The sequence below is a fragment of the Marmota flaviventris genome, chromosome 9 (assembly GCF_047511675.1).
Source record: "Marmota flaviventris isolate mMarFla1 chromosome 9, mMarFla1.hap1, whole genome shotgun sequence".
Classification (NCBI taxonomy): Eukaryota; Metazoa; Chordata; class Mammalia; order Rodentia; family Sciuridae; genus Marmota; species Marmota flaviventris.
This window is the reverse complement of record NC_092506.1, coordinates 14853229-14993812: the sequence shown is the minus strand read 5'-3', so window position 1 is coordinate 14993812 and position 140584 is coordinate 14853229. Positions and strand designations below refer to the sequence as shown.

At 49.9% G+C, this 140584-nt stretch overlaps 5 protein-coding genes across 8 annotated transcripts; 1 reads left to right on the top strand and 4 right to left on the bottom strand.

Moving 5' to 3' along the window:
• Positions 1-45585: 45585 nt before the first annotated feature.
• Positions 45586-69128, bottom strand: Tnks1bp1 (tankyrase 1 binding protein 1). Of its 4 annotated transcripts, none has more exons than XM_027944270.2 (12): positions 69029-69128; positions 66027-66134; positions 64356-64989; positions 62807-62876; positions 57838-59196; positions 53782-55910; positions 48341-48713; positions 47958-48108; positions 47695-47831; positions 46817-46974; positions 46470-46542; positions 45586-46043 (listed from the first exon to the last, which is right to left on the bottom strand). In XM_027944270.2, the coding sequence occupies exons 2-11, from the start codon at positions 66118-66120 to the stop codon at positions 46482-46484; spliced, it is 5166 nt and encodes a 1721-aa protein (XP_027800071.2). In that variant the 5' UTR covers positions 66121-66134; positions 69029-69128; the 3' UTR covers positions 45586-46043; positions 46470-46481. The 4 variants fall into 4 exon arrangements, with proteins under 4 accessions (XP_027800071.2, XP_071472259.1, XP_071472261.1 ...); XM_071616158.1 differs by having other exon boundaries at positions 66027-66137; positions 69029-69103; XM_071616160.1 differs by lacking the exon at positions 69029-69128 and adding an exon at positions 68073-68196.
• A 1010-nt stretch (positions 69129-70138) lies between these two features.
• Ssrp1 (structure specific recognition protein 1) lies at positions 70139-79676 on the bottom strand. The gene is made up of 17 exons (XM_027944393.2): positions 79585-79676; positions 78944-79115; positions 78296-78481; positions 77554-77659; positions 77068-77258; positions 76732-76962; positions 76484-76587; positions 76255-76383; positions 75795-76016; positions 74988-75060; positions 74437-74575; positions 74240-74285; positions 72581-72710; positions 72007-72177; positions 71725-71813; positions 70898-71084; positions 70139-70629 (listed from the first exon to the last, which is right to left on the bottom strand). The coding sequence occupies exons 2-17, from the start codon at positions 78995-78997 to the stop codon at positions 70558-70560; spliced, it is 2130 nt and encodes a 709-aa protein (XP_027800194.1). The 5' UTR covers positions 78998-79115; positions 79585-79676; the 3' UTR covers positions 70139-70557.
• Positions 79677-81657: 1981 nt separating this feature from the next.
• P2rx3 (purinergic receptor P2X 3) lies at positions 81658-109806 on the top strand. Its single transcript, XM_027944666.2, has 12 exons — positions 81658-81776; positions 89040-89175; positions 89608-89679; positions 89892-89955; positions 90604-90697; positions 90988-91065; positions 91775-91916; positions 92467-92603; positions 107599-107692; positions 107928-107993; positions 108543-108620; positions 109558-109806. Exons 1-12 carry the CDS (start codon positions 81658-81660, stop codon positions 109660-109662), a joined length of 1185 nt encoding a protein of 394 aa, XP_027800467.1. The 3' UTR covers positions 109663-109806.
• A 4724-nt stretch (positions 109807-114530) lies between these two features.
• On the bottom strand, positions 114531-119411 carry Prg3 (proteoglycan 3, pro eosinophil major basic protein 2). Its single transcript, XM_027944540.2, has 6 exons — positions 119356-119411; positions 118865-118997; positions 118083-118396; positions 116927-117058; positions 115480-115591; positions 114531-114707 (listed from the first exon to the last, which is right to left on the bottom strand). The coding sequence occupies exons 2-6, from the start codon at positions 118923-118925 to the stop codon at positions 114649-114651; spliced, it is 678 nt and encodes a 225-aa protein (XP_027800341.1). The 5' UTR covers positions 118926-118997; positions 119356-119411; the 3' UTR covers positions 114531-114648.
• Positions 119412-124689: 5278 nt separating this feature from the next.
• Positions 124690-127078, bottom strand: Prg2 (proteoglycan 2, pro eosinophil major basic protein). The gene is made up of 5 exons (XM_027944505.2): positions 127010-127078; positions 126138-126454; positions 125635-125766; positions 125080-125191; positions 124690-124863 (listed from the first exon to the last, which is right to left on the bottom strand). Exons 1-5 carry the CDS (start codon positions 127065-127067, stop codon positions 124805-124807), a joined length of 678 nt encoding a protein of 225 aa, XP_027800306.1. The 5' UTR covers positions 127068-127078; the 3' UTR covers positions 124690-124804.
• Between the last annotated feature and the right edge of the window lie 13506 nt (positions 127079-140584).

The following is a 140584-nucleotide window of genomic DNA, read 5'->3' as shown; positions in this document are numbered from 1 at the left end:
TGTGGGATGGGGAGCCTGGGATTCTTAGGAAGATGGCGGCTCTCACATGCTGTGGACAGGCAATCTTCCAAGCATTGCATACCTGTGTCCCTTCTCTTTTAATCATCACAGCCACCGTAGGAGGTAGAGACTCCCATTGACCTCAGTTTACCAGATGAGGAGACTGAGACACAGGGAGGTGAAGTGACTTGGTCAAGGTCATTATCAGAGCCAGAACTGGAACCACAGCTGTCTGGAGCCCATAGACTAATCCACTATGCTCCCAAAGAAAAACCTCCAACCCTTTTAAAGTTGGGTTTGTCACCTGTTAGGCATTATAGAAATGAAGGACAATGCTAGGACACCTGTCATTTACTTTAAAATAAGCTCTTTGGGGTGAGATGAAAACCCAGTGTTTATAAACACTTCCCACCTGTGATTAGACAGGGTGTAAGAATCCTGCCAGGCAACAGTTGGTACAGTTAAGGTTAGTGCCACAGACTTGATCCAGAAACCACAGGGTCCAGCCAAAGAGAATTCCTGTGCCACTAGAAAGACAGCAGCACCCTGGAATCTTGGCAGTGTCTACAAAACAGGAGTCAGGACACACAGTAGGACCCAGAGCCTGAGCTTCATCGGCCTCATCCTACACAGGGCAGGAATTTCTTGGGCCTTCTTGCTTCTGCAGTTCCAAGGAGAGTGGCAGGAGGGATTTTTCTATGATCTGACGGCATGGTTGGGCACAAGGGGTCAAACCTGCAGCCACGTCAGACTTCTTCCATGGTAGGCTCCTTTATGTACTGGGAGGAACCCAAGAGTTAAGCAGGGGTCAGTTTGGCTCAGACCAAGTCATTTGGTTTTTGGTTTGTTTGTTTGTTTTTAATGCTGCTCTGGACATTCCAGGGTAAAGACTGAGGCTGAGACCCCTAACATCCCAGATCTTCCCTCATTCTCTCAGAAAGACACGTGTGCCCATGACCATTGCAGCTTAGACAACAGAGGGCAGGGAGAAAGTGAGCTTGAAGTATCCCTGAAGTTGGTCCCCATCCCTCCCCCTGCCGATCCACTTGGATCCCAAACCAGGAGCCTGGAGACCCCCTAGGAAAGAATATGGATGCAGGTATTTGATCCTCTGGCCTCCAGGCTTTTACCCCCCAGAGGGGGGTAAAGAAGAGTTAATCTTACCAGAAGGACCAGGCTAATTGAAAGAGGAGGGAATGGGGACCAGGGCTGGGAGGAGACCACTGACTGATTGGGACCAGAGGAGGTGGAGTGCTGATAAGAACCAGCCTCCAACCTAGAGCCAGCTGGAGCCAGATGGCCTGAATGTCCCCTGCAGTGGCAGCTTGAACAGAAGTCAGCCAGCCTCACTCCTGGTCCAGCCTGGCTCTGCTCTGTCCCTGCCCCACAGTGCACCACTCAGCACAGAGGACGAAAGATGGGTTCCAGTAGCTGAAGGCTGACCTTGCATGCCCCAAGGCTCAGAAGTCACCATGTGCTAGATGTACCCTAGACCTGGGCCTGAGACCTGCTCTTCATTTCTGTGCCCCTCAAGTAGGCCCCTGGTAAATGTCTCTTAAATTACAGTGACATGGGCATCTTCACTCCGGGGTCATTCTACTGCATTAGTAAGAGAAACTTCTTGCTAAATTGATCCAGAGTAATCTACTCCGAGCCATCTGGGAAACCAGCAGCTAAGGCAGAACTATTGGCCAAAGTCCCTGGGGCAGGGCTGCCCTGGAGAGGTCCAAGCATGTTTCCCGGGGGACTTCTTGCTCTCCTGAGTGATTTCTTCAGGGTATTGTGAAGAGCCTGAGATGAGCAGCCCCTGGCAGTGAAGTACTCCAGACCTGCTGCAGTGTCCTCTAAGGAGAGTCCAGACTATAGGGAGACCTCTGGAGTCAGTGGTTCAATAGCCCTCACCCACCCCACAGCCAGGCTTGTCCCTGACCTAGAAAGCCGAGATTGGAGTGGCCCTGTGCCTGTGATGTGTGTGGCTGCGTGCACTCTGAATGCAAGTTCTGTGTGTGCGGAAAGGCCTCTTGGATTTGAAGTCTGCAGGGGTTTATGAACAGACCGGGCTTGCGCTGCATGGAGAGGTGAGGGTGCGTCCGGTGTATGCATTCGTGTGCATAGAAGAGCGTGCTTGCTTGTATCTGCACGAGGCATGAGTGTGCACTGGGCACACCATTCACGAGTATGGAAGAGCTTGTGCGTGATGGGATCAGGAATCTGGATAAACATCGTACTTGGAAGACAGGAAGGGGGTTAATTGGATCTCTCCAAGAATTTGGGATGAGGGGTAAAGCTGAAACCTTCTGCTGGGACCCCACCCAGACTTGCCGGAAGCCCTGGGCTGGAAACATCAAAGTGGGAGCAGAGCCTCTGTCCTGGCTGACTTCTCACCTCCCCTGCCCAGCTCTCTCTGCTCCAGCCCCTCACTTCACAGGTCTGCTTTGAACTCCAGCCTGGGAACGCACTCAGAGCAATGGGGTCTTTCTCTCTCCTTCCCCGGAGTCAGCCACAGCTGGGTCCCTAACAGCTGATGGTTTTATCTGAGGGAGAGGGGAGGGGAGGGGAGACCATGGAAGCAGGCTAGATGAAACTTAGCTACCCAGCCCACTCTGAAATCCCCTCTCCCCTGTGTCTGCACCACCCCACCCCAGGTACACACACACACACACACACACACACACACACACACACACACCCCTCCAACTTTAGCAGCTTATCTGACTCCAACAAATGGTCAACTGCCTTGAGGCAATTAAAGCAGAGGCTCCATCAGCAGTTCCTCCCCTACCCCTTCCCACCATTTGGTGCTATTTCCAACCCCCAGGCCAGAGTTCAAACTTTCAGAGGTCCCTGAGCTGTGTGTGGGGACAGCAAGTGCAGGAAAGCCCACTAGCCCGAGATTCAGGAATACAAGTTCCAATCCTGTCTTGGCTACGAACTAATTCACAGAACAAATATTTACTGAGCAGCTACTACGTGCCAGACTCTATCCGAGGCACTGGGCACACAGTGCAAACAATTCAGACGCACACCCCAAATTCTGCACTTAGGGTCCAGAGGTGGGGAAGAGGGGGAACTCAGGGATGGCAAGCAACTGCAATGCAAAGACAGTGGAGCTGGGTGACCATCAGAGTAAATACACACAGGGGTTTTCAGAAAGCACAGACAGCGGGGGTCTCTTGGGGGTCACTCTCTATGTGGGGGAAACCTGAGTGACTAGCTTTCTTCATACCCTGAGCAAACCTCCCCCACCCCGAACATCAGTTTCTGCATTTGTACACGAGGACGCTGAAGCCAGGTTAGCTTCCTGTGGTTGTGGGTATGGTGACAGTGGCTCCCAGAGTGGCTGGAGCAGTGGATGTCTTGCAAGAGGTCAAAAGGTCAACTGAGCCTCTCAGCCAAGGGATGGCAGGATCAGAAGAGAACCTGTTCCCCCTCCGCAGCACCAAACCCTGGTTGGTGGGTTATTTGTAAGGAATCTGGAAGCCTTTTCTTATCTCCCCACCTACCCGGTGACTCCCCTCGTCCACCAGTACCCACCTGTCCCCCATACTCAGCACAGCACACCACACGTAGCTGGCCTCTTATGAACCCATGGGGACCATCTCTGAAACTCGAGGAGCAACAGGCTTTCTTTAGGTCGAGCTGGAGGGGGGCTAGGCGCCTGTGGCTTAGAACAGGCAGGACTTCAAAAACCCACCGAGGCTGAGGTTCCCAAGCTGAGGCTGCAGTCCTCAGAAGACAGCCGTGTGGCAGAGGCCGGACACAGGGCCAGCATCAGCGCCCGGCCTTTCCACACCCAGCAACCAGATAACCCTCTCTCCACACCAAGAGTCTGCACCTTGAGCCCGGATTTTAGCAAGTAGGTGTGGTGACTCCGGTTGGCCTTTGATGAATAAAAACCGAGGATGAATTCATTTTATTTAACAAATGGGGTGGGTTAGATAAACAGATGCCTTCCCAAAAGAGAACAGGAAAGCAAACCCAGCAGGCTTTGACGGTGGAAAGGTTACAGCCACTAATCCAGCCCCCCAACACTGGACTCCACCAAGGAAAGTGAGACCCCAGGGGAAAGAGCTTCATGGCAGGGGTCCCGGGGCCACCCGGTGGTCCCCTTCCCACCCCAAAAGGGGCTCTCCCCTCCTTGCACTCCCTGGCCTTGGTCCAGCTGCAAAGAGGGACTTGGGCAGGAGGCGGCTAGGACAGGAAACAGCAGAGGCAGGAAGGAGGTCAGGAAGAGACGGACAAGACCCCGGCCAGCTCACACTCAGCCCTACCAACCTTCAGGAGAGCAAGGCCGAGTTTCCAAAAATATTTACAGTGAGTCTAAATTGATGAGGTCCTGTATCAGCGCTGACAATGGCAGGATGCGGAGCCGGGCCCTCCAGGGGAGGGGACCAGCGCAAGCACCCCAGGGGCTTCACAGGGCCCCTGGATCTCGGAAGGACGGCCTTGCCTTGCCGCTAAAGGAGGAAACGGAGCCCTTCACCCTGAGGCCACAGCAGGCCCCCTCTCTGCAGACGGGAAAGCATCCTGGACTCGCAGATGCAAAAGGCATCTTCAACCTGCCCCGCCCCCAAGGCCAGTGCAGAAATCTCTGCTACACCCTCTGTCTGAGGGCCATTGAGAGACCTCTTGTATACCTCTGTGGACAGGACGCTCACTCCTGCCCCTGAGGGTCCATGCCATCCCAGCCTGGGCACTGCTCCGTCGACTGTGTTTCCTTCAATAGAGTTGAGTGGTCCCAAGCAGAAGGGCTGGAGTCGGGGACAGTGCTGCCACTTAGAAGTCACAGCCACAGGCAAGAAACTGGGTCATTACAGTGTCTACCTCCTGGGTCTGCTGTTAGGAGTCCATGAGAGAGGGGGGGCAAAGAGCCCAATATTCAAGGATGTCATGCGGGCGGAAAGAGGTGGTTCAAGCCACAGAGATGCGAAACGAAAGAGATTAAAATGCCGGAGGGTTACAGTTTTCTAAGGCCAGAAAAATGAGCGCTGGCCCTTTCACCACTAATAAAGAGCAGCTCGAGGTCTCCCCACAATGTGGACGTGGGGCACTGGGACCGTGGCCATGCACACAGACGTGAGCTGCAGGTGTCCAATACTGGGTTTCAAGGACTTAGTGTGAAAAAAAAAGAACAAAATTATCTCATTAGCATTTGTTCCTGTAGATTGCATGTCAAGATGCTGATATTTGGCCAGGCACGGGGGTGCACGCTTGTAATCCCAACGGCTTGGGAGGCTGAGGCAGGAGCATCCCGAGTTCAAAACCAGACTCAGCAAAAGTGAGGTGCTAAGCAACTTGGTGAGATCCTGCTTCTAAATAAAATACAAAATAGAGCTGGGGATGTGCTCAGTGTCAAATGCCCCTGAGTTCAATCCCCAGTATCCACCCCCCAAAAAATGCTTATATTTGGGGCTGGGGTTGTGACTCGGTTGTAGAGCACTTGCCTAGCACGTGTGAGGTACTGGGTTCAATTCTCAACACCACATAAGATTAATAAATAAGTAAATAAATAAATAAAGGTATTGTGTCCGTCTATAAACTAAAAAACAAAAAATATGAATGCTAATATTTTGATATTTACGCTGGTCTTGCAAATTATCCTTGCTAGGACAAATAAAACATGTTACCGATAAATAAAATATAATAAACATAAATGAGGCTAACTTGTTTCTTCTATTTTTTTTAAGGTAGTTACCAGAAAAATTAAGAGTACGTACATGGCCTATGTAATATTCCTGTTCGACAGCAGTGAGCCAAAGGATCAGATCTAACCTTTAGGATATTCACTCTGGAGCATCTCTGAAGGTAGGTTGGAGTGAGGAGGTCCATTAGAAAAGGTGCAGTTTCAGGGGGTTACGGTGGTAAACACCTGTAATCCCAGCCACGCAGGAGGCTGAGGCAGGAGGATCTCAAGTTTAAGACTAGCCTCGGCAACTTAGAGAGAGCTTGTCCCAAAATAAAAAATACAAAGGGGCTAGGGATGTAGCTCCATGGTAAAAACAGCCCTGTGTTCAATCCCTAATACAAAGGTGGGAGGGGGGGGAGAGAGAGACAGCTTTATAGGTAAAGTTCTGAATTAGAGAAAACTCAGGTTTAAATCTTCCCATCACAAATAGTTTGTGATGAGGTAGAAGCAAAGAGAAGTGTCTCCTCTTCTCCCTGAATGAGAGCCCCCACATAAACACAACTACCAGTAATAGATCAAGTTTATCGCGTCCTATTAGGTAAAGCTTATTATCAGGCACTGTATAAGCACACTTAGGTGCTGTGCATTCTTTCCCAGTCTGATTTTTTTAAATGTCTTAAAGGGACTCATGTTCTGATCCCCATTTTACAGACTGGTAAAGCAATCTGTAAAATGGGGATCAGAAGTTACATGGCTGGTTCAGGGTCAGGTGGCTTCTGAGCGACAGAGGGAGCTTGACTTTGGCTCTAGAGGCCTGACAGCTGCGCAGCCAGGAGGATCTTTCCCTGCACCCAGGTAGGACCTGCTGGTACTTCACGGAGGGAGAGCATCCGAGGTACCTCACAGATGGAGCCTGCTTTCTCCTCCACCTAGAGATGGTGAGGCTGAGTAGCGGGGAGAAATTCCTCTAGGCTTAGATCTCCAACAATAGAAGGATAATTTGCAAGACCAGTGGGCTTCGTAGACATAAATGTCAAGCCAGGAATCTTTACATAGCAATAATGATAGTAGTAAATAATAATAATGGCAATGGCTGATCCTTACTCTGTGCATACTCTGTGTCAACAGGCATGGTTCGTGAAGGATGGCGATTGAAAGAGTAAACTCTGGAGACTAAAAGGCCTGGTTTTAAATCCTGGAGGTGCTATTCCATCTCTCCAAGCGTCAGTTTCATCAACTGTAAAACAGGGGTAATAGTCTATAGCAGTTGTCAGAATTACGAGAGTCGATAAAAATTTAGGTTTCTTCCTGGCACAGGGAGAATGTGCAGTAAACATTGCCTATTACAGTTATCTCCCTCTTTTTTTCTTTAGAACAAGGCATTAAATCCAGGGTTGCTCAAGCACTGAGCCACATCCTCAACCCCTCTTTTTTATTATTATTTTTTATTTTGAGACAGGGTCTCACTAAGTTACTAAAGCTGGATTTGAATTTGGGATCCTCCTGCCTCAGCCTCCCCAGCCTCTGAGATTACAGGTGTGCAGCACTGCACCAACCTAGTTATCTCATTTAATCCTCACTATAACACTAGGGGTAGGGAAGGTCAATAATGATAGCCAGGAATATTGCTATTCCCAGTTTAGAGGTATAGAACTGAGGCACAAAAACCTTGTCTGAGTCCCATAGCTCCTAAATACTGGAGGTGAAATTCAACTGTAGGATAGCTACTCAGGGTCTGCAATCCTTTCTTTTCTCTTTTTTTTTTTTTTTTTGGTGGGAAGGTACCAGGGATTGAACTCAAGGGCACTTGACCACTGAGCCACATCCCCAGTCCTTTTTATGCTTTATTTGAGAGACAGGGTCTCACTGAGTTGCTTAGCACCTCGCTTTTGCTGAAGCCGGCTTTGAACTCACAATCCTCCTGCCTCAGCCTCCCCAGCCGCTGGGATTACAGGCATGTGCCACCAAGCCCAGCAGGGTCTGCAATCTTGAAACACTATGCTATGTGGGTCATAATCTCAAACAATATGTAAAGTTGTATTTTTTTCTTTTTTTTTTTAAGGGTAGTTTCCATCTTCAATTCTTCCTGCATGAAAAGTGCCTTCTCCGCCTGGCCAAGAATTCGAATACAGCCAGTGAGAGCACAGAGAGGTAGCAGCCCCTGGATGCTGCAGGGTTCCGCTGATAAATTGCCCACCGGCCCCTAGGGGAACATAGGAAACATGGGTATCCTCTAGCAATCCACCTTGCCAAGAAGACATGATGCTGGCGCTACAGCGTCTCTCATTCTTGCAGCTGCTGGTAATCTAGGGGTTGTTGGGGAGATGGTAATAAGCTGGACCTGGGTGGGCCACTCTGGATCACCCAGCTGCCTCCCGGGCAGGCTGATTGTGAGCAGTACCTCTGGCTGCTTGGTGATGCTGACCTCTAGTGGACATGTCTGGTACTCAGCCTTGACTTTCCCTGAGCCTCCCCATTTCCAGCCCCGGCTTCTAGAACTGCCTCAGGGGTACAGACCCAGCAGGCTGCATGAGTCCCCAGCTCTTCCCTTGTCCTGGGCTTCCATGGCCTCTGGAATTGACAACCCCAAAGACTCAAGGCTTTGGGACTGTAAGGACCCTTAGCAAAGGAGACTTACCCAAAATCAAATCAGCTGATGATTCTGAGGCTGATCAAGTTCCAGAACCCAGTTACAGATCCCCAGTCTCCTGGAGAAACAAGCCCTTGAGCCCTCCGCCCCTTTCAATGTTTTAAGCTACATATTCTCTCCTGAAATGTGGTTATCCTGCACTGTAATAACACAATTTCATATTATGACATGATACAGGGGAAGCAATGCTCCTCTTTCTATTTTCTCTTTGGGTGGTGCAGGAGTAAAACCAGGAGATGCTGAATCATCTTCAATATTATTCATGACTCTTCCTCCAGCATGTCACTCTGCAAAGACAACACACGAAAGGGGAAATGTAGCTCTATTTTATTAAGGAAAAGTATGGATTATAAAGAGACTAAGAAATTGTCTTAATTAACTGACAACTGGTAAGAAGAGAGTTGATAGGCAAGTCCCTGGAGGCAGGAATCTCATTGCTGAGCACCTGGCGCCACCTTGTGGTTGCTCTCAGGACAACAAACTCAGCCTCCACTCATCCATTGGAGACTTCCCCGGGGCATTCCCCGGTGCCCTTTCACTTCTGTCCTTCCCCTAAATCCCTTATCTGAACCTTTTATCTCATTGAACTTTGTGCTGAAATCCTTTGTACTACATTTGCTAATTTGAGCATGAAAAAGGTGCAGAAACAGCTGAGTTGGCCCAAGCAAGATGTCTGATGGAGATATTCTTTATCAATGACCGCCCCAGCCTATTCAAGTCTCTACCCTGGGATCCTGAAAATAAATAAATGCTCCATAGAAATTTAACTAAACTTATTTCTTAAAGTGTGTGTGCTTTTTCTCTTTCCATTTTTCTTTCATTGGAAATATATTTTCTTATTTCTCTGGCACCCACCACTCGGATAAGACAGATGAACTTCAGCCCAAGGAAGTGGGGGGACACTGCTAATCAGTGACCGAGCCAGAGCTGGAGTTCCAGGTACCTGCAACTTACTCAACAAATGTCCACTGAGTTCCTCCTCTGTTGGAGACCTGGCACTAAGCCCAATGGCGGGGGAAAAACACCACCAAGACTCTGCCCTCAAGAGATTGACAGGCTGGTGGGGAGAGACGTGTGCTGATGAATGACATTAACGGTTCAGTGCAGGTGTGGAAAGAGTCACAAGGATAGAGTTATAGCCACAATCAGAGAAGTCTGACTCTGAGAGGCATAAGTCCTAAAAAATTCATGAACCTCTCTGAGAGCCAGGGGGGTGGGGGTTTCGTTAAGTGAAATAAATCAGTCAGAGAAAGACAAATACCAGAGACTCTCCCTTAAATGTCAAAGCTAATGCAGTTGACGCCGTAGAAGTCGAGTGCATAGTGGGGACCGGGGACATGGTCCAGTGAGAGAGCACTGCTTGGATTAGATCCCAGTACTGAAAAAGGCAGAGAGGAACAGAAGTTACCAGAGGCTGAGAAAGCAGGCGGGGCGGGAGAGGATGGTCAATGGCTACCGGAGCACGTTGGACAGAGGAATGGCTTCTAACGCACAGCAGTGACCGTGGCTGGCAACCTCGAATTTTATATTTCAAAACAGCTAGTAGGACTTTGAGTGTTCCAGGCACAAATCAATGACGGGTATACCAGTTACTCTGGTCTGATCATCACACATTGTATGGGCACTGAACCCATAAACATGCATCCATGCCCGTTAAAAACAAAATGTATTTTAATATTTTAAATTGTAACATAAAACACATATTTTTAAAAAATCAAATAGCGTATTACGAAAAAATTAGGAGTGACTCTGTTTCATTAATGTCTGAAATACATCATCTGCCTACCACGGACCCCAGAACTGCACACATACATAACGGAAGTTTGACATCATCCGGGAAATTTGGAAAGACTTTTCCTGGGGAAATGGCAGCTGTGCTGAGAGCTGCAGGATGAGGAGGCAGGTGAGTGAAAAGGAGGACAAAAAAAATGACCGCCAGCACTGGGAAAAGAATATGTGCAAAGATCCTGTGGCAACTTGGAGCTTGAAGAGGTGGAGTCTAAAAGAAGGCAGGTGAGTCTGAAATAGAGAACAATAGGGACTTTGTTCAAAAAGGAGACTAGGGGCCAAACCACACAGATTTATGAGCCACCCTGAGGAGGTCGGTCTTTATCCTCCAAGGAACGGGAAGCGATCGAAGGGTTTTAATTAGCAGGGCGGGGTGACACGATCCAGGTGGTATTACAGAAAAGCCACCCTGGCTGTGTGTGGAGAATGGGCAGGAAGAAGGACAAGAATCCACCTGGGAGACACTAATCCCCACGAGAGCTGATAGGAGCTTGGATTAAGAACACAGGAGTCCAAGTGGGAGAAGCAAACAGATGAAGAGATACTCAGGACTGGATGCGGGAAAGGGAGCTGTCGGGGTGTCTCTTAGGTTTCCTGTTTGCTAGAACTAAATGAATGGGGTGGCATTCATGGAAACAGGGTGTGGCAGAACGGGCGAGGGAACACCAGCGTCCTCTCCTCTTCCCCACAGTGACTGTGTCAGAGTCCTCTTACTCACCTGCCCGGGCTCGGCCACCCTGCAGCAGCACAGGGTGATGGCTCCACCCTCCGGGCCCTGCCCTCCCTTTCTAGCCTGGCACCATGCTCTTGCATACAGACTCAGAAAGGCAAAAGGAACACGGAACACATTTTTGGCCAGTGATTGACAGCAGCCAGTGGAGAAACCCTCTCCACAGCTTCTTGGTGTCTTTGTCCTCTAGATTGGCCATTCGGTACGCACCCTGGTGTTGGGTCCCTCTCCTTCCTTCTTCACTCTCGGGGTGTGTTTCTCCTAGGCACAAACCACGGCTCCAGGCTCTGCTTGCCAGGAACCCAGGCTAAGGCAGTAATAGAACTGTCAGTTTTAGCCAGGGGCATGATCACCCCACTGTGCCAACAGGAGATGACTGTGTCACACAGTGCTTCTGCTGGGTCTTGTCCTTTTAAAAGGGGAAAAGGCTGGCTCCGGAGGCTGAGGCAGGAGGATCGCAAGTTCAAAGCCAGCCTTAGCAACGCAACTCAGCAAGGCCCTGAGCAACTCAGCAAGACCCTGTCTCTAAATAAAATATAAAAAAAGAGCTGGGGATGTGGCTCAGTGGTTAAGCACCCCTGGGTTTAATCCCCAGTATCAAAAAAAAAAAAAAGGCAATTCTTTACCTTCACCTCCTGTCTTTCCCTTTTCCAACAGATGGAATGCGGAGGTGGGCTGGTAAGCCAGCACTGATCAGCTTGATATGAGCCTGGAAGTCAGAGGGCAGGTCCAGGCTGAACGTGGAAGACTGTGGAATCACACCCCTCACGTGGGACTGGTAACGAAAGCCTGGGTGCATCTGACCTGGTCCAAGCAGAGGATGGTGACAGGAGAAGGTGCCTGTGGGAACAGCTTCCAGGGTGGTCCCTGGGATCCTGCCTCCTATTAGTCACATCCTTGTGCAATCTTCTCCCCTCGAGTGCTGGCCCTACCTAGCCAATGGCAAAAATGATGAGATGTCACTTCCAAAATTAGGGGACATGAACAGTGGCTTCCATGCTGGGTGTCCTTTCTCTCCACCACCTACTCTGAGGGAAGTCAGTGTCACACTGTGAACTTCCCTGTGGGTAGACCTTTGTGGCAAGGACCTAAGGGAGGCCTCCAGACAGTAGCCAGTGAGGACCTGAAGCCCTTAGTCCGACATCCTGGTAAGAAATGACTCCTGCCAACAGCCCCGTGTGGAGCAACCCCAGTCGAGCCTTCAGATGGTCCCAGCCCCAGTCGACACCGCAGTCGTAGCCTTGCGAGACTCTGAGCCGGAGACTCCTGGCCACTGCCAGGTTCCTGACCCGGAAAACCCTAAGACCATGAGCACTTCTCCATGATGCATTTGGGAGTGATTAGTTTCTCTGTAGAGAAGCAAAGCCCACGCTGTCGCCTGAAGGATGCCCTCCTCTGAAGACTGGTAGAGAAAAATGAGCCTAAGGAAAGGTAGCTAACACACACAGGGGCAGTACAGGTGGATGGCAAGTTGGACCCAAGGGAGGAATAAGGAGGGCATGGACCAGGGTGGTGGCTACTGGGGACAGATTAACTAAATATGAGGAGAGTGCCTGGTGGACATGGGGACATGGACGTCACTGGTGACCTTAGGTTACAAGTTGATATATCAGGACGGATGAGCCTGAGCTGGTGACTGATGACCATTTAAATGATTAGGAGAAAGTCTAAAATACAGAATTTTTATTAGAACTTTCACAGTGAAAGAAAAAAACAAAACCAGTCACTATAAGAGGATAGGAATGTTTTTAATTGAGCTTGTTTAAAAGCCAGTGGGGACTTTTGAGGGGACAACATGAAGAACTCAGAGATCTGCTCCCCAAGAAACAGCCACAACCAAAGAAAACCCTTAAACCCCTCATGGAAGGTCATTAAGGTCAAATAGCAGGTGAAACATTTATTCAAGAACTGAATCTCAGGAAGAACAGCAACCGACTGGGAACCGGAGCTTCCTCCTCCTCCTCCCCCTCCTCCTCCTCCCCCTCCTCCTCCTCCTCCTCTCCCTCCCCTTCCCCCTCCTCCTCCTCTTCTCCCTCCTCCTCTTTCTCCTCCTCCTCCTCCCCCTTCCCTCTCCCCCTCCTCCTCCACTTCCTTCTCTACTTCCTCCTCCCCCTCCTCCTCCCCTTCCTCCTCCCTCCCTCGTCCTCCTCCTCCACCTCCCCCTCCTCCTCCAACTCCTCCTCCCCCTCCTCCTCCAACTCCTCCTCCCCTTCCTCCTCTTCCTCCTCCACCTCCTCCCCCTTCTCCTCCACCTCCATTTCCTCCTCCTCCCCTTCTCCTTCCCATCCTCCCCCTCCTTCTCCTCCACTTCTTCCTCCTCCTCCTCCACTTTCTTCTCCTCTCCCTCCACCTTCTCCTCCACTTCCTCTTCCTCCTCCTCCTCTTCACTTCCATCTCCTCCACTTCCTCCCCCTCTCCTCCACTTCCTCCTCCTCCCCCTCCTCCTCTACTTCCTCCTCCTCTACCTCCTCCTCCACTTCCTCCTCCTCCCCCTACTCCCACTCCCCCTCCTCCTCCCCCTACTCCCACTCCCCCTCCTCCTCCCCTCCTCCTCCCCCTCCTCCTCAACTCAGAAAGATCATGGAAGCTCCCATCTAGGCAGGTATGGTCACCAAAATGAGCAGCTTCTCCCATGACTTCCCAGTAAAGGGACACAGTATTTCCCTGGGAGAGACAGAATTTCTTATTGCCCCCAATTCCAAGTTGCAGAGGCTAAACTCTTAGAAAATGTGGTGGAAACCCCAGGAGCTCCCTCTCTCCCCTAGTCCTCACTCAGAGAATAGAGGCTCACCCAGAAGCCGCAGACTGAGAGAAAGGGGACCCTGGCTGCCCTAGCCCTGGTTCAGGGGCAGGGTGGAGGCTCCAGGCTGGGACAGGTGAGCGGAGAAGAGCAGACTAACTATCCTCACTCAGTGCCCTGCTTTTAAAGTAGGGGTGTCTCTCCAAGACAAGTGGGCCACTGTCCCCGCCACCAGCTCTGGCGAAGGGGTTTCGATTTTGATGGGGGCGAGGCAGTTGATAAAAACAGAGACTCCAAAGCTCTCCAGAGGAACTGACTCTATCTGAAACAGAGCCCAGGGAATTCCAAGCCCACGGGCACTCTCAAATAACAAGACAGATTTTGATGAAAAGCAGATAGAGCTGGCTGGTGACTCCAGCATAGCCCCAAGATAAACAGTAAGCCAACTAGTTTACCAGGAGAATCAGGGTAAAGGAGAACAAATAGACACCCTCCAAGGTCAGAACAAACCTCAAAGTCCGGACTTTAAAATCAACAGATGCCAAATTCCCATGTTCATTGCAGCATTATTCAATAACCGAGACATGGAAACAACACTGTGTATCAATGGATAAAGGGATAAAGAAAATGTCAGACACACACACACACACACACACACACACACAATGGAATATTATTCACTCTTTAAAAAGGCAATCCTGCCATGTAGGCCAGCATGGATGGACTTAAAGGGAATTATACTAAGTAAAATAAGCCAGACGGAGAAAGACAAATCTCACTTATATGTGAAGTCCGAAAAAGTTGAACTCATAAAAACCGAAAGTAAGCCAGGTGCAGTGACACACACCTTTAATCCCAGTGACTCAGGAGGCTGCAGCAGGAGGATTGCAAGTTCGAGACCAGCCTCAGCAACTTAGCAAGGCCCTAAGCAACTTAGCAAGACCCTATCCCAAAATAAAAATTAAAAGGACAAGGGGTGTCACTCAGTGAGTAATACTCCTGGGTTCAGTCCCTGGTACCAAAAACAAACCCTGAGGGCAGAAGAGTAGTTGCCAGGCACTTGGGAGGAGAATGGGGAAGATTTTGGTCAAAATATCAAACTTTCACTTATAAGATGAATAAGTTCCGGGGGTCTTATACAGCTGGGCACTAAAGTTAATAATACTGTATTGCATACTTGCAGTCTTCCAAGAGATTAAATCTTAAGGGTTTTTATCACACACTAAATAAAAACTATGTGAAGTGATGGGTGGTGCTAACTAACTTAATCATGGTGATTGTCTCATAGCACATAGCATAACATCACGCTGAACCCCTTAAATATATACATTTTTTTATTTATCCGTTATTCCCTAAGACAGCTGGAAAAAAATTGAAAGATGGAAGATAAAAATAATAAAAAATAATAGTTGGATTGTACAAGGCAATTTATCTCCCAAAACGCCCTCAACAATAGAGCAATCAGATGGAGATTAATGGAGCTAAAATCTGTATGTGCTACTAGCAGAGACAGGCAGCTTAGCCAAGAGATCAGAGAAAGACCACCCAAGAGAGACAGCAAAGCCAGGAATCCCAGGACAACTGTGCCTGTGCCCACGGCTGCACTCGGTGACCTCAGAAGCCTCACAAAATAGCTCGGCCAAGTCTCTAAACAAATAAATACACCAACAACAATAAAAAAAATGAATCACAGAGAGAAGAGAGAAATAGTTTCCAGAGTTCCAACAATATATTACCTAAAATGTCCAGATTTCAATTTTTTTAAAAAAAAATCACGAGGCTCACAAAGAAACAGGAAAATGTGTCCCGTATAAAGTGGGGGGTGGGGGTAACAGAAATTGCCTGAGAGACGGGCCAGAATTGGGATTTAACAAAGATGTCCAAGCAGCCACTATCCACCCCTTCAAGAACGAAAGGGAATCAGATTTATAAAAAAGTGAAAAAGGTACCTTCACAACTTCTTGTCAAATTGAGAAGGGCAATAAAGACAGAGAGATTTTTTTTTTTAAGAATCAAATGGAAATTCTGGAGCTAAAAATACATAATAATATGAAAAATTCACTAGAGGGACTCAGCAATAGATTTGAACTGACAGAAGAAAGAATTCAGTGAACTTGAAGATAAGTCAGTAAATATTATGTAATACAAAGAGCAGAGACATAATAAAAATGGAGGAAATGAGCAGGAACTTGGAGAAACATGGACACCAGTCAGCCCACGCACATCTGCAAAATGGGATTACTAGAAGGAGGGGTCAGAAAGAAACAAGCAGGGAAAATAGTCAAAGAAATAATGGTCAGTAAGTTTTCAGATTTGATAGGGGGAAAGAAAGCTATGCACTCAAGAAACTTAAAAAAATATAGCTTTGTACAGCCAAAAAAAGAAACTTAGATGCACGTCAAGAGATGCACATCCAAGCCACATCAACATTTACAGCAGCACAATTCACAATAGCTAAATTGTGGAGCCAACCTAGATGCCCTTCAATAGATAAATGGATACAAAAAAAAAAGTGGCATCTATACACAATGGAATATTAATCAGCGATAAAAGAGAATAAAATCATGGCATTTGCAGGTAAATGGATGGAGTTAGAGAAGATAATGCTAAGGGAAGTTAGCCAATCCGAAAAAACAAATGCCAAATGTTTTCTCTGATATAAGGAGTCTGATTCATAGTGGGGTAGGGAGGGGGAGCATGGGAAGAATAGACGAACTCTAGATAGGGCAGAGGGGTGGGAGGGGAAGGGAGGGGGCAGGGGTTAGCAAGGATGGTGGAATGCGATGGAAATTATTATCCAAAGTACATGTATGAAGACACGAATTGGTGTGAATATACTTTGTATACAACCAGAGATATGAAAATTGTTCTGTATATGTGTAATAAGAATTGTATGCATTCTGCTGTCATATATAAATAAAGAAGAGAGAGAGAGAGAGAGAGAGAGAGAGATGAGCATCCAGATACTTCACTGTAAAAATGCTGAAAACCAGAGACAACGACTGGATTTTGAAAGCAGCAAGAGAAAAATGATTTGTCACATAGAATGCCAATCAAACTAGTCGCCAACTTCTCATCAGAAATAACAGAGCCTAGAAGGCAGTGGAATGGTCTGCAGAACAGCAGAAAAATGTAGCAACAGAGAGTCTATATCCAGCAAAAATAAGAATAAAAAGTCTGAACCCAGTGCCATCGTGCACGCCTGTAATCCCAGCATCTCAAGAGGCTGAGGCAGGAGGATTGCGAGTTCAAAGCCAGCCTCAGTAACAACAAGTCCTTTAACAACTCAGTGAGACCCTGTCTTTAAATAAAATATTTTTTAAAAGGGCTGGGGATGTGGCTCAGTGGTTAAGCATCCCTGGGTTCAATCCCTGGTACAAGGGGGAAAAAAAAGAAAGAAAGAATAAAAAGATTACTAACTCAATTTTTAAATGGGCACAATATCTAAACAGACACTTATTTCTCCAAAGATATAAAAAATGGCCAAAAAGCATGTGAATCCAGATGGTCAACAGCATTAGCCATCAGGAGATACTAGGGGAAATACCAACGAGGCACCATTTCACCCAGCCCTTCCATTCCCAGGAGTGTACCCAAGCATGAATGTTTATGATCTCCCAAAATTCAAATGCTGAAATCCTAAGCTCCTAAGTGATGGCTTCAGGAGATGCAGACGTTGCAGAGATGGCTAGGTCCTGGGGTCATCATAAATAGGATCACTGCCCTGAGAAAGAAGCCCCTTTGCCTTGCCCTTTCTACCAGATAAGCCCAGAGCCAGAAGGCACAGGACCTCACAAGACACCACATATGCTTGGATCTTGGACTTTCCTAACAAATAAGTGTTTGTTGTTTACGGTCATCCGGTCTGTGGTATTCTGTTATGGCAGTCCAAACAGACTATCAGAAATAAAAACATGTGTTCACACACGCACAAAAAAATCTGTACACATATGTTCATAGAAGTAGTGTTTATACTAGCCAAAAAGTGAAAGCAATCAAATGCCTGTCAACTGGAATGTGGTCAATATTCATGCAAAGGAACATTATTCGTCAGTAACGAGATGTGGTGCTGAGGCAGGCTACGACACAGATGATCCTTGAGTAGGTCATGCTACGTGAAAGAAGCCAGTCACAAAGAATCACATACTGCATGAGGCCGGGCACAGGGACAGGAGGTGAGAAGGGCAGAGAGACATAACAGCTAATGGCTGAGGATTTGGGGGTTTGTTTTGTGCAGGGTAAAGAAGCAACCTAAAGTTGATTAGGAGTTGAGTATTCTAAAATCCACTCAATTTCATATTTTAAATAGGTGAACTGTATGATGTGAATTATTTCTTAATAAAGCTTTTTTTTTAAAGCCAATGAAAAGAATCCAGTTGAAATAAGGAGTAAAATAGGTGAAGGCAAAAAGAGACAGAGATTGGCCCCATGGGGAGGAAGCCAGGCAGAGGTGGAAGTTCTCACCTTAGGCAGAAGGACAGACACCTGCCTGCCCAGGGCTGGCAGGGAAGCCTGACGCTGTGGATTGGAGAGGGTGGCTGCTCTCATTTGGGGCATTTGAATAGGAAGACAGTGGTACCTGGCCTGAGGCTGGAGTAAAATGGACAAGGTTAAAAGTACTGTGGAGGGGTTGGGCATGGTGGTGCCCGCCTGTAATCCCAGCAGCTCCAGAGGCTGAGTCAGGAGGATGGCGAGTTCAAAGCCAGCCTCAGCAATTTAGCAAGGCCTGAGCAACTTAGCAAGACCCTGTCTCTAAATAAAATACCAAGAAAAGGGCAGGGGGTATGGTTCAGTGGTTAAGCACCCCTGAGTTCAATCCCCAGTACCAATCCATCAATTATCAATCATGAGGAGGGAAGGCGGGGATGCGGCCCTGCTGTGGTCTCCCCTCCTGCCCTCTGGTTCCCCACATCCTGTTTCTCCCTTTGGTCCTCCATGCAATTCATGAAGGCCTTCTCAAACTTAAGCATTTATGGAAGGCGAGGGGGTGGGGGGGGGGTGGCCCTTTGCTGGACATGAGTAAGGGGTACAATTATTCAGAAATGAATTATCTACGAATACCACGAGGGTCCTGGGCACGTAGTTTCATTGCACTCTGCTTGGTTTTGTATTCTGCCCTGTTTTGGAATCCTTGCTAAGTTTTGAATAAGTGGATGCACATTTTTAGTTTTCACTGGTCATCACACATAATGTAACCCATCCTGTGCTGTAAAGAACACTCACCCACCCAGAATATGACCAAGAATCACTACAGGAGCAAAATATAGCTTTGTACAGCTGAAAAAAGAAACTTAGAAAGCTCAATTCTAGATTAAGCCAAGATGATTCCCCCGATCTTCAATCTCCCCTCGCCTACTTACTTTCCTTACGCTATATTTCAGTGAGGTAATTTCACTGTGGTATTTTTCTTTTTCAAGGATATTTTGCTACTAGTCTCTGGGGGCTGGAGGTTAAGCTTCCTGACATCTGGCTTGACCATATGATTTGCTTTAGACAAGGAAATGCCTCACTTTTAAAAAGAAACTGAAAGACCTTGCATATGGCTTACCAGATTTTATTTTCTCTCTGTTCTAGGATCAGTAAAGTCCCTGAGAGAGGCGATCCTAACCAGCCAGTGTCCTGAAGTGACAAAATCACGGAGTGAAAATGCAAAGTGACCAAGAGAGAATTAAGCTTCTGGGATCCAAGGATTATTTGTTAATGCAATATAATTTAACTCAACCTAATAGATCCCATGCTCTCATTTTCCAGAACCACATCAACTTAAAATTTTTGAATTATGAAATCCTACAGGGTTATTCTCTAACCTCTCATAACTGGCCTTACCCATAGTCTGCATTTGTGTGATTCATAGTAGGGCATTCTGTGCCCTCCAAGTGATATCCAGATTTCTCTGTCTGTCTTCAGAACCCACCATGGTCAGTCTTTACAGCCTCATCTCCCACTACCCCATAAGCAGCTGATGGGCTCGCTCATCCCCACCGGCTTCTCATTCACCCATGATGCACTCTCTTCTCCACCAGTGCCTGCTCTGTCTCGGGGTTGTGCTAGGTGCCGAATATTGATAGAGACCTGGTCTCCCTGTGCTGGTGATTCTTGGAGTCCCCACACTCGGGCCATGCTCTTTGTCTCTGCCAAGATCACTGTGCTGACCCCTCTCTGCTGGTCAAGCTGCAAGCCATCCTTCCAGACACAAGGCGAACCTGCCTCCTGCCACCAATCCACCCATCACCTCCAGGGGAGCGCCCACTCCCTCCACCAACTCCTGTAGCAATCATTTTTGTATAAATTACTACCAATTAGCTGCATCCCGCCTCGTGGCCTCTGTCCCCACTGAGTTTTGAAGGGCTATTTATCCCACACTATTAAAATATTTGCACTTATTTTCTTTTGCTGTTAAATAGGCCCATAGAAGCAGCACATTAACGTGGATTGAATTAGTGAAATCATTAAAGTCAAATATAGGGGCCTCATTTACAGTTATAGGGCCGGTTTACATCCAGCCGACTTTGACCTAGGAAAATTGCAGTTTCCCGTGGTCCACCTAACAGTTCTGCTGTGCTATGGAAAACAACCGCTTGGTTAAGGGATCTCCCTCTTGCCTGAGCCTCTAGGGGAGAACTCTGTCCTTGAGAGGTCCCCTTCTCTGTCTCCCCACATGCCCCAGTGTCCCCTAAACTACATCCCTCAGAGAAAGTGAGTCTTGGGGGAAGTGACTGTTTCTGGGGCATCTGGTCCCTTTCAACCTCCTGACCAACTCCTTCCCTCTTGTTCTCCACCAGGAAAGTTTCCAAAGATCTTAGAAAAAATAAATGAGAAAACCCAAAGGTGGGGAAGGAGTAATTGTTCAGCATCTGCTGTGTATCAAGCCCTTGGCCAGAGTGTTGCCTGACACGTGCTCATTTCATCCCCCTGGATGGGGCTGGGCCATAACTCAGTGGTAAAGCGCTTGCCTGTCATGTACAAGACCTGGTTCGACCCCCAGCATCACGAATAATAATAACAGTCCAGAACAACTTTAAAAAGTGAGTGTTCCCACTGGGAGCAATGGCACACACCTGTAATCCCAGCCGCTTTGGGAGGCTGAGGCAGGAAGATCGCAAGTTCAAAGCCAGCCTCAGCAAAAGGGAGGCGCTAAGCGACTCAGTGAGACCCTGTCTCTAAATAAAATACACAATAGGGCTGGGGATGCGGCTCAGCGGTTGAGTGCCCCTGAGTTCATCCTCGGTACCCACCCCCCAAAAAAAGTGAGTGTTCCCCACTGACCTCAAGGTGTAAATGTCCACGGCCAGTGTCCCCTTGCCTGTGACATCCACACAGCCACCCATCCCAGCTTTGGGAGGAATTGGTGGTGTGGCAAAGCTCTGGCTGACCCCTTCAGGCATCCTGCTCTAGGGGCATGGTGCCCGTCTCAGAGATCCAGAGCTGGAGTCCCCAAGATGCTGGGCCTTGCCTCACCCGTCACACAGAAAACAAGTGGCAGGAGGAGAGCTTCAGGGGGCACAGAGCCGTGCGCTCAGGCAGCAGACTTGTTGGCATGGTTGAGCTGGCAGCGGGATGCTCATGCCGGGCGGCTGAATGATCAGGAGCAACGAGGCCTGAGCTTTAACCACCATCATTTTAAAGATGATTACGTGCAGTTATTTCAGCTAATTAAACCTTGAGCGCCAGCCAGCTCTGCCTCCAGCTCAGAGAGGAAATGCAGGCGCTTGCTCTCAGCCTCCCCAGCTTCTCTCTGCCCGGCTCATGGAGGGGGCCGTGTGCAGCCGGGCTCCTCAGGACACAAGGGTGTGGCGGGAGAGGAGGGGGCTCAGGAAGACACTCACTCTCATTGCCACCGCTCATCAGGCGGTCAGAGGCCTGGGCCCTGCTGCAGGAAAACCCCTGCCCTTTGTCACCTCTCATTAGCTCATCAGGGAAGAGCCAGCGCTGGCTTGGGGACTGGGGCTAACACCAGGAGCCGTGAGCCGGGGCCCCAACTTTGTGGCTGGAAGCTGCGAGGGTTGGAGAATCCTCTGTTTTCTCATCCGCCTGACATCTGAGAATTAGCTGTAGTCCATAAATGGGGAGACAGCACCCGCACTGCACGTGCCCAATGCAGTGGCCACAAGCCACGGGTAGCTTTTAAATTTAAAACTCAATTTGTTAGAGGCTGTGGACACAGCTCAGTGGAAAAGCCTGGGCTCGGCATGCTTGAGCCCTTAGGTTCAACGCCCCAGCACCAAAAGAGGGGGAAAAGCTAAATTTTAGTTAATTAGCCTTGCATGTGCAAGGGCCTGGGTTTGATCCTCAGCACCACATAAAATAAATAAATAAAGTTATAAAAAAAATTACATTAAAGTCAGGTACATGTCTAGACTGATGCATGTTTGTAATTCCAAACACTCCGGAGGCTGGGGCAGGAGGATTGCATGTTCAAGACCAGCTCTGGCAGCTTAGCAAGGCCCTCAGCAACTTAGTATGATCCTATCTCAAAACCTCAAAAAGCACCCCTGGGTACAAACCCCAGTACCACCAAAAAAAAAGGTTTTCTTTTTTTGTTTTTGTTTTTGTACTAGGGATTGAACCCAGGTGAGCTTAACCACTGAGCCACATCTCCAGTCCTTTTTATTTTTTTATTTTATTCACTAAATTGCTGAGGCAGACCTCAAACTTGAGATCTTCCTGCCTCGGCCTCCCAAGTTACTAGGATTGGATGGCATGTGGCATGTGCCACTAAACCAAGCCAAAGAAAATTTCTTCAGTTCGGTTAAAAACTCAGTTTATGGGTCCCAATGGGCCCATTTCAAGTTCTCAGTGGGACTATGGTATTGACAGGACAGCTGCGAAATGTCATCAGCACAGGAAGTCCTATCGGACAGCAGACAGGTCAGGGGTACAAGCACTGAAGCCCACCCCAGGGATGTGACACTAGCCAGTCACCTTGGGCAGGTTACTTCTCAGTTTTCTCACCTATGCAGTGGGGACTTCAGGTGTCCCCTCAGAGACTAAAGACTCAATGAGAAATGCATGTAAGACACTTCAAGGAACATCAAATAATGACATGCACTCTGAAATACTAGCTCTGATTACGTCCTTGGGGATGTATATGCAAATTTGCCCGGGCATGGGGCTTTACAGTTTTGAAAGGTGATTTCAAAATCACTATTGGATCGCATGCTGGCTGCAGGAGGCAGGGATGGGTGGGGAGAGGCTGCTAAGCTGAGAGACAAAGTCAAATTCAGAGGCTACTTGACCTTTCAAATGAAGGAGAACTAAGACTCGAACCAAGTTAATAATTCAACAACTAACATTTGTGGGCTCTTTCAAGCACCATGTCTTATTCCTGCTTTAGCATATAACCTCTCGAGAGCTACGAGTAAGGTTGTAAGGGGGAGTAATTCCAATAATCGCAGCATTTGCTCTGGGCCGGGCATTGTCCTGTAATCTCACAACAACCCAATAAGGTAAATACACTAAGTTTTCCCATTTTAATGATGAAGAAGATGAAACACAGAGAAGGTCAGTAACTATCTCAAAGTTGCACAGGAGGAAGTGGTGGAGTCAGGACATGAGAACCCAGGAAGTCTGATTCCAGCCTGACTTGAGAGATGTTACAGTTCACTCATTCACCCACATCCCAGCAAAGGAGAAGGAAGACAGACGAGAACAAAACCCCTTTGTTCGCAGGGCCTCTCTCCCTCCATCAGTGTGTCCAAGCAGAGGTGAGCACAGCCCCCTCTCCCAGCCTCAGGGACTGCTGGGCAGGTGGGGATGAGTGTCCAGAGCCCTCTGCCAGGTGTGTGGCAGTGACCTGTGGACTTGGGTGCCCTCCGTTCCTCTTGCTATCACCCTGTGTTAGTTTGTTAGTGCCACAAGAGGCTGAAGCAACAGAAGTTTGTTATCTTACAGTTCTGGAGGCCGGAGGCCGAGGTGTCGGCAGGACTAGTTCCTGCTCGGGCAAGCTCTGCTCCTCGCCTCCCACCTGGCCTTGTGAGTGGCTGCCATCTCCCTGCGTCTCATGTCTTTCTGCTGTCCGTGTCTCTGTCCAAACTTCCTCTCTTAGAAGGCCATGAGTCGGGTTGGAGTAAGTCCAGCCCTGCTGACCTTGTTTGAATGTGATGACCTCTTGAAAGACGCTATTTCCAATCAGGCACCTTCTGAGGGGCTGGGGGTCAGGACTTCAGCATATGACTTTGGGGCTGGAGGGGAAACACCCATCTATCTCTCTGTCTTTCAAGACTCATTTCTTGGGTCCTAGAAGAGCGTTGGCTGCGGGGGCCGGGGAGGCAGAGTTCTGGGGAGCTGGTGGATGGATGGAGTGTTCTGGAAGTGTTCCCAGGAAACTAGGGACCAAATGATGGCCTACTGTTCACCAGGATGATGGAGGTGCACCTGAGGGGAAAGAGAACATTATCCATCATTGCCCTTTATGGACAGTCCTGCTGGCCTCTCAATTAACCTCCACAACAAGCCTACGAAGGGAGTATGGCTATCTCATTTTTTAGATAAGGAAAATGGTTCTCGGCATGATTTAAAGACCACCTGAAGTAAGCCAGGCACAGGGCATGCATCATGGGCCCGGCTGACCTGAGTGCAGAAGCGCTGAAGTTAAGGCTGGTGGGTTCTGACGGCTCAGTTAAACAGACCGTTCGTCCTGTGTGCGTTGTGTGATGGCGTAAAATTGATCACTCTTTTTCTCCACATAGAAAAACACAGCCCAGCACTTCACTCACACGGAGCCTATGCAAAGAGCCGAAGCAACCTATCAAAAGCCACGCCCCCGCTGGCCTATGACATCCGTCTTGATTCCCTGGGTCCACCCTGCTATGAGGAAGCCCAAGACGGCAGTGGACAGGGACCCGTGGAGAGAGAGAGAGAGGGACACCAAGTGTGAGAGCATCAGGTGCCAGCGAGTGAGTGACGCCTTCCTGGGCCTTCCAGCGTGGACCAGCTTCCCCCTGAGCCGGTAACCAGAGCACCCTGAACCCTGCCCACGTTCCCCAGCCCCACAGCCAAGAGGGAGGATAAACCCTTGCTGTTCTGAGCTACTCTGTTTGGGAGTAGCTTGTTTTGCAGCATAGTTAGCTGGAATATTCCCCAGGGCAGAGAAGCTGTGGGGGTGTGTCCTAAGACTGGGTCATCCACAGTCAGGGGCAGGAAGGGGGACAGGGCACGCTCCAGCAGCAGAGCATCATGGTCCTGGCTGGGAGACAAGATCTTCCACCGACAGGGCCCGCGGTACTCCCTGGTGCCCCGCACACACATCCACACGGGCGCTCTCTGAAAATGCACACTCTTTCATGCCTCTGGCCTTTGAGCCACCGGCCCCTCTTCCTGGAGGCCATTTGATCACATGTTGTTCCAGATCCAGTTCAAAGAAAAAAACCAAAACTCCTTGGGCAGCGATGGCCTTCAGGGCCCTGAGATGGGCCCCCTCCTGACTCCATCTTCACCTCGAGTTGCCCCTCCCTTCCCCACATCTCCTCTGTCTCCTTGTTCTTTCCAAAACCCTGCTCCTCCCACCCCAGAACTCTGGCTGGTGCTGTTCCCTCTTCTGGGGGAGCTTCCCCCCACCACATGCACCCACCTGCCCTCCTTCCCGTGCCATTTGTACTCATAGCACCTGTTTCTACCCTGCCCCATGGGTTCTCTCAAGAAGTCTGATGTCCCTGTGTCCACTCGACTGTCAGCTCCTTGAGTCAGGGATCATATCTGGATTTGGTCACCACTACATCCCCAGTGCCCTGCACAGTATAGATACCTAATAGCTGCTCAACGAAAACCTGTCCAGTGAATGAATGGATGACACCACCTCTCGGCAGCCTTCACTGACTCTCCTCTCCTTCGGAGATCTGGACTTTCTTTCTCCTCTAATTTCCCGTGAAGTTTAGTTTTTTATTTCTCTCTGCACATTTTACTTCAAGATACTCTAGTTGTTTCTCAGCCCCACCCCATACACTGTGATTCTGAAGACGAGGCCCGGGTCCCATTCATTTTTCTATCCCAGAATCGCAGCCCAGAAGCTAGTTCTGAGTACATGGTCCACTGTGGCTAAGGAAGGGTAGAAAAGGAGCACGCATCCCGTGGCAAGACTCCCCGTCTGATGGTGTTTAGAGAGCTAAAGATGCTCTTCAGAGGCTCCTCAGTGACCTGGTATCAGCAGCCTTCCAGCAGGGTTGGATCCGGGGCTCGCACCCAGAGGCCTCAGGATGTGGCCTCTGTCTTTCACGCCACACTGTGTTTTTTCTGTGTTCAACCCCGACTCTTAGAATTTCTCCCTGTACTTTCCAGCTTCACAAAGCTCCAGGTCCAGATCCTCCCATTTGTGAGTCCAGTGGAAAGACAGATTTTATCCCCAGGAGTTCAAACAAAAGTTCACAAATGGAATCCCTCTGAGCCCATGTGACCACCCCTGAGCCAGCCACAGTGGCCTGCAAGGACAGATCCTGAGACTGGTCAGGCCTAGGTCGCTGGCCCCTCCTGGAGCTAGAGATGGAGGCTCAGTAACCAGAAGGAAAACGAGTGTCGTGTGGACAATTCCCACCCTGTGCACTCTGACCAGTCTTTGCCCCCCTGTTCGTGGGTGTTAACACTCCTAAAAAAGTGCCAGAAACACTGTCATAGAGACTTGGTGGCCCAGCCCACTCTGTGGCTCTGAGGTGGCACTAAGGCACCATGCTGCTCTCCTCTCACCAGCCCAGAAGTCTGATGGACGGAAAGTCAGAGACCTCTGGACCCTGGAGCCTGGGGTGGAGATTCACACACCCCTCCCTCGGGTCCCTCCTACAGGGAGCATCACCCCACGGAGAAGCCCTTAGTCTGACCCTGGCTTCCGGTCGCTGCCCCCTCCCTGTCCGGAGATCACTGGCCTTGGCTCCTGTCCCAACTTTTCTATTTTTTCCCTAGCTCCTATTCAAGAGGCAGCAGGACCTTAAAAAGGCTTCTCCAATATCCCTAGTGCCTCAGGCTCTCTCCCTGCTGGTTAGAGACTCACTCGAAGATTCAGAGGGATTTTTATTGCTTTTGTTTTGTTTTGTTTATTAGTTTGTTGGATAGTCTGAGTGGGTGGAAGGATGGATGGATGGATGGATGGATAGATAATGGGTGGGTAAGTGGGGCAGATGATCAGTTCTGGGGACCCTCAGAACACCCTATCTCCTGGTCTTCTCTTACCTTCCTAGGCTCCAATTGCCACAAGCACAGACAATGCCTTTCCTGCCCTAAAGTCACTGTCCCAATCCTGCCCTCCAGAGCCATGACCGGCGGTTCACATGGCTAACTTGTACCAGGCAGTCACCTACCTAGACAACTGAGCTAAGCAGGCATTCGGTCTTCACAGCAACTCCACAGACTGAGTGTGGCTATTGTCTGCTCATCCCAGGCACACAGGGGGCAGAGCCAGGTTGTGTCCCAGGGCCTATGCGCCTTCCACACAACTGTCTATTCTCCCTTTCACAAGCCAGATCTTGACTCATGCTGCAAAGCCTGGATTAGGGACTTCCCTCCCCCCCCCCCCGTTTGAAACCTGATAGCAGGAAATGTCAGCGCAAACCAGCCCCCAAATCTCAGCACCTTATCACAGGGAGCATGTATTTCTCGCTCACGTCACAGGCTGACATGAATCAAGCGGCTCTCCTTCATGCCGTAGGTGGCCTCCAACAACGGAAGGGGAGGTGAGGAACCTGGGCCCCGCCCATGGGGAGACGCCTGTCACTCTGCTCACATTTCAAAGGCCCAACCAATACACGTGGTAAACACATCCTGCCTCCGCCCCACCAGAGTCACACCGTGCCTGTCAAGGTCAAGAAGATAAAGTCTAAACAGTTCAACCAATCGGGACCAATGGGGACCTGGGGGGTCCAAGATCCAGGCTGGTAGTCAAGGAGTGGGGAGAGGTGGATGAGATTCTGGGATTAACCAGGTACAAAGCTCGACCCCCAAAATCTTGGGTGGAACCCCACTTCTATTGTCTGGAATATTGCTCCGGAGAAGTGAGCCAACACTCAAAAATTCTTGGCTGAGACTCGCAACTCTTGTTATCTAGGTTTGGGGCCGTTAATGACAGGATTTGACCTGAATTAAGTGAACAATGTAATAAGAATAACAACCCCTGACTTCTCAAACTTGAGAGTTTACAAATCATTCTCACGGCCATAATCTCATTTGACCCTCACAATCACCCTGTGACGTTGCTGTGTTTTCCCTATTGTGTGGGAAGGAAATTGAGAGAAGGATGATGTCATTGACCAAAGGCATCCAAAACCTGTGAGTCCTGGAGTACTCTCATGCAAATCTCTATGGAAATTGACATTGTGGAAATGAGTATCAGGAGAGTTTGGATCAAGAGCCTGGGTGCTCTCGGCACCAAGGAGAAGGAGTTTATGGCTGCAGGTGTAGCCCTCAGAGAACCCAGGCCTTAATCCCAGTTCTGCCCCCTGCTAACTGGGGGAGAGTGGGCAGGTTAATCTACCTGGGCTCACTTTCCCCATTTGGAAAATAAGGATGTACTGTGCGTAACCCATAAAGTGAGGGAGAGGATTTAGGGAGATAAGGAATACAAAATGCTTAGCACTGTACCTGGCTCAACATTAGAGCTTAGTAAACATTGAAGGCTACTGCCAGGATCCTTGTTGGGAGACAAAAAGAGGCCACTGTCCCTTCCTTCCTCCCCAGGGCGGGATCACATCTCACAACATCACACTCTGGCTTCAGCCAGACAACAATCCGACCACCAACCCAGCTTCACCGGCCACTACCTGAAAGAAGAGAATGTTCCTTTCTCTGTTTGAGACTCAGGAGTGTCAACTGCCCCCATCTTGAGAGACTTCAGTCTCCGTTTTGCTGCCACCCAGGGGCCATGTCATGCCAAGCCAGGGTTACTCTCCAAACGGGTCCCTCTTAGGATAGCGTCAGGGGAAGGAGGAAACACATCCAGCTCCTGGGGACAGGTAAGGCATGTGAGGGGTGAAGGATCCCACAGGTGGTATGACTGTGTCTCCGCACTCTATGCCACTCGAGACAGCTCTACTGAAAAGAGAGAGGAAAGGGGACCAGGAGAACCCTGTCTGTTCCTACCAGCACCAGGAATGAGCGTGGGCAGTTGCCTCCAAGGGGTGTCCACTGTGCCTCGTGGGTAAGCCCATAGCTTTCTGTGCAACCCTCTGAACTTTAGGCTTGGGAACCAGGAATTTATAAAACGGCATTTCCTAAACATCCTTAAAGACAAACCAGCATGAAGGACTTGTATGGGGTATAGACAAAGAACTCTTACAACTCAACCATCAAAAGACAAATTAGCAAAAGGCCCAGACAGTCATTTCTCCAAAGAAGATATACCAAAGACCAGCAAGCAAATAGAAAGGTGGACGACATCATTAGCCAACAGAGAAATGAGAAGCAAAACCACAGACGGACCACGCCACACCCCCAAGGTCGGCTAGAACCTAAGAGGCAGGTGGGTGAGGGTGTGGAGAAATCAGAATCCCTACACAGGCCTGGTGAGAATGGAAAATGAATGTGACTGCTTGGGTTCCCCAAGGCTAAAGAGAGTTACCACCTGACCCGGCAATTCCACTCCTAAAGATACACCCGAGAGAAATGGAAACATATGTCCACACAAAAACATGGCCCATTTATTTTTATGAAAGCATTGTTCTTAACAACCAAAAAGTAGAAGCAACCCAAACACCCACCAAATAAAGTAAGGTCTGGTCACACAAAGGAATACTCTTGGGCACTAAAAGGGAATGGCACTCTGACACATTCACATAATGTGAATAAACCTTGGAAACATATGGGAAGCCCAAGAAGGCAGTCACAGAGTAGCACACATCATGTGATTCCATTTAAATGAGATGTCCAGAACAGGCAGATCTATAAAGATGGCTGAGGGCGGGCGTGGTAGGGAGGGTGAGAGAGAGGATCATGGCTAAGGGGTGCAAGTGTCTCCAAGAGATGATGAACATGTTCTAAATTTATATGTGATGATGGTTGCACATCTCCATGTTTATACAAAATGCCAAGAACTACACACTTTAAATGGTGATTTACATGACATGTGATTGATATCTCAATAAAGCTGACTTTTGGGGGAGAGAGGCGGTGCCAGGGTGCTCAGCCACTGAAACACATCCCCAGCCCTATTTTGTATCTTATTTAGACACAGGGTCTCACTGAGTTGCTTAGCGCCTTGTTTTTGCTGAGGCCGGCTTTGAACCCACGATCCTCCTGCCTCAGCTTCCCCAGCCCCTGGGATTACAGGCATATGCTACTGTGCCTGGCTAAAGCTGGCTTTTAAAAATAGAATAAATCAAAGTCTTCTTGGCACACCTGTTTAAGGTCAGGGCAGCAAGTTGCCAAATCCCTCCGTTCCCATCAGGATGATGGTTAAAAAGAAAAAGAAAAAAAAAAAAAAAAAACGCTCTCTGGAAGACAGGGCAGTTGGGTTGTACTGCAACCCTCCAGGGCTACAGTGGGTCTCTGGACATGGCCGGCATGGCCAGTCTCACTGAGGCTGGAAAGGGCCCCACAGTGCACTGACACCTTGCCCCAAGGACAGTGACACGCTCTACAAGATTTGAGCATGGCTGTGGGTCCAGGTGGGGCATGGAGCTCTGTAAAGTCACACATGGGCCACAGAGCCACAGGCACCTGCTCTACAGACAGGGACAGAGGACAACAGACCAAAATGAGTGCCATGTCTCTTCCATCTATTAGCTTTGTGACCTCAGGCCTATCTCTACCTATTAAAAAAAATTCAGTCATAACGCCGCGTGACACTTCACCACCGCCCTGGTCTTGATGTGCTTGGCTAACATTTAATAAAAGATTCCTATCTACTAAGCAAATGCCACACGTAGCTATTATCTCTGTTGTCTTCCCTGCAGCCCTGGAGAAATCTAGGACTATTTGTTATCATGCCCTTTTTAGGAATGAGAGGACTCAGGTTCAGAGAAGTCAAGACAACATCTCCATTGTCACAGTTATCAAGTGAAAAGTCACTGTGCCAACACATCATTTTAACTGCCATCCTACCCTCCATCTGCATAGGAAGAATGGCATTTCCTAATGTAGTCCAGAGCTCGAGGCAGAGTTGGACCCTCAGAAAAGAATTCTGAGAGCCAGGATGCCAAAGTCCTTTTCCCAGAGCAGTGTCCCATCCAGAGGCTGCAGAGAGGACACCTGGCGGTGAGGGGATCACGACGGGCCTGGGACTGGGTTAAGCGGTTCACCTGCACATGCTAAAGGCTATCTGTGCTCCCCAAATACTGCACATGCCCCACTCTGCAGGATCCTCTGATAAGAAGGCCAAGTTGGGCCGGGGTTATAGCTCAGTTGGTAGAGTGCTTGCTTTGCATGCACAAGGCCCTGGGTTCAATCCCCAGCACCGCAAAAAAAAAAAAAAAGAAAAGAAAAATGATGGCAAAGCTCTGAGGGAGGAAGCACACCCTCACCAGAAGACCCTCTGCTTCCAGGAGGGAATGGACACTGGGAATTGACAACCAGCCTGAAACTGATAAGAGAAACTCTAACCAAAAGGCTGGAGGGTGAGGCCAAAGCAGAGCTGTGGGGCAGCCAGAGGACATGGGGATGCAGATTTTCTTCCCACTCCCAACCCAGCGAGGAAGCCAAGCTCACCCTCAGAGGTCAGCCACTTCTCACCCTATGTTCCTGTCATTATTGTTACGTAACAAGTTACCCCTAGCAACTCAAAACAACTGCTATATTATGTACCTGGGTTCTGTGGGTAACGGGTTTGGGCCAGGCAGAGCAGGGGGTGAATCGGGTGACCAGAGGAATGACTGTCCTCTGTTCTGCCATGTCAGGGGCCTCAACTGGGAAGCCTGGAGGGGATGGCGTGAGGCTGGGGCTGTCCATGCTTGTGCTGGGAGACTGAAAGCCTAGGGCTAGAGCAGAGCACCAACATGTGGCCTGTCCACACAGTGTAGCTTCCTGATAGCCTGGCAGACTTGAGGGTACTGAGACTTCTTACATAATGGCTGTCTTTGTCTATTTTCAATTGCTATAACTGAATGCCACAGACTGGGTAACTTATGAGAGAGAGAGAGAGAAAGAAAGGGGGCGTTGATTGATTCAGCTCATGGTTCAGGGGGCTGGGAAGTCCAGGCACATGGTCTTCTACATCACAAACATGGTGCAGGGCAACACAGAGCAAGTGCCCTAGTTCAGGTCTATCTTCTTCTTCCTATAAAGCCACTAATGCCAACCCAGGAACCCCCCCTCATGACCTCATCTAATCCTAATTACCCCCCCCCAAAAAAAAAAGCCCTGCTTCCAAATACCATCAACATACTCACTTGGAGATGAAGTTTCTAACACATGAATTTTGATCAACACATTGAAGCCATTTCCCCAGGTACCAGTGCTCTAGCAAATAAGCAGACGACATCCCCTCCATACCCAGCCTAGGAGTCCTGCAGCACCATTTCCCACATGCGTGCTGCTCAAGACTTCACGAGTCCACTGAGATGCAAAGGCAGGGATGTCTTAGTTGGAGGAATGTCAAGGAATTTGGGAGCCCTCCACATCCTGACCTTCATGGAAGAGCCAAGCACAGGGACACCCATGGAAGAGACTATCTAGGAAGGGTCTTTCCTGACCTGGCTCCCCGTTTCCTGCAAAATAAAATGGCAGGGGCTGGGGATGTGGCTCAAGCGGTAGCGCGCTCGCCTGGCATGCATGCATGCGGCCCGGGTTCGATCTTCAGCACCACATACAAACAAAGATGTTGTGTCCGCTGAAAACTAAAGAACGAATATTGGAATTCTCTCTCTCTCTCTCTCTCTCTCTCTCTCTCTCTCTCTCTCTTTAAAATAAATAAACAAATAAATAAATAAAATGGCAAAAATCTCCCAGACAACTTGATGAGCCAAAGACGGCAGACACCCAAAGAATATGTACTGTGTGGCTCCCTTATCCAGCATCCTAGGAAAGACAGAAGTGGCTCCCTAGGGGTAGGGATTTAGGGACACAAGGAAGAAAGCTTGCTGGGCTTCTGGCCTGTTCTGGACCTTAATCTCAGTGTGGTTACACTATTGTATTCACATGCAAAAAAGTTCATCAAGTTCTGCACTTAAAATGCATGCAATATACACACTGTGCATTTCATATTTCAATAAAAATATTTAAAACAGTCCTCTGGCCAGGGCACCTCCTTCCCCATCCCTGCTCCCAGCCATCCTTGCGTGCAGATTCCCAGGCTCCCACTCTGGCTGGTGGATGGCTTGTTGGGGCAGCTCTTCCCAGGGGATGGGGGAAGTTTCCACCCTGTCCTCTGCCCTTCTCCCCCCACTTCCTTCTCAGTTTCTGAGCTTAAATGCACCGGAAGGGCCAGTGCATTTAAGTGATTTTAGTCTGACCCTCGTTTTGTGGAGGAAGAAAGCAGGAAGCAGAGAGGTAGAAGGACTTAAATGTGAACCCAGGGAAGCAGCATGAAACCTTAGACCTCCCGACTCCCAGCCCAGGACAGCCCCACACCACTGAAATGACCAGGCCCCTCTAGAGCCTGGAGACCCCTGCTAAAGCTAGGACTTGGCTCCTTGGTCTTTCACTTCCTCTCCGTGCTGCTGAGCTCTCCACCGCCCACCAGACTACTTCCTGTGGGCTTCGTGGAGCCATGCCTGGCTAATGGGAGCTTCTGGAAGCCAGGCAGGTTTCCCACTTGGTAAGTTTCCAGGACCCACCCAGCTGGGTGAGGACTCCATGGAGTCTAGACAGAGGGCCGTGTTCCACTTAGGGTGTGGCCCCAGTGACCAGCCCTGGGTTCCATGGGCCTGAGAGCCCTCACTCTTCCCAAAACTGCAGGAGCACTGGGGACAAAAGATGAGAGCCTTTGTACTCCTTTGCCTCCCAGGGTCAGAACCAGGAGCCAGCAGTGTGAAGTCCTGCAGTGGGAAACCCAGATCCACCTCAAGGCCTTGCCTCATCTAACTCTGCCTGCACCACTGCCTGCCACCAAGGACCATGTCTCCTTTTCCCAAAGACAACTCCTGTTGGGGGCCGAATTATGTTCCCCAAAGTTTATATGTTGAAGCCCTAACCCCAAGTCCTTTAGAATGTGATCGTATGTGGAGATAAGACCTTTTTAAAAAGCAGTGACTAAGTCAATATCAGGCTGGTGTCCCTATAAGAAGAGGAATTCACTTACACAAAGAGACACCAGGGATCTCATGCATCGGGGAAAGACCACACGAGGACACAGTGAGAAGGTAACTATCTGGAAGCCAAGGAGAGAGGCCTCAGGAGAAACCAGACCTGCTGACACCTTGATCTTGGATTCCCAGCCTCCAGAACCATGAGAAAATTAATTTCTGTTAAGTTCTTGGCATTTTTGTTATAGCAGCTCTAGCAACCTAATTCAAATGTCTGTCTTTAGTCATACATTTGTACAGCCTTTGCCCTGGCTGAACCCCCTGCCTGAGATGCCATCTTTCCTCCGACCCTCTGACACAAGAGGGTAGTGCATACTATGTGGATACACTGAACAAAGAGATGATTCACATCCCAAGCAGGGTGGCACAGGATGGCATACGATTTCATTATGTTACTTAGCAACTTAAAGGTAATGACGGTTTATTTCTGGAATTTTTCCATTTAATATTTTCAGACCATAGTTGACCACAGGTAACTAAAACCATGGTGAATAAAGCCACAAATAAGGGGAAACTACTGTGCACATGTTGCCACTAGAATCTCTACGGCATTCTATTTTGATTTATCTTCTATAGCCATCTTCTTTACCAGACTTTGACCCTGGAGACAAGGCTGTACCTGACTCATCACCATAGCCCCAGCATGAAGCATACAGGTGGCTCAATGAAATGACTGTTGCATTGGCTTGAACTGGGGAGTTTGGTGAGTACCTCCGCTTCCCCTGGCAGGGTCTCCTGCCCTCAGTTCCCCTTAAGTGCATTCACCTTGCCCTCTGCATAAAAGCTAAGAATGTCTTAAGGTCAGAAGAATCAGCACTGCCTTAGAGATTGTATATTACGAAACAAAAGCCTTTCGGGGGGCCAGGCTGGGGTCGTTAGTGGTGGCAATGTGGGACTGCACACATAAGGGAGTCTCTTCCCACCTTTCCAGCACCCCAAAGCTCCCTCTCACTCTGGGTGAAATCAGCCCTGAGCTCTCTGTGAATCTGTAGAAATTGCGTGCGTACACTCATGTGTGTTTTGGAGAAAGTCACAAGGAGGGGGGTACATGTGCATTTCAGGGTGGAAACGGTCTTACACCCACACGAGTAGTAAAGCAGGGCTAGAAGCTTCTAGTACCCCAGACAGAGCACAGCCTTTGAGTTCCGACCCCCCTGGGTAGAAGCTCAGCTCCTGTGCTGCCCCTTCGTCTGTGGGAGGCAACTCCTCTCCTGATGTCCACCTTGCCCAGTGCTGAGCCTGGAGCACCGAAAGCATCCTGTCTGGAGCCAGGCTGACTAGGGTTAACAAGAGAAAGGCGGGCAGTTTCCCGAAAACAAAGGGCTGGGTCAATAAATCTGTAGCAGCAGCCATTGATCAGGGAGGGCAAAGGCCCCAGGGGAGTGGCCAGGCAGTACGCTGAAACAGCCAGAAGGGAGCCATCCAAGAGAGTGAGGCCAAGGCTTGAAAGGCCCTTTGTAGGCCTGCCTGGGGTCGATATCCTCAGAGCACAGGGCCCCTCTCACCCGGACAACCCCCCCCCCATCAGAATCACATGGAACCACAGAACCGGAAAAGACCCCAGGCATCCTCCAATCCAGTTCCTTATCTAAGGTCCTCGTTAAGAATTCAGCCATCTGTGAACTTGGATGGAGGCGGGAAGGCTCATTAATCTATAACTGAAATTACCATTTTTTTATTCTGTTATGAACGTAGACAATACACCACAGTGCAGAATTAAGAGTACCTAACATTTCTCACCAAGAATAATGATCCGTTTTTTTTTTTTTTCACGGCTTACAGCAGGCATTGCAGAATTCTCAAAACATTGTTTACATCTGTTACCTCAAAAGCCTAATAGTAATTGAGCCTGCCGTGATTGTTCAATGCATTAATAAATAGGTATATGAATTACTATACCACAAATTCCTTTTTTTAATATTTTGGTAACTCTATTTCAATACATGTAGTTACTTTATTGTTCTCTGTATTTCATTTTATCAGCTGGCCAATAGGATCCATGAAATAAAAAAATAAAAGGTTAAGAATTCCTACTGCGTGTGGCTTTTGTTTCTTCATTGCTGTTGTTGTTGGAGGCTTTTTTGAACTAGGGATTGAACCCAGGGGCACTTAACCCCTGAGGCACATTCCCAGACCTTCTTATTTTATATTTTGACAGGGTCTCGCTAAGTTGCTTAGGGCCTCACGACATTGCCGAGGCTGGCTTTGAACTTGCTATCCTCCTGCCCCAGCCTCCCTAGTCACCGGTATTACAGGCGTGCACCACTGCACCCAGCTTCTATTGTTTTAACCTCCACTGTGGATGGGGAAACCAAGGCTGAGAGAAAGTCGTGCTGCTTCTAGATGGATGGATGGGTAGATAGACAGACAGATGGATGGATTGTGTGTGCAAAAATGACGCATAGATTAATGGACAGACGGCATTGAAAAATAGCATAATAATAATAATTACCTTCACTGATTGCTTACCCTAAGCCCAGCATTGTTTTAATCACTTGGATCCTCACAGTAGGCTTACAGGAAGGTAATGTTACTGTTCCCATTGAACAGGCAAGAAAACTGAGGCAGAGAAATGTCGAGGGGCTCACCCAAGGCTAATCTGCACTTGAAACCTCTCTTCTCAATGCTCTGGACCAACAAAGTCAAGCTTGGCTTAGTGCTGGGCTCTGGGATCATAGAACCGGAGCTGAATTCCAGCTCAGCCATTCCCAGGCTGCACCACTCTGGAGAATTTACTCCACAACCACACACCACGGTTGTCATGCCTAACGTGAAGAAAGTAGCATCACCTGAGGTCAGACGTGGACTAGTAAGTCACTGAAAGCACATGACACACTGCATGGCATGTAGTGAGTGCTGGATAATTGTGTTTTTAATGAACAAGAAAACAAAAACACAGACCCATGGAGGATGGCAATGTGGACCTACAAGTTAAAACCACCAGAAATAAGAAAGTAAAAGCAGTGGAGCTGGAACCCAGGTCCCCGCAACTGGCAAAATTGACGGGTTCAGTGGGGTTTTGTTCATTTGGGGATGGTGTGGTGAGGGGTGACCTTTAGACTGAAAATGCTACCTGTTAGTGACTTCCTTCCAAAGAGCACAGTATGGTAAGAGAGGGAAAGAATGGTCTCCCTGGAGAGAAAACCAAAAGGCACTCGGTTGACCACCTGATCAGAGTTAAAGTTCACCAGAATAAATCACATGCATAGCATATGCCTCTGATATGATAGATCCGGTGAGAATGGCATTTGACCACCACCCCAGAAACCCATGGCTCCAGTCTCAAGAGAAAAATACCTAACAAACTGGAATGGAAGCACATTCTACAAAATACCTGACCAAGACCTCTCAAAACTGTCAAGGTCATCAAAAACAAGGCCAATCTGAGAAATTCACAATCAAGAGAGGAACCCCAGGAGACAGGACTACCGAATGTAATACATCCTGGATGGAATCCTGCAACAGAAAAAAAAGCGGGGGCATTGGGTAGAAAGGAAGGATATGTGAATATAGCCTGTGCTTTAGTTAATAATGATATGTCAATGTTGTTTCATTCATTGTGATAAATGTATCTAGCACACTCACATAAGAGAGTAACCTTGCAGAAAACCAGGGGTGGAGCATATAGGAGAACTCTACACTACCATTTCAAAAAAATGCTAGCTGTATTTGGTGGTGAGATCACGGCAATTTCTTTTCTTAGTTTTACCTCCCTGTATTTTCTAAGTGTTCTACAATAAACATGCTTTGCTTTTTGTCATCGGAAAAATATTCAATAAACTTCACTTTGAAAATAATGAATGAATGAGCACAGGGCCCTTTGGAGACAGAGTGCTATATAAATAAAAGTATAATTAGAGTCATTCCCTTGCACAGAGATTAAAACCCACTTTATCACTCTGCACCCAGGCAGCTCTGGCCACCAGGGCCTGGCACTCTCCCCAGGACAGGGTGGTGTGTTTCTGAAACCTGCCAGCATTTTTCCTGTCTGTGATGAGCACTTACTGGCAGGGGAGGGGCTCGGGCCAGGGCGGCAGCTGCAAGGGCCAAAGGGCTCTTCCAGGTGAACTTAGGATTCTGGTTGAGAGAGACTGGGAGGCAAATCGGCCCCAAGAAAGTCCCATCCTCCAGCTTCCAGGCCAAGCATCAGAGCATGCTTTGAGTCATTGGCCTTGGGGAGGGAGGTCTGCAAGTGGTCCTCAGTTTCTACCATATTAACAAAGGAAAAGGACAAGACCTGCTAGTGCTTTGCCCTGGCACTTAGATGGCCATCACACAGATCACAGTCCTGTGAAAGCAGATTCTCTATTTTCACACCTTTCTTAAGGCTGAGGCTCAGGAGGGTCAGAAGCCGAATATAAGTTCTGATCTGCTCTCTCCTCCTCGGAGCTGTCTCTAACCCTCTCAGGGATGCGCTGTGACCTCTGTAGATGACTGGACCACGTTTGGGAGACAGGATGCTAGAGAAAGAACATGCCAAACAGTGGGCAGCCATCATACCATGATACCCTGCCACTACCACCCCAACACCCAGGGCCCAGATATCAACCCCAGCTCCAGGATCATGGGGAGGTGGGTGAACAGCAGGGGCTAATAGGCTCCACTCAGGTGTCTTCCATTGTCCTGGTACCCAGTTCATCCATAGCTAAAGGCTGCTGTTAGGGCAGAAGCAGAGCATCAGGGAGAGAGATTTCAGACATGGCTCGTTGTAATGGGATTGGGACTGGATTCGACCTCCAAGAATTGTCAACAAGAACCTTGGGGAAAGCCTCAGCAACCTAGCAAGATTCTGTCTCTAAATAAAATAAGTAAAAATGTTTTTAAAATAAAGAAAGAAAAGGGGTGCCAGGCGTGGTAGCACAGGCCTTGAATCCCAGCAACATGGGAGGCTGAGAAAGGAGGATCACGAATTCAAAGTCAGCCTCAGCAAAAGCAAGGCACTAAGCAACTCAGTGAGATCCTGTCTCTAAATAAAATACAAAACAGGGTTGGAGATGTGGCTCAGTGGTCAAGCGCCCCTGAGTTCAATCCCCAGTACCAAAAAGAAAGAAAGAAAAGGTGTCAATAGACCAAAAAAGAAACAGCTCTAGAATTGCATAGCTTGTGATTTGTTAAGAACTTATAGATAGAAGTGTGTCTTGGGCAGTAAGACAGGACTCCCCCTCCCCAAGGCAAGAGGAAGGAGTTTATATGGTAAACTAGACAAAGGTGAGCTGCAGTCAATCAAGTGGAATGTACCTGGCCTTTCTCAAAACTATGAACATATCCATTGTCAGTTAGGAGCAGTCCAGATGCCAGTGGATAGCACAATGTGCTCAGTTATCTTAATGACTTTGTTTGTTCTATTGTGTTTGCAATGAGTGCCAGGGTCACCTTGGCAAGCAAATTGGCAGTTATGATCAAGATGGCTCTGGTCATGTCAAGATGGAACTTGGAATCAGGGCTGTCCTCCTGTACCTGGGGTATAAGGTGACCGTAGGGATAACAGAAGTAAAGTCCAATCCTTGGGGAGAATGCAAGCCGGCTGTTGGACAGCAGGTCTGTCACTGTATCTTTAGCCTTCTCCAGGTGTGACCCAACCTTCTCACACACCTGGACTCCACTGTGGTCAGCAGGTGATGGCACATGTGGCCCTTTCTGCTGCACTTGCTGCTCCCTCAGGTTCTGCACCCTGTCCCCCACTGGCAGGAGACCTGCCACTCCACCACAGCCTGCATCAGGACCTGCTGCTCGTACCTGTGTCCCTCTTGTTCTGGTACTTCTCCTGCCATCCTCGGGCGATGAGGCAGGCCTCCCTAGTTGGCCAAAGCTTTGTGATCCTTCTGCAGTGTCACTGGTGGTTCATTTCCATCTATGAGCAACTTCTGCGTCACTTTTCCCAGCACAAGATAAACGAACATTGAGAAAAATGACAAAAATTAAAAAAAAAAAATGGGGGGAACCGCTCAGCTTTCTAAGAGGTAGAAAAGGGTTTGAATATTTTAGAGACACTGGAGCTGCTGCCTTCAAAGTGATGCCCTGGAAGGCAGTCCACTTCTAGCGACTCTCCTGGAGCTTGTTCAACTCTTCAGAAATTGCCTCTAGAGCCACCTTTGACTAAAATGGATCAGCCTGCTTGATTGTCCAAAGTATTCCCCAGTGCAGACATCCAAGTGACGTTGGACACTACAAGGCCACTTCAGAGAATCCCAGGCACTGAGAAGGGGCTACATGACAGAGTAACAGGACTGTCCCAGCTGTGTTGTTTGTCAGACACCTGCCTTTTCACCAAAGCTCTGGGTGTGTTTTGCCCTCCTCCCTGGAAGCGGGAGAGTAGGACAGACCCCTACCCACACTGACAATCGCACATGCCTTCCCCAGGAGTGAGGCCCCTGCCTCGCCTCCCTCCCAGCGCAGAGCCCAGGCTCCATTGGTCTCACTAATGAGTCTTAAGTGTTTGGCTTGGGCTCCTGCCAGTCCTGCTCCTACGGGCGGGGGACTGGGAGAGCATGGGACAAAGCTGTGCCAGCTCAGCTCTGCAGGGCCCCTGGGAAGACGAGCACAGGGGCTGCCTGGCACAAACCCACCCGGCAGAACAGCTGGGCACCCACTTAAAGCCCACTGCCCTTCTTTATCCTCCATTTCAGGATTTTCCCAAAATGCACATTTCTGGGCATGCCTTCTGAATTGGAATCCTGGGAGGAGATCCAGGGATGTGCTTTTTTTTTTGTAGGAGGGATTGCACCCAGGGGTGCTTTACCACTGAGCCACACCCCAGCCCTTTTTTAAAAAAATTCTAATTTGTTATATATGACAGCAGAATGCAATTCAATTCATATTACACAAATAGAGAACAATTTTTCATGTCTCTGGTTGTACACAAAGTAGAATCACATCATTTGTGTTTTCATACATGTACTTAGGGGAATGATGTCTGTCTCATCCCCCAGCCCTTTTTTATACTTTATTTAAAAGCAGGGTCTCACTGGGTTGCCTAGGGCCTCGCTAGGTTGCTGAGGCTGGCTCTTGCTTCACTGCAAGGAATGTGCCTTTTTAATGAGCAACCCAGGAGAGTGTGTCACTGGTCTAACCAGGCACGGTGGCACACAACTGTAATCCCAGTGGCTTGAGGCTGAGGCAGGAGGATCGCACGTTCAAAGCCAGCCTCAGCAAAAGCAAGGCACCAAGCAACTCAGTGAGACTCTGTCTCTAAATAAAATACAAAATAGGGCTGGGGATGTGGCTCAGTGGTCAAGTGCTCCGAGTTCAATCCCTAGTACCCACTCCCGCCCCACCAAAAAGACCCAAAAAACATAAAAGAACCACTGGTCTGGGAAGTCAATGATAGAGATTTCAGTTTGTGAAATTGTGAATATGTGCATTTTTCCAGCATCCACAGCTTTGGTTGAATTCTCTAATTAAATGGATAATCCTCATACTCCTTTTAAAAAGAAAAAAAAAAATAGGCTTAAGAAATAAAAGGCTAAGAAGCTCAGTCTGCCAGACCTCAGGGAAAGACTATGATGGCCCGGAAAGAGGTTGGTGAGTTCAGGAAACCAGGTGAGAGAATTAGGTTGAGGGTGGCAAGAAGCCAGTGACCAGTGGCTTGGGTGGGGATGGACAGAGCGTAGGGGACATTTTTTAATGTTTAGGCTGAAAGGACCCTCGGGAAAGCAACCCCTAGCAAGAAAAGTGAATTGTCATCAATATCAGGCCCTCTAAACTACACAGCTAAACATCTCCCAGTCTCCCCTGCAGCTGGCAAGAGCCATGAATTCTATTTTGCCCAATGGAATATGGGTCTCTTTATGTACTAAATGTCTATGTCCCCTCAAGATTCATAGGTTAAAATCCTAACACCCCCCTCCCCCAGAGTGAAGGTGTTAGGAGGCGGAGCCTTAAGGGAGATGATGAGGTCATGAGGGTGGAGTCCTTGTGAAGTCAGTGCCTTATAGAAGCAGCCCAGGTGAGATGTCTTGCCCCTTCCTCCCTGAGGATGAAGGTGCGAAGGCAGCATCTATGAACGCAGTTACAGGTCCTCACCAGACACATCTTTCAAGGCCTTGACCTTTGACTTCACAGCCTCCAGAACTGTGAGAGATAAATCTGCATTGTTTATAAGCTATCTAGCTGATGATAACCTGTGATATTTTTTGTATCTTAATATCAACCATGGGTTCCTGGTTTATCACTTCACTCCCAAGGAAGTATGTATTCTATTTTATTTATATATGTGTATGTGTGTATATATGTATGTATTTGTGGTACTGGGGATTGAACCCAGAAGCACTTAACCACTGAGCTAGATCCCCAGCTTTTTTTTCTTCATTTTGATACAGGGCCTTGCTAAGTTGCCTGGGCTGGCTTCTAACTTGTGATCCTCCTGCTCAAGGTAGATTACAGAAACTCTTTAATCTCCCTCTTCCTTTAGCTGGCCATAAAAATATAATCTGACCTGCCTTGTCTGATTGTAGGTCTTAAGATCTTCTTCATTCCAGAGGGGTCCTGCCCCATGTCCCTCAAGCAGAAAATGCTGATGAGTCTAAACAGGCCTTGCCATCCAACCTCTTAGCAATTGTGCCTACGCCATCAAGTTTCCATCAAAACTCAAAATGACAGGGTTTGGCGATTCCAGGTAGCTGAACACATGGAGGTTCCAGAAGGGTAATACACCCGGAGGGGGATAGACTCCACACCTCCCCTCCTCTATGCCTCTCACTATGCATCTCTTCATCTGCATCCTTTGTAGTAAATACCTTTTATAATAAACCAGTAAACCCCCACGTGTTGCTCTGAGTTCTGTGAGCCACTCTAGCAAATAATCAAACCTAAGGATGGGGGTTGTGGGCATTCCAATTTATAGCCAGCACAGGTTAAACATGGGATATTCTGGGTACAGAAGCACAGGTTAAACAAGATGATATTTGGCTGAAGAAATTCTAAGCAATGTGTTGAAAGTGCTCCTTGGCTTCTCTTCAAAACTGTATAGCAAAACACAGGAAGACTGAAAGAATTTAAAGATGGAATTTTCATCAAAAGAGCTGGAGAGTATTATGCTAAGCAAAATAAGCTAATCCCAAAAAACCAAAGGCTGAATGTTTTCTTTGATATGAGGATGCTAATTCACAATAATTTGGTGGGGGGGAGTAGGGAAAAATAGAGGTAGTTTGGACGAGGAACAGGGGAATGAAGGGAAGGGAGGGTGCATAGGGGCAGGAAGGATAGTAGAATGAATCGAACATTTTTACCCTATGTGCATATACTACACGACCAGTGTGATTCTACATCATGTACAACCAGAAGAATGAGGTTATACTCCATTTATGTATGATGTGTCAGAGGGCATTCTGCTGTCATGTATAACTAATTAGAACAAATTTTAAAAAGATAAAAAGAACTTAAAAATTTGGAAAATGCTCAGCCTGACAGTATTGTAAAAAATGTGCTCCGTAGAGGACACCAGGGTGTGGCCAATGTGACCATTCGACATGGAGATGGGTAAGGACCAGCCAAGTGCTGTGGACTTGAGAGGGTGGCAGAATGATCCCAATGGCAATTCAGAGAACCCTGGGGCTGCCCCTCCCACTAGATGCCCAGAGTTCCAGAGCCCAGGGAAAAGAATGATTTCAAAGGAAGGAGCCAACCGCACCCACAGGGCCTCAGCCCTTGCTGCCCAGCACCACCACAGCATTCCTTGCCTCTTCAGGGTTCAGCTCTACTGAGTCCAGGTGTGGCTGCCCCTTCCAGGAGGCTTAGGTGGTAAACCTTGGTGGCATGAGCCGAGGAGACATGGCTACCTTCACCTGGGCTCCCAAGGATGCCCCAGTGTTTCAGTTAGCTTTTTCATTGCTATAACCAAATGACCTGAGAACAATGTAGAGGAGGAAAAGTTTATTTTGGCTCAAGGTTCCAGAGTGTCAAACCATAGTAGGCACACTCCATACTTCTGGGCCCGAGGTGAGGTAGAACATCATGGCACAAGGGCCTGGGAGGAAAACAGCTCAGGACACAGTGACCAGGAAGCCAGGTGAAGGTAGCCATGTCCCCAAGGCTCATGCACCCAGCACAAAATACAAACCCCAAAGGCACACCCCCAGTGACCTACTTCCTCCAGCCACATTCTACCTGCCTATGGTTACTACCAAGTTGTTATGGTTTAGATATGGGGTATCTCCCACAAGCTCATGTGTGAGATAATGCAAGAAAGTTTACAGATGAAACGATTGGGTCATGAGAACCTTAGCCTAACCAGTGCATTGATTCACTGATAGGGATTAACTATGTAGTGATTCTAGGTAGATGGAGTGTGGCCAGAGAAGGTATGTCTTTGAGAGCTTTCCTTTGAGGTATATATTTTGTCCCTGGTGAGCAACTCTCTCTCTCTGCTTCCTGGTGACCATGGCCTAAGCTGCTTTCCTGTGCCACACCCATCCACCATGTTGTTCTGCATCACCTTAGGCCCAGAGCAATGGAGTTGGCTGTCGATGGACTCAGACCTCTGAAGCTCTGAAGCACTGAATAAACTTTTTCACCTCTAAAATTGTTCTTGTCAGGCCTTTTGGTCAGAGAAACAAAGAAGTTGACTAAAACACCAGTTAATCCATGTCAATGGGTTAATATACCGATTAGGTTACACCTCTCATATCAAGTCATTTCATCTCTGAAAATTCTTATATCATCTCTCACATGAGCTATGGGGGGTACAGCTCATGGTTAAGCCATAATACCCTGAAAGTCTTGGGGTCCAGGAAAGAATAGCCAGAGAAAGCTACCACTGGGGCAATGCCTAGTGAAGTCACAGGAGTGGAGCAACTTGAAACCCCAGACCAGTGAAGTGACCAGTGTACAATTCTGGGCCAAGAGCCATAGGTGTATGACCCAAGAGCTGCCACAGAAAACGACCATAGGAGCAGGACCACCACCCCGTGGGTCCAGGAGGACCTCTACCCCAGCAGACCTAGAAGGCAGAGCCTCAACCAGTTTACTTTCTAGCCTTAAGATTTGGGACTTGCTGGGAACCTGTCACCCTTCCTTGTTGCCTGTTTCTCCCTTTGGAAAGGGAATGTCCATCATGCCCCTGTTCCACCACTGGATTCTGATTTCACAGGGGCACAGCTATACAGAACCTGCCTCAGGAGGAATTGTACCTTGAGTCTCATTCTTATAGGACTTAGATGATACCAGAAGAGACCCAGGATGAGTGCCACGCCAGGGTTTGAATGTCTGTGTCCAATGTTAATATCCTAACCTCCAAGTAGATGGCATGTGAAGATGAGGCCTATGGGAGGTGAACTCACAAATGAGTTCAGTGGCCTCATACAAGAGGCCCAGTAGAGCTGCTTGTCCCTTCCATGAGGATGCAGTGAAAAGGCACCACCTACAAACCAGGAAATAGGTTCTCACTAGACATGGAATCTGCCAGCACCTTAACCTTGGACTTCCCAGTCTGCAAAACTGTTAGAAATGTACTTCTGTTGTTTATAAGCCACCTAGTGTGTGGTACTTTGTCATAGCAGCAGCCTGAGATAACTGAAACAGCCACCACAGGATTCTCTCCTCTCTCCACCAGATGCCAAAAAGGACCCTTCGGTCTCTATAGCTGGCTGAGCCACAACAGGAAAGGAGCCTGGGCTCCCAGAACACCAAGGCATGGAGTGTCCCACTGTCTCACCATCACCCCACAGTGGACTGTGCAGCATGAGAAATAAACCATTTTTATGTTAAGCTACTGAGATCTGGAGAGCACTTGAATCAGCAGTCAGCTTACTAGAACCCGAATACCCTCCGCAGAGACACCCGGCCCCGGGAGTGGAAGGGGGTTGACATGTCCAATGTCTGCGTGAGCTCCTGGTGGGCCAGGGCCACAACTAGCATTTGACTGCAGCTTCGTGGGGATGGGCACCACCACCACACTCCACAAACCTGGGAGGCACCAATTGCCAAAAAATTTTATTTATTGTTTCAAGTGGCAAAATGTCATTGGTCTCTGTGGGGCACCTAGCAGGGTAGAGGGAGACCTGGGGTGGGTCTGGGGTAGGGGGCTCCGCCCATTACAAAAATCAAAGGCCTTTATAAAAAATGCTATAAATTGGTATCAAAAGAAAACCCAAGGGAGGCTGAAGGAGGAAGCGGAGAGAGAGGAGGGGAGAGAAGGAAGGACCAAAACCTTCAACCACTAGTGACGGAATCCAGGCTGGGAGGGAAAGTGTGGGGACAAGTTGGGAAGGTGATACAAAGTGCATAAACGTGGCTCCCAGACACTCCTCAGAGGTGAAGGGGACAGGCTGCAGCCTGGGGCACAGTGGGGCTCCAGCTGTCTCCTCACTCAGGGACCTCACAGGAACGGGCACTGCCTGAGACTGCCAAATGGGAAGGACCTGCAATGGGAGAGGACAAGAGGTCAGAGGAGGACATTGGAGGCTTCGGCTTCCTCTGCTCCATGCACATCCTGGCTCCCCAGCTGGGACCAGTCATGAGAAAGGTCCCTGCTAGGATGGCAAGCCTGGTGAGTACTCCCAGGGGCCCTACACCAGAGGGCCTGGCAGATGCACTCAGGCCAGGCAGGGAGGCGGGTGAGATGGAGCCCCTCCTCCTCCGTCCCAGGCCAGACAACACCTGCCCCAGGGACAAATGTAGGGGAGCAAGTCTCTGCACCTGGTTTCACTGCCTTGTTCCAGGCCACATAGAAAGGGGGATGCAGAGCTAAGGACTAGAAGGCGGCACAGGGGCTTCTGGATCCCCCAGAGAAGGCCCTCTGCACGCTAAACCCCAGCGGCAATCCAAGCCCAGCAGCCTGTCCTCACCTCGGTAACCTCTCAGACCTTCTTCTTCTTGAGCTTCAGGGCTTGAAGCCAGTTGGGCGATGATCCTTCTGACCTAGAAGGCAAAGCAGCACAAAGGTCCAGAAGGCAAACTTCAGGCAAACTGCACAAAATAAGTACACATGGTAGGGACAGAATTTCCCCTCTCCATCCAGAAAAGGCAGCTAGGGCCCAGCTGCAGGACTAAAACTCCACCACCAACTTATTCAGTTAATTTAGGGCATGTCAACCACCTCTCTGAGCCTCAGTGTTCTTCTTCAATAAAGTGAGGTTTCCCTTTTCAGGCTACTTCTCTGAGGTCAGGAGATGTCCAGAGCTCAGTCACCTACCCTGAGGATTTCTCCGGCTTAGGAGGTAATGCAAGGGGCTTCCCCAGCCCTGGGACTTTGCAGGACTTGGAACGCTGGACTGCAGCCTCCTTCTGGCCCGACTTGCTCTCTGCCACTTCCCCTTCCTCAGCTGAGCGGTTCCGGGGACGTAGTTTGGCCTGAGAGACAGTCCAGACGCAGACAGATGTAAGCAGGACAGGCAGGAGTCACAGAGGACAGGCCTTCTCCAAGAGGGTACAGTCCCCTGAACCATGCCTAGATGCCTCTGCAGCCCTTTGGCCCCAAAGAACAGAGTCATTAAAGAGAGCTTCCCCCACAACTTTACTTTGCACATAGTAGGTCCTCAAAAAGATCTGCTGAACTAAATTCAGCAAGCTGGGCTGACAACGCCAATGGTGACTTCCTGGCTCTGTGCTTTTGTTCCTCTACTCTCTGCCTACACTGCCTCCCCTCTGCCCCAGGGCCCATGGCCAACTCCTATGCCTACCTCAAGGCTAAGAGCAAATGCTTACGTGGGGCCGATCCACCCTCCCCTCCCACCACCCAGGATCAAGAAAGAACTCCTCCCCTGGAACTGGCCCAGTCCCTCTCTGTGCCTCCCCAGTGACACCTACCCTCTCTCCCTCCACCAGAGCTAAGTGTGGGCATGGCTCATGTCCCACCACCCCTGAGGCTCTGGGACATGAAGACACCTTGTTCTATCCTCAGGTATACCACCACAGGGTCCAGCAAGGCACAAAGGGACCTCCCAGGGCCCTCCTGGGAGAGCAGCATGAGAAAAGGAATGCAGAGGGGATCAGAGGATGGCTGGCTGGGTGAAGAGCGGACAGGTCGCAGGGAAGGAGACCACATGTGACTGTCCACTGATCAGACGGTACCTTCAGGGCTGACGGGCTCAGGCCAGGAAACAGGTTGACTTTCAACCCCTTGGTGCCCAATGACATCCGTGTCCGGCGGTTCTGAGGTTCCTCTACTACCTCCTCATCTGAAGATGGCACCCGAGAAGCCCGTGGCTCTGCAAAGGGATGGTGAGGTGGGGATCACAGTACAGCCGGCACCCCTACAAGCCCCCTCTCACCTACAGCCTGGGTCACATGCCAGGGATTCACACAGATACCACGAGGAAACACATCAATCCTACCTGTAGAGTCTTGGAAGAGGCGAGCATCTGAGTCTGCTGCCTCTGACAGGCCCAGGGTACCCCCAGGTCTGATGGCTGGGGCCCGGTGTCCACGCTTGCGTCCCAGGTTGGCACGACTCCGATACATGGCACTGTCGAGGATCTCTGTGTCCTGATCAAAACAACAGCAACACCACTGCCACAGCTACCCCATGGACCCGCCCAGCCCCAGGGCCCCACCACAGCAGCCACCAGGAGCTGATGGCTCTGCTGCCCAAGCTTCCCACTCCAGCGACGCGCCCACAGCCTGCTTTCACCCTCCCAGACTTGGGCTGCTCAGCAAAGCTCCGTCACCCACATTCCCCACAGGAGCCACCCACTGCCCTGGTTCACCCTCCACTGACCTCAATGAAGGAGAAGTCCTGACTGAGGCAGCTCGGGGGAGGGCCTTGGGAGGGCCGCCGAGAGGTCGGGGTCGGGGCCAGCACCTGCTCGCCGTGCCCAGCCCCTGTGAGGCCCCAGGTGCCATCCACCTCTTCTGTTCGGCTGGCTTCACCATCGGGCTGGGGCCTCCAGGAGGGCAGAGGGTCCCTGCTGGGCTCTGCAGGTTCCCCTTGCTCAGCACCTGCTGTGGCTCCTTCCTCCTCCATCAGGACCCTGAGGCCCGAGGCTGCTGACTCCCTTCGGGCCTCTGCCTTAGAGCTGCTGGCTGCCAGCATCTCCTCCAGGAGGCCCTGGGAGCCAGATGGTGGGGAGCGGGCCAGACACCTGCTGGGGCTGCCAAGGGGACAGACCAGGAAATAAGGTCATCAGTGAAAACCCTCTCTCTTGCCTGAAGCCACAGCACACCACATGGGAAGGGCTGGGCCAGCAGGGCAGGTTCCAATCCCTGATTCATCACTTACTACAGGGTGAGTAGGCTTTACTGAAATGCTTGGGACTCAAAGAGTTTTGGAGTTTGGATTTTGGAATCTTCACATATCCATTATGAGATATCTTAGAAAGAAGACCCAATTCTAAAGACAAAATTCATTTATATCTCATATATACCTCATGCACACAGCCTAACAGTAATTTAACACTATATTTTTTAGTGCACCTGCATTTTAACTGTAATCTGCCACATGAGGGCCAGGTGTGGAATTGTCCACTTGTGACATCATGTCTGTGCTCAAAGTTTCAGGTTTTGAAATATTTCAGAGTTCAGAGTTCAGGTTTCCGTATTACAAATGCTCAACCCGTTCGGGAGACCTTGAATAAGCCCTTTGCCTGCAAGCACCCTGGGTTCCTCTCTGGAGTTGCTGAGGGGATGAAAAAGACTCCACAGGGCCAATCACAGTGCCTGACAAACCTGTGTGCCCACGAACCCAAATATCACCACCGCTGCCACTGCTGCTGTTCCTATGCCCCCTCCCAGGGACGCCTGCTTGGGCGGTCACATTCCTTGGGATGATGCAGGTACTGCCAATCCATCCACTTGTCCAACCTCGAATCATCTTTAGGCCCTTGTCGTACGTAACTCTATTCCTTGGCCTCAAGGGACAAGCAGGGATAACTAGAGGATGCCCATCGCAAATGCTGCCATCTTAGAACAAGCTGTTCCCTCACCTGGGATGCTTTCCCCCTTGCCCTCGCTGTTCCTTCACTGATTCTCCTTGGCCCAAGTCCTCCACTGAAGCTGTTCTGCCGCTCTCCCCTAACCAGCATGAGCCTCCTCAGCCCTGCCAGCTGCCAGGGCTCCAACCTGTGCCAGCCAGGCCACCCTTTGTCCCCACTGCCTTCTGGGAGCTCCTCAAGGACAAAGCTGGACACTTGTTGCCTCTGTGCCCCCAACACCTGGGTCAGGGACCAGACTAAATCAATGTTTGTGGAGTGGATAAGAGGTAGGGTCACCCTGGTCAACACAGCTTCCATGTCTGCTGCCTGCTGCTCCCTCAAAGCACGAAGGACACACCCGGCAAAGCACACACGCTCTTATGGACTCCACCTCACACGACGTCCAGATGCCACACCCCAGAGCACACACACACTCATTGCAGACCTCAAGCAGGCGACTGTGAGCTGGTACCCGCTAGACCTACAGGCACAGTAGAGCCACACCCAGCGCCATGCACAGAGGGCGGAACGGCTGCGGCAGTGCCCGGAAGGCCACTGAATACTGGAGAGGGAGGGGAACGAGACAGGTGAGTCGATACCAGCAGGAGCGGGGCGGGCAGAATGTGTGTCAGTCTGTCCTTCCACAAGCTGCTGACAGATGGAAATTAAAGCAGTGTGGGGAGGGGGAGGAGGCAGTGGATTTGGGAACAGCACTGGACAGGGGCCAGAGCCAGCGCACTCAAAGCCAGCTTAAAGTCAGGGAGGGGGCGGTGACAGCACCCCACCCAGCCTTAAGAGCTAGACAGAAGCCTCTCTGGGAGGGGGCAGCTACAGGCTGAGGACAGGCCCTGCAGCTATGGGGACCTGAAACAAAGGGGGCGGAGAAAGATCCACTCTCTCTGAGCAGAGGGGGCCCACGCCATGCAGAGGAGGTCAGTGGAGGGAAGGGGGGCCTGGGGGTGGCTGTGGAGCAGTGTGCATCCACCCCAGGACCTCAGCCTTCACCCTCCTCCTCAATGCCCCCCAATCTCCCAGAACACCTACAACCTGAGGCCTTCCTGGCAGAGAAGCAGGAGAGGAGAGGCGGTTGGGAACTCAGGTCCTGAGCCCTGCCACTCTGGTACGCGCCTAAGTCCTGGACCCTTCTGCACCAGTGGCCTTGGCCACATGTTATGTGCCCACTCTGAGCCTCAGTTTCTTCATCTATAAAATGGGGATAATGAAAGTACATAAGCTCTGCTGGGTTTACTGGCAAAATGTACCTAGCACACAGTTACACTTAACACACACAACAAATTATCAAATTACTAGGATAATCCTCATTAGCTTCAACACAGGTCCCTGAGAGGATGTGTCTCATACCCTCTGTTCCATCACCCATCGAGACCGGAGAGTATCCTGAGGGCCCAGAACCCCATCCTGCACACGGCTCCATGCTCCAGGTTCAAACACAGAGGATGGATCTGTGAAAAGTTGGCTTTCCAGTCGGTGCTCAAGGCACCAAGACCTGAACTGAGGGAGGGTCGGGGCTGGAGCCAGAATGAAGCCTGAGGACTAAAGGTCAACCAGGCAAAGTCAAAGGTAAACAGTTGATGCTGACTCCGGGGGCGATAAGGAGGGTGTCTGAGAGGACCACAAGGCTGGGGCCCATGAGAACAGAAATCCACCTTTCTGGGAACCTGGGTCTGTTTTCCCACCAATGAAATAAAGGAGCTGGACTCAAAGATTTCTAACGGTCCTCTTGGATTCTATGAAGACCCCAAAACAACTCAGAGGCTTCTGCCATCACTAGAGGCAGGGGAAAGGGTAGGGAATGACTGGGAGGCCAGAGAAAGAAAAGGACAGCACCCCAGCTCTGGGAACCCAGGAGCACCATTCCCACCAGGACAAGGGACCAGGTGGCCCTAGACCCAGAGGAGGGACCCAAGCCCTCCCCACCCATCCACCTCTACGGTAGTGTTGTCACAATTATCGTCAAAGATATCTCTGTCCATCACGAGGATGACAACAAAAATGTCCCCAAGGCCTCACCAAACTTCACATCCAAACTTGCAAAACAGACACGAATAGAAGGCATGTTTTCTCAGTGATAAACAGGGAAGGTAGGTTTACATCTGCATCTATCACTCTCCACGTATTCACCCTTAGTCTTCCCAGAAACCCTATGAAAGTGACTATCCCAATTTAGAGGAAGATGGGGGCCCTGAGAAGGCCCTTGCCCAAGATCGCAGAGGTGGTGAGAGAAACAGGACCTAAACCAGGCCGATGCACCCAAAACCAGACTACACTGAGCTATTCTCAAGGACTTCCTGATACATAGGAAACCTTCAAATTTTTTCTTTAAAGAGAAACTTTCCATAGCATAGAATCTCCCCATGTCACATGCTCAGAACATCAGCTCCCTGGATATTGCCCAGGTAAGTTTGGGGAACACTGCCTTACTCAACTATAAGGTACCAATAAAGGCCAAGACATACCAAGTCTCCCAAATGGCCAGACAGCACGTGACAGTGTGTATGGGCTGAATTTCTTCATGGAAGGGCTGCCCAAAAACATAACATTCACAGAACCACCACCGCCGCCCCCAGCCTGGAGCACACTTCTGCTGCAAGCGACGCGGCTCACCCGCAGGGCATCAGGGATACACCCTGAGCTCGGATGTCAACACTGGCCATAAAACCCTGAGCACTCTGGGGCATGAGAGAGACCCATTCCCACCCTGCCACCCCACAGGGACCCTCTCCCTCCATCCTAAACAAAGGAAAGGCAATACCACCTTCCCTCTTAAGAGCCACCCTGTGACCCAGCAGAAGGGAAGGCGGGAGGCTGCAGCCCACTCCCAGACAATCTAAATTTCAACACAGCAGCCACACCTAAAAGCAGTGGATAGAAAAAGTTGGAAAGACGTATTGCAGCCTCTGTGATCTCAATCAGGTCACACCATCCCTCCACCTGCCAATGGGCGAGGATCGAATCCCTTTCCCACTTGGCAGGATAGCTGTGAAGGTCGACAAGTAAGACGTGAAACTGAGCATCAGGGCATGTGAACCTCAGAGTCCTGGGAAGTGAAATCGGAGGCAGCCATGCTGAGCCCACCCTCCCTGCACCATGACGGTGCCAGCTGGAACGCTGTTAGAAACTGAGGCTCAGGGAGTCGGTCAGTGGCCCAGGATCCCTACGGCCTCCTGACTCCAACCCGGCTGCTCAGTCTGCAGTCCTCATGAAGGTCTCAATAGGAGCCGCTCAACAACCTGGGTCCCCGGAAGCTCCCCTTCCTCAGCTCCCTTCCTGGTCCCATGCTCTCGGTCCCCAGCTTCCACGCCAAATGCCTTTCCCACCCCTTCCCCACCCTCGGGCCCCTTCCTTCTTCCTCCTGCTCTCCTCCCACTACCATCTGCCCCTTTCACTTAGAACAGCCTCCACCCAACACCTCCCTTCCCTTCCTAAAGGCCAGCGGGAAGCGCCTGGTCTGGGGCTGGAAAAGGTAAGATTTTCTACTCATAGAGAGAACAAAACCAATTCTCAGTGGATGGGAATGTTAATGAAATAGAAGTAAATACCATTTTTGTACCCTTTCCACAAAGAGCAGAAAAAACACCTGTGCTGGTTTTAGAATACCCATGGCTCTGAAACTACCAGTTTTTTCCTTTGGAAAGTTCTCTTTCAGCAACTTGGGATAGGGACCACAGTCATGGGACCAGGCCTGGGACCCAATAGCTTCAGGTTCCTGAACTGCTGCTCTTCTGGGCTCTATGACAAGCCAGACAAGAGCACCAAGCTCTGACTTCTTGGAGAGCCAATGAACACCACTGTCCCCTCAACTCCTGGCTGCAGTGGACAGACTAAGGAGATATAAGGTCCCCTTTCCTCTACCTATCAAAGGATGTGCATTCTCTAGCCCAAGACCGGGAACAATCTTGGGAAACAAGAGCAGAATCTACCAGAAGCCTTCTGATATGTGGCTGACTCCATTTCTCCCTCAATCGCAACTCATCACCAAGAAGACCCAAAACTAGGTTGCTACAGAACAAACACCTCAACCTTTACATTCTGCTTTCCATAAAGGAAATATGTTATATTTCAATATAAAACTTAAAAAGCAGAATTAAACATTCACAGCCCAAAAATGTCTGTTTGGCAAATACCAAAAGTCCATTGGAAAAGCTATTTCTTCCCCCCTCCAAAAAATTCCAAAACTTTTTGAGTGGAGTTACACCTTTTCTCCCACCCTAGGATGAGGATCCCTTACCTGATTCCAAAGCCTGGGGCTTCTCCTGTCTCTACTCTGAGGTCTTCAGAGCCGGTCTCCAAGGAAGGCGAGAAGCTGTCTTCACCCTGGGTCTCTGGCCCACTTGTCTCGCCGACCCCCAGCTCCCTGGCTTCCAAAGGGTCTCTGGCTTCCAGGCCAGGGGACAAGTCACCACTGTTCCCGAGGCCTAGCTCTGGGCCAGAGTCCACCTCCCCTACCCCATGCTCCCTGGCCTCACCTGGGGCCCCAGTGAGCTCCACATTCCGGAGCCCAAAATCCTGGGCCCACTCCATCTGCCCAACTCCACAGCCCCGAGAACCTCCAGATGCCACACCACAGGACACCTCCAAGTTCCGCAGACCCAGATTGTCGCCCCAGTCCACCTGCCCTACCCCAAGCTCTCTGGGTTCTGTGGAGATACAGCCTGCCCCTGGGGCTATATTTCTCAGCCCAAGGTCAGGTGTCCAGTCTGCCTGTCCAACCCCACGCTCCCTGGATTTAAGGAACTCTCCAGCCTCCACACCTGACCAGTCGTTTTGTCCCACACCACTCTCCCTGGCCTGGCTGTGTCCTCCTACCTCCCCTGCCCCAGCCAAATCTCTGCTTCTCACCCCAACACCAGAAGTCCAGTTCTTCTCCCCAACTCCGATCCCCCTGGGCTCTTCAGACCCTCCAGTTTCCAAACAGCTGGCTGAGTCCCCATCTCTCAAGCCCAGGTTGTCTGACCAGCCCATTTGTCCCATGGCATTCTCTCTGGCCTCATGAGAGCCCCCAGAATCCACACAACTGGACACGTCCAAGTTCCTGAGACCCAGCTGATCAGCCCAGTCCATGCATCCGGGGGAGGTCTCCCCTGGAGGTTCAAAGTGCCCACTTCCCATCTTGTTGGAAGGGCTCAGGCCAGAACCGCTCAATCTGTCTTTGCCAATGATGCCAAACTGATGGCTCCTCTCAGAGGCCTGGTTGCACAAGTCCCCACTCCAGTCTTGCCGCCTGGAGCTAAACGCTGCATCTGGCTGCGGGGTGACACCAAGGCTGAAGTCCCCGGCCCAACCTCGCTTCCCATCTTCCCGGTCAGCATCACCATGGCTCTGAGGCCCTGCGTGCAGTCTTTCCTGCAGCCCTCCGACTTGCTGGCCAGCGTCACTGCCTTGCCAGTTGCCCTGGTCTCCCTGACCAAGGGTCCCATCCTGCAACTGGGGGGTGCTAGTGCTAAACAGGGCCCCTGATTCTCTCTCTTCTAACTGGCCTGGGCTCCTGCTGGCCTCGCCAAGGCTGTCCTCACCACTCAGAGTCTTCTTCTCAAACTCCTCATCCTGTTGCTGGACGTCCTCGGGGCTGAACCCGGAGCTCAGGGCTCTTGTTCCAAAGCCTCTGTCCTGTGCACCAAGGGCCCTGGAGCTGCTGTAGTCCCTCATCCACGCACTCTTCCCAAACTCCTGGTCCTGCTGTGCCACTGCTTGGCTGCCATAGGTGCCCAGTGAAGAACCTCTCTTCTCAAACTCCCGGTCCTGCTCCTCGGCATCCTGGCTGCTGTAACTGCCATGGTGGTCCTTCGCCCCTACCTCCCGGGCCTGCTCATCTGCATCCTGGCTGGCGTAAGAATCCAGTGAGTCTCTCTTCCCGAATTCCCAGTCCTGAAGGCTGGCATCTCGGTAAGTATGAAGCAAATCTTTCTTCCCGAATTCCTGGTCCTGCAGCTCTGCATCCTGAATAGAGTAAGTGCCCTGGGAATTCCTCTTTTGGAACTCCCATTCCTGAACATCAGCCTCCTGGCTCTGGCTCTGCATGCCGAGCTGGGCTGGCTTTCCAACTACCCTGTCGAGGGCCGTGAGCCCCCCTGGGGCAGACACTTCATCCCGGTCCTGGCTGCTGCTGACCTCTACTCCTTCTGGGCCAAGACCACACCTGCTGGCCCACTTCCTACTGCTTCCTTCTCCTACCCCTTGCCCATACTTGCTGGTCCAGTCCCTCTCCCCAGGGCCTGGGTCTCCTCTAGGGCTTGTGCCCCCAAGGCCATAGTCCTGAGAAGCATCTTGGGACCAGTTAGGACTGAAACTGCTGGGATGCGGGTCTGCTGCAATCCCAAATTCACTCTGCAGATCTTTCTGTGCCCAGCCAAGGAGTCCCTGGGAATCAGAAAAAAATAGACAAAAACAATGCTTAAAGTTGGTTGGAATGAGAGTCAGCACTACCTAGTGCCTGAGAGCCCCACTTTGGCAACAGAGAACCTGGGTTTAGATTCCAGCTGTGCGACCTTGAGCAAATCAATTAACCACTCAGAGCTTCTGGGTCCTCATCTTTAAACAGGTATAATTTCTACCGCATGCAGGGCTGACATGAGAGGAGTGAACAAGATCATATAAACAACCGACTCAGCACAGTGCCTGGCACACAATGGGCACTCAACCGATGGTCCTATGGTCATGTTTACAGTCCTTGGGCAACACCTGGCTAACTGCCAGAAGAAATCCTGCCTGAAGGAGTGGTCTGCCTGTGGAACTAGGAAGAGGGAGAACACTCTCAGTTACAAGAGGTCACGACTCAGATTCCCTCCAACTTGAGCAAAGCAAGGTTCCAACACTAGCACAGCCCTTCTAGCCCCAGATGAGTACCCAGGCCCTTCCTCCCCAAGGAAAGCCCTTCTACCTAGCCCTCCCAGGAAGGCCTCTCTGCCTCCACCTCCACGAGGCCCAGGAAAGACAGGAGGGGCAGCCTGTGGCACAGAGCTCACTGCACTTCCACCCCCCCAACTCCCCTGACTCACCCCCGAAGGCGGGCGAGCCTGGGACTCAGGGCCCCGGAGCCTCCCAGCCTCGTCCCGCAGAGCTGCATTGGCCAGTAGTCGCTCCAGGACAGACATGCTAGCCTCCCTGTCCCTGAGCTGAGCCATGGCCCCCACCCCCCAACCACCCTGGGGCTGCTGGGTGCGGCAGGCAGTGTGCGGGACAGGGCTGGGCCGCTCCCCAGCCAGGACCTGTCGGACAGCTCTGGCTCCCGCTTGCCCTGGCCCTGCTCCCTGGCTCCCCGCTCCCTCCGGAGCAGCTGCAGCTCTGGCAGCCCCGCCCAGAAGCCAGTTGAGTCACCCACATCCTGGGACAGACACACCTACTGCAGGAGTCAGCCTAGTCTTAACCCCTTCCTGCTCCTCCTCTTCCAGAGGCCGCTGGGGCTCCTCCTTGCCTCCAGCCCCGCCCCTGCCAGCACAGGCCAAGATTGAAAAATAAAATTTCAAAAGCCACCTGGATCCCAGCCCTTAGATGCAGAGGGAGCCTGATCGGACAAAGGGCACTGGGCAAGAAGGGGCGTCCAAGCCCAGTCACCAACTTCTGGGTAACTGCACAGGGAAGGCCCTGCTTCCGCCAGCCTTTGGCTGCCAGTCTACAAAGCAGATCAGGAGCTGGGGCGGGAGAGCCGTTCGCCCAGCACTCCCCATCATCCTGCCCGTGCATGCGGTGACTCATTTAATCCCTGCCATCGCCCTGAGGGACTGCTTCACTGCTATGCCCCTTTTACAGACAAGATACTGAGGCAAAGTGGAAAAGTCACTTGTTCAAGGTCATATTTAGACAAAATAACAGCTGAGCCAGGAGAGGAGCCCAGGCAGTCCAGTTCTACTAAGAGTAAGCCAACCCAGGCCTAGATGGCTAGGCAATTTTGCCACACACGCCGTTCCAGGTGATAAGGGTCTGAACATGTCCTACAGGCCACATGGCATCAAGCGCTTGCTAACTTCATTTTACCCACATACACCTCTAAGAGGCCAGAGCTATTACTACTAAAGGACACAGAAGCTTCCAGGTTAAGGTACACTCCCAAGACCACCCACGAGTGAATGCGGGTGTCAGGATTTGAACTCACTACAAGCACTCTAAACACCATCCTATACAGCTCAGCCAGCATGGCCAGACAGCAGAGCTACAAGGTAAAGGTTCACAGTTGCTGTGCTCACTATTACATTCCAAGTTCCTGTCACACTAAACCCATGTTGAAAGAATTAGGCCCAACCAAGCCCTCCATACCTGGAGCCTCCACCCTCCCTGTGCCCATCCTCACCTCAGAGCAGGTACTTGGGGACTGTCCGTCAGATCCGGCTCCCCGCTTTGCACTGCTGGCACTAGGCGGTGGTGAAGCCAGGAGGTCATCCAGCCAGCGAGAGCTGCGTTCAGGGCCCACAGGCTCAGGGGATGCCCTACAGGATTCCTGGGCTTCTGTCCCGGGTTGGGTGGCCTCAGCCCGGGCTAGGGTCACCATCTCCTCTTCAGCAGGCAATGCTTGCTCAGGGCCAGGGGCATCAGCAAAGAGGACACAGGGCTGGTCAGGGGGTGCTGGCTGCTGCTGCCCCAGGACTGGCTCCAGCACAGGCAGAGCTGCCTCCCTAGTGGCCAGAGGGAGGGGGGACTCCTGTCCAGACAGGGGCTCCCGATCCTCATATCTCTCCTCTGCCTGCAGCAAGAGTGCTCCAGAAGGGCCCTCTGCTGTGAATGGGGACTGAAGGGAGACAGCTGGGGACTGAGGCTGACTCTGTCCATTATCCTTTTGGTGTACAGAGATGCCTGGGTCATCTCCCTGCACCTGGGAAACAGGCCTTCCTGGGACCCCTGGAGCTGTCTGGGGCCCTTGCCCTTGCTGGGACACTCCTTCCTCCCTGCTGGACGCAGCCCAGCTGCTGGCCTCAGCGGCCTCAGCAGCTTCACTGGCCTCAGTAATGGGGGAAGGGGGTGGGGAGTCCAGTCGCCACACACCCAAACCTGAGGGCCGTGTGGGGAAGGTCCATTCAAATGACTGTGACAAGCTCCAATTGGACTCTGCCCCACTCCCAAAGGGACGATCCAGGGCTGACTGGCTCCCTTGCGTTTGGGACAGGGCAGATAGTGAGCCCCCCAGTTTCTCCTGGTCCTGGCTAGGTGGCCGGAGCACACCCTCAGAGAATCGGCGCTGAGCCAGGCTGACTGGGCGGAGATCTGTGTCCCCCTTGGATTCTGCCACTTCCTCCCCAGATGGAAACGTCCGCGTGAGATCCAGTAACTCATCCCCCTCAATCAGAGGCCTGGGCAAAGTGGCTGGGGGCTGCTCTGGGCTATGGCACCCTGAGACCTTCTCAAGGGGAGGGCTGCTGAGTCTGGGGGCCTCTGGGGCTGCCTCATCAGAGAGTCCTGGGCTAGGGGGAAGGCAGGGGCCCTCATCAGGCAGGACTGCACTTGGGGATGATGGAGTCACAGGGAGGCAAGGAGAAGCCTCGGGCGCTGCAGGACTCTGGGTTTCTGGAAGCTGAGAGTGGTGGGGAGGGTTCTCATTTGGTGAGCGAAGTTGGAGAGACCTGGGGGCTGGGCTGGAGACTTCAGCAAGGAGGCCTGGGCTCCCTCCACACTCTGAGGCAAGACCTGGACTTGAGGGGACCAAGGGCTTGGGAACCTGCAAGGAAAAGGTCAAGAGCTGTCATTCATCACTTGGCTGCATGGGAGAGGCTCCTCCTACCCCGCATTGACCTCAGGTTGGCTGTTGATCCACAGCCCAGGAGGAGGAAACCAGAGCTCAGGACAGTTGGAAGAAGCCCCAGAGACAATCTCAGATAGGGTTTCTCAAACTTCTTAAGGCCACAGAGCCCTCCTTTAGGTGTCCCCAGAAAATGCATCCAGTTTTATTCACTTAACATCACTCTTAACCATTTAAGGTGGTTCAAACCTCAATCACCCATCCAACCTATAGTTCAAGTGAGAGTCTCGTAAGAGGTCATGGTTTGTGGGTAAAGAACACTTGCTCAATGAAGAGAAAATGGGGAATCTAACCATCTGGGCAGGAGTAGGAGGGGGGTTCTTGCTCAAAGCAGGACTCCTAAGCCCAATGCAGCTCCCAGGAACAGCCACAGGGGAGAGACAGTGCTCCCCACACTACTCTGTTTATTCCAATTTGGGTCCCAAAGCTACCCAAAGAAGCAGGAAGGCCATGGGATTAAAGCAAAGGGTGCTGGGGCCTGGAAAGGTGCCTGGCTTAGAGTCGCCACAGAACTGCCTCCTATAAACTGAATGTCCACCCTCCAATACGGTCTGAGGCTCAACTTCCCCAATGCAGCATCCATCTCAGAGTTACAGGATTGAATAAGATTCACACACATGGCCTCTGGTTCTGCTGTGGGATGATGGGGACTGGGGTTGGGGAAGACACCAGGACAGGTACAAGGGCGCAAGGCCCCTGGTTCTTCTCTGCTTCACTCTGCCTGTCCCCCAACACATAAAATGAACCTGGCTCTCTATGACCTTTGCCCCCCAGGGGTCAAGATCCCTGGCTGCCCTCTCCAAAGAGACACACTTCATTCCATCACTGTCCATCGGGTCTAGCCAGAGAAGAGGTCCTGCTTCTCCTCAGGCTCCTCCCACTCCCCCTCACTCTCCCTCCTCTCTACAATATTCTAGGTTTCAAAGCTATGCCCTTAAACTATGCCACCCACAGCCCCTCCTTGTTAGTCTCCCACAAACCCCTCATTCCTTGATAATTGTAGCTTCTGGATCACTGCAACCCGCCCAGCACCACTGTTACAATTCACGGTGACCCTTCCAGCATCCTGGCTCCCTGTGCCTTGACTTCCTCCTCCCTGATGGCTGGTGACCCAGGGTCGTACCCTAGCCCCCATCCCTCCCCCACCCTCATAACCTCAATTTCAAGGTCCCTGTTGGCCCACTGTCCCTACTTCCTATCTGTCCTGCTCTCTCTTTGTATTTCCAACTCTCTCGTTCTTCATCTCCTCTGGGAAGCAAAGTCCATTAACCCTACCTCCTTCCCACGGCTCCTACTCCCCTGTGTAACAGCTCTTCTTTTTGCCACGATCACAACCACCTCTTATACAACCCGGAACTCCCTCGTTCCTTCCTCACACTATTCAGGCTGTTTAAATACAGCTCTCCACCAGCCCGGGAGCTGGAGGTGCCTGGCCTTACTTCAGAGTCACCACTGACCTCAAACCCATCCCAGAGCTACCCAGCAACCCCAGCACCCGCCTTCCCTTCACTCCCGACACTCCCAGGTAACACCTTCACATGTCTCTCCTCAAACCTCCAACACCTCCTCTCCATCCTCTCTCAGCTGATGGCCTTGCTTCCTGCTCCTCCTCGAGAACACAGAGGCCACCAGCAAAGAAGGCACACACCCTGCACCCTCACCCACCACCACCTGCAAGTGGGTCCAATCGTTCCCCCTCCCCTTCTACCACCAGGCACTGTCCTTGCTCCTGGCTAAGGCCAACCCGCCAACCTCTCCTCCTTCCCTGCATCATTGATTTTCCCTCCCTACTGGATCATTTCCATCAGCACACCAACTGCTCTAATTTCTTCTGTCTTTAAAAAAAAAAAAAAAATTCCAACAATTAAAAAAAAAAACACTTGACCCCACAATCTCTCTCCAGCTACCACCTGTTTTCTTGAAAGCACTCCTATGCCCACTATCCGCAGCTCCTCTTATCCCATTCTTGAGCCCACCCAAGCAGGCCTTCTTAATCTTACCACTGGAGTACTCTTGTCAAGGTCAGCATGTCACTCCTCTCCTCTGAACCCCTCAATGGCTTCTTCCCCTCACACAATGACCTCCCCGTAGCTAAATCCAATTTGCAGTGCTCACCTTACATGACCTATCAGTGGCACTCTGCGGCTAGGGACTGTCCTTCCAACTCACTGGTGCTTCCTACCAGTCTTCTCTGTGCCTAGGGCCCTTCCCTCTTGTACCCTCACCCACACTCTTGGTGAACTCAGCCAGTCTCAACTACCATCTTCACACTGACATTTCCCAAGTTTTCCTCTCTCACCAGCTCATTTCTCTTGAACACTAGACTCAAGTATCCAATCACAAACCTTAAAAAACGTCTCAAACCCAACAAATCCAAAAGCAAACTCTTCACCTCTCTCCTAATCCTGCTTTGTCCCTAAAAGTCCCCATCTAAATAAATGTTACCTTCATCCTTCCAACTGCTCTGGTCAAAAGCCCTGGGGCCATACTTAATCCTCCTCATCTCAATCCATCTGAATGCCCAACCCACCTCACCCTCACAGTCCATCCAGAATCAACCACTTCTCACCAGCTCCACCACTGATGACCTCTGGGGTCCAAGCCACCATCATCTCTCTCACCTGGATTATTCCATCTGCACCTGACTGGTCCCTGCTGCTGCTCCGAATGCCCTGACCTCTTTAGCACTAGGTCAGCAGCAGCATGTCACTCCTCTCCTCTGAACCCCTCAATGGCTTCTTCCCCTCACTTAAGCCAAAGTTCTTGTAGCAGCCTATGAGGCTCATGCCATCCAACCCTACCCCCTCTAGGTCCACTACCACCCGACTCCTCCTCCCTTACTGCAGTCCAGACGTCCTGGATCCCCTACATTTGTGCCGCATCCCTAATACCCAGCTCAGAGTAGAAACTGTTGGATGGACACAAATGGAGGCAGTTCTCTAACACAAGGCAGCCGGGACAGCCTCCCACCAGCAAGGGGCACCTCTATGTGATTTACTTGGAAAAGTATGCAAGTACGGGAGAAGGAACAGGAAACCCCCAAGAAAAGGACTCTCCCGCACTGTGAACCAAGAACAGCAGCCCAGCCAGGGAGGGCTCTGGAGTCAGACACTTTTGTTCCGGCCTCAAGCCAAGCAAGTTACCTGGCATTTGTGAGGCCCTGTGGTCTCATCATCTCTCACTCCTCGCCTCTTACATGAGACTAACAGGCCTGCTAGACAGGATTAAGTTGGTTAAGTTGGTTAATGTTCCCAGCACACAGTACTTAATCAGAGGCAGTGCTGTGGGTATAATAATTACTGTTTATAACCAGCAGCCTCAGAACCCAAACCACACTCCAGCTACCTTGATGACTGAGAGCACTGGCCTGGAAGTACAGACATCTAGGTACTAGAGCCAGCTCTTGGGCAAGTCCATGGCCTCAGTTTCCCCATCTGAATTACAAGGAGAGGGGAGGACATGATCTTAGTTAGATGACCCCTCCAACCCTAAAATACTGTTATTACGTGTTAGGAGGAGGACAACTTACATCAGTAGGTGGCTCAGAGCTGGCCAGCTTAGTCAGGTCCCCATTGACAGCCAGGTTGGAAGAGGAGTTCCTGTGAAGGAGAAAGACAGGAAGTGGAGGCACGGAATGTTGAAGCCTATCACAGAACAGAAAAGGAGAGCAAATATCCCTAAGTGACTTTAACAGCCTCCAAAGGTTGAACGCCCCAAGTATTTACTCCTGATGGCAGCTGGAGCCATCAGGGATAAAGAAACTGTGCAGTTTCACAGGGCAAGTGACCCAAGAGACTACCTACTGGCACATTAAGGGTTAATTACCTGCCCCACGCCCATCCCGTTTAAGAAAAGTATCTTGTATGTCCAGACCCCTCAAAGGTCCCCAAGAAGATAATGACTCGTTCCCTTAACCCAGAAGGGGTTAAAGTTCTCCTTTAGCCAGGGAGTACAGCTGGTCCAGCTGCCCTGCCAATATTTCTTAAAGGATTGTGGGGGTAGGGGAGGGGAAGAGTGATTTTCCAAGACTAAAGTCAGTCCCCTTAAAACCTGAGTGCAAGGAGGGAAGGAAGGAGGATGAAAGGTAGAACCCAGCCTGGGCAGCAGTGCGATCCCACAGCAGCCCTGGCCTTGGACTTGCAAAGGTTAACCCCAGGGCCAAGCCTCCAGGTGTTTTCAGGTGAAGAAGGGCAAGCTTGGAAGGTAGGACAGCAGCCTTCCGCCTCCCGCTCAGCCCAGACTGCAGCAACCAGAGCCATTCCCTTTGTTTGGGGTTGGGGGACATCCTCGGGCCCAGCTGCACCTCAACTGGCTCTCCCTGCCCTGAGCATGGTCTCAAGCAGCCAGCAAAAGCTTCTGAAATCCCTCAGCTTCTTCTCGATACCCTGTGTCCACTCCCGCAAGGGCACCTCCAGGCCAGCCTCCCTGCACGCTAGTGCCAACTCTGGGGAAGTATATCACGGGCAAATGTCTCCAACCAGCCAAAAGCTCTGCAGTAACTGGAGGACCGTCAAGATGTGCTCCTGTCTTCTCTCTCCCATCAAAACCCCCCTCGCAGTCTGCGACTGTGCCTTTCTGATCCAGACACACATCCCCACCCACCCCAAGAATGGCACACTGCTCTGCTCACAAGAGAAGCTCGAAGTTAGGAGCACATGCTCTGGAAGTTGGCTGACTGGAATTCAACTCTATCTCTGCCTCTTACTAGCTGAGTGACTGAGAGAAGTCATCTGCAACTCAGTTTCTTCATCTCTAAAATGGATCCAAAAGTGCTTTCCCAGACAGGACAGCTATGGATTCAATGAGGCAACGTTGGATGCCAGTTTATGGAGATGGGAAACAGACTCTCAAACATTTGGACTCTCTATTATAAACACACATTAACTCTGTTGAGACAGTTTTCAAAAGCACACAGTGATGATACCACCATGGCTGGGGAAATGACTTGGTGTCTGCTTGTATTCACAGCACACCATTAACCTGAAGGGGAAGGTCACAGTCCCAGACAGGGCCACCCACTTGGTCCCCAGACCCCAACTTCCAGGCTGCAACAAAACACACAGCCTCTGAGCCCTCACCTCTCCTCAGGAATCTTGCTGTGTTCTTCCTGGCTCTCTGTGGGACTCTTTGCTGGCCCCTCTTGGGAACAACCCCGGGCGAGGGTCTTGTCATCTTCCTCTCTGGCAGCAGTGGCCAGGCCATAGGTCCTGGGGCCATATCGGGAGCTACCATCATGGTTAAAGGTGAGGCGGGAGCCCCAGAGACGGTCAGGGCTGGCAGGGACCTCCTTCCGTGGCTGATCCATCTTGGCCAGGATCTCTTCTACTGTGGAGGCTGCAAACCGCTCTGAGGCTGGCCGGAAAGGGGCAGGGGCCTTCCGCACACCCCCTGGGGCAGCACATCGTGCTGGGGGTGTCAAAGGGGGCAGTTCCTCTTTCCCAGCCTCCTCTTTCCCAGTCTCTTGGGTGGCTTCTCCTCCAGCAGAGGCCTCAGCCACAGACCTTGGTGCGAAGGGAAGGGGACGCTTGCTGCCCCCGTAGGGCTGGGGTCCTGCCAGCATGTTCATCTTCCGGGCAGAAGGCAGCTCAGCCAGAGGACCCCGGGGAGGCCGAGGCCCAACAGGCACCAGCAGGCTGGGTTTGGCAGGCAGGGCTGGCTTGGCAGGCAAGGACCGGGGTTTGGGCTTGACAGGGGGTTTGGCCCGAGGGTCTCCTGCCAAAAGAAAAAGGTTGGTAAGGGGCTGTCAGAACTTTTTGTGATCTCTACTCTAACCAATCTCCATCCTCCAGTTTCAGAATAGTTACAATACTCCTGTAGACACAAGTCAAATGCCACCTGCTCCATGAAGCCTTTATTGCTTTTCTACACACAGCCCTGAAGCACCTTCTCACTCTCCAACCTCCCAAAATGTTTAACAATTCCACTTTTAAGCTAAAGCTATTTGTGAGCCTTGCTGGCACCTTATCTCTCCTTGCACCCTATTTTTCACCTAGCACAAGTTTCTACCACTTGAATGAATGAATGAATGTGCAAACGAGCCAATAAACAAATGCCTGCAGGCCCACATCAAGCAGTCAGCCCGTGTCCCCAATTTGGTCCTCTCCCCTTCTGACACTCTATGGTATCTCCACAGTAAATGTTTTGGCCCAGCTTTCCCACTCTGCCTCCATGCTGCCCCTCCCCCAGCACACTCCCAGGCCACCTCCCCGCTGTCATCCGGTGTATGATCAGGAATGCAAACTTACTATTGACTTAAGCCAAACAAAAGTAAATCTGCTACAGGGAAAAAAAAAACAAGACCAGAAATCTATCTTCTATATAAGGCATTCCAATGCCAAATAAAAGACCTTGGGATTACTCACTGCCACAGCCTTCCATAACAGAATCCCATGTCACCCACTCATTCAGCTAAGCATGAGAAAAAGAGTCTAGACAGAGAGCCTGGAGTCCTGGGTTCAAATCCCCAAAAATACACTGCAATTCTCCCTGTGTGCCTCAGTTTCCCCCTCTGCAAAATATGTGGCTTGATTCAAATCATCTCAAAGGTCTCTGCCTGCTTTCACACCTGCTAGAGACCTACACTCCCACCGGGTTCCCTTTCAGACCCATCCTGAACTTCCTGAGTCCTGCTTCCCTCCCTCATCCTCACTTTACCATCCTCAAACACCCACCAATACAGAATGGGGGTTCCGCCTCTGCCCTTCCCACCCTTCTCCCTGCCACCTGCCCTACCCAGCACCCATAGGTACCTGGCTCAGAGCCAGCAGGCGCCAGCTCCTCCTCCATCTCCTGGGGCGGTGGGGAAGCCATGGCTGAGCCGTCCCTGAGAGTAGACACTTTCATCACATGCGCAGACCCTGCTTGAGAATTGGGAAGCAGAGGGGTGTGAGCTGGGATGTCCAAAGACCCAGGAGAGAGACGGGTGGGGGAGGAAAAGCTCTGGGCGGTGGCAGCAGGCTTAGGCGAGGAAAGTCTCTTATTTCTAGCAGAGGCAGAGTGTGGGACAGGAAGAGGGAACTTCAGGAGGGGGTCAGGAGAAGTCAAGAGAGGTCCCACAGCCACACCCTCAGCTCTTCCCAGACCCTCTCTTAACTCTTGTCTTCTAGTCCCAAAATCTTAGAGCCTCGGGAGCCACCCCCATCCTGTGACAAGCTCTCCAAGATGCCCAATTGAAGTCACTCCACCTACTGTTCCCAAGGCACCTTTGGGGTCAGGCAGCCCAGCTGGAGATATCTACTCACGACAGAGGAAGAGGGCCGAAAAGTCTCAAGTCTCTCTGTGAATCACCTCATGGGAGACGGGAAAAACCCGCTCCTCCCCAACCTGGGGCTCCGCCCCACTGCCTGCCTCCCCTCCATGCTCCCCCCTCCTTCCCTCTCTCCCTCCACAGCTGGGAGTGGCTCCCCCCACCAACCGTTCTCCTTCCACATCCCTGCCCCACTCCGCACCCCCCACAGCTGTCTCATCCAAACACAGAAAAATAAGGAATAAAAAAGTAAACATCTGGAATACATTTTTTTCTTTAATTTCTCAATCGCTTTGGCTTCAGCTTGGAATTTGATGAGGTAAAGCCAGGGCCTAGTCCTGTTGCCATAGCAATGGCCTCCCACTGGATTTCCAGAGCCTCGCCAAGAGGAAGGAGCAGCCCAGGCTGGGCTGGGAGGACGGGACAGGGCTTGAGAACATCCGGGGGGTGGGGTAACTTGGGAGAAAACTCCCTGGGGTTCCCTCTTCCAGAACAGTCACAGTGGGGTGGGTATGGGCTATGAAAAGAGGATATGTGGGCATCACTCACCAGCCTAGGGATGGCCTGAAGGAGTTGTGAGGGGACAGAAGAAAAAATTAAATCAGGTGACAGCCACGTGGTAGAAGAATGATTTCCCTTTCTCTAGGCCTGTGATGGGATCTTCTGGGGTCTAATATTCCAGGATTCAAATGCTGAGTGGGTCTACCACCTTCTAACTGTGTGACTTCTCTAAGCCTCAGTTTCCCTATCTGAAAAATGGGCTTACTGAGACTCTCTGGGACTTAAAAGAAATAATGCATAAAAACCACTTAGCACAATGCCTAGCATATAAGCGACCAGTGGAAGTTGGCTATTATTACTGCAATTCCATGCGGTGGCACCAATGAACCAGCACCTTATTAACCTCCTCCCCTCCCAGACCCCCAGGTACTGACATTCCTAGACCATTCCTTCACCCCTTCCAGGTCCCACTCATGTCACCTGTTCTTCAGACTCACCACCACCTCCTCAGTTCCCATCCAGCCTCCCGAAGCACCCTCCCACCCACAATACCCCCTAGGTCTCCAGCCTGAGGAAGAGCCCTATCCCAAGAAAGAAGCTTCCTATCATCTGGTATGCACACGACAGTATGGCCAACCCAACCCTCTCCAACCTGTACACAGTCACAACCTTAAAGTCACCCACTCTGTCTGGGCAGAGACAGCACCAAATCCTAAGGAACCTGGGTTGCCCAGTCTTTACAATGTAAACACATCCCCTCCCCTATCTTTGATTCTGTCCCGGCTTGTTTCAGACAGGAGAAGGTTTGAAGACAGGAAAGAAGCCCAGCCCTATCAACCGGTTGATCACTCAGCTACAACAGAGGACTGTCCACTGTAGGTGGGTGCATAACGTGCAGAGCCAGGCAGTATGTATGTGGGGGAGGGGCACAAGACAAAAAAAATTTAAAACAGGATTCTTTCCTTGTCCTTGAACATTATTACAAGGAATATTGTTGGTCTGATTAGAAATGGAAACAAACTGGCCCAGAAGTGAAAAAATGTCTCACCTGGGGGCCTGATGGGCACCTCTGCGGTATAAGGGGCTTGCAGCGATGAAAGCAGGCTCCGCGTCCCCAAATGGGGAGGTGGCCACAGAAGCTGGGAGGTCCCTGCCAGGGGCCCCAGGTGACCAAGGCCATGGCCAAGGCCATGGCCAGAAGCTGCAGAATCGCACTGGCTCTAAACACTCTCCACCCTGTGGAGTCCGGGTGAGACAAGGGACCCGTGGGAGTAAAGGGCTGGGGAGGAGCTGCCAGCCCCGGCCCAGGATAGGCGCCCAAGGGGCCTCGACGCAGGCGGGGTCGGGCCTATCGACCCTAGGATCTGAGGCCAGGAGGGACAGCATGTGAACTGCTGGAAGAGGGAGGGCCAACGGGAAAACAGAACAGCCCGGGGCAAGGGGCTGTCTGGAGGGGCCCAGTGGGGGGCTCTGGACCCAGAGCGGACGGCAGCAGAAGAGGAGGAGCCGAGGGGGTGGATGAGGAGGGGGCAGCGGCGGCAGAAGCAGAGGACTGTGCGCGGGATGTGAAGCAGCCGGCGAACAGACGGTGGACTGGCAACGCGAACCGGGTGGGGGCGGACTTGGGTGGCTGGGGGCGTGCCGAGGGAGCAGGGGAGGGGGCCGGCGCGGGCCCAGGGGAAGCGGGAAGCAGGGGTCCCTCCAGCGGCTCTGCCCGCCTCCGGCCCCGCCCCAGCCCTCGCCCCCTCCCCCCTTTCTTCTGGCTCCGCCAGCACAAGCTCAGACCGTGCGCCCTCCGCCCCCGCGCACATGCGCCAGCTCCCGCGTGCCCCCGCGGCCCAGGCGCCCACGGCCCCGGCAAACTTTCCTGGTGACCCCCCACCACCAGCAACACAACCCAAGGTCCCGGCAACTAGCGCCCGCTCCTTCCAAGCCCCTACCCCGCCCCCAACCCCGGACCCCGCCCCCTCCTTCGCCCTCAGCCGCTGGCCCCCGCGCACTCACGCGCTCCCCCCGGGATCTGGCTCCGCTCCGCACGGCACCCCGACGCTAGTCCCCTCCGCCGCCGCTACCGCCGTCACCGCGGGACCGAGCCAGTGCGAGCCCCACGGGGCCCCGCCTCTATCCCCGCCCAGGAGCACGCCCCCAAAGCTTCGTGAATATTCATGAGCCGGCGGAAACCCGAAGAGAAGCCAGTGCTGAATTCGTCCCACCGTATGCAAGCACAGCCCAGTACTCAATTATTCATGACCTTGCAAATGAGGGGCCCGTCCCAGGCTCAGACTCGGGAGAAACTGACGCAATTTACCCAAGCGCCACCGAGATGAATGCCTAGAGAGACTTCCTCGGACGGCCCTTCTTCAGGCCCGGCCGCCTGCAGTGATTGCGGCACCATAGAGCCGCGGTCAGCAAGAAGGTAGCCGTTGGCGGACTGGAGAGGCTTCCTGTTACAACCACCTGAGTCTTCCTGGGAACGTGGGCAACGTGGCCGCCCCACGTGGATAAATTCAGATTTAGAGCCAGAATGAGGAAGTGTGACAGCTCTGCTTTCCCGTTTGTGCTCGCTCGTTCTCTCTTTACCTCCTTCTCAGATACAGATTCTTCCCGGCCTGAAATGTAACCCTCTTCCTCCCTAAGAACAAAAGCTTCACACATACTCCACACCTTCCCTGCATCGAGTGCGCGCGCGCGCACACACACATACACATAAACACACACACACACACACACAATCATTTAGCCTCCCCAACTATCCAGGCTCAAGTTTCCACTCCCCTGGCTGCAGGGAAAACAGTCAATCCTGATTCTATTATCTAAAACCCTGGAAGACCCTTGACTCATAGGTGATTAAGAACGGAGCTAAGAGCTGCCTCCCCTTAGCTGAGCTAATGGAGTGGAACTATAAGAGAGTTCCTAATCAGATCAGGGCTCACTTCTCGACTCTCAGGTGGCTATCCAGGCAGAAAAAACAGTGAAAACCAATGCTTGTCCAGCCGGGAACAGAACAGTATGTACCTGGAGACCTGCTTCCCGGCTGGCCAGGAGGGCGTGGGTAAACAAAACACCACCATAAAAAGTGAGAATGGGGCTAGAAAGAAGGCATAAGGACATGACTTCCAAAGTCAGTTCCCTTTATTAAATGTTGATTTCACAGACCAGAAATACAAAATAAAAGTAGAAATAGGCCCCAGTTAGGAGCTACAGGCCTGACCTCACAAGACCCCTGCTGCAGCAACTCAACAGGGCAAGCAGCAGCTACATCCCTAAGGTTGGGAAAAGTAGGACGAGGATCTGGACCTTGCACTGCCCTGCCTCCCAACCAGTCTCCCCAAGTTACAAGGAGCCATCGTTGTGAAGCAGCAATGTTAAGATGCCTCCCTCACTGCCCCAGCAAAGTGCATGCCACCAGGAGAGCTTGTTCAGATGGCACAGAATCCAAGGACTACATGTCATGTGAGTAGAAATTTGTACCAGAATATGGGTAGGAGCTGGGGGTATGACAGGGCAAGCGCAGAGAGAGATTTTCCTCCTCTCTACTCATCGGAGCCTGATGCCGAGTCCTCTGAGCTGGGAGGAGTACTGGCCAGTTCTTCTTCTTCAGAATCCTGAAAGTCAAAAGTCTCTTAAGCAGAAAGGTATATACAGAGGAGTCCTGGCTGCCCTCTCAGTCACTTTTCAATGGCAAAGGGCCCCTAAGTCCTATCCCCTCCCTACAACCAGAACCCACCTTCAGAATCTCAGAAGTCCACCAATCCATTCCAGCTCCAACGGGTAAGTCTTGTACCAACCACAGCCCACCCACCAGTCCACAGACTCTCACCTGCCTCACCTGCCTCACCCTTCCCACCCCGCAGCCCCACACTCCTGGCGTACCTCGCTCCGCCGCCTCTTCTTTTTGCTCTTGTTCTCTCCAGAAGAGCTCTCATCACTGGACACAAATTCTTTACTCTTGAAACTCTCACTTAGCTGCCTTGATGCTGACTTGGATGATGAGCCCCTAGAGGGTGTAGATTTCTTTTCCATCTTTACTTTTACTTTTTTCTTCTTCTTTGACTTATCCCTATATTAGCAAGAGGGAAAAGGAGTTGGACCTTCAGGTTTCTGGCACTGTCATGGAGGCCAAACCTCTCCCAGCCTTAACAAGGTCCCTCCCAGTCCCTGTCATTCTGTTCTTTTCACTGTCTGCCCCAACAGAGAGTATCATAAGTGAATACAATAAAACAGTCAGGGGTTAAGCCAGGCATGGTGGCCCAAGCCTATAATCTCAAGAGACTTCGGAGGCTGAGGCAGGAGGATCACAAAATTACAGATCAGCCTCAGCAACTTAATAAGGCCCTAAGCAACTTGGCAAGACCCTGTCTCAAAAAATAAAAAGGCCAGAGATGTGGCTCAGTGGTAAAGTGCCCCTGGATTCAACCCTTGGTACAAAAAAAAAAAAAATCAGGGGTTATAACCTGAAGCAGCCCCGTATACAAAACTTATCTGACATCTCCTGCTTGATCTTTAAAAATCCATGTGAATTTTATATTAGGATCTACAATAATTTTCCTAAATTCTCCCATACCTTTGAATAAAACTGACTCTCCAGGAAAATGGGCCATTTTATCCAGTGATTTCAAATCCCTATATATCGCCCACATTTAAGAAACTCTCTCTGCTCTGCCTTAGCTGTCTACCATCTTTTAACATCCAACACTCACCTCTTAGAAGACTCGCCTCGGCCTCCCTCATATTCTTTCATAGCTTTTTCATATTCCCTCCTGGCATCCTCAGCCTTCCGGTCCCACTCCTGTCACACACACATACACACGTAAGACTGAAGAATGAGACCTCATCCCAGGTGCAAGGAAAATCTATAAATCTATACAGAAAAGTTTCACCAATGGCTCACCCTGCCCCCTCCATCAGTAAAACACCCCGATCCAAGAAAGCCCTTCAAGGCAGCCGATGAGGTTCACCAGCTCTTCTCTGCTGCCCCTCACCTCTTTCTTCTCTTTGGACATCCCCTTCCAGATTTCGCCTGCCTTCTTAGAGAGATCTGTGATACTGATGCCAGGATGGTCTGACTTTATCTTCTCTCTGCTGGCATTGAGCCACAGCATGTATGCAGACATGGGTCTCTTGGGGGCATTGGGGTCTTTGCCCTTCTTCATCTACGTAACAAAGAACCCAAATGCCATTAGCCAGCTGTTTCCCACAGACACCCCACAGTCTTCCAAATAATTTCTTTGGATCACCTAACTTGGTGGGGAAATGGAGGAAGAACTAAATAGTATCAGGCTAGACTGAAAGGTCCTAAGGGCAGGGATCATGTCCTCTTCCTCTAGCTCAGTAGGGGATCTGGAAACACAAGTAGCCTGTCTCCACTTCAGATCTTCCAGAAGCTAATTATCTCAGGACCAGAGAGAAAAATTACCAAGAAAACCCTCAAGGCCATAATCGCTGGCTAGAAATAACAACCCCGGGACGGTGAATCAACACATTTTTCTATGGTGGACAGAAAGTAGAATGGACACACAGGCACACACACACTTCTATCTAGAGGAGAATCTGCACCTCCATGGGCTTCTTTCGGCTCTTGCGATCCTTGGCCATCTTGGCCCTTTTGAGCTGTTTCCGCTTCTTCTCGTCCCGGTCACTGTCACCCTCATTACTCGAGGAGCTGGCGGAGGCATTACTGTCAAACCTGCCAGAGAGTGGGGCTTAGACTCTGAGTGGGAGAACAGGACCTAGAGACCTTAGGAGGAAATGGAATCCAAAGACACCTGCCCAGAAAGCAGCAAGGGAAAAAGACCAGAGGACAGCCTGCACCACCAGTCCCCAACTCTGCCTCCTGCCCATCTCCTCTCCAGACTTCACCACCACAATGGGTTATTTACTGAATCACATGAACCAATAAACTCCAGCCCTCTCCTTGGTCATCATATCCTAATCCAGGCAGAACTCCTTCCCATGCCCAAGTACAGAAATACTATCAGGCTTGCCCAGAACGTGCCAAATACACTTTCCCACTTCCTTTGGGCTAATCATCTGAGTTTACCCTGCAGTCTTTTCTGATAAAGAACACCAAAAGGGAGGAAACCCACCCAGCACATACCCACAAAACTGACAGTCTTAGCTGATACACTGCGACTCCTCAGAAAAAGGAACTACCTGACCTGTTTTCTGCTGAAGTTTTTTCGTAAGCATGTGGGCAAGCACACTGAGTGGACTCCTGGAGGGTGTTTTCATTTGTTTTTGTTTTTGCTGCCCAGTACCAATTCCTTTTGGGAACTATCTGGCCTTCACTCAGGAGGGGCTAACCCCATCCACAGGCTCTATAGGTGGTTACATGGCTGAGTTCCAGCTCATCAAAGACCTGCACATCCTAATGGTTCAGGTTCAGGAAAGGGCAGGTGATTACACCATTCATTTTGCTATTCACTGAAAGAAGTATTTCTAGGATTAAGCCCAGACATCTCAGGGTAATTTGGCCCCGAATGGGGCAAACCTGTCTAATTATAATAAGGAAATCACCTAAGCTTAGTGTTGCACACCTGTAACCCCAGCTACTTGAGAGTCTGAGGCAGAAAGACTGCAAGTTTGAGGCCAGCCTTGGCAACTTAGGGAGACCCTGCCTCAAACGGAAAATTTTTTAAAAGGGCTGGGGATAGAGCTCAGTGGTAAAGTACTTGCCTAGCTTGCATGACTCTCTGGGTTTGATCCCAGTTACAATCAATCAGTCGATCAATACGATAGATAAGGGAATCAGAAACAAGAGATTCCCCACCAACTTTTGAACACCTAAATTCAGTAGTCTAAAGCCAGTTCTATCCCCTGAACTCTTCAGTTACAACAACTTCTAAAAATCTCTTTTATGCCAGTTAGTTGTACTTCTGACAATCACAATCAAAATTTTGACCAATTTAGCAGAGGGGTATGGCTGCCATTGATACTGAGGAAAGCAAGATTCCGTGGGAACTGCCGGCAGCGGGCACACACTGCCCTCATCCACTCTGTTCTCTCCCCACTGCACTTTCTGGCTTAAAACATGATGTGCACTAACAAAGTCCTTGGCCCTTGAAGAAATGTTTGCTATATCACCTCATTAGAGGTCTCACTTTTCCACCCTAGGTCAGTGGCTAGTGCTGAGAGATGAGAAATGTCCAGAAATCTTCTGGTCCCTTAAGCTTATAGGGCACCTCCTCACCCCCATGAGCTACAATCAACACTCACTCCTCTGCCACGTCTTCCTCCTCTTCACCTGGGTTGAATGACTCATCTAAAAAAGAAAACAAGATGCATCAGCTTCTGCCTGGGTGAAAACCCCACCCCTTTACCCAGACACCCAGCTCTGCCACAGGGTGAGTCTAGGCCAGGCCAGAGAGAGGACAGTCTGACTGCCCTGCTGCCCAGCACCGAGGCTAGCCCACCAGTTTCCTCTCCTGAGTCATCGCTGCTGTCGTTGGCATTCTCTTCCCGGATCTTGCCCTCCTCCTTCATCCTCTCCAAGTAGGCATCGTGCTGATCTTCATCAGAGTCGGCATAGTCGTCGTAGCTTGGGTTCATGCCCTGGCCAGGGAAGCCATGGGAGTGAGGGCCATTGCCCTCCTGCCAAACCTCTGCACTCGGAAGCACTCCCCAGTGCCTGTGAGATCAGAGCAGAAGCTCCCAGAAGACCCTGGAGCTAGGTCATTCACACACAGTCAACGTGCAAGGCCTATGCCCAGGTTTGCCTGCCACACCAATTAGTCCAAGCCCCTCCCTCTCCCTGCCCCACACAGAGCTACTGAGGGGCTGCACAGACTAATCTAAGGCCATGCAGAGAAAACCTGCACCAGAAGGGGGAAAGGGTCACACGCACCTCTTTTTTCTATAAGGGTAAGAAGAGAAGAGAGAGTGAAAAAGAAGCCAAGAAATCTCTGCTCCTTTCTCCCCTACAGAAAGAACAGGAGAGAGGCTCATCCTTCCCAGACAGAAATACCTCTTTCAATCCTCGGTTTTTGATGTTGAGCTTTTTTGCATTGACAAAATCAAACAGCTTTCCATACTCCTCCCTGTGGGGGGGAGAACAGTGTTACCAGATGGCAAGGACCAACTCAGGGGTGGACTAAATGATGTTGACACCCAAGGGCCAGGGCCAGATGGTAGGGCTGGCACTCTCAACCACACCGTCCAACCCAACTGCTCAGAACCCCCAGAGGACAGCAGGAAGAAAGGTCAGGCACTGGTCCTAAAAAAGGAACCTGCGCAACCCTTAGCAGTTCTGGGGAAGGAAAAGCAGGGAGGGGTGTACCTAGTCACCGAATATGAACAGAGCAGGAGGAGTGTTGGGGAAGGGACATTCTCATCTTTTTACTCATCTGTATTTCACTTCACAGGGTTATTATGAGGATTAAACATGAAGATGTCTGTAAAATGCTCAGCCCACTGTAAGCACTCAATAAACATTAGCTGCTGTGTTCCCGGGCACAAAGCTCATTCCAGGAAAGAGACAGATAACATTTCCACTGTCGGGGGAGGCTAGAGAAGAAAAAAGGCTAGTACCCAACACACACAGCTTTTATCATATGGAAAATAACTTTTCTAAAAACATAAAAAAAGCAATGGAGAGGCTTCTAAACTGAGTACTTGAAGGACCAAATCCCAGGAAAGCAAAAGAAAATTCTGCTTAAAGCTTGCAAAGTCAAAGTCACAGGCCTAAAAAGAACCCCAGGCCCTGACAAGACTTCCCAGTTGAAACTACGTCAGGATCAGAATACCCAGGAGGTTAACTGAAGGAGGATCTCACCTCTCAATGCTGCTGAAGGTGTACTGAGTGCCCTGCTTGGTCTCAATTTCAAAGTCAAAAGAGCGAGTGGTGGTGGTGCCACGGGCAAAGTTGACAAAGGATATCTCATCGAAGCGGATGTGCACGGGTGGCTTGTGGACATAGATGAACCCCCGCTCCAGCGGGTACAACAGTCCTGAGCTCGCCTTATAAGAGCAGGTGATGCACTGGGCCCCCGAGTGCCTGGGAGGATACCAGAAGCCTCATCAGTGCCTACCTCAGCAGGGCCAGAGAGCAGCAGGACACATGCTCAGCCCTCAACTGAGCAAATCTCACCACACTGCTCAGAAGGAAGCACTGACAAGGATCTATTCAGGGCTCCAACAGATTTCATTCCCTTCTCAGGAGGGGATTACCCAGGAGATATGGCATTCCCCAGCCTCACTCCCAGCAGGCCAGGATCCCAAGCTTGCACTCTCACCCTTGGAAGTTGCCTGGGACTGTGATCTTGCGGTTCACCAGTGCTTTCATGACCCGGCTGACCATCTCGTAGAGTGATCCTGACATGTTCTTGGTGAGTCGCCCCTCAAAGCGCTTCTCTACCTCTTCCCTACAGAGCAAGGTGAGATGGTTAAGCACAATTGCTTTCTAATGGCATACCTGTCTCCTGCCTGGACAGTGGCAGGAAATGAGTTCAGGCAAACACTTACTCATTCATATTGAGCGTCAAGGAAATGTCCTCATCCTTAGAGAAGAGGAGGATCAGGAAGTGGTAACGGGTTTGGCCCTGCTTGATGGGGGGATCCAGGCTGATCTGATAAGGAAGAGAGGACAAGCTTAAGGACCAAACTTCAGATGAACTTGCTATTCACCAATACAGAACTCTGAACACCACTGAGACATCTACTGAAGACACAGGCAAAAACCAGGACCATTTACTCCAGAGGTTTCTGCTTACCACAAAAAACATCTGGCGTTGGTCCTTGTGGGGCAACAAAAAGAGGCGTAGTACAGTGGTATAGGGGATCTTGTAGTCAAAGGTCTTGCCATGCAGGTGCAGAAAGGTAGGGTAGATCCGGATGTCATAACGACCACGGGGAGTCAGACACTGTAGCTCCCGGAAAATGCAGATGGCATCTCCAGTAGCCTGAATTACATCTGCCTTCGAGAGCACATTCTGGGCAAAGGCCTGCAAAAGCACATACCAGTAATCAGGCAGTAGATCACTGCTACAAGGCCAGCCAGCCAAGTCCTCAGCATCATCTGCCACCAAGGCAACCAAGGAAGGCCTCACCTCAACAGGGTCCACACCATCTTCCTGAGTGGGAGGGACATAGAAGCGCACCTCCATGAGAGAGACCTCTGCATCATCATTCTGGTGGAATTCCAGTGTCACCTCATTCTTGCCTGTAGTACACTGGGACACATTGCTGAGGGGTATCTCAAAGACCGGCTGGTCACCAATGTCAAAGGAAAGTAGCTGCCCTGTGAGGAAAAAGCTTATCAAGCCACAAGCCACTGCCCTTGAGTATACATAAATAATGTTCCCAGCAAACTAAGTTTCATGAGGACAGGATACTCAGGCTATTTTGCTCATATTGTACCTGCAAGACCAGGCACAGTGCTCGATTATACAACACAGACTCAATAAATACATAATAAAGACACAAAGTGATAGAAAATCAGAGATAGTGGTAGCAGAAAGACAACAAAATAAGTGAAAAGCTGAAACCCTTCATGCTGCCTTCTCCCCGAAACCTCAGTCTTCCTTAGGACTCACCACCAAACTTCACTGTCCCCCAATTCCAGCCCTTCACACACAGATCCTTCTCCATTAGTTCAAGGCGATAGTGAGTTTTGAAGAAATCAGAAAGTTTCTCAAACTCCTGTGGTTGGAGGGGAGAAAACACAAACCTAGTAAACCCTGGTGGCCTTAACACAAGTTCAACATCCCAGGATTATCTATTTCAGAAAAACTGCCCCAATATATCCTTTATCAGAAATCCATGCTAACTCAGTGTCTCAATTCTGAAATCATTGAAAAGATTACTTGAAGAGATGGATCCTGGGAAGTAGACCTCAGGCCAGGGGAGGAGTAAAGGAACTGACATTTCTGGATATGGGTCTCACAGTGCTAAGTTTTTAAACATTGTATAGGTATTGTTTTAATAAAAGTGGAAGTTAAAAACCTTTAAGTCTGTAACTAAAGCAGTTCAAAAAGGAACAAAACCAAATAAGAGCAACAAGCTAAGATTCTGAACGTGGATAAAAACAAGCAGAAACCATTATCTAAATTAAGATAGCAGAAAATATTCTAGAGTCCAGGCACAAAGAGTCTTGCAGGCCTTCAGTACTCAAAGCAAAACACTGATTGTTTGAAGGCTTCACAGCCCTACTCCATGGAGGCCAAACCAGCCAGTGACATAGTTATCAGCTGAAGAAACACCAACTTTTTCTAAAGGTTTAAAAATAAACAAGATGGCACAATAAAATTGTGGGTGAAAGGCATCAGGACTTCTCACCGATTCTCGGAAGCCATCATACTTGTACACATGGCCATTCTTTGTGAGGAGTTTCAGTCCATGTCCCAGAGCTACACGGCGCCAGATACCCTCTGTCAACTCCCCAGCCTGGATGTTGTCCACTTTGCCAGTCTTGCTGTTCTTGAAGATGATACCCTGGCGGCTCAGCCTTAGCCGACCATCATTCTATCAGAGGAATAGGCCAAATGCAGGAGGATGTACACACAGGATATATTGGGTACCTAGTTCTACCCTACACCCATTCAGGCTGCAGGGGACTGACCAGATTATCAATGGAGGGAATGTCGGGGGATAGCTATAATAGCCAGGGACACTAAGAAGAGACAAGTGGTCAGGAAATATGGACTTTAAACCTGGCTCTGACATCCAGAATCCTTGTAGGTTCTCAGTTTGCAACATATGGATTTAGGACTGAACAGCATACACTTTCCCTTCAAATACCAAGGGCCTATAACTTTTGGGAGTCTTTCTCAGTATTGACTTTTGCTGGGGAAATACCAGACACACATTCTGAGTCTTCCTTTTCCAAAGTAATAACATCATCAACGCTAAGTTCTGTTAATGTGCAAAAACTTTCCCCTCCTTCTCTCTCTCTCCACCTGTATTAAGAGCCCAAGCCCTTCTCACCATGGAGCCTTTCACCTCCTGGTAGATGTCGTTGAACTCCAGGGTCTCTGCCATGTTGATCTGCCTCTGATGGCCTGGGCACAGAGCCCTAGGCTGCACAGGGAAATCGAATCAACTGGGAGCTGGGCCCCAACTCCTGGGTAGGTATGCAGATGCACAGCAGGCTGGAAATCTGAATTCAGGAGGAAGACAGGTGCTTGAAAGACATCACCTCATTCTGCTCACAGAAGGAGTCAGGTGGCAGCCCGCTTGGGATGTCTGGGATCTCTTCTGCCTGGGAACCTACAGGCGGGTTCTACAGTACTCCAGGGCCCAGGCCCAGCTCTGGCTGGAGAACCCGGCCTGAAGTGGCGCTTATATCCCAGCCAGAAACCCAATGGTGCAGCCCACCGGGAGCCATGGCAACGAGCAGAGGGACCCCAGAGGCTGCTCGGAGCCTGGACCCCCAACTCCCCGCAGAATGCAGAATTTCCCTCCCAGCGTTCCCACCACTCCGGGGCCCCAGACCCACGGTTCTCCCCTCCCCCTAAAATGGATTCGCCCGCTGCCCGCGGATTTGAACGCGGAACGGTCCATCTAGAGCGTCCCGCGGGGGAGCGGGGCCCGCGCCCTTCTGGGGCCTGGAGACAACGACCACCCACCTCTTCAAGCTGCAGCCTCGCGACGGCCCAGGAGCGGGCGGTGGGCTAGATGGGGGCCGCGGGGGAGGGGGGCGGGGACGGGGGATGGGGGTACGCTGGGGAAGCTTTTCCCGCGTGCGCGGTCCCGCGTCCCGCCACCGGAAGTTGTGTACAGACCATAGAGAGGATGAGCCGGCCGGAGAGACTCGAATTGGGTCCAACGAGGAGACCGTCACATAGAGCGTCGACGACTCTGGAGGACCTGAGGGAGGGGGATTGTGGCTGTTCCAGTTCCCACCCGGATGGAAAGTGATCGGAATATGGGAGCGTGTAAAGTTCTATAGAAAGTTAGAGACGCTTCTTCACATGGAGACTAGGTTCTAAAGGGAAGTTATGTAGTTTTATTTTATGGGACTTGCTTCAGGGTCGTTGTGTGTATTGGGACGATGCTGTGCCCCTCCCTCCTGCAAAATAGTTTTCTCTCTTGTAAAAAGTAGTCTGTCGGGCCAGAAGGAAAATACAGGGTTGAGAGAAAGGCTGCTTCCACTGGCTGCGAAGTGCGAAGGGAATGCGGGTGTTGGGGTCTGTGAGTCAGCCTACTGTTCTCAGCTGTACCCTGTCAAGTGGGACTGGATCCTTTTTGAAAATGTGTTCCCTGTCTACACTCAACATCTTCCCACCCATAATCACAATTTATGGATTCCCTGGAAGAGACTGGCAAGTGCCGCATCAAGTTCAAGTGCTGGTGTCAGATTTACCTTGGAGCCAGACTGATTTGAAACCACATCAGCTGGGGTGGCAGAAACCTGGCCCCCCCCTCACATAGTCTCAGGGTGCATCTTGCAAAATCAGAGAAGGCCAGGCCTAGAAGAGGTGTTTATCTACTCGTACCACCACCACCACCCCCCCATACACACTTTATTTTTTCTACCTCTTTTTTGTAGATGAGAAAACTGAGACCCAGAGAGAAATTGCTCAGGGTCTCAATGAGTTGGCAGCAAAGTTGGAGACTAGAACCCAGATACCCTTAACAGCAGTCTGGTTCTCTTCCATCAGTCACAGTGGCTGGATGCTCAGAGTGATGGATAATATGTGTCCTGTAGAAAGAAAGAATATTTAAAGTCAAAGTTTTCCTGATACTCATTACACCAGCTTGCCAACTCCATCCTGGGGCTAGGAGACAACAGGAACACCCCATTGCTCCCTGAATGCACAGCTTCAGCCTTGGATTAAATAGCACTCTACACTGCCTAGCATTATAAATCCAATTGTACTTAATACATATATATTTAGGGCCAGTGCACTTCTAGGGTTTTGAGGAAACTGGTGAACACAATGAAAATAGTCCTAGCCTTCCAGAAGCACATAATTGAAAAAATAATTCAGATAACTTGAGAGTGAAAAAAGAAAAAATAGGATAACTGCTATGCCACAGGCAGAGCTGCAGCCACTGCCAATGCAATTAGAAAGATGTGACTTGACTCTTCACTCACCCTGTTCTGGGAGACCCAGAAATATGTTCAAGAGACCCCTTCCCCGACCCATGCTATTGGAGGCAACTCAGAAAGGGAAGGAATGGCTGCAGAATTGGGTGGAATTAGGTGAACATTCAGAGTGAAGGGGTACTCAGCTCAGGCAGGCTGGGGGGTGGGGCATTGCAGGGGGCTTTAGGGAGAGCACAAAGCAGCTGGTGAGCTTAGATGAGGATGCAGCATCTGAGAACCAAGCAGAAACGGTAGAGAGAGTGCAGATAAAACATGAGTCCCAGAGGGCCCTAGCCAGCTGCTTCCCAGGCAATCAGGAGCCCAGGACTGAAGACCCCACCCCTGTGGTGACATCATAGGGGAATGGGGTGGAGATGAATAAAAAGGGTGTCCCCCACCCTGGCCCTGGACTCTTGGCAGTCAGAGTGTCAAGAGCTGAGAGAGAGCCTGGGCATTGGGCTAGGGTTGCCTGGCTTACAGGAACAGGTTCTTCCTCCAGCCCCTCTAAGCTGTCCCTTCCAGGCCTTGATCGCCATCTCCCTGTCCTGAGAACCTCGCTGTCCTGAGGCTGCCATCAAGCCCCTTCAGAGTGGCCCCAAGCACTCTCAGCATGAACTGCATATCAGACTTCTTTACCTACGAGACCACCAAGTCAGTGGTCGTGAAGAGCTGGACCATTGGGATTATCAACAGGGCAGTTCAGCTTCTGATCATCTCCTACTTTGTGGGGTGAGTCTGTGGTCCCTCAGATCCGAGGACTGAAGGGCGACTTGCTATCCTGCCCTTCCCCTCCTCCCTCAGTGCTACTGTCAAGCTGCTTGGGGGCTTCTTTTCTCTTGGGGGAAACATACATCTTCCAGGGAGCCTTGTTCCAAGGACTGGTCTCTGCTGCCACCACCCAGGATCTGGTCCCCAGATAGATTCTTTTGCCCCCCAAAAATCCTCCACAGTTGGAGAGTGGTTTCTGAACACACGCTCCAAGGTATGTGGTCCTTACCCCGGCACTGCCCTCCAACAGGAGAGGTCCCCAGATGATCCATTTCCACTCTCCCTCTCCTATTCCCCGCAACCAGAAAAGAGGCAGACCCCACCCCACATCTTCCCATTCCCTCAGTCAACTCTTTTGGGTCCCATAAAGCAAGGAAGCTCAGAAAGAGGAAAGGGAAGGTGCGGAACCCAGAGAGAAGATGACAAGTTGATCAGGCTGATGTTGGGTGGGAGGGTAGGCTGGGGAGGGAAGAGATCTCTGGATTTGTTTTGGAATGAGGAGTTCCCTTCTGGCTTAGGTGGAAGGGAAAGAGATCTTGGAAAGTCAAGAAGCCCTTGCTCTGGGAGGGCAAAACAAAGGAGGGAACTGCCCCATGAGATGGAGAGAGACACAGGCACAAATAAATTAACAGTCAAAGTGACATTGGTGAGAAGAAAAGTAGTTTTTCTGAACATGGGGTGGGGTGCCTCCCTGAGAATCCAGAATTGCTGTCCTTTATCAAAAAACGTGAATTCCCAACCTCTGCTTGACTCTGTGGCATAAAACTCATCCTGAGAGTTGCTCAGGAGCCTGCAAGGTCCAAACACTCCTTTCGGCCCCCACTCTTGGAGGTACACACCCCTACACCTACAGACACAAAGGACCATGGGGCAGACAATGGGGAAAATGCACGTTCTGTTCTTGTGGTCATTTCCACACACTGGTGGGCACCAGGAAATGCAGACAGAAACCTTGATGGTTTTCCTTCCTGGAGTGCTCTGGTCTCCCACTGTTCCTGGAGACAATGGGTCTGTGTGAGAGAGACAAGCCACTGGCAACGGAGTTCATGAATTAATTGAAGCAATTCAAAGAAGACGTCCTGTGTGCATGCCCATGCCGGCTGGAGCTGTGTGTGAGCAGGCCTGCTTGCCTGAAGGGTTGGAGTGGTGTGTGAGGAGGCACGTAGAAAGGTGGGCAGATGTGATTTTTAAGCAATCTTTGCTTCATATGTTTGACGAGAGCCGGGTGGCTTTGGTATGTGGATGTTATAACAAGGCTGTATATCCATGCTCCTTATGGGATATCAGGAAGGGATTCAAGCTCTGGGATAGGATTAAATGGCCTCCAATCTCCCTTTTAACACTGAGGTTTTGTGAGAGGTGATGTTCGCAAATGTTCCATGTCTGCATCTCCAGAGCTTGACTCAAAGTTGGTTCTTAACCTTCTCTGTCAGTGTGTCTATTTGGTGCCATGCGTGTTTACAGCCACAAGATGGTGTGTTGGTCCAGGTGAGTGCAAATGCTGTCTCAGCACATTCGCACCCTGGCCTGGCCCCCTTGGCTCCAGACAGGAGACTGATGGAGGACGGAGACAGCTGTCTCCTGGACCAGCCCACTCAGCTCCCACTGCCCTTGTCTGTTCCTCATTATGATCAGATCAGATGGGATCCTTCAGTTCTGGGGGCCGGAGGCCAGCCTTCTGGAGGGAGCAGGAGAGGCTCTGTGGCGTCTTGATACCCAGCCCCATCCATCTCCCAGCCTGACAGCTCCCCACGGGGCAGTGTTACATCAGCTGCTCAGCTGCGTGTTCCTTGGCCCAGCCCCCTAGCCCGAGCCCATCTCTGTGTATGAGAACCCATGCACTATTGTGACCTTGGGAATCCATTGTTGTTAATTAGCAAAGATGTACCAAGTGTCTCTTCATGCCAGGCATTGGTATGCATGGAGGATAGAACTGTGAACAAAAGCAGACGGGGAGCCAGGCATGGTGGCGCACACCTGTCATCCCAGCGAACCAGGAGGCTAAGACAGGAGGATTGCAATTCCAAGGCCAACCTGGGCAACTCAGGGAGATCCTATCTCAAAAGATAATAAAAATGACTGAGGGTGTAGCTCAGTGGTGGAGCATCACTGAGTTCAATCCCCAGGGCCAGGGGAGAGGAAAGCAGACAGGGTCTTGAAGCTCATCGTGTAAGGCAAGAGGTGGGCATTGAGCCAGTCCTCGCCACCAACAAGTGTGGAATTTCATCTGTGGCTGAAAAGTGCACAGTGCCAGGAGAGCCACTCCCATGTAGGTGTTTGACCTCAGGGAACTAAGGAAAGGTTTTTCTTGAAACACCATGTCCAAACCAAGATCTGAAGAATGTCCCTGAAAGGAGCAACCAGGTTCAAGGAGGAAAGAAGGAGGGTCCAAGGCAAAAAACCCGCCTCTGCATAGGAGGGCAGGAAAAGAAGTTCATGGCCGAGCTGAAGGAGCAGAGGTCAGAGTCATGTAAGATTCAGGAGAACATCAGACTCTCAGAGAGCTCTCCTTTTTACAAGAAGTAACAGACAGGAAGAAAGCTACTGGAGCATTTCAACATGTGTGTGAGTGACTGAGGCTGAGAAGGACAGCCTTGATGAGATCCGAGCTGGGAAGACCACCTTGGCCAATCTACCCAGAGCTTGGGGGAGTAGGAGTGGATGGGGACAAAAAGGAAGGTGGGGAATACAGTCTGATGGAGAGATGAGGGCGCCTAGCCTCATAGAATTTGAAGGGTTCAATGCTGTGTTCTTAGCATGTAACTAAAACTTGAATATTTTTTCCCTGTTTTCTGAGCCGGGTAGACAGGATGCCCAGCCTTACCTAGTGGAGTGCAGCAGGAGGCGGCTACTCCTCTGTGCATTCACAGCAACACGCCCCCTTATTCTCTTGGCACGTGCTGTCACCCCCACCTCCAGCCTCAGCTGCTGTCATCACTGGTTTCCTTTACCCACCCCACGTCCACAAGAGGCCAGAATTTACCCCACGTTTCTCCTGTCTTCTCTGGGCCCAGGTGGTAATCCCCAGTCTCCTCTGTGGGGTGGGACTTCCTAAGGGCCAGTCCCCTTTCTGGATCCTGGAAATAGAAGGAAATCCTTGGGGCCTGAGTCCCAAGGAAGTGCTGGCTGGTGCTGGCCTGACTTTGAAGAAGCTCCCTTTCTGGTGACCTGCAGGGAGGGACTTTTGCAGTGCTTCAATCCTCCATCCCTCAGATGGACCAGCGGTGGGTTAGAGAGTCCCTGACCCATCACAGCCCTGCTCTCCCTGTTTCTCCACTGTACACACAAATCACCAGCTGCACAGCCACCCACTTGGGTTCAGAATATCCAGCCTAATCTCAGATCTTATATAGCCATTCGGCACCTAAAGCAAGTACAAGAATGGAGATGTCAGGTTTAAAGAGAAGAGCCTGAGTGCCACCTTCTTGCCCCCCCCCCAGTACCTCTTGACTGAAGGTAGCACTCTGAACACCTTGTCGGCACATCAGGCAGCAAATTCTGTGGGCGGACCTGTTGGACCCGCCATCCTGCGGTCCAGAGAGAAGTGCAACTCTCCTTCCTGCCTGCCCTCTCTACTCGGCAACTCCATAATGATACTGCGGAACACAGAGCATCAGTTAGAAGCCCAGTTCTGACGCCAACTAGGAATGGGACCTCGGAAGCATCCCTTTAGGCCCCTAAGTCTCAATCCCCAGATCTGGAAAATGGGTTTAGGAATACCTCCTCCCAGGGAATTATGTCACCAGGGAGGTGACACACGTCGAATACCTTGCCTGAGACGGTGAGTCAGTAATACTCAGTAATAGATGGGACTATTAATATTCCACAGACTCCCCATCGCGCCTCCCCCTTTCCCTCTGCCCAGCTCACACCTTCCTAAGAGACCCCTCTCCTCCAAAACACACAACACACGCTCTTCACACCCACTCCCTGGCCTCCTCCTTGACTCCCTGGGGGTGGACGGGAGGGTGCTGGGATGCTGCTCTGGCCTCCTTCCTGCACATCCCACCTGCCAAGGAGCTGCCACCCGCCTTCCGCTCTATAAATAATAAACCAGGAACTCAAGAAAAAAATAAGTCAGAGCAGCAGAGTAAAATGCCAAGAATTGAAGGCTCAGTCCTGCCCCATCTCCTAAGCCCCAGCCTCTAGAGACGGTCTCAGCCCCTTTGTTCTGGAAATGAAGCAGCCCCTCATTTCCAAGCTGCCCTGATGACATTCTCAGCCCCGTGGGGCTACTGAAATTCTTCCACTTGTTATTTAACTCAGAGAGAGAAGTCTAATGTGGCCTCTCCTCCCCACTGGGGAAAGAAGGAGCCTTAGAGGAGGAGAGGGAAGAATGGGATTGGTTAATTGTTCCTCCGAGTCCTGAGCGCCTTCCAACTGAGACTTTCCTGAGCTCGGAGAAGCTTCCCCTGGTGATGGAGCAGGGGTTAGCAGGACAAGCACCAGGGTCCAGTTCAGGAGGGCAACTGTGCGCTGGCCCTGAGCTGGGCACAGCTGAAGATGCTACGGTGAGGTGGCTATGAGTGGTCTGAAGCAGATTGCCTGGTTTGGGACCCACATACCAGCTGTGTGACCTTGGGCAAGTCTGCACACTCCTCTGTGCCTCAGTTTCCTCATTTGTAACATGTAGGTAATTATCAAAGCTGCCACACTGGCAAGGATTCATCAAAGGAGTCAGCTTAGTGTCCCATGTTGGCTATATGATAATGATCTGAACTCTTCTTCTCATCTGCATATGTTCCTGAACTTTAAGGACAGGAGTAGGGGTCTCCAGGAGCCATTACATTAGATCAACACAGAGAAATGTGTCCATTCTGTGGCCAGGTACACTGAGGCTTAGGAAGGGTGTATTTGGACTGTGGCTAACACTCTGGTGAGTGTTCAACATCATCATCAGCCATCATAGCTGGGAGCAGAAAGCCAGGGTCCCGGACCTCACTCCATCCATTCTGGAGGGCCCAGGACCAGGAGCTAATCATGCTGTCTGGATATCTACTCCATTTTTCTATATCAGGATGCTCCCTTCTCTTCTGCTAGAACATAACATGATGAATGAGATCCTAATGAAACTCCTCCCCTTCCCAAAAAAGAAAAGTGCTGGGGAGGTAAGGCACACAGTAGCACAGTGCTCCACAGAGGCCTGGTGTTCGTAAAAGCATTTACAGGCTTGTGAATAACTCTTAATGGCGCATTAATCAGGATGCTGCTGGCTCTAAGGCAGCAACAATAAAACAGGTAACAGGTTTGGAGCCATTTACCAGCGCTGTGCATGACCCCACCCTTTCTCTCCCACTCAACCATTCAGACTTCAAGTAACACTACAGAAAAATGATAAATATGCAGGGTGATTAATATGTTAACAATATAACCATTTCACAATGTATACATATTTCAGAACTTTAATTGCACTCTGAAATATGTAAATCATTGCTTATTGATTAAAAAAAAAAAAAAAAGAATCCAAGTGAGTGAAACGCCATATAAGGATCAGCTCCAGATCTTCACACTGAAAACCGAACAAGGAGCCACTTGCAAACATCAGCCTGTGTTTGCAGTGATCATGACCATGGTGTCCATCTTACAAGTGATAGGGACCCTCCCAGCATGTTCTGGGAGCTGCCCCCTCTGCATCTTCCAACAGTGGGGGGACCTTGAAAGTCATCCAGCTCAACCTCCACCCGGGGAAGGGGTCTCCCCTTAACACACCTGGAAGGTCATCAACCAGATCTCTTTGGCCTTCCCAGCCCTTCAGTGCCACCACCTCCCACAGCAGCCCATCCATGGCGACTCAATGGTAGTTAGACAGCTCCTGGGCTTGGGATCCTCACCACCCCCTAATAAACACCTCAGGTCAGCTCAGCCCCAGGACTGCCTCTGCAGCCGCCCAGCCTAGGACTCCCACAGTTTTGTCTCAGTCTCCTGCCACTCATCTGATGCTGCTTTTCTACCCCGGTGAGATACAGAAAATGACCCTAACCCAGAATTTCCAAAAATACCTTCCAGAAGATGTCAGTATTTCTTCAAAACCGGCATCTGTGCTTAAATAAGATTGGGAGGGGCAGGGGTTGTAGTGGTGGGTAGAGCACTTGCCTATCAGGTATGAGGCCCTGAATTCCATCCCCAGCACTGCAAAAATAAATAAATAAATATTTTAAAATGCAATTAAAAATTAAATTTTAGCAGATGCATTCGTCTGTTGAATGCACAGCATTTTTCAAACTTATGTGATAGGTTTTCTCATACATAGAATGGGGACAGTAACAGCATTTGCTTGCCATTGTGCCATCAGAAACAAACAGAGCATGTCCCTGGCTGGAGGGGGCACTGAACCAGGCTGAGAGTAGCTTGAGTTCTGAGGGCTGCGATGGTGACTGCGTGTGAAATGCAGAGGAGAGAGTTGTCGGGTATGTCTGCAGGCCCTGCTTGCTGCAGGCTAAATCCGGGAGAGTGGTGATGGGAGAAGGGAAGGGAACCCAACTACAACCCCTGGGTCGCTCCACGGCTTTAAGCAGCAGGGAGAAGCCACTACAGGTAAATGACCACTTGGTGGCAGCCCAATTCAAGGAATAAGTTTAATCCCCTGCCCCACCCCCAACCCCATTCCATTCACCTGCCAGGTAAAGAAGCAACCACTGCCCCTCTGTCCTCCTCCATCCTCACCTGACACTTGGAGGGAGGAAGGCTGCCAAGCACTGAGTTCCCAGGGGCCTTTGGTCGATTTTTTTCCTGAACATCTACTATGTGCCAGGTGTTTAGGATACAGCCATGCACAGAGCTGGGAATGCACATGCTCTGCCCTCTGCCCCTTCTCTCCTGGAAGCCTGCCAGAGAAAGGACTCTATTATCAGCAGGAATGACTGTAAGCCAAATTTTTAACAGGGCAACAGCTCTCAAGGGGGTGAACATTTGTTCTTAGGGGTAAAAAAAAAACTCACTCTTTGATGTATAAAGCACAAATATGCACGTGGTACATAAACAGGTATCTGTGATATTGAAGCGGGGAGCAATTATTTTTTTAAAATTCAAAAAAAGCTCCTTGGTGGGGGAAGGTAGGGAAACACTACTTTAAGTCCACCAGGGACTCACTAGGGTCCCACATCTCCAGTAAGGCCTTGTCCCTGTGCTGCCATAATGCTGGCCAAAAGAAGCCCTCTCCCAGCATCTTCTGCTAGGCCTATGGACCCTTGTCTGTCTCTCTGCATCTCTGCTCTCCTGCCCCAGATGGGTTTTCTTGCACGAGAAGGCATACCAAGTGCGGGACACAGCCATTGAGTCCTCGGTGGTAACCAAGGTGAAGGGTTTCGGACGCTATGCCAACAGAGTCATGGACGTGTCTGATTATGTGACCCCACCCCAGGTATGGTTTCCCTACCCTGGGGCCTGTAGATGCTCACATCTGGGGAGGGTGGGGAGGAGGGGGCTGGACAAGAAAAGTGCCCCTGGGACTCCCAAACCAGAATCAGTGGTGTCAGTAACCCGTAGAGGGCCTGGCCCCCCGGTTGCTGGGATTTGTGGGGCAGCTTGGGTCTGACCTCCAGAGTGCAGTTCTGGGCGTCCGAAAGCTGGGTTCCTCTCCAGGCTCCACCTTGACTCCTGCTGCAATCAAAACACAGCACCCACATGGGGGGTCAGAAAGAGCCGTTCGGATCCTAGCTCTGCCCTTTGTTAGCCCTGCCACCTTGGTCAAATCCCAGAGTCTCAGTTTCCCCCTCTGTAGAGTGGGGACAATAGCAGTCCCTGTCTCAAGATGGGGACTGTTGCAGGATTTTCTCTCCCTGCTTCTCCCAAGGGCACCTCCGTCTTTGTCATCATCACCAAGATGATCGTTACTGAAAACCAGATGCAAGGATTCTGCCCAGAGGTGAGGGGACAGAGGAGGTTGGAAGAAGGGGGTCAAAGAAAACAATGCTGTAGGGAGAGGTCGTCGGTAGGGAGGGCCTGGGTGCGAGCCTCCTAGCTGTGACTGGCACCTCCTCCCTCCAGAAGCCGCCACTTTGGGAGGCAGTGGGAGCCCAGGGGCTCACCAGGGCCAGGGAGGGTCCCTCACACTCCTGCGGTCCCATCTCCCCCCAGAACGAGGAGAAGTACCGCTGTGTGTCTGACAGCCAGTGTGGACCTGAGCGTTTCCCGGGTGGGGGTGAGTCAGCCCCTTCCTCACCCCTCCCATTCCCAAGCTGTCCTTGGGGGCAGCAGATCCCTGGGAGCCACCCTAGGAGCAGGCAGAGAACCCGCCTATCAATTCAGCATTTGTGGAGGCTCCCTGGGTGCCAGACCCAGAGGGACCTATGAAGGTGCCCCCAAGAGGAGTGTGAAGTCTAGGGACGCAGAGTCAGGCAGGGGCACAGCTAAGTGGCATGTGCTGTCCAGGGAAGGGAGAGCACAGGAAAGGGAGAGAGACTGGTTCTGAGAGAGTGGCCCTGAGCCTTCCTGGAGGCAGTGGCATTTGGAATGGGCCCTGAAGACAAGTGGGATTTGGCAGGACAGAGATGGCTTCAGGCCAAAGGAGCAGCTCCAGCTCAGAGGTGAGGAAGAAAGAGCTAGAAAGATAGGGGCTCCGGGTGCTGGGGCTTAAGGAGCTGTCAGAGGAGGGTGTGGACTCTCCTTGGTCTGGTCTGCAGCTCAGGAGGAGAACAGGGAGAGAGCTGTACTGTGCAAGCACACAACAAGAAATAGAGGGTCCGTTCCTTGGCAGGATCCCTGGGGCAGGGGTGGTCTCTGATGAGGAGGGGGAAGGGACTGGAAAAGAGCAGGTGGCCAACCAGCCTCAGTGGCTCCTCCCTCGCAGGGATCCTCACTGGCCGCTGCGTGAACTACAGCTCTGAGCTCCGGACCTGTGAGATCCAGGGCTGGTGCCCCACAGAGGTGGACACCGTGGAAATGTGAGGTCCTGCGCCAGACGGGAGGAGAGAGGACCCCACCTAGTTCCTCTTTGCCAACGTGGGGAGCTCTGCATCTCTGAGCTTATGGAGGGTCTCAATGTAGTGTCTCTTCATGGGGGTGGTGGTGGCCTCTGGGTATCATCCCGCCTGCCCCTTCTCTCCCTTTGACTCTGGAGACCCAGAGAGGCCTTCCCATCACTCCCCTTCATCTATAAGAGGTCTCCCTTGGGAGGCATCCACCAGGGAAAGAGGCTCTTCCTGAGGGCTAAGGCTTCCATCCTCACCCACAGGCCTATCATGATGGAAGCGGAGAACTTCACCATTTTCATCAAGAACAGCATCCGTTTCCCCCTCTTCAACTTTGAGAAGTGAGTCCTCACTTCCTCCCCCAATCACCGGGCCACCTCACCTGCCAGAGAATGAGGTGCCCCATGCACCATGGTTCTCTCACTTCCCAAACCCCATCTCCAGGACTCCTAATCCCAGCCTTCCAGCGGCCTTGGCCTCTGACTATTGAGTGGATTTGGAGGCTAACTTCCCTGCCAGCCTCCCTGCCTTGTGCTCAGACCGACCTGGGAGTTTTGTTTGAACCAGGGAGGGGCCATTTAAACTTGGCCCTGAGCACAGATGCCTCCTGAGATTGGAAACCAAGGAGCTTGTCCGTTTATCTTTTCCTACATCAAGCCCCCATGTGGTATCCCTTTTCTTAGTCAGTTCAGCCCCTTGTGTAACTCAGTCATTCGTGAGGGCATGAATGGTGGGCATCTGCCCTGTGCAAAGTACAATGGCAGGCCTGCAGAGGTGCAGAGTGTCAGGAGTGACTCTCGCCCTCCAAGATGCCCGGCCTGGCAGCTGGGGGACATTGGGCACGGACACACATAACCCTACTATGGATGGAGAGTGTTTGGGGTTAGAAAAAGATGCAGAGCAAGAGGGAAGAGAGACAGTGAATACCCAAAAGCTTAGGACATGGACGCCCCTGCCTGGGTGTGGAGAGCCCTGAGCCCCCGAAGGCTGGAATGCAGTTTGTGTGGGGCCATTTTAACCCTGGCCTTGCCTCTCTCCTCTTCTCCCTAGGGGGAACCTCCTGCCCAACCTGACAGCCAGGGACATGAAGACCTGCCGTTTCCATCCTGAAAAGGCTCCTTTCTGCCCCATCTTGCGGGTGGGGGACGTGGTCAAGTTTGCAGGGCAGGATTTTGCCAAGCTGGCCCGCACGGTGAGAACCTACTTCTTCTTCTGTAACCTCTACCAGGGGAACTCAGCCTTTCCCCAGACTCCAGAGCTCTTTGGAGGCAGCCAGGAGACCAGGAAAGAGCTGCAGCAAGACAGCGCCACCTGGTGGAAGTATCCCAGGCCTGCAATTGGCTTTGTCCCTGAACCCTTTCAGCCCCCATCCTACCCCTACCCTGAGTGGTCTCCCCTCCAGTGACCCATTTCCCCCAATCCTCAGTTTCCCATTCCTGTATTTATACATCCCTTTAGGGAGAAGCGATAGAACTCTGAAAAGGGCCACACGAGGGGACAGTGGACCCACGGCCACTTTCTCTATATTGGAGACAAGGAACTGAAGGTTCCAAAAGTAGGAAGGACCCTGAGGCTCCAGGGTTCTACCCCTGGCTACAGCACTTCTTTACTGTGACCAGTCACTTTCTTTTCTGCCTGCCTCCACCTTCCACCTACAGAATAAAAAGAAGTCACTTGTCACAAGCCCCTGTCCCACCCTGGCTGAGCTCAGGGGAATGCTCATGTCTGGCCCCTTTCTTCAGGGTGGAGTTCTGGGCATAAAGATTGGCTGGGTGTGCGATTTGGACAAGAGCTGGGACCAGTGCATCCCCAAATACTCCTTCACTCGGCTGGACAGCGTTTCTGAGAAAAGCAGCATCTCCCCGGGGTACAACTTCAGGTAAATCCCGGCTCTCCTGGGACAAGGGGGAAGGGGAGTCAGCTCCAGAGAACTTCACCTCAGGCAGCAAGGCACACTGGGAAGGAAAGATCCTTGGCTCCCTCCCTGCTCCCATAAGGCTTTGGCTCAAACTAGGGAAGGACTCTGTAACAGGCAGCCGCAGTGCTGCATGGGCTGTGCTGTGAGGTGACAGCTCCATTACAGGAAGGGACTGAGCCCAGTGCTCCTGCTCAGGCCATAGTGAAGCCCGATGGCCAGATCCTGCTGAAATGCTGGCTGCTGTGATTCCTGGTCTATTCTTAGCACTAACATGTAGAGGTAATGCCCGGACAACCCCATTCCCTGTCCTATGCCTGGACTTTCTAAGGTCTCTCACTGACCAAAGTAAGGGCAATAACTGTTCATTTTACAAGATGGTAGTTTTGCATTTTGCAAATTTTGCAAATTTCCAAACCAGGAAATTTCATGAGTCACAAATAACAAGTATAATGATTATTAGTTCTTCCTCAGTGCCTTTCCAAAGAACTTAAACCAGTCTCTTAATATCATCTAATATGTATTCTCAATAGCCTTGAGACTTAAGGGATCTTTTGGGGTTTTTTCCATTTGGAATAGAGGGAAAGAGGAACCATAGGATACACTATCTGGAATACTTGAAGGGCCTTGGAAAAACCCTCGGCATCCTCACCTCCTAATTTCCCCTTCTGCAAATTGATGATAGCATCATTATTATCCTGAGAATCCTACCAGCCAATACTTGAAAAGCTTTAGCTCCTGGTTTTGATTTACCTTTAAAATCTGAAGATCTCAGTTTCTGCCAGGGTCCTGATTAAGTACACAGTGTTGTACACTAAAGAGGCCAAAATTACTCAATAGGCAGTGACAGGGATGATCTACATATGATACATTTGTTATATATTCAAAGAATTGTTCTTCAAATTTCCTTTGTTGTAGTATATACTCTCTGTTATAATGGCATACGTAAGCTAAAAGAATCACATCACTTTTTTTCACTTAATTTGTAACTTTAAAAAATAATTACCTATCCCATTAAGCTTTATATTTAATAGTTTCAAATATATATGTATGTTCTCTGGAAAGAAGAATTTTTAAAAATTGAAATTGCTTTCATAATCAACTCCAGAGTTTAAAAAACCATAGGAAACAACACATATTTTAAAGTAGTTTAAAAATACTGTTTGGCTCCCTGGCAGAAATTGGCATATTTATTCAGTCAGTACATCACACTGAAATCAATACAAAGGATATTTGTATGGTGGCTTAAAATAGTAACACATTAATAAAATTCTCATAATCTAAAATGCAAGTTTTCATCCTCATAACTTCCCTCTGGCCATTGGGGATTCTTCAGTCCTCCAAATAACTCATTTGGCAAGAAATGCTTATGAAGAGTAAAACTATCATGAAGACCCCAACAACTGGTATAATACAGTTTTAGAACAATGTCTTTCATTTAAAGAAGAATGGGTTTGACGTTCTTATCTCTAATTTATCGTGCTGTGGCTATCCACCCAAGTAGTCACAACAGGCCTAAATAAGCTTGGATTGTATTTGGGGACACAAGATGATAGATCTCTAAGGATCTCACCAGTGTAATTTCCGGAACCTAAGGAAACACATCTGAGAGGTATGGGCCTCCAGGAAACTGACTCCTTCATCAAAGCCTCCAGGCCATAGAAGAAGGGGCAAAGCACTCATCTGTACCTTTGTAGTTGAAAAGAGTTTCCAAGCTGGGTGCAGAGGTGCTTGCCTCTAATTCCAGAGGCTCAGGAGGCTGAGATAGGAGGATAATGAGTTCAAAGCCATCCTCAGCAACTTATCGAGGCCCTAAGTAGCTTAGACCTTATTTAGGCCTAGGTCTATCTCATGCCCTGTTATGCTTACTGGGGCAGATAGCCACAGCACAATAAATTGGGGATAAGAACTTCAGACCCATTCTTCTTTAAATGAAAGACATTGTTCTAAAACTGTATGATACCAGTTGTTGGGGCTTTCATGATAGCTCTAGCTTCATAAGTGTTCCTTGCCAAATGAGTTATTTGGAGCCAGCCTCAGCAACTTAGCGAGGCCCTAAGCAACTTATTGAGAATCCTGTCTCTAAAGAAAATATGAAGGGGCTGGGATTGTGGCTCAATGATAGAGCACTTGCCTAGCACGTGGGAGGCCCTGGGTTCAATCCTCAGCACCACACACACAAAAAAAAAATAAATAAAATAAAGGTATTTTGTCCAGTTACAACCAAAAAATAATAATAAAAAAAAGAAAATATGAAAAGGGCTGAGGATGTGGCTCAGTGGTTAAGCACCCCTGGGTTCAATCCCCAGTGAGAGAGAGAGAGAGAGAAAGAATTTCCAGAGGGCCCAAGGAATAATACTGACATGGAGGAATATTTGCCATCCATAACGAGCAGAGGGCTCTCCCCAGGATCTCTCACAGCCCTACATCTGGGTGCCCACCCAGCACCCTCAGACTGCTGTCAGCCTACAGGCACCATATTGGCATCCAAGCTAAGTTAAGCACCTATGTGAGAGAGGCACAAGGTCACCTTTCTGAGTGCTCAGATAAGAAGAAAGGGGACCCAAGGCCACATTGGGCACACAGTGTGTTTTCTATGATGTGGTCATTTTATGCTGCTCTTGAGAATCTCACTGTGTAAAGCATTCTGTCCACTTTGGCTAATTGTTCCTCACCCACCCTCAAGATAGGTACAATCCCCAAATGAGGAAATGGAGGATCGCAGAGTTAAATTCATTTCTCAGGACCACAGATCCAGTGGTCCCAGGAGCCTGGATACCAATACATTTTCTTAGACGATCTCCACCCCAATCAGGAAGACGAGGGACTTTGCACTTGGTGATCCTCAGAAGACTATGCCTAGATACTTGGTACTTTCAGCCCCACTTAAAAACAAAGAATCTGAGTTCCAGAGAGGTTCAAGGATTAGCAGATGCTGGAGACATAATTTATAGTCTGCCCTTTTGTCTCCCAAACAAATTCATTTGCCTCTTCCTCCAATAGAGGCCAGATTTTTCAACGTCCTACTATTGCCATTTGCTCTGGAGAGAAGGGAATTGTTCAGCCAAGATTCAGTCTTGTTTTAATCTGCAAATTCAGATATCCAGAGGCAGCTAGAGATTCACATTTCCATCACTAATTACTTCTGCAGCTCCTTTCCAAATGCTACCCCCTCCCCTACTTTTCACAGTTCTTTGCCTGCAGAATCAGAGATTTTGAGAATTTTAGGCGTTAAAGAACCCTTGGAGAGGCCTAGACAGAATCCCTCACTGTACAGAGGAGGAAGTGGAAATTCCAAAAGAGGAAGTGACTTGGCTAATGTCCCAGGGGCATGTTAGCATAACCTTGGAGGTCACTGGATCCCAAGTCCTACATCAGTCTCTCTGTGGCACAGCCCCAGATAAGAGGCTCTTCCTAAGGTGACCTGTTCATCATTGGATGGATTCAGTTACTGGCAAGGTAACCTCAGATTGAGCCAAGATGTATCTCCCTTCAATTCCTACCCAAAGTACTTGGTCCTCTTCATCTAAATTAACCTTTATTTGTGATTTCCCCTAAAGTTTCTGCTCATTCTCTACCTAGAATTTGATAGAGAGATTTTATTTTTATTCCTAGGTGTATTCTGCAAGGGTAAAGATTCCAGGAAGCACTTGAACTTACTCTTTATGAAGCCTCTTTCCAAGCACATTGAGAGTGCAGTGGGGTCATCCGGATTTGTAGTGGACAAAGTGTATAATTTCTAAAAATTAGAACTGATGAGAATTGCTAATTCAGTGGTATGCGGTTAAAAGACATCCCCAGAGGTAGGAGGTGGCACCCTGCAGAGTAGACAAGGGGCTCATAACGGTGGGCCAGGTTCCTGCAGCCCAGATTGACCCTCCATTCACTAGAGAAGATTTTAAACAGAGCAGCCCTCTCTTCCCCAAAGTGCTGGGACAATATATAGTGTCATATGAGCGTGTATGCTCGTGGGAGTTTGTGAGGGAGTGGGGGTGTGTGTTGGTGGGCGAGTGTGTGAGGCTGAGTGAGAGTTTATCAATATGTGAGTGTGTGTGTGCATAGGCACTGATGGTACAATGACAGATTAATAATACTGTATCTGTCAGGTCTCAGCAGGAAACAGATGGCCCACTCAAATTGGGTAATTTGAGGAGAGTTTAATAAAGGGACTGTTTCAAAGGTATGGGCAGGATGCAGGGGAACCACAAAGGAGAGTGCAGGCTCTGGGGACAGTAACAGAACAGGGGTGTAACGGGGGTATGGCCCAGGTCAGCTCTGCCCAAAGGCAGAGCTGAGGCAGAACAGTCCACAGAAGCAGCTCAGGGAGGGAGGGACGCCTGTGGGTGTCCAGTCAAGCCTAACAGCCCTCATTTGTGGAATTACAGCCCCTCACTAACCCATGGAGATCTCTAGCCACTTTATTCCCCTGGCCAAAGCATGAGCCACTTCCAGGAAAAACGCTCATGCACATAGACATGAGCAACTCTGCAGGCATTTAAAAAAAGGAAAAGGTCCTTTCTTTTGCAACAGATAAGACATAAATGCATTCTCAGAATAATAAAGTAGAGCACTACTGACCTATATGGAGTAGACAGGGGCCTACCCTTTGCTCCTGAGGCCTACTCCTCTTGCAAGAAGTTAGCTTTCTGCACAGTTTAGGATTTTCCTTCTGGTCCTTTCTCTATGTATATGTACTTATGCAGCATAAAATTCCAGGACTTTGAGACCTCTAAAAGCCTATCCCTAGTCCTTAGATTAAAAGTCTCTGAAATTAAGTCTGCAAAGCCTTTCACACCTGTTTTTGTCAAGATTCACAGCTCACCGCACCATCCCACCCACCAAGGTAGACTGAGAAAGGTTTCACAACTTGCCCGAAATGATACAGCCTGATTAGGAGAAGAGGCACATCAAGACGCAAAGCCAGGGGCCTGATCTATATTCATTGCTTCTAGCACACCTTCCAGCATCACGTGGCTTGTAAAAAAAGAAAGAAAGAAAGTAGCTGTAAGAGATATGCCCAGAGGTGATTGCCAGAGTGACGAGAGAGAAAGCAGAGCAGAGCCATGCATTTAGCAATGTCTGATTTCTCATTTCCCCTCTGAGAGTTCCTAAGACAGCTTTGCTACTAAAAGGCAACGCAGTTTTGGATTTCCTCTCTTGGTGTCTGGGACAGAAAAACACTTGTTCATCTGCTAGATGTTCCTCGTGCAGTAGGTGTTTCTAGCGATCATTCCGTGTTGGAAATGTACCCACAGCAGCTTTCATGAAGCTCTAAGATTTGGCCCCAGTTCTGCTTCCATGCTGAAGCACGCAGATCAGCAAGATCTTAGGCCAATCTACAGAGATGGAATCGAAGTGTGCCCCTGGCTTTGATCACTCTCTACAATCTGGATTTTTCTCCTTCCAAAAGTCATAGAATATATGTTAAAAGCAGCCATTTCCATCATTTCCACAGAAACGCTGGCAGGCCCTCTTCAGCAGGGCCTATTAGCTTGAATTCTCCATGATCCTTTCTCATCTTCAACCTCTTGACCGTGGGAGGTGAGACAACATAAATGATCCTGGGTTTATACAACCCTATGTAAATGTTTGTGTCTGTCCTGTGTGCACAGCAACCAATGTTATGGGTGGAAAATATAATCCAACACTCTTCAAGCACTTACCAGGCAATTAGGGATTTAGCATGAACTACCTCCTCCACTCTGAAGAGAGATCATGTTCTATCTGGAAATCTGGGTCTCAGAGGTTCATTACCTGTCCAAGACCACACAGCCCATTGTGCTGAAGGGGAGTTCAGACTCTAGCAGCCTGACTCCAGAGCCTATATTGCAGCCACAGTCACTTAGTAGGACCAGTATGGTTACCCCCATTATACAGATGAGGAAATGGAGGGCAACAAGATCACTCTCAGAAACAGGCAGGTAGTATAATGTCGTCCTCAAGTACAGCTGCTGGCTCCATGTCCATTATCTGTCCTTGCCTTATAAATTAAGGATAAATTAATAGCAATACATTTTTTAAAAATCAACAAAACAACTTTTTAAATGTCTGCCTTGGAGGTTGATTAGACTATGAGTAAATAAACTTGGCTCTGGTCCCTTCTCTAAGGGGAGGAGTCCCAGCCGGCTCTACGGATGTGGCCCCATCCCAGATGCAGTGTGTCTGCCAGGAGATATTTTCCTATCAGTGCAATATCAACTGTAAAAGTGTATTTCAGCTGGCAAAATTACTTCCCACAGGCAAAGCTTTGCTGAGAACACCAGCTCCTTCACTTGGAAACCCAAATTCCAGGCCTGAGTTTTCCCTTGCAAGTCAAACCCGGATCCCGCAAGTTTGTTGCTATTTTTCCTGCTGCAGTAACAGTTTCATGTCCCCACTTCAGGAAGTGGTTTCCACCACTCTAGGGGAGGATAGATCATTTCCAAACAGATGTCTGGGAGCTTCTGAGGGAACCATGATAAAATCCTTCTCCATTCAGCAAACACTTATTGACTGCTGACTGCTGGGCATGGGGAAGCACTTGCAAGGTGGGGAGCCATTCAAAGCTAAAATTTGGCTGCCCCTGGAGGTCACGCATTGGGTTTCTTGTGCAGGAGGTATTCAGACGTCATGAGGGAAACCCTTTGCAGATAATGTGGGGAGGACAGTACAGTGCTCTTCCAACTTCCAGATTATATCACATCCTGGGCTTTGGAGCTGATACATTGTGAACCAGGGCAGTTGCTATGATGAAAGGATTTTTATTCTAGTAGGAATTTTGATCAACCTGAACCTAAATGTCAAAATTGTCCGTACAGAAGAATATAGTTGTCCCTTGTATCTATGGGTTCCATGTCCATGGATTCAACCAAATATGGATTAAACATATTTGAAAAATACAGCGAGGTATGGTGGTGTATAATCCTATAATCCTAGCACCTCAGGCGGCTGAGGCAGGAGGATCCCAAGTTCAAGGCCAGCCTGGGCAATTTAGCGAGACCTCAGCCACTTAGCAAAGACCCTGTCCCAAAATTTAAACAAGTAAAAGGACCAAAGATGTAGCTCAGTGGTAAAGCACCCCTGGGTTTAAAATCCCCAGTACCCTCCCAAATACATTTTTTTTAATAATCACATTTTTCTAGTTACAGGATAGCAACTATTTACATAACACATTGTATTATATATTGTAAGCAATCTAGATCTGACTTAAAGTATGTGGGACAATGTGCATATTGCAATGTGCAATGCCTTTTTTTTTTTTTTTTTTTTTTTCTGATACCAGTGATTGAACCCAGAGCCTTGTTCATGCTAGGCAAGTGCTCTACCACTAAGCTCTACCATGGATTTGGGCATCTGTGAGGACTTCTGAAATCCATCCCCCGTAGATAACAAGGGACAAGCCAAAGTGAAGTAGAGGTAAAGCAGACAGAGCCCTGGGTGTGGGTCAGGGGACATGTGGGCTACAGTTAGAACCTTGCCACAGAAGCTCAGTGTGATTTGGGGTGATTAAAGGCGATCATCTCTGAGGCCCCTTCAAGCTGTAATAGCCTAAGCCAACATGTGTGGGTGTCTGGGGAAGGGGTTTGAGAGCCTGGGCTGCTGAGGCGTGCACTATATTATTTATAGACCCATCACACTAAAATGGAGCTTCAACCCTGCCCTGCAGAAGCACATCTGACAAATGATTTATTACGGCAATTGACGTCTGTACTTACTCATTCTTTATCTATTGCTGCTAATAGCACAAGGGAACACACGTGTGAAACGTCTCAGCACCATCAGGCCTCGGGATTTTCAGTTTGGTCCTTTCTCGGGGGTGTCCTGTCTGGTCACAGAACAGGTGTGTCAGTGAAGCTCCTGGTAGGAAAGCACACGTAGCAGGAGCTTGAGAGGAAACGCCCCCAACAGGAACCCATGTGGAAGCCCAGCCATGTACAGAGAAACAGAGTGGCCATTACCACCTTAGATTTGCAGCCATAGTGGGAAGAATGGGAGTCTGCTTTTCAGCTGAGGTCCCTGACAGGAGCTGTAGTCACAGAGAGACAAGGCCCCCAGATGAAACCAGAGCAGGGCAAGGGGCCCAAAGGCAAAATAAATAGCCCCTTCTCTTTCCTGCCCACTGGTTCCCTGCCAGTGTCTCCCACTGTCCAAACCCCAGAACCCAGAGGGCAAGAGAATTCTGAATGCAGCCTGGGAAGATCAGCCTGCCAGACCTCTGGCACCAGAGACCTGGAAACTTATCTGCACACAGTTTCCTGCAAGTGCCTGGCTCGGTGGTCCTTCTAGGGGGGCCCATCAGGGGAGCCTCCCATTGCTGACCACTGCAGCCCTGCATGTGCCCTCCCCTTCTTCACCTTCCCCTTCCACAGCCCAACACTGGCAGGAGTCCAGGCTCTGCTCTCTCTACTGATACTTGTGGTCTGGTCCAGTCACGGCCATGCTATGCTTTCAGTAGCAGAGGGTTTTCAAAGGCGACCTCTCAACCAGCCCCCTTTTCCCCGGGGCCCACAGTGAGCTCTCTTTTTTAGCTCCTGTCTTAGGGAGGCAGTCAGGTAGGCAGGGGCTGCGGATTCCAGCAGCCTGTGTCCAGATCTCAGTGGTGCCCCTTGCAGACCCAGTAGCCAGAGAGTCACTCTGCTTTTCTCCAGCCTGTAGTCCCGGGGCATATTGCCTGATGATTGATAGCTAATATGAATTGGAAACTGTGCATCAGGCACTGCGCTCAGCCCTGCACTCAATCCAGTAGCTCATTTAATCCTCTCAACAGCCCTTACAGCGCTTTCTATTATCTCCACTTTACAGATGTGGAAACTGGCACACAGGGAGGTGAAGTCGCCTGCCAAGGTCATATAAACTATTTCAAGGGGCAATGTCAGGATTTAGGAATAGGATTGCCTCATTTCAGAGTCCCTAAGCCACCTGCCACTCCACTGAGGTCTAAATGAAATAACAGAGTGATGCCTTCGGTCTAGGGCTTAGCAAGGCTATATATTATGCCCCTGCTCCATCCCCCACTTCTCCTCACTGGGCTGGTTCCCACTGATTGCACTCACTTTCCCACCTCGCCTGTTGCCAGATCTAAATGTTTTCTATTTGGGAGAGAAATAGTCTGTTGATGCCACCATATACTAGCTCCATCTGCATAAGGAGAATCTGAAGGAGTCCAGTGGGCAGGAGGAATCCCTCAGGCCAGTTAGTCTCATCTTTTGAGAGGTCAAGAATCTCAGGAGTAACCCCTTACTGTGAACACTAGGCCACTGGGCAAACAGACATGGTAAGAGTCAGCTTGTCGTCATGGTCTGGGGTGGTGGGGGCTGAGGCTGCAGCCTGCAGCCTGGGGGAGATAGGAGATAGGAAAGCAGCCCGGAGGGGGGGGGGGTGGGCACAGCCTCTGCTCTGCACAGTAAGCCAGCACTCTGCAGAAAAGGAAAACAAAACCTTGCTTCATAATGTTTGCCAGTGCTCATGGTGTAGGTCAGTGGTTGATTTTAAGCTAGGATGGAGGCGGGAAGAGATGCACACGATTAGCCAGGGTGAGAGGGACCGGCCATTATCACCTCTGCCCTCCAGCCCATCCATGCTCTTTCAGCTTCTTCATAGACACCATGTCCCTTCCCAGAAGGGGGCTTGCCACTCTCTCAGCAGGAAAGCTGCCCCCACCTCTGGACTTGATGCCTTTGAACTCCCCAACCCTTCAAGCCTCAGCTTGAGTGGGCATCTTGGGGTCTGGCATCTGGTAGCTGTGCTGATGTACTTGTTGAATGCTTGAAGAATCAGAAGCCATCTGAGCTGGACCCTAGTGGATGAATAGGAGTTTGAAGGTGGATGTGTCCCATAAATGAGTTAATCCCTTTATGTTGATCACCTTTTAAAGGCCTCACCTGGTCCCAACATTTAATATCTCATAATGGGGATTCACTTTCCACATGAAATTGGGAGGGGACAAACCATATTCAGACCACAGCACTGGCTAAGAGTTTGCCCTATAGCTGGACTGACTGGGTTTGAATCCAAGCTTTATTCACTGACTGTTGGCTTTGTGACCTTAGACAGGTTGCTTATCATCTCTGGTCCTGGCTCTTTCTCCGAAAGTAGGAGGGACAACAATACATAATCTCATGGGATGGTTGTATGAAGTGAATTAGGTATAAAGCACTTGGCACAGTGCAGGGGACACAGTAAGCACTCAGTATATGTTGGCAGTGACTGTTGCTAATATTACTATCTCCAGGAGTGAGAAGAGCATATACTTAAGATAAATGTAGAAATTATTTTATTTATCCTGATCCTAGTATAAGAAGAGCACCTAATATGTATGGGCCCTCTCTCAACTGATCCTCCCCATAACTCTTTTCTTTCATTTTTCATTTGTCATAGAAGGCTCAGATAGTTTGAGTGACTTTCCCAGGGATAAGAAGCCAGTTCATGAGAACCAAGCCGCGTACCCAGCTTCCTAGGACCTGTTAGGAATCAGCACAGGCTTATTCGTAAGAATGCAGCATCCTGGGAATTTGCCTTCTTTCTATCTAATCCTCCCCAATTTTAACTCATTTTTTTGTCTTTTGGCAAACTCTTCTCCCTGAACCTCAATCTTCTGATCTATGAAACCAAGGGTGTTTGTTGACAGGACATAATGGCAAGTGCCTATAGTCCCAGCTACTCAGGGGACTGAGGCAGGAGGATTACAAGTTTAAGGCCAGCATGGGCAACTTAGTGTGGCTTTGTCTCAAATAAAAAATAAAAAGGGCTGAGGATGTAACTCAGTAGTAGAGTTTCCCTGGGTTCAGTCCCCAGTGACACAAAAGAAAAATAAAAAACATAGGAGGGTCTGTGACAGCCAGGGTAAGTACTGCTAATTGCTATAACAAACAATCCTTTCACCTCAGTGGCTTAACACAAAGGTTTATTTCTTGCTCAGGGCACACCAGGTCAGTGGGGATGGGGGAATCCCACATACTCATTCAGGGATCTGGGCTCCTGCCATCTTGACTCAGTCTTTCCCAGGGCCTCAGAGATCTCCCCCTAGCTCCTGAGCAACTGGCCATCAGATGAGGAAAGGGGGGATGAAAAAGAGATGCTGCTCTGAACCATCTCCCCTCACCTCTGGACAAGACTCACTTTCATTCACATTCTACAGGCAAGAAATAGTCATGGGGCCCCAGCTAGATACAAGGGACTAAAAAATGGGTTCCAAACATGTGCCGAGAGAGAGAAGGTAACTCAGACCTGTGACCACTGGCCATCTCTGCCCCAGGGGTCAGCCAGATCTCCACACTGGAGCACAGGAATCGGGACTGTGGGACTCTCCTCCCCAAGCTGTCCCTCCGCCTCCCTCCCCCCTGGGGAGGAGAGTCTGTCCCTGCCAAGCCTCGAGGGTGGGTGGCTGGTGAGATAATGATCTTCCCATGCTTATTGCCTCTTGGAAGGCAGGTGCTGGAGAAAAACCAAGACCGCTTTGATTTTTCTCCCTGTTTCCTTCACATTCCTTCCCAGAATAAATTCAGCCAGCCCTCGCTCCGAACAGCAGTGCCTGGGATGCAGACTTCTTGTTCTCCACGTCAGTGTCAGAGTGTTTCTCGTGGCCATAGCCTTAGGCTGGGAGTGAAGGCCCAGCCTTTACCCTGATGCCCATGCCTATGGCCCATGCTCTCGCCCCTGCCTGCCTCATTGGCATCAGCTGTCACAGCTCTGAGACAGGGGCCTTGAGTTCTCCAGTGATGTAGAACCCAGAATCAGTAGGGCTTTGAGACAGTACAGGGCTGCCTGCACCCTTAACAGCCACCTGGAGCCGAAGGCAAATGGCGTGGGACTAAGGGTGTGGCCTTCAGGGTCCGCAGCACAGATCAGAGCCCGGCTCAGGCGAGTTACCTTCTCATCTGCCTCATCTAGAAAATGGTTCAACAACCACACATTCTTCCCGAGAATAACTGAGCTGCTAGGGCTAAGGGATCTGCGTATACTTCCGGTGCTTTATAAATGGCTGCGGGTGTGGAAAGGGTCATGGTCTCTACTTACGCTCAGGCCAACCTGGAATCCAGGAAGACTTCCGGAGCCTCTGCCCACTGCAGATACTTCTTTCCCAGACTTCTTAGAAACCTCCTAAGAGGCCTCCTCAGAGAAGGCTCTTGGCCTGATCACACCATCTTTAGAGAAATGATATCCTTCCGATGTCTACCTGTCATCCTGCTGCTGCAGCTTGAATCCATCCTGTTCCCTTCGTCTGTGAAGCTCCCTCCCACCCACCACCCAGACAGAAGTTACTAGAGTTAGAGATGGGTCACCTGTCCCACCTGTCCCCGGCCTCCAAGCCTTTCCTTCTCAGGCCGAGTGGTGGCAATGCCTTCAGCCTCCTCCCTGGGCCCACTCTCATTTCACCCTGGTCCTCATGGACTTGAGAAGACCCTCTTGCCTCCCCTGCCTCTCCCTCCAGCTGCAGAGCTCACAGGAAATAACTTCCTGGGTCCAGCTCCCCCAGGGGCCTTTTTCTCACCCGTCTTCCACCTTTGCTGGGCACACAGGTCCTGGCCTTGCCCAGGCACCGTAGAAAAACTGTGCTGGCCTGTGCTCCCGCACCCCTTCCCCACCCGACAGAGCTCCCTAGGCCTGAGCTTCCTCCTCTGCCTCCTGGGGGTGACTAGGGTAAGTGTCCTGGCGGTGGGAAACAGTGGGTGGTCTCCAAAGAGGTGATTAGGTGAAGGTGCTATTCACAAAGATGCACTGGGGTCAAGGAACCAAGGAGGCTGGTGGAAGACCTCAAGGCTAGCTGCCAAGAAGGCTGGCATGGGCAAAGAGGGGAAATTTCCAGAACCTGGAGAAATCCACAGCTGCAGGACAGGGCTGCCCTTCAGGTTCTTGGCCTTTGAGGGGGAACTGAGCCATTGCTTGAGCCTCAGCAGACTAAACACCCTGACCCTCCTGTTCTCCCACCCCCTGAAATTTTTGTGGGTCTATCTACAGAACCCGCCTGCAAACTGAACAGGGCAACTGGTGGAAGCTGTCTCTTAGATGAGGCTCCTGGGGCCCAGAGCTGGACAAAGACCAGCAGAGACTGAGCACGGAGCGGCAGGTGGACAAAATCACTAACAGGGGTTTCTGTGGTGTCTGCCTCCAGGGTTCAGTCCCATGAAGTGTTTACCTACCACCACTAGCAATGGGGGGGCGGGTGTATGACCACCCCTATTTTTTAGTCATGGAAACTGACACCCTAAAGACTAAGTAACATCACTGCTAGCAAGTGATGAAGCCAGGTTTTAGACATCTCTGCCTCACTCCAGATTTCCCCACTGCCCGAGGAGTTGGCTACAGCCAGAGCATAGCCAATGTTTTATGATTGAAGGTGACCCTTCCCCATCACAATTATCTTCCTCCGGTTTCTATAATCCCTCCATTATTGATTTGCTTGGGCTGAGCTTTTCCTTCTCCCTGCTGTACAATTTCAAATGCAAATATCTATGGAAGAGATACCATTTCCGTCATTCGAAAAAAATTTCTTTCTTTCTTTCTTTTTTTTTTTTTTAAATCCAGGTGCACTCTACCACTGGCTACATCCCCAGCCATTTATATTTTATTCTGAGACAGGGTCTAAGTAACTGAGGCTGGCCTCCAACTTGGAATCCTCCTGCCTCAGCCTCCTGAGCAGCCGGGATAACAGGCATGCACCACCGTGTATGGTCATTCATTGAAAACTTCCAGGGAATGAGTTCTCACCTCCTTCTTTCTGCTGGGAGAGGCCTGTGAGTCTCTGGAGGCAGCCAGCACTAAATAAGAGCTGTGTTGACCCCAACACTTGCAGAATTTTCTGGGCTTTTTCATTCCCGGCATCTCACTTAATCCTCACCACTTTCAAGGAGACTGACATCAGGAACCCATTGTTCAGCTGTGGGACAGTAACCCAAAGAGATTAGGCTGCACTAATGTTAGCATTTGGGCTATGCTGGGCAGTCATGCAGGGTCAAGTGCTCTAGATTTCAAAGCCAAATGACTAATGCCATAAAATCCCAAATCCGGCGCTTACTAATTGAAACTACAGAAAAGGCCCCTCCTCACCACAGCCTTCTGCAGATGGGGGTATGGACTGTCCCTTCTGTGTGGAGTGCCCATGCTGTCTGTGGAGAGAATTAAATGTGGTCATTCTCAAGTCCTCAGCACAGTTCATGGCACCCAGCACCCAAGGTAGAGAATAGTCTTGGCCAAGGTACCAGACAGTCTCGGACTTGGACGAAGACAGCATTGATTCTCACCAGTTGGATGACCCTGAACAAGTGACTTCACCTCTCAGAGTCTTCTTTGCAAAAGAACATTCGCTTCCCTGTTGCATAGGACCCAGGCAGGGATGAGAGGAGATGAGGTGGCTGGAAGCACTTTTTTTCCCACCACTCTATAAATGTAAACATATTTCTTGAGCAAATAACAACAGTCAACATCAGCAAATATTTGCTGAGTTCTTATTTTGTCCCAGGACTGTTCTAAACCCCTAACATGTGGTTTCATTCAATTCACAAAGGAACCCTGTGAAGCAGGATTTTTGTAAGTCCCCACACGCCAATGAGGAAACTGAGTTTCAGAGAGGTTAAATAATTGGCCCAAGATTGCACAGCTCGTAGGTGAGAGAGCCAGGTTGAGAAGGCAGCAGAGGCAGGAGCACCTGCAGTGAGCTGGACCCTGGATCCCCAAATGAGTAGCATTGAAGAAGCCCAGAGTCCAGCAGGGTCTCAAGCTTTTGTACACATAGGACATCAGACCAACAGAGATGCTAACCCTGTGGGTTCATGGTGTGGCCCAGGAAGCTGCTCTTAAATTCCCACGATGAAGCCTGTGTAAGTGGTCAGGTAACCAGCCAGGAAGGACGGTGGCAAGTGTCTCACCAAACCATCAGTAAGGGCTACTTTGTTGAGGGTCATGGGTCCTCTAAGGACCCTGCGGGCTCGGACAGGAGAGAAAGGAGCCCGCAGTGGGACCCATTTTCGCCCCTGGCCTCCAGGTTTGCCAAGTACTACAAGATGGAGAATGGCAGCGAGTACCGCACACTCCTGAAGGCTTTCGGCATCCGCTTCGACGTGCTGGTGTATGGGAACGTGAGTCCTGGGGCCCGGCGTGTGGACAGCAGGAGGGGCATCCCAGGCCAGCTGCTGGGCCCTGCAGGGGCTGACCAGAGGCCACATCTCCCATCCCCTCACCTGTACCATGAAGGGGTGGGCCCTGCCGTTGCTCTATGGCCCTGTGAGAGTCTCTGGCTGGGAGACCGCGTTCAGCCTCAGTTTCCAGCCGTGTTCCGGCCCTCCGCCTACTCCCCCATCTTTGCGCACACAGGCCGGCAAGTTCAACATCATCCCCACCATCATCAGCTCCGTGGCGGCCTTTACTTCAGTGGGAGTGGTGAGTTCAGCCTCGGGCGGGGGGGGGGGGGGGGGGGGTCAGACGGGACAGCCGGGGTGGGGCCCAGGAAGGGGTGGAGCCAGGGGAGAGGGCGTGGCCAAGGCGAGCCCTACCTGGGCTGGAAGGTAAGGCCCTGGGTTGACCGCCCCCAGCATTCCCACAGAGCTCCTTATCCAGGAGTTGCCTTCCAGCAAGTTCCACATCTTACAGTTTCTGGTTCTCACCATGAAGGTGGGGAGGAGACTCCAGAGCAAGGTGGCGTCAGAGCCCTGCTCCCACAGACTCCTCCCTCTAGATCCTTCATTCCTCTCTCCAAGCTCTGAGGGTGGTAAGGGGCCAGGAAGGTGGCCATGACAACACCTGCAAAGCCCCTGGGCATTTGCTAAGGGGAGTCATCAGTCCGGCCTCTCTGGAGGAATCGCCCCACGCCTGACCCACTGTCTGTCTGGGGGCAGCTCAGTAGCCACTTGAACCCATGGCTTCCAGCCTCCCTGATCCCACCCCTCCCAGGGCCACCTCTCTGAGCCTGCCCTGCCTCTCCTCCTCCAGGGGACAGTCCTCTGTGACATCATCCTGCTCAATTTCCTCAAGGGGGCCGACCAATACAAAGCCAAGAAGTTTGAAGAGGTGAGTGGGGTGGGGGTGACACGTGGAGGGCCCTGGTGGCTCACCTCTCGGGGTTCCCTGGAGAGAAGTTCAGTGGGCCTCAATAAATATTGGACGTCCAGACAAGAGAACATTTGGGTGAGAGGACTCTTCAAAGAGCTTTGGAGTTCTGTGAGTCATCGCTGTCAACAAGTCCCCACCCACTCATTGTCCCATTTCTGCAGGGGGACACATCCTGCCTTGGGATGGCTCAGGTTCTTCTTTGTCCCTGGAGTACATGGGAAGAGTCTTGGGATCACACAGGCTTGTCTAGCTCCCCTAATGACCAGGTCATGGCCCCGAACCACCCGTTCTGTCTGACGGTGTTACCGTTGTTGACCGGTGACGACTCCTTGCTTCCCCAATGTTAAAGTATAACACCAGAGAAGCACGGCGAGGCAAGTTTAGAGTGGAAAGTAGAAGCTTTATTAAAGGACAGCAGAAAAGACTTCTCCCAGGAGGAAGAAGAGGACCCAAGAGGTGGAATCCATGGAAGGGCGATGTCTTCCCCTTTTTATAGCTAAGGTCTTCTTCAGCTTTCCCGCATTCCTGTGGCATTCCTGTCCTTTGTTCTGTTAACTTTCAGTGATGGAATGTAGGTGGAAAGGCCCAAAGGGTGGGGCACAGGTGGGCCAAAGGAGTAATCTGGGCCGGAAGGACTTTTGGATTAGCATCTCCATCTTTGCTGGGAGCTGTTTCATTAACTTTTCTTTGGGATGGGCTCTGGGCCTTGGGCACATTAACATTCCAAGAGTTGTTCCACTTTTCCTGGACTCCATTTTCAACACAGCCTTCATTTTCGATTTTACTCGATATTAGACCTGATTTACTGAACTACACTAACTACCTATCTTTAAATCTGGCTTCAACGGGACCTTGCCCTGTCACAGCAAAATAATGTCAGTCCTTCTGCCTGCAGGTGAACGAGGCAACACTGAAGATCGCCAACCCAGAGTTCTCCAGGGACCAGGCCACAGAGGAGAAGCAGTCCACGGACTCAGGGGCTTACTCCATTGGCCATTGATGCCCCACACTCACCCTTGGGCTCCAGGCCTCCCCAACAGGGAGCCCCACTGGCAAGGGGGGTGGGGAAAAATAAGGGTTCTAACTTCTGTGGCCCACCCCATGGGGCCACGGCTGGGAGCCAGGGGACTGGGCCTCTCGTGCTCCTGCAGACTGGTAGTGCTCTCCCTACAACCTCAGTTCACCTTCACCCTCTGCATGCCCCCATCTGCTTCCTGGGACTCCGGGACTGCAACACCTAAGCTGCCCCCTTCCAAAGAGTAGAGATACTAATAGTAATGACGGGTGCCCACAAGGACTTACCAAGTGCCAGGCACTTCCACACGCACTGTCTCATTTAATCCTCAGACAATCCTCTAAGGCAAATACTCATTTCCCTGTTTTGAAGACAAACTGAGACTCAGAGAGACTGAGTCAATGGTACCAGGCCACACAACCAGGAAGTGAGAGAACTGGGATTTGAACCCAGGTCTGACCAACTCCTTTGCCCATACCCAAAAGAGAAGAAGGAAGTCCCTTACTACAACAGCTGCCCATCCCTGACCCTGATTAGGTTAATAAAGAGTAACCCCAAGCTTTCCCAGGAACTCAGGCCCCACTGTAGGGGAGCCTATTGAGACAATGGGTCTCATCTCTCACTTGGGTGGGTTCCTAGTTCAGAAGGAAATAGGAGGCATGACTGTCCCACAGCTCAGTCCCCAAACCAATCCGGGAGCCAGATCAGGCCACGCCGTGGGGGGAGGTGATTCTGTGTTTGTAGTTGGGCCCTGTCCCAGCAGCTCAGCAATCTTTATCTAAAATGTCAACGACAAAGCTGCAGTGAGACCCAATGTGCTGTGAGCTGCTCAGCCAGGTAGCCAGGCCTGTCCTAATAGATGGTGGTCTTCTAAGGTAGAACCTAGAGGGGCCTCAGAAACCATCTTGTCCCAATTTGTTCCTTACAGATGAGCAAACTAAGTCCAGACAGGGAAAAAAACTGGTCCAGTTCCACAGAGTTAGTGGCCAAGAGAGAACCCAGGTGTCCTGCTGCTCCGAGGAGGAGGAAGCTGGAAAGAGCGTCACCCTGGCTCCATTGGCCCAGATGTCCCACTGTCTCCCTTCTGGGCTTTCATACACTGAGAGGCCCCCAAACACACCAGGACAGAGTTCAGGGGAGACCCGGCCATTAGGAATCCCACACCATACACAATTTAGAAGCATCTCCTTAAAACTAATATGAAATTAGGAATTAGAAGAGGCTCATGCAAGCAAGAACCCTGGGGTGTGAGTTTCCTGGGATTCCTGGTGAATCTGCATCTGGAAAAGCTGGAGTGTGGACATGATCATAAGGTCTCAGCAAAAATGAGCTGAATGATAGATGGAGGGCTGGCCCCTCACTAGAAGGTGCAGGGAAATGAGGCGGGGGCAGGTCTGTGAGCAGTTTGGGAGGTTCACACTGGGTGCATCTGCAAAAGCCCAACCCCAGTGATCTCCCATTTCAGGGGGAGAAGGGGCAATACTCCCTCACATGAGGCCCATAGCTCGGCCCTCACTCACAGTCCCCTCCTCAGGGTGGTGGGTGACATCACCCCAGGGCCAGCCTCAGGAACTGGGCAGTGTTGGGAGACCTGACCAAACTTCATTTCTCCAGCAGAGACATCAGAGAAGGCCATGGCACGCCCTCCAGCCAGGAGTCCCACAGGCAGCCCTGGTGAATCCAGCTCTCAGGAAGACAAACTGAGACTCAGAGAGACTGAGTCTGAGGCTGGACTCACAGGGATGCTAAGAAGGAGATGGAGGCAGCTGTGTCCTGCAGAGGGACCCTTTCCCCCAGCTCCTCCCTTTCCCCCAGACTGGGGTGATCCTCCTGCAGGTGCCTCAGCCCCTCCTGAGCTTGCCAGTAAGTGTATGTGAGCCTGGTGCTGTCCTCCCCATATCTGAACCCAGTACCACTTCTATGTGCTAGACGTAGGGCTAATATCAGTACTAATGACAACAGCTAACTTGTCTCTGTCACGTCGTGGTTTGCTCAGCACAATCACCAACACAATCACATGGACCTTCACGCCAACCCTGGTGAGGTTGCTATGGTTTGTTATTAATCCTGTTTGATAGAAAAACAAATTGACAGTAGGTGGAAATTCGAGCTGGAAAACCATGCTCATTGCTGCTTTAATTACTCAGCATGAAAACTAGCATTTTTTGATGCTCACCCATTGGCAAGCAAGGGCTAAATGTGTGACAGGCAATGCCTAATTCAACCCTCGTTTTACAGAAGAAGAAATTGAGACTTACTAAAATGGAGAGGTGGAAATGAGAAAACTGGTACTTGAACCCCAGCAATTTGTGATTCTGGAGCCTGGGATCTTGACTCCTGTGGTCTATCTGGGAAAAAAATCAAGAAATTTGTTGACACCTTCTTTTCTATATGTCTTGGGCTTAAATAGATTTTGCTTCGGTCACAAGCAAAAGCTCAAGGTTTAATCAAACAAAGTAGGTCAGACAACCCCTTCCATCTGGTAGCTATGCCATCAGAGACACATGGGCTCCCAGGTCACTGCGACAGGAAGAGTGGGAGCTGGAGGATCATGGGAATCATTTAGATACCAGGCCTGAAAGTGGCCTACTTCTCACCATATCCAATAGCTAGATTCAGTAGCAGTCTGCAGACCCAATTTTAGTGCAAGGAATACTAGGAAATACAGTCTTCTTGGGTCTCCAGGAAGAGAAAACTGTGAACACAGCACTGTCTTCTCTTTTGTAATATTTCCCTCCCCACCCACCATGCCCACCATACCCACTAACAATTCCACACATCCTTCCCTTGTGTGTTTTTTCCTAAAAAAGCTTTGTTCTCAGCAATTTGTCAATTAGGCTCCCAGAGGAATTAGTAGTTAACTTTCTAGGGAATTTCTTCTCTCAAGAGCATTTGCTTTTTAATCAAGAGCTATTCAAAACCAGAAGGTCTTAAACAGCCAAATGAACCAATATATAAAAGTTGAAGTAGAGACCCAATAATACACAGCATCAGATTTGAGGAACCTACTCTGGCCTGCCCCAAGGAAGATTCAGCCTGAGAGGATTCTGGCCTCCCTCTTTCTTTCTCCTCCCTGCCTCTATCTCTGGTCAAGATATTGGGCTACTGGCTTTGGCTAGAGGCCATTTGCCACGAGGGAGGGATGTAGAGGTTGATGAAAGGGGACTTGGCATCCAACTGAAATACCATTCCCATAACTACCTAGGTAGAGCTCCCCTTCCCTCTCCCTGGAGTTGGATTCCACTATTCCTTTTAGAAGCACAGCATCAAGCATTGGCTTATTGCAGTGTTCAACACAGAGACCTGCATGAGGCCCTACCCCCCAGGCAGCTCCCTTTCCATACTTTGAGGAGAATGATTACCTGACATGCTGGGATTAGAAGCTGGCTGACCCGATCTCCATCCAAGGTGGAGGGATGAACACTTCTACTGAGGACAGGTCTTTTCACCTCAAGTTCTTGAAGGCCAGGATCAGTGAGGTTCATGGCCATACCAAGGCCCATTCACCTGCATCCAGAGACCTGCCCATGTTCAAAGAACTCATCCCTGTTGTTTCTCCACCACCCATACCCCAGGGCTGACCCCTGTCCTCTTCTCTCAACCCCAGCACTCTGGGAAACAGTACATTTAGAAAAAATGAACCCTAAAGCCACATTCCATCAAGATGCAAATACAGATCTCTGTGTACACAATGGCTATCTGTGTCAGGTACACACTGACACATGAACACACGCACACTCACTAATCAAACACACAGATATGCATACACATATATAATACACATAGAGATTCAAGCATGTAAGGACACAAAGTTACACAGACATAAACATTCATAGGCACACACGTACAGATACACTCATAAATACATAGAGGTATAAAATGTATGTGCACTCAACACACAAATACATGCACATTTATGCACATTCACATGTATAGGTTTTTATATGCAGATACTCACATATATAAAGAATACCTCAAATATATACCAAAATAGATACATACACATGTACATGGGCGCACATAGGAATACTCCTACACGCCCCCCCCCCAACACCTTTCTCCCTCCCTCCCTCTCTCACACACACACAACTCTACCCTCTTAATACCCAGTCTCAGCTCTAAACTTCCTGCTTCGTGAACTCTAAATCCCTCTTGGAGCCCAATGCCCCAGCTGGCACAAAGTTAAGGCCAAGGACAGTGTTCTCTCGCCAAGTCCCCAGGGTCTTTTTTTCTGAGAAAGTGGGTGAAGGAGAGAGGCCCGAGGCTGTATAGAACGGGGAATGGGAACCGTGCTGCCAGCAGACATCTTGCCTCGGGCTGCAAGGCCCAGGCCGGCGGGAGGCAGCTTCTTCCTAAGACTGGCCCCTCTGCAGAGGTAGGCGGCGATGGAGGAGGTAGACTTTCTCTCTGCTGGCTTATGAACAGAGATGGCTGCAAGAACCGGAAATGGGAGTCATTCTCAGAGGCCAAAGAGCACAGGGCTGGACTAGAAGCGGGTTTCCCCAAGACAAGGTACTTTCTCCCAAGTGGCGTCCCCCAAGTGGGATCTTCGCCTGCATTTTGGAAAGCCGCCCCGCCCCGCAGCTCACACTGAATCCGTGCCAGGCGGGCTCCCCACCCGGCACCGAAGGCGACCTGCCCGCCGCGGTGAGCGGGTGCAGAGAGGCAAAGCCGGCCGAGGGCGCGCCTGGGCCCCGCTCCGCCTCCAGGTGGCGCTGCCGCGCAGCAGCTCCGCACCGCCGGCGGCGGCCGGGCTCCGCCATCTTTCACTTCCCCGCAGAGGGGAAGGCTTCCAGGACTTTCCCAAGCTGGGGAGCCCCCAGAAAGAGCAATGAAGAAAAAGACCCAGGGAATGCTGTGAGAAGTGTGGATTTATGGCCAGGAGAGGCTGGGGGCAGAGTCCAGGGCCGAGAGCGGGGCAGTGGCAGCCAGAGGCCTGAGGCTCCAAGGCTGGTTCACCGCGCCACTGGCTCAGAAGGAGCAGACGAAGGGCAGCTGCCTATGGCACGGAGCTCGTCGCCAGTGGCCATCTGGAAGTAGAGAGCACAGTGATGTCAGCTGCCTCTCTGGGTCTGGCCGATGCCCCACCCCTTCCCTCCTAAGGTACCTCGGATGTCCCTTCTGCAGCCATCGTCATTGGGCGTTGGACACACTAACTTACATTTACCAAGCCATATCATGACCTGGGCTATGTGCTAAGTGCTTTCCCCGTCGACTGTCACCTTCTGTCCTCACCTCAACTCCAAGAGGCAGGTGCTGTCATGATCCTTGTCCCACAAAGAGGAGACTGAGGCTTGGTAGAGATCAATAACTTGCCTGTAACCTGCCTGGCAAGTGGCAGAGCTGGAATGTGACTCCTAGCCCTCTTGCTCTAGCACATATGGTCTTAGCCACTAACTAAACTCCCTCACATCTGCCGTGCATGCTGTTGCCCACATCTGCTGTTTGAAGCTGGCATCTTGTCTCTCAGCCATCTCTAATTACCACACCCGGCCTTCTCCTTCATTCACACCTTATATCCATGTGTCGCTCTCATTTTCACATTGACCACTTGAATCTGTCACCCTCTTATCAGAGGAAGTTAAGGACCCCTAGCCAACTCCCTCATACCTAGAGGACCCCTGCCACCTGGTTTTATTCAAGGGATCCCTGTATCTCAGCCTTTCTCACAGACAAGTGATAACTCACAAGTTGGGGTTGGATGTGAGCTTAAGGAGATGTGTCCAGGCAGCTCAAAGGGATAGCTTCTGAGAATCCACTTTGTCACCCCCTTCTCCTTCCCCAGGGGCCCATTCCCCTCACCTCCAGTACATAGGGTCACACAGTGGCCTCCTGAACACCCAGGTTGCCCTGAAGCCCAATATGCAAAATTCCAGGAGCTTCCATCAGTCCAGCAAAACTTCTTCCACAGGAACTGGAGAAAAGATAAGGCAGATCAGAGGGCAGAGGTCTAGGAAGGCAGATCCAGGTACTCAGAGATAGCCACTGCTGCCTGCCTGGCCAGGAGCCAGATACCTTTGCAACCTATTCCTGAAGCTTTGTGGGCAATGGCAACCGTTTGTCCCAGCCATCCCACAGAGCAGACTTCTCCAACCACACGGGAGGATCTTGCTAACATGCAGATTCTGATTCAGGAGACCTGGGGTTGGGCCCAAGATTCTGCATATTTAACAAGCTACCAGGTGATGCTGATACTGCTGGCCCATGGACCACACCTCGAGTACCAAATATAATGGCATTTATTCATCCACAATCTCAGAGCCACCTCAAGATAAGAAGATCCCTATTGTAGAAATGAAGAAGCTTAGGATTCCTAAAGCTCTTCAGTTAGTAAGTGACCAACCTGAACCTAGAATCTGTCTCATGACTTGAGTGTTATACTGGTAAATGTTTTTGAAACCAGCTCTGGGGAAAGGTGAGAAAATGGGAAGTAGGAAGGAGCCCTGATGTATAACATGATATTTTGGGTTCTGAATTGTCCCACAAAGGCTCATGTGCTTGTGGTTTGATCAGCAGCCCATAGTGTGATTGGGAGATGGTGGCACTTTTAAGAGGCGGGACCTAAGCCAAGTGCTGGGATAAGTCCCAGTGACTCAGGAGGCTGAGGCAGAAGGATCACAAGTTGAGGCCAGCCTGGGCAACTTACTCAAAATAAAAATTTTAAAAAAGGTTGGGGATGCAGCCCAAAGGCAGTTCACTATTGGGTTCAATCCCCAGTACCCCCCAAACCAAACAAAAATGAGGCAGGGAAGCAGTTAGGTCAATGGGGGTGTGCTCTTGAAGGGGATTCTGGGACCCTGGCCCATTCCTCTCTTCTTTCCTGTTGCGATGAGGTGAACACATCTCCTCTGCCATACACTGCTGCCACAATATTCTGTGCTGCCACCGGTCCAAAGAAACACGGTCAAATGACCATGAACTGAAAGAGTGAGCCAAGATAAACCTTCTTCCTTAAAAGTTGATTCTCACAGACATTTTATTGGGGTAATGAAGACTGATGGACATATAACAACTGCCAATATCCTTGGTGTAAAGGATACCATGTCTGATTTTAAGCTACCAGCATGGAGTTAGCTCAGAGATGTGTGTAATTTGTTCTCTCAAAACAGCACAAGCCAGCTCCGGCACTTGTTTGCTTACCCCTCTATGGACACCTTATCTGTGCTAGGTTAAGGCTTGGCCCCAGCAGGTGCTCCCTTAAAACAATCAAAAATAATTTTCTGTACTGAATAGTTGGCCCCGGACTTACCCAGCCCCTGAGGACGCCTCCAATCCAGATCTGGGCCTGGTTTATCTTACTGGCCAAACAATGAACATGATAGTTGAAATTGTAGTTGTGAATGGAGACAAGGTTGCCTTGGTAGCATCTCCTGCAGACATTCTGCAGAGATAAGGGGGGAGGTAGAAAATTCACTCTCTTTTTTCTCAGATTCCTGAGTCTCCAATCAAGACACCTACAACCATTTTCAAGTTAGAAATAAGGGACCTATTTCTCTCCCTCAATAACTTTTGCTCCTTAATCAGTTGCCAGGGCATTCTTTCAGGAAATAATAATAATAATTATTATTAATAATACTTATTTATAGTTACTATTTACTGAGTGTTAATTCTAACTATCCTGAATGCATTACCTCAGTTAACCTTCACAACTCTAAGATATTGGTAGTATTCAGTCAGCTTTCTGTATCTGTGGGTTTCTCATTCACAGATCTTTAAAAACCACAGATCAAAAATTTTTAAATTGTATCTGTACTGAACATGTACAGACTTTTTTTCTTGTCATCATTCTCTAGACAATACACTATAACAGTAATTTATGTAGGATTTATACTGTATTCAATATTATAAGTAATCTAGAGAAGATTTCAAGTACATGGAGGGAATTGCACAGATTATATACAAATAATTTGCCATTTTTATATAAGGGCCTTGAACATCTGAAGATTTGGGTATCTATGGCAGGGGGGGAGGTCCTTGAATAAATACCCCATGCAAACTGAGAGACAACCGTATTTCTTCATCTTACAAATGAAGATACTGAAGCTCTGAAAGATGTGGCTACTTGCCCAGGTGACAGACCGTGGAAAGTATAAATAATATTGAACACAGATGTATCTAATACCCATGATTTTGTTCAAATTAGTGGTTCTCAAAGTGCAGTCCTCAGACCAACAATATCATTGCCACCTGGGAATTTGTTTCAAATGTAGATTCTCAGGCTCAGCCCCAGAAATTGTGGGCGTAAAGTCCTCAAATCTGTATTTTAACAAGACCTCCTGGTGATTCTGAAACTAGGGTTTGTGGGCCACTAAGTTAAACAACTAGAGAACAGAAGTTTGGATCTACTCTCTTCTCTGAGCCCCCATTCCCCTTCCCACCGTGCACCGACGCTCCTGGCCACTTACCTGAGCTTGAGAAAATGTCTTTGGAGTTTGCACCAGCAGATAGCGACAGGTTTTGCACCCAGAATCTCCCTGAATTTGAACAGTATCCTCTTCCCTGGGGCATAGCAAGTTCTGCTCTAAAGGAGGTGGGCCTGACTCCACAGCCTCCTCATCTTCAAAGGCTTCTTGATACCCTGAAGTCTTGACCTCATCGCCCTCTACTTGAATCCCCTCTTCAGTCAGGGCCAACTCTCCCTTCTGCTCCCCCGAGCCATCTGGATCCTGATCCAGGTCTGTCTCTGTCTTTAGGCTCTCCAGATGGGGGGCATCATTCTCTAGGAAGAAGAGGTAGCCTGCCATCACATCAGAGGCTCCCTCCTTCCAGGACCACGGACAGCTCCAACCATCCTGCTCAGGTCCTCTGGAGCCAGCCCAAACGGCCTCCTCCATGTTGGATGAGGAGAGATGTCTTGGGTCAGAGTCACAAATGGATGAGAACCTGACCCCTGGCTGACTCCAAAGGTGTACATTTGGGGGCAGGAGGAAGGAGCATGTGTGAGAATCTTGGGACAGCCACCAGCTCTTCATCTTAACAGGTGGGTGCTTACCCCTTATGAAGGAACCCTGAGAGAAAATTCAGGTCCCAATTCTAAGTTCAGGATAATCTTGCCAGAGATGGGCCAGATCAACTGAGGAGGAGAGACTGGCCCTGCCCCATGGGAGTAAAAATAAAGGGAAGGGAACATTAAAAAGAGGAGAAAGGAGAAATGATGAGTGAGAAGGGGATGGGAGGACTTACTTACCCAGATAAAGAGCAGAAACTGTCCCCAGCAGGAGAAGGGCTAGGTGCAGGGGGTGTTTCATATCTACTCAGTCTCGTAGCCAGACACAACTCCGCCTTCCTCCTCGAGGCTGTCTGTGTGTCTAGCACAGCCCCTGGCACATAGTACAGCAGCAATATTTGTTTAATTAATTGATTAAAGGACAAACTAGAGGGCTTCCTCTTCCTCCAGTGGACAGACCCTGAGCTGAAGCATCTGGAAAAGGAATGGGGAAGGGACAGCACGGGTACAAAAGTCCCCTTTTCCTGAAATCCTCACACAATCCTGGACCACAATCTCAGACCTTATAGGAACAGGGCTGCTGAGTTCCCTCATGCTGGGGGAGGAGTGAGGGAGGATAGTGGCCATCACTGACCACCTCAGGACAGGTCTCCTGGTGTTTTCCACCTGAGATCCCACTTCCTCCCAGGCTCTGAACACCCCCCTCCTATGGCAACAGGAAGAGTACTCACCTTCTGGCTCCTCCAAGTTCAGTGCCACTGGAGGCTGCGCCCCACAAGCAGCCTTTATGCTGGGCTTTTGGGGAAGTGGGAAGAGGCCAGGATGATTGCCCCAGGCCAGGGCTGGGGCAGTGGAGCTGATAACAACTGTTGGCTCAGTCTTCTTACCTCTGGGTCTTGCTCTCTCCTGGGACTGCAGGGCCCTGCCCTGTCCAGCCTGCTGCCCTGAATGGGAGCCCACACACACTGTCTTGCCTGGCTGTCATGCCTATTGTCCAGGCATATTATTATTAGTGTCCCTTAAAGTTCTCCATCTAGCCGGGCATGGTGGCATATGTCTGTAATCCCAGCAGCTCAGGGATCACAAGTTCAAAGCCAGCCTCAGCAAAAGCAAGGTGCTAAGCAACTCAGTGAGACTCTGTCTCTAAATAAAATACAAAATAGGGCTGGAGATGTGGCTCAGTGGTCAAGTGCCCCTGTGTTCAATCCCCGGCACACCCCCTAAAAAAATCTAAATAATATCTAAACAATGCCCCTTAACTCAGGAGTAGCCTCCCATGATCAGTATCCCAGAAGTAGGGACCTCGGGGAGCAACACTCTCTTGAGCTCTTATTTCCCTTCACCCATTTCCACCAGGAATGTTTGACTATTTGTGCTTCACACATGTGAGAAATGAGGCGTAGTGGAGGAACACAATTTGCCAAGGTTACATGGACAGTGAAGGAACTAGGATTTCTAAGTCTCTCTAGCTCCAACTCTTTTCTCCCCTCCTCCCATATCCTCACCCCCTGCCCTCCCTCCCTCTCTTTCTCATTTTTAGTGTGTGAAAAACCTTGATGTTTCCTCTGTACTGAAAATCTAGATCAGGGATTCCTAACCTTTATACTGCTTATATTTGGGGCCAATTAATAGTTGTGGGAGGCTGCCCTGGGCATTGTGGAAAGCTCCACAACACCCCTGATATCTACGAGATATCATCTTACTAGATGTCGGTAGCAGCTCCCCTGAGAACAACCAAGAATGTCTCCCCTCATTTCCTAATGTCCTCTGGAACATCTGGGGATCGCTGATCTAGAACATGCCATTGTGTCCAACCTCAAGGCATATGTCCATGGCTGGCCAAGAGGCGGAGCTAGAATGAAAAGCTACATGCAGAATCTTCCAGACACTGATAGGTCACCTTCCCACCCCAAGTTTACCTCCGCTCTCTTACTAGAGGCTGATAGGAGAGTCCAGAGTCGGAACTAGGATCAGCCAAGTGAGGCCCTCATCTTAGATGCAAAATTTAAGGAGGCACTAAAAAAAAAAAAATTCAGTATGCAGGATAAATAGTATTTTAACACAGTCTTTCTTTAAAGTCAAAATTAATGCAAAACATCCTTGAGGAACAAAATATCAAAATTCTAACCTACCAAACCCAGCCAAATTCCCAGCAGTCCAAAGAAAATTCAGCAAATGCTGAGCCCTGGCGGCCAGATTGCTCTGCCAAGACTGTGGAGTGGAGGGGGGCACTCAACTCCAGGCCTCCTACTGGAGAGTGCACATTTGTTGCCCATATTCCAGCCCAGGCCTCCAAGGCAGCAGGGACAAGTAGCCCGGAGGGCCAGGAGGCCTGGATCCCTTCCCCTCCTCTGCTCTCCCAAGGGAACTACAAATGGAGAAGTAACCGAGAGGTTATTTCTGGGCCTGGTTGCAAAGTAACTGCCTTGGCTCTTATCTCCCTGGCCCAACGAACCAGACCTGCTTATCTACCTGATTGTGGGAGGATTGGCCAATGCCAGGGCCCAAGAGCCTGGTCAAGGGATTTCAAACTTGAGACCTCCCTAGTAAGAAGGGAGAAGAATGGACTCCCTTTTTCCATATTCACCCTCACTCCCTCACCCCGGAACCCAGGCCAGGGCTCCATTCTACCTGTGATCGGATGACCTATTATCTTGGCTCTCTCAGGAGGCAGCACCTCCATCATTTTAGAGATGAGGAAATGGCATCTCAGAGAGCCCAAGAGCACAGAGCAAGTTGGAAACCAGCCTAAACCCAGGTCTTCAGGCTCCTTACCCACCCACAACTGCCTTCCTCCAGCCTCCACCCACGGACCTCCCTCCTCTCCAAGCCCATTCCCTGCCTCGAGTTGACTCGTTTTTTTGTTTTTGTTTTGCACACAAACCTCAGGCAAAGACATTCTAATGACTTCAACAACCTCATCAATGACCACAATGGTGATGCCTGTCTGAGTTAAAACTAGAAATGACTTTTTTTTATTTTTTGTACTTGGGATGGAACCCGGGGCACTCCACCACTGAGCTACATCCCCAGTCCTTTTTATATTTTGAGACAGGGTCTTACAAAGTTTCCCAGGATGGCCTTGAACTTGGGAATCTTTCTGCCTCAGCCTCTTGAGGTGCTTGGAGTACAGGCATGTGCCACCATGCCTGGCTCAAAAATGACATTTTTGAAGGTCCACCCCAAACTAGATCCTACAACATAATCTTTTAAAAAATCATTCTACAAATTGGGTATTGTCATCTCTACATATTTACTACAAAATCAGGAGAGGTTAAATTACTTACCCAAGTTTCACAAACTAGTAACAAGTGGTATGCAGGACCCTAGTCTGTCTGACTTCCTAGTCCTTGTTTGATAGACCCAAACGTGCTACACCGTCTGGCCAGTGGTGCCAACCTTTTCAACATACTTGGAACACCAAGTCTTTAGATGACTGTCAGCAGCGATGTTTACAGATTTAGTCCAACCCTACACTACACAAAGGTTGGGTCTCATCGTCTCTAAAGTCACATGGTCCAGCTACTCAGGAGGCTGAGGCAGGAGGATCAAAACAAGTTCAAGCCGGGGTAACTTAGTGAGATCTTGTCTCAAAATTTTAAAAAATGAAAAAGGACTGGGGTGGAAGCTCAGCAGCAGAGTGCTTACCTAACCTGTGTGGGGATCTGGGTTCAATCCCCAGTGCCAAAACAAAACCAAAACAAAAACAAAAAAAACAAAAACAAAAACCCAGGCACATGGTGTGGTGTACAGTGAAATCACAAAGCCCAGAGTCAGCCACTCTGTTCCTCAGTTTTCTCATCTGTAAGGATAATAATAGGACCTTCCTCTAATGACATCATCTGGTTGTGAAGTTGGGAGTGGCTCTTGTCAGTCACCTTCTGAGATGAGGCACGCGGAGCTGCGGGCGGCCCCGTCAGTGAGTAAGGAGTGAGCGCTGCGTCCTTTGAGCTCTCTGCTGCTCTGCTCTTTGCACCGTGTACAGAACTACACACGTGCCATTCCCAAGGGGTGATCTTCGTTTCCCAGAGCTCAGTTAGCTTCTTGTCAGAAAGAATTGCACACGCACAGCAATTCTCCTTATTTCATGATCTTTACTTTAAAAAAAAAATCTTTTTATGAACAAATAACATGCACCCTGCCCCGTGCACTGGAGAGTGGACGGCAGAGGGAAGCTTCACAGTGGGCGCCACTGGGAAACCACACCCAGAACAATAGACGGAACAGGATGAGGAGCCCTGAAGCCTCCCTCCCGCCTCCTTCTTGACATTATCCCCCAAAGGGAATCTCCATGGACTGAGAGTCAACACACACCCAACCAAAGAGATGTGTGAGGAAAAAGATAAAATCCACCAACCACTCCAATAGAACCTAGCACATAATAAGTGCCTAGCAAATGGGAGACTTTATTTAAGAGTGTGTGTGTGTGTGTGTGTGTGTGTGTGTTTTGCTGGGGATCCAACCCAGGCCCTCATATATGCCAAGCAAGTGCTTTTCCACTGAGCTACACCTGTGGTCCCTATTATTCTTTATTATATGAGGAAACAGTGCCCTTTCCACGTTAGAGTATAAAGTCCATGAGGGCAAGGACTGAAAGGCCTTCAGCTACATTCTCACAGCATCCACAACAGGGCAGAACCCATCGTACCTGTTTCACATGTTGCCATCTGTGAAACCAGCGCTGCCATAGAGCAGTGTGTGTGTTCTGTCTCTTTCTCAACTGAATGAAAGACCCTGGACAAACTCCTTCCCCTCTCTGAGCCACACTCAAAAACAATGAGTTCTTGTTGTGTATCCGTCTAAGACCCCTGTCCCATGTTCTATGAATTGTCCCATGTTCTATGAATTTGAAGATTTCTAAAGGGAAAGGGCCTCAGGGCATTGACCCCTTTTACTCTGCTGGCCTCCCTAGTGGAGAAGGGGTTTAGAATGCCTTTCTTCTGATGGAAGCTTCCTCATCTCCAGCTGGGTGAGTCTTATGTCCCAAGAGAAACCCAGGAGTGAGGGAGAACAGCCAAAGCCTCCAGTCATGGGGTCATAATGGTTAAAGAAACAGACTTTAGAGCAGCTAGAGTCAGATCTTGGCATTGGATGCACTCCAATGTTTAGTCTTGGGCAAGTCTTTTGACAAGTCATGACTTTTCTGAGTCTGCTTCTGCAAAGTGGAAATAAGAAGGATTGATTGCACAAAGTCATTATGTAAAATACCTGCCACAGCTGGGGGTACTTTGTGGGTGCTCAAAAAGTGGTAGTAATGAGCAACTTATTGAGCTTATATTATAAAAAACTACATGAGCTAGAGGTGATGGTGTATACCTGTATTCACAGCTACTCAGGAGACTGAGGCAAGAGGATCACAAGTTCAAGGCCAGCCTCAGCAAATTATCAAGACCCTCCCCCATCTCTGATGCATAGCAAGTTGTCTTCTTCTGGGTTTTCCCAGAAGCAGAGCTTGAGGCAAGGATTTGAGTGTAAATACTATAGTAAATTTGGGAAGTGCAGAGATACTAGTAGGAAGCAGAGAATTCATCTGGGGAAGAGCAGGCAGCCAGTACAAGGTGTGTTGTAAGGCCAGTCACTTAATGGGTAACCGAGAAGTGGTGCCCAATACATGCCATGGATCTATTCCATTTAAGGGGCAAAGGACTGGGGTGCTTATGTACCCACTTCTGAGAGTTGTCTGCTGTTCCCAGGGACGTGTCAATTTCCAATCACATCAAACCAACCATAGTTCTGGAGTTGGGAGAAATGAGTGGAAAAGGCCCTTGGACACAGAGATGTACATATAAGCCCACCCAAAACCCTGGAAGTTCTGGAAGATGAAGCAGGGGTTCCTGGCAACACCTGCCATATAGATGCCCAGTAATTGGATCTTCTGAGACCCACCAGAGCCCATTCAGCTGCCACTGGAAAGCTCCACAGACCCCAGTACCAACTCTCCATCCTTGAGGAGCAATAACTTCTAAACCATTCTACGAAAGGTATAGAATGTGTGTTGGAATCATAAGGCAGAAAGTTCAAAGGTGAGGCTAAGCAGTGTGGACCAATGATCTCAGGAAAAAATGCACTTTTTTCAGTATAGCAATTTTATTGTAGGGAAGTGGCAGGAAAGGCAGCAGACAGGAAAGGGGAGGCAGCTGCCTGGGAGGGGGCCAATTCTAGCTCCTGGCTGGGACCACCTCAGTAGGAACAGAGGAAGGGAAGTCTTTTGGCACAGTGAGCTGTACGCCAGTTACCTCCTGAGCAGGCAGAACAAGAAGGAGCCATCAGCCTCCTGCCTACCCCTTCCTCTTCCCCCAGGAAGACTCCCCTCCCAACTCCTGCCTCCAGCCCCAAGCCTCAGTGGAGGGGAAAGACCCAGGAGGCCTCTCCCTGGAGTGCAAGGCTCCTTCCCTAGAGCTGCCTCCTTGGGCGCCCCCCAGAACTTCCCATCATTCATCCCCAGCCCATCTCACCTCGGGTACACAGGGCCACACATCTGCCACCACAGGTGTTGGGCTGGCCGGCAGCCCAGTACGCAAAATTCCAAGAGCTGCCATCAGCCCAGAGGAACCTTTTACAACGGCCCTAGGGAAGGTAGAAGGAGAAGTGGTAGACTGAGGAGGGGTAGAGGGAGGCAGAGAGACAGAACCAGTGTTGTCCTTGCTGGCTCTTCCTGCTGTCTGCAGGGCCATGGGCCCTTGACCACAGTGGACATTGTCCTAGTCAACTGCACCGTCATCGCATGCTGGGCATCCCAGTGACACAATCACCCTTAAGTTGACCCCATCCTAGAACTAAGAGGCCCACAATCTTGCCCAGTTCATGGAGATAGAGGCCGAGAGGAACCTGAACCCAGACCTCCTGATTCTAAGTCCTGGGCTCTTCCCCATGCCTGGGCAGGCCGTGGGTGCCTCGTCCAGGTGCGCTTCCTTTCCCAGCCGTTCAGAGGCTCATAGAGCAGAAATGCAGACACATCCACAGCAAGTTGGGCCCTGGCTGGGGTCAGCAGGTGTTGGCACTCCTCCTACCCTGCCCACGATCCTGCCTCCGATCCAGACTTGACCCTGGTTGAGCACCCTGACGGAGCACTGGAGTTGGTAATTAAAGCTGAAGTTGTGGATGGAGACGAGGTTGCCCCGGTAGCATCTCTGACAGACAAACTGCAAGACAGGGAAAAAGAGGGAGAATGCAGTGTCCTTCACACAGGAATACCCATGGCCAGAGCCTTGGGGTCTCTGAGTCTCCAAAATGTATGCTCTACCTCCCCACCACGACTATTTCAAAGATTGGTGAACAAAAGACAACATGGAAAAAAAGGGGGGGGATTTCAAATATACTGATACCAAAATAAAGTCGTGTACAAAATGCATCAAGTTTGCACATATCCCCCCATCTGACCCCAGCACCTCTGGAGGCCTCAGCCTCTACTGACACCCCAGAGCCCTCAAAATGGAAAAAAACTAGTGCCTCAGAAGCTGAAGACATGTCTCCTGCCCCCTCCCCTGCCCAGCCTCAGCCTCAGACCACTCACCTGAGCCTTATTAAACCGCTTGGCGCTCCTCACCAGGAGGTAGCGACACGTCTTGCATCCAGGGCTGCCTTCCAGTTTGACTATGTCTTCTTCCTTAGGGCACTGAAGGTCCTTGTCCACCACATCCAGGGCTGAGTCTGACTCCACAGCCTCCTCTTCCTCAGGATCATCTTCGCTTCCAGAGCCTCCTTCTACCTCCTCCTCCAGCGGCATCAGCTCCCCAACAGGGGCCTCCTCAGGTTCTGGTTCTAGTGTCTCCCCATCCTGAGGCAAGGCTTCATTTTCCAAGGGGCTGTTGACGTCGGGAGTTTCTGTCCCTGGCAGGGAGAAAGACCAAGTGTCCATCCTTCACCTCGGGCCCTGGTTCTTCCTCGGAACCATGGACAGCTCCTGCCCTGCCCCCGTGCCAGCCATTGTCCTCTCAACTCTGCCTGGAAAGAGAAATCTGCAACCGCGACTCTGGGAGGAGGACTCAGCCTCCCCCTTGAGGTCAAGGTGGTTAAGAGCAAGGGCTTAGAGTCAGGCCCTCTAGGTTCGATTCCTGGCTCCATTTACTGCTGGCGTTATTTCTTTGTGAAATTGATAAGCAATGCTACATACCTCGTGGAGATGCTCTAAGGAGTCAAGGAGATAAGGCATGCGACATTCTCAGTAAGCTCAAAGTAAAAGGAACTGTGCCCACCACTAGCATTACGTAGACTGGACAAAATAGGGACTGTCACAGTAGATCCAAGACTATAGTCATAACAGATGCCTGAACAGAGATTCTCAATTAGGGCATGATCAGGGAAGGGAGCGAGTACTTGCTTCAGACTCATCTACCATAGAACAAGACAAAACAGAGAAAGGAAGACTGATAGGCCAAGACTTACTCAGATGAAGAGTAGAAACGGCCCCAACCAGAAGAGTCAGAAATAGAGGGAGTTTCATCCTGGCTTTGTCCTGCAATGGAGAAACAAGTTTGTCATTGACACACGCATAGGAGCCAGACAATTAGGGAACCTTGGGAGGGAGGTGGAGAAAAAGAAGTCAAGAACAGAAGTCAAGATGGACCAGAGAAGCGAGTGCTGAGGGAGCCCAGGCTGGCTGCTCCAGGACACTGGGAACCTCTCTGAAAAGAACAAAGCAGACCATGAGGGACGGCTGGGGCTGGCTTTCCGGTGAGCCCAGAAGTGGAGAGAATATTATGTTTATTTATTTGTATTTAATGGATCCCCTCGGAGTCTACAACCAAGAAAGGATGGAGAAGCAATGGGCCTTGGCTTTCCTGGGAACCCACAGTATTTAGAAAATGTGTCCCTTCCCCGGAGCTCAGATGCCACACATGCCTCTCAGGGCATCACCCTCAGCCTCCCGCAAGCCAAAGAGAGAAGTCCCATCCCTGCTGGCACCCATGTAACCTGAAGGCCACTAGCAGTCCCTGACAGCCCTCCAGATGCCCTCAGCCCGAGCCAGGCACCTCTCAGGAGGTGGAACCGTCATGAGCGTTAGCGCCACCGGAAGGGAGGAGAGCACTCACCTGCCCAGAGTCTTCCCTCCCTCTGCTACACAGCGGCATTTTATAGAAGACCTTGAGGAAGTTCCCCTGGGGAAGGAGGGTTTGCTTCAGCCAGAGGGAGATGAGAGGACTGATTAAAAGACATTTCTCACTTCCTGGGGAGCCCACTCATTAGCTGCCAGGGTCTCTCCCCAAGTCCCTTTCAGGTATGTGGGGGCCCTTATGTCTCAGCTCTGGGATGAGAATTTCCACCCTGTACTGCTCTTCAGAATCTCCTAAGGAGATTTTCTAAAATCCGCAGTTTTCTTGCTTTCCTGGTGGAGGATGCAAATTGCCACAGACATTTGGGGAATGCGGCTTTCAGTATCTATTAGAAATAAAATGCACATTTGGTCATTTGATCCAGTTCCCTCTTTGGAGACGGTCTTTTAGACATAAAAGCATCTGTAAGTAAGAAAAATTGTACACAGTTATGTATGGCTTGACTGAAGTATCACAAACAACCTGGATATCCATCAATAGGACAGAGAATAAAATGTGTCCCATCTATTCTAGAGAATGCCATGGGGCTATTAGAAGAGCTGGACTTATATCTGTCCACCTGACAAGATGTGGCTACTGTGTTAGTAAGTGAAAGCAAGATGCAAAAAAAGCATTTAGTATGGCAATACATTACAAAGAAAAAGCCCTCTGCAGGTGCTTATATGTAAGTTTCTTTTATATGGTCACTAGAAGAGCTGGAATGCTAAAAAGGATTCACACCAGCCTGCTGACCTTGCTGGCCTCCACCGGAGAGAGTGGAGAGGGAGATTGTTCTTTTCCTTCTTTTTATAACTTTGCATTTCTTCAATGGTTATGATCAATGTGTGCTAGATCTATAATACTGGGAGAGGCTTTATTAAAGATTTAAAAACTATACAAACCCTTCACTGGAAAATTCTGGCTGGCTAGTAGGTCCAGAGGGGAGGGCAGATGTCTTGCATTTTTGAGAAGTTTCCAGCTGACTCGGATGGGAAATTAGTCTGGGAATCACTGCCCTGAAGATATCTAAGCACACAAAGTGTCCCCTGTGTACTTAACCACTTTGCATCAGAACCTGACCATTCAGGTGACCAACTCACTGATCCTTATGCTGGTAATATTTACTGCACATTTTTAAATGCTGTGCATGGCAAGTATTGTCTCATTTCAACTTTGAAGAATTTTCCAGGTAAGGCTTGTGACTCCTGACCTAGCCCCCTCCCCACTGCCCACACTGGATAAACTTCCTCTATGTTCTTCTTGGAGAGCCACGGATTTGTCCTTATTGCAATTAGACATTTTTAGCTGTGTGTGTGTGTGTGTGTGTGTGTGTGTGTGTGTTTATCTGGTCTGTGGGTCAACATCTACCCTTTTCCCTTGACAAAAAGCTCTGTGATGACAGGAGGCCACATCTCTTTACTCAATTGTATCATTGGTGTTGGATGTCACAGTGCCTGGCACATAGTAGGTTCTTAATAAATATGAATGAAAATGGTTAAGTAAATAGTCCGAATAAATACCAGGGTTCAAATCCAGTTTTCTCTGGCACCCAACTTCTCTCCCTTCCTGTGTGCCTGCTGTGTGCAAGCAGAGACAAAACCAGGGTGAGGCGTAATCTGTGCCCTTGATTTGCTTATGGACTGAATGGGAAGATGAGATGCATAACAGGTAAAGTGAGAGGGAAAGGGGTCGGACCCAAGCTAGGCTCACCCTCTGCCAATTCAGGAGGAAGTTCATCCACAGAAGAATGGCATAAAGGGCTCCCTGGAGATAAGGGCCTGGCTCTTGTCCAGATGGAAAGGTGGTAAATAGAAGGGAAGGAAATGGAGACATCCCAGGCAGAGGGAGCATCATGAGCACAGGTGAGCAGGTGGGATGACCCTCAGCAGAGGTGCAGGGCAGTGTTACTACCTTCCAACTGAAGTTAGCAGAATATTTCAAAGGGATTTAACAAGCAGGATAAGAATGCATCCTGTCTGGAACTAAGAATGGAGATATCCTTCTTCCTCTCCACTGATTTAAACAGACAGGAGCAGGAATCAAGGAGATACTAGACAACAGACTAGGGAGGAGCAACGAGCTGGACTCTGCTCACCGGTCCCCCGCATTCCCTATAGGAATGATTTTCATGTTGGACAAACCATTTAGAAAATGACAAGCTGGTTCTTGGGAGCTAGTTGGCTCCTGAGGCACCCCTATCCTTGAAGGAAATCTGTCTTCTATATCACACCCTTCAGGATCTGAAGTCCACAGCTTAGTGACCCTGAGATTTTATCTCTCAATGTCCAGTGGTTTGAGAGTGCAGGCTCAGGAATCAGGCAGTCCAAGTCACAGTCAGCCTGGAGTCTACCACGTAATAGCTGTGCAACCGTGGATGAGTTCCTGAACCTCCTTGTCCCTCATTATCATCATTCCTTCTGGCTGTCACCCACAGCCAGAAGGAATGAATGAGATAATGCATATATAATAGCAGACATAGTGTGAGCTGCCCAGCCACCTCACCCCTTCCTGTGGTGTTCAAAGGGACTCCTCTTGCCACGGATCTTGGTCAGGGGTGGCATGTGATTATTGAAGACAAAAGTCAAGTCAATTCCCAGCCTCCTTTGTAGCTAAGGCATAGACTAGGCTCTATTGAATGTAAATATCCATTTAAGACTCTGAACCTGGAGCTAGTGACAGAACAAATGGGAACCAGGAAGACCTCTCTCTGGCAGTGGCTAGGGAGGACAAGGTCAGGTTTCCAGGCTGCAGTGCCCCCAGAGCTGGAGGATGGATCCAGGATTCTTCATGAACTTTACTTCTTTGCAATATATTTGTTTTCAAATATATTGAATACAATACTTCAGCCAGGAAGTATTTCTATGGACTGCCACTAAGAACCTTGATGGACGCAGCATTCAGCATCCAATTTTGTAATTGGCATTTAGTTATTGCTCAATAAGTAAATGCTATTCATATGATTAAGCTCAGAAGTGATCAGGTTGACACACATTAATAAAGCTCTCCAGAGACCAATGTCTACATCAGGTGCCAATGGCATAATTTAGGCTGAGCTCTACCCACAGGGGCCCTTGAATCAGCATGTCCTCTCTCTATATCACAAGCTACAGTGTGAGTAATAGATATGGATTTTGAAGGAAAGCAAAGGACTGGAGGGCTTGGGGCCCAGAGCCTTTGAACAAGGGGGGCTAATGCCCTTCACCTCTACTTGTAGGCCCACCCCCTTTCCCAGGAGGGTTGGACCCATGTTGCAGATCCTGAGCCTTGGACTCTGAGTTACTACAGAATTTAGATGTCCCTAAACAGACTCTGTCACCCACCCATCTTGACATCTGCACTGTCCTGGAGGACCTGACAGATTGCTTCTGCATTTAATGTTCCCTATTCTCACCCTTAGGGGCTCTTCCAAGCTTTAGACTTATGGGAAGTTTGCTGTAGCCCCTGGTGCAGCCTGACCAGAGCAGACCAGGCACTGAAGGCTCTACCCTGCTACAATGTGGGCTTCTGCATGAGGTGTGATACCAGGCATTGAACAGAGGTTACCTTGGCATCAGTGAGCGGTGCCAAGAAACTCTCGCTTACTTCCCTCCCATCAACCCCCAATACGTAGCAGCTCAGAGGTAGAAAACTCTGCAGCTCCAGACCTGCACTCTCACTATTCAGCCCTCACTCTATCTCACCCCTCCCTACACCCTGCTCCAGATTTCTCAGCCTGGAAACTATGAATAAGGCTCAAAGGGCCTCAGACTCTGCAATCAGAGGCAACATATGGTGATGTTCCCAGGGTGAGGGTCCCAACTTCCCACGAGGTTCTTTTATGATCTCCCAAAAGGCTGAAGAATCTCTAACTTTACTGGTTGATTCCCCCCCACCCAAGAGTCAGGAATGACATCAAAAGTCCTTGTAATAGGCAGAATCCTAAGATGTCCTCTTAGCCTAACCCCCCACCTCCTGGGGTACACAAACTGCATAATCCATAAATGTGGTTCTACTTATATGGCTATATTATGTGACGTGATACAATTGACCTTAAGAAAGGAGAGGGTTGTGGGCGGAGCTCCGTGTTAGAGTGTGTGCCTAGAGTGCATAGGCCAGGGTTTGATCCCTAGCTCCAAAAAGGAGGTAGTGGAGGAGAAAGAGGAGGAGGAGGAGGAGATATCCGAAGTGAGCCTTAATTGAACCCTTAAAAGGGACTGGGCTCTTCCTGAAGTCAGAGTTTCCAAGCAAGAAGGATAGACCCCATTTCTGGATTTGAAAATGGAGGAGACCAAGGGTAAGGAATGGGTACCTTTGAGGACCTGAGAGAGTGTCCTGCTGGCAGCCAGCAAAGAAGCAGGGACCTCAATCCTACAACCCTAAGGAAAGTAGTTCTGCTACCACTAAATGAGGACCCTGAACTCTAGATGAGAATACAGCCCAGCAACACCTTGATTTTAGCCTTGCGAGATGCTGAACTGGAAACCCAGCCATGTCATACCCACATTTCCGACCTACAGAGCAGTGAATTAATAAATGTATGTGGTTTACGGTTGCTAAGTGTGTTATGATGTGTTGTGCAGCATAGAAGACTAATGTAGCCTGCAAGGCCCATCTCCTTCCTGGGGTGAAATGTGTAGTTGGTGGAGGGATTAGCCTGGAGAAGTGTCCCAAATGAATGGGCTTGAGGGCCATTGTCAGGACCCAGGAACAGCAGAGCAGATCGGGTGGACAGAGAATGAGAGGTTCCATTCAGGCTAAAAGTGCTCCCACCCTTCCCTTTAGATCCCAGGGAGCCGGGGGGGGGCCCTTCTAATTCTAGATTTTGCTCAGGCGGACTCTCCCTGCCTCAAAGAAGCGAAGGATTTCAGGGGCCTTTCAGAACTTATCGACTGCCTGCTAACTGGGCTTGGCCAATATCCCCATGGGGCAGATAAGAGGTGGTGAAAGGGCTGTCCCCTTCCCAGGGGCAAATGGCCCAGCAGATAGGGACCTGGGCCGTTGCTCTGTGAAATAGGTCTCAACAGCAGCTCCTCTGACACTTCCCCATTCAGATGCCTCGATGATTGATATAGCACAAGATGATTGACATGCTAGAGTTGAGAGGGCCCTTAGGGATGACCCAATCCAGTCTCATGTCTCAGATGTGGATGAAAATCCTGGATTGGACCCAGAGGTCCCCATTCCCAGTTCATTGTTCTTCCTGAAAGGGACCCTCCTTTCCCTCCAGGCACCTCCTCTCCAGAGGCTCTGAGCAAGGTTGGAAGGAATATGCCTTTGCAGTCAGTGCTTCTCTCTGCCCGGCCTCCCACCTTCAATATGTCCCCAGTCGATCCACATCCGTCTGTTTCTGCTGCCACCTCACTGGCTCATGTTTGATAACATACATTAAAACCCATGGTCCCCACACTTCCCATTAACACACTAGCAATTAACCCAAACTCACTGTCACCACCTACAAGGCCATCCACTAACAGTATCTTGTCTCCCGGTCCAACCTCACTAGAGTGACTGAGCCTCCCAGATCCCCTGGCAAAGATAAAGGCTATGCATTTACTCCTTTTCCTCTGCCAGGTCTCAGCTCAGAGGTAACCTCTCCAGAGAAACCTTCTCTAAGAACTTGGTCTAGAGAAGTCCACCCACCCTACTCTCATATCCCCTTTGTTCCACGTCATCCCATCTATTTCCATCTAAGCATTGGCCACAATGAATCTTATTTATTGTTTCTTGTTTATTGTCTCTCTCTCTCTCTCCCACAGTGGGATATAAACTTCACAGTGACGGGGACCTTGTCTATCTCATTCACTGCCTAGAACTCGGGTCATAGAAGTTTTTCAATTACATGTTGAATTAATTCATCAATTGACAAATTAACTTGAACTTTACACCCTGGAGAAAGTCCAACCAAGTTTAGGTCAAAGTAGAAATCCCTTCCTTTTGATTCCAAAGGTATTTTCAGAACCTAACCCACCATCGACCCATCCTCAGCCTGACTCTGTGCTCTGGATGGATCACTCATTCAACAAGTGCTCAGAAGTAGTCTCTACTCTTGGGGAGGTTTAATGTAGCAGATAAAGACAAACAAAAGCAACTTATTAGTAAGATGAGGCACAGTATTGAGCGGGTATTTAGAAGTGTATGCAGTACCACCGTGAACCGGAAGACATAAACATTCAGTGCTACAGGATTCAGATAAATGCAAGAGCCAGCCAAAAAGGCTTCCATGAAGAGGTGGCACTTGGATTGGGCTCTGAAAGACTGACAGACAGGATAGGATGACAGAGGAGAAGTGCAAGGTTATTTTTAGCTGTCCAGCCATGGCCTGGTGCTCTTGGAGCTGCTTGAGCCAGGACGTGGCTGATTTAGTGTTTCCTGCAGGTTAAAGAATAAGGTGACTTCTCTGTTGGTCTCCAGCATGGGGTGTGGATTTGATGGCCTGTCCCTTACTCCCTCCCTCCCCCTCTTACTTCCTTACACCATAGTAAACTGGTTTCTGTCCTCTCAGTTGCTCCATCTCTGCTCCCGCCAAGGCCCCCACTGACCACCCAGTTGCCAAACCCAACAGTCCCCGGTTCTTCTCCTACTTGACCTCTGTAGCACAAGCACGCTTCACTTCCTCCTTCAGAAAAGCTGTCTCCTTTCTCAGCAACCTCCAGCCATTCCCCGCCTTTTCTGCTGACGGGCGCCTTTCCTTCTGCAAAGTCAAATATTTGGGATCCCTGGTTCCACGATGTCTCCCTCTCTTCTCTTTGCATACACTCCGTGGGTCATCTCATCCGCTCTTGTGTCTCAAGCTGCCAAATATCTCCAGACCTCTCCCAAATCTTCATGGCCAGCCTCAGCTCTTGATCTACAGGCAGACACTGATGATCACCCCACAAGTTTCTATTCTTGGGATTTCCCCCCACACCCCTCCATAAGTCTCCTCTTCCCATGGTCATTTTCTCAGTAGAAATCCTCACCTTGTATTTAGACCCCTAAGCCAGGACTCTGGGGCCATTCTTTAACCCCAACTCTGTCACCTACACCCATAAGCCATAGTGCTCTTCTTCTCCCATCTCCTCCATCTTCTTCACCCATCTCTATTTCCTCTGCCACTCTGCTAGTTGCCTGCTGACCCCTGGGCATCATTTCAGTGACTCCTCAGTTGTTTTCCCTGCCTCCAGCCTTCCCACCTGCTGCCTAAGAGCTTACTAAGACCCAGGGCTAATCACACCAACACTTTTCAATCATTCCTTTTTCTTTGTAGGCCAATGGTCTCTTTCTATTTTGGCCTCTACTTACCTCAACTGTGGCACTACTGACATTGGACTGGATAGTTCTTTGGATAGTTCTTTGGGGGTGCTGTCCTGTGCATTGTTGAGTGTTTAGCAATACCCCTACCCTCTGTCAAAAAGATTTTGGAGTACCTTCCTCCTCAGGCTATAGCAATGAAAAATGTCTCCCGATATTGCCAAATGTTCATCCTCGACTCCACACACATGTTCCCATCACACTGAACATTCTGCCGTTTTCCTAACGTGCCATGATGCCTCCGTAATTTGCACCTGCCATTTCATCTGCCCAGTATGCCCTTCCTCCCTAACCACCGTGCTTATCCCTTGTCTTCATCTAAGTCTCAGCTGAAGATCGCTTCCTCTCTGAAGTCTGCCTTCACTTTCCCAGAAAGAGGTGGAGTTGATAATCAGGGCTTGAGTCCAGCCCAACCGCTATCCCATCTCATGAGTGGCCACTGTCTTCTGCTTCCCTGGCAAGATCCTGAGCCTGGCTTTCTCCACCTGTGTGTCTCTGAAAACACAATAAGAGCTCAAGCCATGTTTGCTGAGTCAGTGAATTGATGATGAGAAGAAATTCTTATTTAAGTTTGATGCAGATTGAGCTGGGCAGATGCTCCCTGAAATGAGATCTTAGGCAGGAATTTTAATAACAGCAGCAGCAGCTACTATTTAGGAATCGCTTTCCATGTGCTAAGTATTTAAAGTGTTCCTTATCATTTAATGTTCTAAACAACTCCATGAGGCAAGTACTATTGTTATACATAAATTACCGCCCAAAAGATTAGGGCTCAGAATAGTCAAGTTACTAGCCAGGTAAACATCAAAGCAGGGGTTTGAATCATGCCCTTGACCAGCTCCAAGTACTCATGCTCACTCTCTAACACAAGAGGTATTCACACTAGCCCTGTAAGCACATGGGAAGCGCAAAGAACTTGGTCCTGGGTTTCTTTCTTTAATTATTTTTTTTATTGGTGCATTATAATAGTTCTTGGCTTTAGAAAGATGGTAGCACCATTCCCGGCTCTGATATTTGTGAGCTGGGTCACCTCTGCAGTTTCTTCACCTCCCAGTCACCCTTTGCCCATCTGTGAGTTAAGGCTAATCACCTCCCAGGGTTTGGAGAGGTCTAACTGGGAAGATAGTGGTGCAAACTAATGGAAAACACATATTAATATTTTTTATCACAAATAAAGCTACAACTGTGACCAGCTCTATGCAGAGAGGTGCTGGTGCTATGAAAACCTGCACTATGCCACAGACCAGAGAGGAGGGGAGAGCTAAAGAAACAGCAGGAGTTAACTATGGGTTGGATGAGATGCATCCCCAGTGAGGAAATAAAACCAGGTCACTTCTTAATAGTGTACTTGACCTATAATGTGATTTTGCATCTATAATAAAAATTGATTGATGCCATTAATTTTGGACCCACTATGTGCCCGGGGCCAAATGCTTTCATGGAGCACCTGGCTGATCCCCACCATTATCTGAGGTAGGCGCAGTTCACCTCCATTGCCAAGCAAGGAAACAGAAGCATGCATACAACCTGTTCAAGGACAGCCAGCCTGAGAACGTGCGAATGAGACAGAGGGCTGTCTCTCTGCTCTCTTCCCCCAGAGCTCCAGAAGGAATAGATAGTCCTACCCCTGGTAATTGACATTTCTCTGCATTTGGATTTTCTGCATTGACTGCTGGAGAATCAACAGCAGCACAAAAATTGAATATGAAGATTGATATTTTTCATTGACTTTGGCTTAAGAATTGGGTAATTAGAAAGTCTTTGTTTTCTTTTGCCTTTGAAGTTTTCCTGTTGCGAACAATAAGGAAGATGTTGCTTTTTTTAGGCAGAAACAAGCTTAAGCAAATGTTTCCAGGGAGGGTTTTCATCCTGAACTGTGTTCACACTCTACTCTGCACTTCCCCCAGGGCATTACAGATGTTACTGTTAACATCTGCAGCCACACACAGCAGGTGGTTTACACTGATCACACACTAATGTGCCAGGTCCTGTTTGAAGTGCTTGATGTTCTTCAAGTCAATACTTATAACTCCATAATGTATTCTAATTATTACCCCCATTTTACAGATGAAGAAATGGAAGTACCATGAATTTAAGTCTCAGGCCTTGTGTGGCAAAGAGCTGGCAGATGGTCTTTGCTGGTCCAACTCCAGAGCTCAAGCTGCTTCTACCTTTTATTCCCCAAATTTCTGTCTAGTACTTGCAACACACCCTTATGGTACTTCTATCTCCATTACAGGTGGGGAAACTGAGGCTTGGTGTGGTTATGGGTTCCTTTAAGGTCCTGCAGACAGTGCATGCAAAGCCCAGATCCTTCCCCATGCTCCCTACGGCTCAGCCTAATGTTGGAACCAGGAAACAAAATGTCGGAGGACCAAGAGAAGATGTTTGGGATTAGAAGTCCTCGTGTAATATTGGTGGTGACCCAGGCGGTGGTATGCCCAGGAGCTGTCAAATGTGTCCCCTGTGAACTCTTTTTCACTGAAGGACTGTGCCTGTGCTTTTAAGCCTGGATCTGAAATGTCCTTCTCAAAGGATGTTAGGGACACCTGCTGTGCCCCAGGGCCACACCCAGATCTGCTGGGAAATCCTCTCTCCTTCAAGGGGCTCCAGGACATCACTTCAGGATCCTTGCTCAGCTGAATTGAGGGCAGAGGATTGACATTTAGCACCCAGTATTTTCAAATGAACACCCACCAGATGATGGATGATTAAAAGATTGGACTCCTTCTCTGGAAACGCCCAAGGTGACTCTTTGGTGATGATAAGTGACAACATCTTGCCCCCTAAATTCTATTATTCTGACACTCTCGGCTCTGCTGCCCAGGCTGCCCTGTGATCCTCTGTCATCTGGGACCCCTGCACCAGCCACGGAGGGAACAGAAATGGAGTGGGAACACAACATCCTGAGAGTGTGTGTGAATAGGAGACCCCACAACAGGTTGAATGGGGACAAACAAGAGGTGACATAGCCATCAGTCTGGGTGTGTAAACAGATGTGTGTGTTCGTGGCACTGGGGATTGAACCCAGGGGTGCTCTACCACTGAGCCACATCCCACCCGTTATTATTTTTTATTTTCAGACAAGGCTTCTCTGAGTTGCTGAGGCTGGCCTTGAACTTACCATCCTTTTGCTTCAGCCTGGGATTGAAAAGCTGGGCCATCACGGCTGTCTAACCAACTATTTAAATCATTGTGTGTGTGTGTGTGTGTGTGTGTGTGTGATCATTTGGTGGTATAAAGAAAAGCTGATGAGATTCCAGTAAAAAGACTAGGAAGAAATATACTGAGGTGCTAACCATGGTTTTCTCAGAGCTGTGCTACAACATGCTGTTTTTTCTCCACACAGTACTTTGTTTTCTGGTCTGTTGTAAAACAACCATGTTTCTTGGATAAGAATAAGTGTAGCCAAGCACGGTGGCTATTGCCTGTAATCCCAGGGACTCGGAAGGCTGACACAGGAGGGTCACAGGTTGGAGGCCAGCCTGGGCAACTTAGCAAGACTGTGCCTCAAAATAAAAATAAATAGGGCCGTGGGTCACTGTCATCTGGGACTCCTGCACTGGCCACAGAGGGAAAAAAGAGTGGGGGTTACAACATCTTGAGAGCGTGTGTGAATGGGAGACCCCATGACATGGTGGGATGGTATTTGGGATTGAACCCAGAGGTTCTCAGTAGTAGACCTGGGTCTGGTGGTGGCCCAGCAGCGCAATGGGCATGTGGCGGGGACAGTCACCTCCACCCCTCTCTGCTGAGGTTGGTAGCAGGAGACAAGCTCTGAGCTGGAAGCCTGTTGCTAAGTCAAACCAAGACTTGTGAAACCCGGGTTGCTTGCTTCCTCATGGGACAGGGCAGTTGGTCCCTTTTCAGGAAGAAGTTGTAGAAGGAGGAGTCTCAGGGCAGAAGCAGGAGGCTCTGCACATGAGCTGTGTCTCTTACTTCCTCTTCTCTTGCTCACATTCCCCAGAAATCCCCTGACTCAGGATATGAGTGTTCTCTGCATTTCCTGAGAGATCCAGGCATCTTTTTTAAAATAGCAGCTTTACTGAGATAAAATTCACATACCATACAATTCACCCATCTAAAGTGTAAAATTCAATGGTTTTTATAGTATATTGCAACCATCACCACCATCAATTTTAGGAGATTGTCACCCCCAAGAGATACCCCTTGCCCATTAGATTTTGCTGCCCCATCCCCTCCCCACCCAGGCCTTGCCCATCGATAATCTACTTTGTCTCTATGGATTTGCCTACTCTGGGTATTTCCCATATAAATAGGCAGTCACTGAATCTGTGGTCTATTGTGACTGGCCCTCCTCCCACTTAGCAGAATGTTCTCAAACTTTGTCCATGTTGTAATCTGTGTCAGTATTTTATTTATTTATTTTTTTTTATTACCAAATAATATCGCATTGTGTGGGTCTATTTATTTTTTCCTTCACCTCTTGATAGACCTTAGATATCTTTCAGGCCTTCACATATTATCTGTAATGCTAGCTATTCATGATCTATTCAGTGTCTACCCTATGCCAGGTACTTGACCTAATTTCTAGTCCTTTCAACAGCCCAGAGAGGCAAATCTATTTCTCTCATCATAATGATCAACTGAAATGTAGAGGGGAAGCAGCCCACCCAAGGTCACACTAGTGACAGAGCTGGAATTAAATAAAGGGTCCCTCCCACTGTATAGCATTTCATCCCACCCCCTCCACCAGTGCTCTTGTTATCTTATAATTAGGCCTGAGGCAAAAACAAAAAAAGAATCCGCACACCCAACTATCATTAGATCTTTCTGCAAGCCTTGGCTGGCACCACGACGCGGCAAGCATACGACAGTAACTGATCCAGGTGAGACCCAGACCCCACCCTGGTTTGCTGCCCAGATCAGGAAGCAGATACCTGTCACCAGGAAGAGTGCGACCAAGTGCTACAGACAGGGACCAATGGAGAGCCCCAGGAAGGATTTGTAGAGGAGATTCTGCATTTTGAGCAGAACACAAAAGCAGATCAGGTGGATTTTCCAAGGAGAGTTGGAGCAAGATGACCACACAGAGGAACTGGTGTCTGCACAGATGTGAGACCAAACACCTTGGTCCACAGGGATAGGTGCTGTCCCCCTGGGGGTGGAGAGTGAAGAGGGCAGGGGATCACACTGCTGAGGGGATTAAATGCTCTGCTGGACGCTGAATGTTTCTCTTGCGAGTCATTTTTGAGTCGAGTAACAAGGTCAAAGCCACCTTAGAACTTTGGTGCCCATTTGAGACCCAGGTTCCTTGGCCACCGTAAGTTAACCCTTCAGCAACCTGTGAGAAAAAGCAAGGGCTGCACTTTAGACCCCTGCACATCCCCATATCCCCGGTACCCAGGATAGCTCCTGATACATTGCAGGTGTTCAAGCATTTGTTGAATGACTAAATGGATGAATGAGTGTATGAATGTCTCCCATTTTTTCCCTTCCCCTTCCTGCTGCCCTCTCCCAGGCTCTCTCAGGACTAGGTGGAATAATACAGCCATCTCCTCCCCTTCCCACCTCCCTCCTGGTCCCTCACCTTCTCCTTGCTACTGTGCTGGTCGTGAGTAAATAAAGGAACGCTCCTGTGCCCAGTGGTAGCAATTCACATGCTCACAATTGCCCTGGGGAGAGAGAGGATTAACTG

Bases quoted from the DNA above. Each gene is read 5' to 3' on its own strand.
- Prg2 (XM_027944505.2), bottom strand. From the start codon at position 127,067: ATGAAACTCCCTCTATTTCTGACTCTTCTGGTTGGGGCCGTTTCTACT. The intron at 126,455-127,009 runs GTAAGTCTTGGC...TCTCCCTGCCAG, and splicing joins CGTTTCTACTCTTCATCTGA to GGACAGAAACTCCCGACGTC. The intron at 125,192-125,634 runs GTAGGAGGAGTG...TACCTTCCCTAG, and splicing joins GAGGCAGGATCGTGGGCAGG to GGCCGTTGTAAAAGGTTCCT.
- Prg3 (XM_027944540.2), bottom strand. From the start codon at position 118,925: ATGAAACACCCCCTGCACCTAGCCCTTCTCCTGCTGGGGACAGTTTCT. The intron at 115,592-116,926 runs GTAAGTCCGGGG...TCTTTTCTCCAG, and splicing joins GAGGCGTCCTCAGGGGCTGG to TTCCTGTGGAAGAAGTTTTG. The intron at 114,708-115,479 runs GTGAGGGGAATG...CTCTACTTCCAG, and splicing joins TGTGACCCTATGTACTGGAG to ATGGCCACTGGCGACGAGCT.
- P2rx3 (XM_027944666.2), top strand. From the start codon at position 81,658: ATGAACTGCATATCAGACTTCTTTACCTACGAGACCACCAAGTCAGTG. The intron at 81,777-89,039 runs GTGAGTCTGTGG...CTCCTGCCCCAG, and splicing joins ATCATCTCCTACTTTGTGGG to ATGGGTTTTCTTGCACGAGA. The intron at 107,994-108,542 runs GTGAGTTCAGCC...CTCCTCCTCCAG, and splicing joins CCTTTACTTCAGTGGGAGTG to GGGACAGTCCTCTGTGACAT.
- Ssrp1 (XM_027944393.2), bottom strand. From the start codon at position 78,997: ATGGCAGAGACCCTGGAGTTCAACGACATCTACCAGGAGGTGAAAGGC. The intron at 74,576-74,987 runs GTATTTCTGTCT...TTCCCTGGCCAG, and splicing joins AAAACCGAGGATTGAAAGAG to GGCATGAACCCAAGCTACGA. The intron at 70,630-70,897 runs GTACGCCAGGAG...TTTGACTTTCAG, and splicing joins AGAAGAGGCGGCGGAGCGAG to GATTCTGAAGAAGAAGAACT.
- Tnks1bp1 (XM_027944270.2), bottom strand. From the start codon at position 66,120: ATGAAAGTGTCTACTCTCAGGGACGGCTCAGCCATGGCTTCCCCACCG. The intron at 59,197-62,806 runs GTAAGTTGTCCT...TTTTCCTTGCAG, and splicing joins GCTCTGAGCCACCTACTGAT to GTTCCCAAGCCCTTGGTCCC. The intron at 48,714-53,781 runs GTAAGGGATCCT...TCCCCTTGGCAG, and splicing joins GCCCCAGGCTTTGGAATCAG to CCCCAGCAGGTGTCTGGCCC.